Raw genomic sequence first — 117,111 nt, 5'->3', positions numbered from 1 at the left:
GTGTATCTGTAATTATTTACTGTTCAGGAGCATGCTTCTTAAATCTTAAGCTGCAGCATTACTAGGTCAAATATGGTACTTCCTGCTTGCCCTTTCCAGTCCAGCATGGCGGAGCCACTCATGTCTCTGAGAGCCATGCACACTGCCCCACTTTAAGACACACAGCCAGTCCACATTGCCATCAAGCAGCCACAGCACGCTGTTCACAAACCCCATCCAAATGCTCCATCTCCTGAAAGAGCATGGCCCAGAAAGCCGACATTTCAAAAGGGCACAGCTTTTCTGCTACCACTGAGTCAGAAAAACCTCCCTTTAAAGAGCCATGCCTCTGCTTGCTTCTAGCAAACAGAGCCCATCCAAAAAAAAAAAAAATGTCAATAGCAAACCATGCTTAACTCTGTTCTTTTGTTTCTAGAATTAATTTTTAAGCTTTCTCAGGGTTTTTTTTTAGATATTTATTTATTTACTTATTATGTATACAATATTCTGTTTGTGTGTATGCCTGCAGGCCAGAAGAGGGCACCAGACCTCATTACAGATGGTTGTGAGCCAACATGTGGTTGCTGGGAATTGAACTCACAACCCTTGGAAGAGCAGGCAATGCTCACTGAGCCATCTCTCTAGCCCCTGCTTTCTCAGGTTTTATGTGGATGTAGTTACCCACCTCTGTTGGAGGGAGGTTCTGCTTGTTGGTTCCTGGCCACCTGGCTACCTCAGACCCAACATAACAACACAGATACTGTATTAATTAAATCACTGTTTCGCCCATTAGCTCTAGCTTCTTATTGGCTAATTCTTACATATTAATTTAATCCATTTCTATGAATCTTTGTATTGTCATGTGGCAGTGGCTTACTGACAAAGTTTCAGCATGTCTGACTCTTGCAGAAGCTCAATGGCTTCTCTCTGGACTCTGCCCTTCTTTTTCTCAGCATTCTGTTTAGTTTTTCCCACCTAGCTCTGTTCCCCTATAGCTCTGCTACAGGCCCAAAGCAGTTTCTTTATTCATTAACCAATAAAAGCAACACATAGACAGAAGGTCCTCCCATACCATATATACTATATATTATTTATGTAGATGTATACATTGCACACATACACACACATGTGTAATCTGTATTAGTTACATTTTGCATCTCTGTGACCAAATATTTGACAAAAGCAGCCTAAGGAAGGACGGGTTTATGCTGATGCATGGACTAGAGTGTATAGTGGAGACACTGTTGTGTCTGGGATCAGCTTAGTCCAGGGTGGTATTAGCTGGCACTGGGACCCTGGGAACTGCTTTTCTCAGATCTCTAGGAACCAGGAAGCTGAGTTCCAAACAAGAGTCAGGGCTCAGCAGTAACCTCCAGCCTTGCTTCTGTATGAAGTGTGAGAGAGATAGGCTTCATCTCCCAAAAGTTCACAACCTTTCAAAACAATACGACAACACCTTAGCCCATGGGAGACATTTAACACTCAAAACCTAAGATATTGCTTCATGCAGTAATAGAGAAGAACCCCAGGCTGCATGTCTCAGACAATTGTGATAAGGTTTAAAATCTCCAGCATTGATGGAAGAGATTTATAGATCTAAAAGACTGGGAACGAGAAGCCTGAATGTCAGGAAATTGACAACCCAGCTAAAGGCAGACAAACTTGGAATGCTTCCTTCCTTTTGAATGGCTCCTGCTCACATTGAGAGAACACCTGCCTTGCTCAGTCTCACCAAGTCAAATGCTATCTCTTCTACAAACACCCTCACAGACACCTCAGAAACAACATCATGGCTACCCTTTATCTACAGTCCAGTCCAGTTGACACATAATTTTTAACATTATAATAAATAATGGATTGTGGCCACAATAAACTAACAATCCATGGAGTTTGTGGGGGATAAGCCATGGTTTGCAGCATTTGCTGGCTTCTGTGGTGTAAATGTTCTCACGATGGCTGCTTTCAAGCTTCAAGCTCCCACAGGAAGTCAATGCAGTGTTCAGTGTAGATCATGATTATATCTCACAAAGCATTCAGTTGGTGCTGGTGAGACCATGCACTGGGAAGTCTGGAGGCCACTGGAGGCTAGGTTGTGCTGATATGCTGACCTCTACAGAAACCATGAAGGAGCACCTTGGTTTACTACCATAGAAAGCACTGTCATTTTAGACACTTAAGCCAAGGACAGAATGTCAGTAAAACTAAGTTCTCGTTTCATGTCTAGGACAAAGCTAGAGTCTCATTTTCTAAAACATAATTTTATTGGTTTTTCTGACACTTGTAATCAAGAAGTCATGATTGAGATAGTTTCGTATACGTGTGTGCATATATACACATACATGTATACATTCTGTCCCTATTAATCTGGCAGGTGTCTGTCATACAGAAAATGCTTAGTGGGGAGATCGGCGGGCAGACACATGCGGCGGGCAGAGACCTGACTTCAAACTCTATTACAGAGCTACAGTATTGAAAACAGCTTGGTATTGGCATAAAAACAGAGAAGCCGACCAATGGAATCGAATAGAAGACCCGGACTTTAACCCACAAACCTATGAACACCTGATTTTCGACAAAGGAGCTAAAAGCATATAATAAAAAAAAGAGAGCATCTTCAACAAATTGTGCTGGCAAAACTGGATGTCAGTCTGTAGAAGAATGAAAATAGATCCATATCTATCACCATGCACAAAACTAAAGTCCAAATGGATTAAAGACCTCAATATCAGTCCGAACACACTGAACCTGATAGAAGATAAAGTGGGAAGTACTCTGCAACACACGGGCACAGGAGACCACTTCCTACGTATAACCCCAGCAGCACAGACATTAAGGGCATCATTGAATAAATGGGACCTCCTGAGACTGAGAAGCTTCTGTAAAGCAAAGGACACTGTCACTAAGACAAAAAGGAAACCCACTGACTGGGAGAAGATCTTCACCAACCCCGCAACTGACAAAGGTCTGATCTCCAAAATATATAAAGAACTCAAGAAACTAGACTGTAAAAGGCTAATCAACCCAATTATAAAATGGGGCACTGAGCTGAACAGAGAATTCTCAACAGAAGAAGTTCAAATGGCCAAAAGACGCTTAAGGTCATGCTTAACTTCCTTAGTGATCAGGGAAATGCAAATCAAGACAACTTTAAGATACCATCTTACACCTGTCAGAATGGCTAAAATAAAAAACACCAATGATAGCCTTTGCTGGAGAGGCTGTGGAGAAAGGGGTACACTCATCCATTGCTGGTGGGAATGCAAACTTGTGCAACCACTTTGGAAAGCAGTGTGGCAGTTTCTCAGGAAATTCGGGATCAACCTACCCCAGGACCCAGCAATACCACTCTTGGGAATATACCCAAGAGATGCCTTATCATACAACAAAAGTATATGCTCAACTATGTTCATAGCAGCATTGTTTGTAATAGCCAGAACCTGGAAACAACCTAGATGCCCTTCAATGGAAGAATGGATGAAGAAAGTGTGGAATATATACATATTAGAGTACTACTCAGCAGTAAAAAACAATGACTTCTTGAATTTTGCATGCAAATGGACGGAAATAGAAAACACTATCCTGAGTGAGGTAAGCCAGAACCAAAAAGAGGAACATGGGATGTACTCACTCATATTTGGTTTCTAGCCATAAATAAAGGACATTGAGCCTATAATTTGTGATCCTAGAGAAGCTAAATAAGAAGGTGAACCCAAAGAAAAACATATAGGCATCCTCCTGAATATTAAACTTCATCAGGTGATGAAAGGAGACAGAGACAGAGACCCACATTGGAGCACCTGACTGAAATCTCAAGGTCCAAATCAGGAGCTGAAGGAGAGAGAGCACGAGCAAGGAACTCAGGACTGCGAGGGGGGCACCCACACACTGAGACAATGGGGATGTTCTATCTGGAACTCACCAAGGCCAGATGGCCTGAGTCTGAAAAAGCATGGGATAAAACTGGACTCGCTGAACATAACGGACAATGAGGACTACTGAGAACTCAAGAACAATGGTACTGGGTTTTTGATCCTACTGCATGTACTGGCTTTGTGAGAGCCTAGGCAGTTTGGATGCTCACCTTACTAGACCTGGATGGAGGTGGGTGGTCCTTGGACTTCCCACAGGGCAGGGAACCCTGATTGCTCTTCGGGCTCTCGATGGAGGGGGACTTATTTGGGGGAGGGGGAGGGAAATGGGAGGTGGTGGCAGGGAGAAGGCAGAAATCTTTAATAAATAAATAAATAAATAAAAGAAAAAAAAGAAAATGCTTAGTGTTCCTTCTTCCTATTCATCCCTCAATATTCTTTCCATGTTGTCATCAGCAGCTCACCGGCATTCTTTAGGAAAGGACTTGAATAACTAACTGAGTAAATGTTTGTGTTGGGTGGGAGGCACCTCAAAGCTGGGTGTTGGAACAAGCATTGAGAATGCCTACATCTCTACATGATTGTGACACAGAGATCTCTACCTGCCTGACCCACGTACTGCAATGCCTGGGAACCTAGGGAGAGCGCCCCAAACAGCCACTGCTTTTAGTAGCACAGTAAATTTGATGGCTGAGACGATCTTTCAGAATCAGAATGCTAGCTCAGTTATTTCCTAGCTATGTGGATGGTGTCAAGTAAACCTTTATTTTTCTCTTCTGTAAAACAGGATTCTAAGCTGGGCAGTGGTGGCGCACACCTTTAATCCCAGCACTCAGAAGTCAGAGGCAGGCAGGTCTCTGTTAGTTTGAAGCCAGCCTGGTCTACAAGAGCCAGTTCCAGGACAGGTTCCAAAGCTATAGAGAAACCCTGTCTTGAAAAACCAAAAAAGCAAAACAAAAACAAAACAAAACAAAAACAGGATTCTATTTTGTTTTTATATGATATGTGCTCCGGGCCAGTTGAAAAGTTTCAAAACGATGACAGAGGAAAAACTAGCCAGAGCCTGGTGCACATATACAGTTGCCCAGGGTCTCATCCTGGTGAGACCTCCTCCAAATGAGCCCTGATGCGTCAGAGTCACAGGGAGTAATTTTACATTCATGTGATATGTAACTTCCAACCAGAGCAGTTCCCTTCTTTAATGGTCCTGAACATCTTTTAAGCAATGTGGGAATTATAGCCATGATTATTCTACTTCATTCTTTCACCACCCACAGTTCCCTTTAAAGGAAAGATCTCCTTAGGGATATCCACCAGGCCAGCTGCCCCAGATTCAGATTGTTAAGCTTTTAATTTAGTTCTACTGTGAGAAGGACCAAATGTCTCCCAGAAGCTCTCTGATGGCTGAGCAAGTGTTAATCTTTGGAGAAACTTTTTTTTTATCTCTCTACATGCCTTGATGTTTGCTGTTCATGAAATATTGCACTTTTGAATTAAGTCATTGCAGACTAATTCTGACCAGATGGGGCCTTCTAGAAAGTGGGTATCCTATATCTTCCCTTTACTACCAAGTTTCTCTGTATAATGTAGAGTCCAGTTCTGCTGAGGGTTCCATGTCTTCTGCGAGAAGAACTTGGACTTTAGGAGTGTGCAGAGTCTTCTCTGCTGTGTTGTCTTTACTTTAAAGGATAGTTAAACAAATGGTAGATAAGGCTTTCTGGTTCTTACATAAGCTTCCCAACTTAGGTTCATTGAAATTGTCTTACAGAAATAGTGGAAACGGTAAAGAGGGGTAAGAAGAGGCTAAGAATCTTAAGTCAGCATATTGGGCATAAGTCATCTGAAAACCCTCTTTGGGATAGACCCCATGTAAGATCAATCTGAGACCCCATGGTCAAGTACCTACAAGTAGCCATACATATTAGAGACTCTTTATATATGTGTTTCCATAGTCCCTGATACAATACAGGGTAGCTATTATTTCTGTCTCGCAGATTTCATTCTAGGGTTTGGTATGACTTGGATAAATGTCCCCCAAAAGTTCACATGTTGAAGGCTTTTTCATTGAGAGGAACCATTGGAATGTGGGATCTAATGGGAGGGCCTTAGATTACCAGAGGTGTATATTTAATTGAAGTGGAAGATTCTAGTCCATTTGTCTTAACTACTTTGCTAGTGCTGTGCTAACACACCATAACCAAAGCAACTTATAGAAGAAAGAGTTTATTGGGCTTACAGTTTCACAGGGTGAATCTATGGACCTCACAGTGGGAACATGGCAACAGTCAGGCAGACTTGGCCCTAGAGCAGTAATTGAGAGCTTACTGATCCATAAGCACAATGTAAAGAGAAAACTAATTGAGAATGGTATAGGCTGTTGTAGCATCAAAGTCCACCCTCAGTGACACACCTCCTACACAACAAGGCCACACCTCCTTACCCTTCCCAAACAATTCCACCAACTGGGAGCCAAGCATTCAAAGATGTGGGCCTGTGAGGGCCAATCTTATTATTCAAGCTACTACAACCTTCTTCCTCATTTTGATTCCTGGCTTATGAAATGAATGATTTTCAAACTTTGCCACATCCTTCTGTATTATTGGGTTACCTCAGAAACATAATGCTATTAGGGTCATAGCACCTTGGATTAGAAGCTCCAAAACAATAAAATATGAATAAAATATCCCATGGACCATATATTTGGGTGCTTTGTCACCAGGAAGTGGAGTACTAAAAGGATTAGGAGGTGGCCTTGTTGGAGAAACCATGTCACTTGAGGTGAGCTTTGAAGTTTCAGAAGCTCGTGCTAGGCCCCTTCTCCCTCTCCATCTGCCTGTAGGTTAGGGTGTAGCTCTCAGCTCCTGCTCCAGTGCCAAGAATGCCACCATGGCCCCACCAGGATGATAACGGACCTCTGAAACTTTAAGCCAGTCCCCAATTAAATGTTTCCCTTTACAAGGGTTACCTTGGTTATTGTGTCTCTTCACAGTCATAGTAGACCAGTGACTAAGACACCAAGATAATCTTCTTTCTCTTTATAAATTAATTATCTCAGAATTCTGTCAGAGAAATAGAAAGCTGAATAGCACAAAGGCTGCCAGCCCCCAAATCTTGTCCTTTCTGTACTGTCCTTATTGACTTCTCCTCCAGCCCCAAGATGACAGCTCGAAGACAGGGCTGCTCAGAAAACCATCATTTCTGCGTGAACGTCACACAACTGCTCATTTTACTGTATTTATCATTGACGGCTTGGCTAAAGTCAAGGGAGGTAATGGAATAAGCAAATCTCTGGGAGAAAACCTCAGCTCTGACACGTCCTGGTAAATATATGATCTTTGGATGATAGTAATGATGGCCTGTACTAAATTGTGCCCCTCCTTTCAGATCCGTTTTGCGTTGAAGCTCCGCTCCTCATATAGCGCTGCTGTGAGGGACTTGGGCAGATAATTAGTGTGAAACAGGTGAGCTGTGACTGACTTTATTAAAAGAAAGAGGTGACAGCAGACATCTCCCCCTCCCTGTACTTGCCTTTAGGAAAAGCCAAGCCAGGACTCCGTGAGAAGCGACTCTCTGTGAGCTGGAACTAATTCCCCCCACCCGCCTCAGAAATCAAGTTTCCAGTGCCTTGATCTGGGCTTCCCAGCATCCAAAACTATGGAGAAATCAATTTCTATTGTTCAAGTCTCACAGCCTGTGATCTCTTGTTATGGCAACCCAAGTAAACTAATAGAACAAAGAATGCCTTTCTCAACAGTTTACATGCATCAACTATTCAAGGTAAGTCCATGGGAACGATAGTTTATTACAGTCATGTGTGCATTACAAATGAGAAGTCTGAAGTTTGGAGAAGACACATACCTTAATAGTAAAAGTTATATACACACACATACATTCACACATGCATGCATGCACACACACAGTGAAGCACCCATCGAAAGGCTGTCCTGGCATGAGAGACTGGGGTTATGGTATAGAGAGAGACAGAAGGATGCTTTCTGGGGTGAAAGAAATATTCCGTATCCTGTTTTACTTCTTGGTGGTGTCTCTACAAGTGTATATATTTGTCAAAATTCATCAAACTATGCACTAAAATAAGTGTTATATAATTTAGAACTCAAAATGATTACAAAGTTAAACCACTTTTTTCAACAAATAAAAAAGACACAAAGCTGAGTCAGAACACTTGACTCTCAGTCCCATAGTCACCACATATTCACTGTGTGATAGTGTGTGAGCCACACAGCCTGTGACTCCAGGCCTTCAGGTCTCTCAGATTCCAGTTTCGCTCTGGAAAATGGATCTCACGTTTTCTTTTTTTCTCTTTTGAGTTTCCTGAAACAAGATTCATGTAGCTCAGGCTAGCCTCAACCTTGCTTGGTAACTGAGGATGACCTTGAACTCCTGATCCACGTAGCTCTATCTCCCAAGCTATTTTCTAGCATTACCAAAGTAGTTCATTTATGCATTCTGCAGTGAGTATGTAGTGAGCACGTGCTGTATGTCATGGTTGGATCAGGTAGACAGCGGGGAACCGCCATCTTGGAAATATAGGGAAAAACAAAACCACCAGAGCCCCTGTTACCATGGAACTGATTGCCTGGAGAGGGAGAGGGAAGATGCTCTGAGTTAAAGGAAAGAAATGTAGTCAACTGGGTGGCAGCCAGAAACTCTCAGAGGAAGATTCCCAAGGTTTAAAGTAGGAAGAAAAGGAATTCGTGTGAAGATCAGAAGGAGAAGGGTTCCAAGCAGAAGGAATATTGGGTACAAAGGTTTTGAGGCAGCAACAAGTTGAGGTGTTCGCCTGGTATGCATGAGACCCTGGGTTCTGATCCCTATGTCACAAAAAGGATGTTAAATAAAAAAGGTGACCAAAGCACAGGACATGGTCATCAGGCGGCACGGAGGAGAGCACTCAGTAAATCTCCAGACGTCGCTGGCCCCTGGGTGCTGCTTGCATCGGTCACGGAGTACCATGGTCTGTGTAACAGGTTCATGGGCCAGAAACAGATGGAGCCATTCCAGCTTCCCACTGAGCTCCTGAAACGGAAGACTTCTATAAGCCTTGTGAGTTGTTCTCATGAGAGATGTCATGGCTAGCAAGCTGAAAATTTCGGTGGCAATTTGCCAGCTGTCTGGTTTTAAATCTCGTCCCTTCGGTGGAAAATGAAATTGAGAACAAATTTCAGAATTCTAATTGGAATCTGTCCCCTACAGGGAGAAGTCTATTTTTATGTTCTAATACAATACCCTAGAGGATTCTGGGAACCCAGCCTGTGTCCACATTCCATGCCAGGGGCTAAAGTGAGGAGGAGGCACTAGCTTGCCTTGCAAGGAGGAAGCCTGCAGTACCCCTCAGGTCTCCATTTCTCAGTGAGGTTTATCCTCTGAATAGAAAGAGCAGACACCCTGGATCCAGCTGAGAAGGGAGAGAGGTGAATGAAAGAAAAACTCCACAAGGAAGTTGCAGCAGGAAGACTTTTGTTCTTTTAGGTTAAGAGCCTCCGTCTATTCTGAAGAGAACTGATTAATGTGAGAGACTTAGCCCGTGGTGGGGGTTGGGGAGGAGGGGAAGCCCTAGCACAGTGCTTGCTCACTTGGTATGGCAGGTCAGTTTGTGGGTTGAGAGAAATGATGTATTCGGGGAGAGGCAAAAAGGTCATGTTAGATGTTTACGGCTCTCCGGGAAGATGAAAACCTGTCTTCCCTGTACCAAACAGTGTGATACACTGCTAGAAACATCTGGATGCATTCATTGTGCTTCAGAAAGAAAAGCGAACGAGAGGTGGGTTAGTCAATTCCAGCTGGAGGTTAAGGAAAATGGTGTCTCCCCAGCCCAGTACTAGATTATTAGAGTCACAAAATGAACGTCCAACTCCCTAGTACTTGGTGTCTGAAACCAAGACGATTTAAATGAGTTGAACTCGGAGAGTTTCCTTCAGAGGTCTAGGATACTTCTTTGTGAAATGTGTCTTGAGTTTCTCGTGCGCTCCCACTTTTACCACCACTGGCCCCCCAAAGTTCCACGAGAAAAGGGGGAAAGTTATTAGTGACGTGTGGTTGGAAAATGTACAACTGCAGGCAATTTTCAAAGAGAAGTCGGGAGATTTTCAAAGAGAAGCAGGTTCTATGCAACGGGAGTTATGGTCGCGGTAGAATCTCTCCATGTTTGTGTAATTCTTCCTGAGCTGAAATTCAGTCCTGGCTTCTTCATTCCTGCATGCTACAAGCCCCAAGGGGACCTTTAGTCATGCTCAGTCATGATGTGAAGATGAGGCGGGACTTCTGGGTTCTCTGTCTCCTCCTGATGATTGAGAAGAAGGATGGATAACAAGAAAACTCTGTAGTGGGCCTGGGAGATGGCTCCATTGGCAAAGGGCTTGTCTTGGGACCTGAATCGATTCCTAGAACCATGGGGGAAACATCCAGGCAGAGTGGTGCACACTGGTAATTCAGGCGCAGGAAGGCAGAGATGGGCAGATCCCTGGGGCTCACTAGCTAGCCAACTTAGCTCACTTATCAAGTACCATGCCATCAAAAGACTGTCAAGGAAGGAAGGAAAGGAGGGAGGGAAAGGAAGGGAGGAGAAGGGAAGGGAAGGGAGGGGAGGGGAGGGAAGGGGAGGGGAAGTGGAGGGAAGAGAAGGGAAGGAAGGGAAAGGGTGAATGGCATCTGATTTATAACACCTGAACCTGTCCTCTGACCTCTACACAATGGCCACTCATGTGTACATGCATCTGCACACGTGTGTGTACCCCTACATGTGAATATACACACAGAAGAAAATTCTGTAATGATAGCAGGATGAATGAATGTTCTATCCAATTACTAATGCTCTAGAGAAAAATAAGAAAAACATAGGAAGAATAGATTTTGTTTTTGGCATTTCTCTCCAGTTGACATGCTGTGTTCCTCTCCGAAGTCCCTTGTGGTATACAGTTCTTGGCGAACAGACAAATGGAATGGACCTGAAAGACTTAGGCCTCTGGGACATTGAGCAAGTTACCTGAACAGGAGCTGTGGAAGAATCAGGCTTGTGCCATGCTTCTGACAGCTTTCCCCATGGCCTTGGGCTGGTTAACCCAGAGATTTGCAACAGCTTGCCTCTTCCAAGCTAAACACTAGGCTCTGAGTTATTAACTCCAACTAAAGCAACTGCCTTGAGGAATCCAAGTCAGAATGAAACTTATAAAGGAAAAGACCTTTAAATGCAGCATGCTAATAACATTGTGGGATTCAGGGAAAGCTCCTGTTTGGAAAGTATGCAAGCATTTGAGAAAATTGTAATAAAATCGTTCCTCTTGATGTGTCTTAAAGGGCCATGCGGAAGGTAATATAAATGTGAAGACGGTTGGTTGGCTGATTGACTTTAAACTTACTGATGGGAGGACAAGGACTGTGACATTAAATCATCTCCATAGCCTTGCAGTGAAAGCAAAGGCATGGGGACGTCTGGAGTCTCAGTTTTATGCTGCTAGTTGGTGTGGAGGATGGATGACAAGAAAATAAATTTCAAACTGTTGTGGCATATTCCCTTTGCCAATAAAGCATTCTTTCTACCACTGGAAATTTCTTCATGAAACTTGGGAAACCAGCAGATGGAAGGTGTCATGGACCACATGCTTGTGTCCCTTGAGATATCAGAGACTGACACCCTCATCCATTCTGTGGTATCCCATTGAAAAGATAGGTGTTGGGTGGAAGAATTGGCTCAGCCATTAAGGGCTCTGGCTGCTCTTGCAGAAGACCTGGGTTTGATTCCCAGCATCCATATTGCAGCTCATATCCATCTGTAACTTCAGTTCCAGGAGTTCTGACCTCTTCTGCTGGCCTCCGTGGGTAGCAAGCATGCACATGATACATGTTCATACATGCACACATACATACATATATGTGGGCAAAACACACATACATATAAAAATGAATCTAAAAAGAAAAATAATGGAAGGAAGGAAGAAAAAAGAGATGAGGGATAGAGATAGGTGTCAGCAAAGCAGAAAGTAGTTTCCAAACCAATAGTGTGTGAATTTGGTACTAGCTTCCAAATCAATCACTGCTTTGATGTGAGACAGCTACGTTCCAGAATTGTGAGAGATAAATGCTGTTTGTGGCATCCTGCTAGGGCTCTGTATGATAGCTACATACGCTGTCTAAGACAGGACTATTTAAAGAAGGGGTGCATGTATGAATTGAATTTCATCAGTAGAATCCAGAGAATTAGGAATTTACCCCAATTTCTCTGTGCTTTCATTTGAGTTCTATAAACTCTCCTTTGCATGTTAGACTGGACCTCAGAGGTGGTGGATGACTTAGTGTTCCCCTGGCTTTTGAGCATCTCCAGGGGTGGCAGTTGTCCTTAATAAATGACCAAGCCAGGCATGGTGGTGGTACACAAGTGTCTGGGGGAAGTGCTGCCCTTCCTGTAGGACGTGCTTGTTTTTTACTACTGTTATTAGAGCACAGTTGGACAGGCTAAGTCTAAGATGGTGCCTACCCTTTCTCAGATCCTGGCATATATGCCCATGTGAGCTGTCTTCCCTTTGTATGTATGTGTTGAAGGAAGAGCTATGAATTGTTTCGAATCTGAAGTGTATTGCAGAGATGATGGGAGTTCACTTCCTCCCTAGATGTAAATCGTGTCTCGTTTGTATATGTTCTCCATTGCCCTCTAAGCTCGTATGTTTGATGTTCGAGAGGCCCATCTGGCAAGAGCATAAGGGCAGCTATTTAGTCAGAGAGGCTTTAGTTCAACACACTTCAAGAAACTAAATCATGTACATTTGTTAGTTTTATGTTGCTGTGACCAAGTTCTCCAACATAAACAGCATAAAAAAGGAAAGATTATTCTGGCTCACGTTAAGAGTTCAGGCTGTCATGGGTCCTGGGGACAGGCTTGGTGCGGCATCTCGGTCCACGTCCTAGCAGATGAGGAAGCTGAGACGTGATAGGCAAGGCCTAGGGGTAATACTTCTCCAAGGACCTGCCTCCTTGGCCAACTTATTCCAGCAAGGCTCTACCTCCCAAAGATTCCACAACCTTCTACCTGCTGGAGGAGTGGAGGAGTGGGGGCATTTCAGATTCAGAGGATAAGATCTGCCAACAGTCATGTGAACTGAAATAGAACCTTCCCCAGAAGCCTTCAGACAATACCATCAAGGGCAGACCTTGGCAGAGAACACCACCGAGCTACCCCTAGACACTGAACTATAGCTATAAAGCAGCAAATAATCATTCGTTTACACTACTAAGTTTCTGGCAATTTATTACACGGCCACGGGTAGCTAACACGTCAGTCTATAGTACTTATATTTAGATCATTTTAGAAATACTCGGAGCTATTAAATACCTCTAAATTATTATCTCCCAGAATGAAGTGTTTGTTCTGAAAACAAAAAACCTCATTCATCCTCAGCACAGTGATTTCTCGGCCCTGGATGCTTATCACCTCCATGCAGAAGGTATTGTGTTATTCTCAGTGTGGAAGCTAGGCCCCTAAGCTGGCTAGGAAGGCACTTGTGTTTGCAGCGCCTAGGTGTCCCCAGTGGGCAGCCAGGGTGGAGATCCCTTCACTTGGGGTTATATTGCATCATTGTCTGGTACTTTGCTGGTGGTAGTGTTGTCCTCTTTTCCTGGAAATATTGACATCCACTCCCAGGGTGCCCAGCTTCACAATTAAGACATGATTTTAAGAAAAGAAAAGCTCTGTTTCTGTGTCTGGTTTAAATTTTCCCATTTTTATTGGACAGGAAGACACACAATGCCAGGCCATGTGGCTCATGCCCAGCCATCTGGCAACTAGAGATTCATCTCGCAGGGACAGAGGATACAGCCAACTCATGAGCCCTTAATGGGAAGCAGAATTCATTGAAAAACTCAGATAACCGAAGTTTCATTTCACTTCCTTTTAAGGGCATCTTCCAGGATTCCTTAGTAAAAGACAAAGAACTCCCCTGCCCCACCAGCTAAACCTAGGTAAACCGGCCTAGATAAACCAACTAGGCTTTTACCCTTTTGCCTTGTGAAGCCTCTGGTGACAACGCCAACCAGCTTTACAGATGTCAAGGGAACAACAGCAAGAACAGGATGTGGGAAGGAAAACAGGAGCTTGTGAAGTGTGCCCCACCCCGAGAAAAGTAGTGTCAAGGCAACCAAGAGTTGACTTTTGTATCTCCTCTATAGTTATACAAGATGGGAGCAAATAGCGCTAGCTTACAGGTGTTTGCACCATCCTTTGGGAAAGCTGGGGGCTGGAGGGAGGCTGAATGGTGATGCACAGAACAAGTAACTTCAGGTGGTGGCCACGCAGCCGCTGTGTGTAGGATTCTCAGGATTTGAATTTAAAATACCCCCTCCCACAGGTGAATTTAATATGCCGGCTGTTGGTCCCAGGTGGACTATGGAGGAAGCAGTAACAGATTCTACTACAGAGGGAGGGTGAAGAAAGACTTCTGGCATTAAGGATTTGTGATGCTTACTTCTTTGCAGTGGTATAAATTATGTCTACCACTACTGAACTGGGTACTCACAAAACCTGCCATCTTAACCATTTTTATTGTACCTTTTCCTATACTTTCTTTTTTTTTTTTTTAAAAAAAAAAAGATATTTAGCAAAACTTTCCAAATGGCTTAGCGAGACTATCCCAAGACTTCTAAATCCCTACTCATTTCAAAACTAAAAATGCCGGTAACTATAACGGTTGCTATGGAGATTAAGAATCAGGTACTTGAGAACAAGTTTGAAGCACAAATGGGATTTTTCTCAGTAACGGACAAAGAGAGGCCAAAGGGGAAGGGATAGAAAATTATATGATCTAGTCAAAGACACTGGGTTCTGGGATGCGGCTTAGGGTGAGGAACCATATTGAGGGGGAGGTGGCTAGTCTTGATTGTCAGCTTTTTTAGATTTAGAAGCAGGATGGAAACACACCTCTGGTTGTGTCTGTAAGAGGAGCTTTACCTTAGGTTAACTTAGGTGCAAAGACAGCCCCCACCTGTGCATGGAAGCCTTCTGCTGGCTAAGGGCCAGAACTAAATAAAAGGAGAAAGTTCGTGCGCTCCAGAAGGTCTTCATGCTACCGCCCAACTGTGGATGCAGTGTGACCAGCTGCCTCAAGCTCCCGCTAACATGCCTTCCCTGGCATAGTGGGCTGTACCCCGAACTGCCATGCCTTCCCTGGCATGGTTGGCTCTACCCCCAAACTGCCATGCCTTCCCTGGCATGCTGGGCTGTCCCTCAAATTGTGAGCCAGAATGGGATGTATTGCCTTAAGCCTCTTTTGTTAGGTATTTCATAACAGCAATAAGGAAAATGACAAATACAGAGGGAGACAAGGCAAGAGGAACTGAGCGGATTGGTTTTTGTTGAGGTATTATACACATATACACACACATACATACACATATGTAATGAAGTGAATTTTGTTTCACCTTCACAATATTGTGCAAACATCATTATTGACCGTAGAACTTTGTTTTCTGACACTGAGGATGGCCCTGGAACTCCAGGCATGCTAACTACTGCAGCTACACCCACAGCGTCCAGAACACTGTTATCCCTCCAAAGAAATGCTGAAGCCATTCGTTCTCCGTTCATCCCAGCACCTGGCCATCATCAATCTACTTCCTGTCCCTTTTCCTTCTGGAACCAGAACTCATGTGTGTGCTGGTCTGCCTGAGGGCACCAATAAATCTCTTGGGCCCTACTTATGTTCCCCATTATTTTTAATTTCTATATTTGTGCCTGGACAACTAATCTCAATTGATTTATCTTTATTTTTCTCTGCATCTGTTACTAAATTCCTCTTATAGCATCTTCATTTCAGTTATTGTACTTTTCAATTCTAGAATTCATACTAAATGCTTCTTAATAATTTGATGTTTCTGTTCTGTCTGATAGGATATTGACTTCTTGGTGTTTTTGTTGTTTTATTGTTTATCTACTTTAGCACTCCTAAATAATAGAAAATTCAGGGTTTTCTCTTAACTTTCCTGATATAAACAGCCTTAGACCCAAGGCTCAGGAAATCAATGTGGACATTTTGGCAATGTAGACAGAGTGTCTGTTTTAACTACTTACTCAAGAGCTAGGAAGAGTAAGCTCAGAATGGGTACTCAGGCCAGTGAGACCTATTATGAGTGGATTCACAGACCAGTAGACCTACTACTACCATACCATGACACTAGGAACTCCTATCTATGAGCATCCCTTTGGCTTCTGTCTCAGATATAGTTCAGCATCAGTAACACAACACCACAGTGGCCTAGGGTTCCTGTGCTCTGTACACACTGACACCAATAAGTACTCACAGCTCCTTTTGTACAAGTCTAGGAAAACTAAGACTATATTACAGTGTTATCATGGGACTTTGCTCCAACAGGGTCAGTGACCTCTGTTTATTCAAGGGATGCTGCGAACTCTCATAGGTCTCAGAATCAGTTTAAGGGCTATGACTCCCTGAAAGTAGAGACTAAAAGCAAACTTTTGATTGTTAGATTTAGGTTGCTTGATGTTAGTTATAGTGATCAGTCTGATGCTTACTGGTTGGACCATCTTTTTCATCTGTGCAATCTCATGACCACCAATTTGGGTAACTTATTTGGCTCTGATTCCTTTTACAGATAGCATGCCCCCTTTGTCTCTTGAAGCTCAGTACACTCTGTGTTTTCTGTGTTGTAGGGAGTATTTCCCACAGGTTTCTCTCATCTGGAGATCAGACGATGCCTACTTCTGTGCTTCCCAGGGATGCCGGAACTCAACTTTTTCAAAAGGAAATGTGTTCCAGGTCTTATATAAAAGTAAAATAACAATTTTTAAATTATAAATGAGTCTTAAGCTGGGCAGTGGTGGTGCACGCCTTTAATCCCAGAGGCAAGCGGATCTCTGTGAGTTCAAGGCCAGCCTGGTCTACAAGAGCTAGTTCCAGGACAGGAGCCAAAAAAGCTACAGAGAAACCCTGTCTTGAAAAATCCAAAAAAATAAAAAAAAAAAATGAGTCTTAAGTACAAACTTAGCTACTTAGTAACACTAATCAATTTTTTTAAAAGATTTATTAATTTTTATTTTATCTATATGGGAGCTTCTTTTTCATGTAGTCTGTGCATCACATATATGCAATGCCCATGGAAGTCAAAAGAGGCTACCAGACCCCCGGTTTGTGAGTCGCCCTGTGGGTGCTGGGAATTGAATCCAGATCCTCTAAGAGAGCAGCCAGTGCTCAACTGCCGAGCCACCTCTCCAGCCCCTGACACTAGCCACATTCTCAGAGCTATTTCCACTACAGAAGATGGTTCTGTTGGGAACCGTATAACATTTTACTAATGGCAGTTTTGTTGTCGTTAGAATCTCTCAGTTTAAGTATTGGTTGGTGAAAGCTAGTATAGATGTTTAACAGTGGTCAGGGAGATGGGAAGGAGGTATGAAAAAGGAAGAAGGAAGTCTTGGTGATAAGTTGTGAATCCTGTCAAGTATTTCCTTTTGATAGTTTCATAAATGGGGGAGATGAATGTGGGCAAAGTAGCTTTGGCCACCTTCTTGCCAGTCCTCACAGGCTGAGGAGGCCGTGAGCAGTAGAAGGTGGAAGTCAGCACTTAGAGATTTCACTGGGGATTCAAGCGCAGAACCAAGATAATGGTTTCAGGGAGTATCAGGGCCCTCATGGACCACTCTTGTGCTTGGGGCTGGCACGCTTCTTTCTGGTTTTTGTCATGGTGTGACTAGGTCTGAGAACGTCTAGAAGATAAAGACATGAGTCCCCAATAATGAAGCTCTGTGGTTAAAGGGAATGTTGGAATCAGACATTTTAGTCTGTTTTCTGTTGCTCTAACAAAATACCTGATATGGTGATTCATTAATAGAGGACTATTTATCACATGGTCTGGGGACTAGGAAGCCTAAGGACTTGGTACTAATTATCTAGTGGCAATCATAGCAGGGCAGAGGGCATCGCATATTGAGTAATGCAATAGTACCAGCTCAGGTCTCTCTCTTAATGCCATCTTGGCAGGGTACCCTCATCTCACCAACTCCTAATTACCTCCCGAAAGTCCTACCTTCAACATGCGAATCTGAGATTGTTTCCAACCCGTATGAAGTCATCACAGGGAAAGGGTATCTTAAAGACCCTGCATGTAGCAGTAGAAGCAGGCTTCTCCCATTGATGGAGGGAGTAGGGGAGGGTGCAAACCTACATAGTGAGTGAAGAAGGTGTCAGAACTGAGGGAACACACTAAGGCTGAATTTTCTCTATAAACTGGAGGGACAGCCAACTACTCTGTGTGGAAGAAAGGGAGATGCTAAGATATTTTTTTAAAAAACAAAAGGCTTATGGTAGGTAGAAAAGAAGGGCCAATGATTCATATGGGAATCAATAAGAAAATTATATGCAATTCTACCAAATAGTCTCTTTCCAACAAAGTTGATTATGTCATATCGATGTACAAAATGATTGACTTGTGACTTTCATCTGCATGTGTAGCACATACATACAAGAATCATGTACTACGATTGATAGTAGTCATCTCTCCCTCATTTCTCTTCTTGTCTGATATACTTCCTTACTATGACACACATTGAACCTTTCTGGTAAATGCTGATAATAGAAAGTAGAAGAATAAGAAGGGATTAAGTGAGTATGAGGACTGCACTGCACACAGTCCTCCTGCCAATCTCAGGGTGAGGAGACAGGACTGTCCCGTTTACGGATGAGCAGGTACAGAGCGAAGGGAAGCTAGAATTGAGGGCTTGGTTAACCACCTGCACAGCTGTGCTCCTTGAGCCACTTATTTCTTGAAACCTTAGATACCTGTTGGAGAACAGGAATTGAGCTTTCTACTTTATAAAATTATGAAGACTATTAAATGAAATAATCTGTAAGAAAGAGTCTAATACATGCTGGGGTGCTTTAGTGTTTCTAGGGGAGAAATGTGGGTTGGGCTCTTGCTACACAGCCCCAGGCTGGCCTCAAACTTAGGATTCTCCTGCTTCTGCCTCCCAACTGTAGGATTACAGGTGTGTGCCACCACCGCAGTTAGGGTGCTTGATTTTTGGCAAAAAAAATTAAATAAATAAAAATAAATAAATAAAAAAAAAACAATCAAACAAAACCCCTCATAGACTATGAATTGTTGTTGATTCTGCCATTTGATGGAACGTCATTGTGATTTGAGTTTGTAATCTTTCTCTTCAAAGTTAGATAAGTCTTGTGCTCCAGATACCAGGATTCCAGTAACTTCTACCAGGTGGGGTCACACTGTGCAATATATATAGCCCAATGTTTAAAACAGTGTTCGACAGGAGTAAACAGTACAGCAGATACAATGCTCTGAATGGGAATCTGCCAAAGACATTGACTCTTGGCACACTGTGGAACTATGGAAGTCTCATTCCTACACTTGCTACCATCCACACCTTGCCAGTGGGACATTCCTGGGGAATGTCGTTTTAAGATTCGAGAGTCTACCTGCTTCTTACTTACTGTGTGATTTTGGAAAAGACAATTCATCTTCTGGTACCTTGAAGGGAAAGGAGACAGTAGCCTGCATTTCACAGAAGGTTCCAGAACAGACAGGAGAAAGGGTGTCATGTTCTGAGTGATGCTTGGAGCCATCCTTTTATGCAACATTAAACATTACACTCATATGAGTAACAGGTGGTGAGGGCTCTGGCAAGATGACAAGGTAGAAGACCTGGGGAAGTTTCTTTTAGCAAGACTTCGGTACATGTCTTAAGACATTGATTAATGATACCTCCTGTCCCAGGTGAGCTGCAGAGCGGAGCACAGGTGTGCTGAGAGACGGGAACCCAAGGGGAGGGATACTCAGGTCACATCCATCAGGGGATGGCAGGAGTGCAGGCTTGAACAGTCCTCATTGTCCCAGGGTTACTCCCAGATGTCTCCCCAAAGGCTCTAAATCACTTTTCCAGGCCGAAGCTGGAAATCCCCAAAACCTCCCTGATCCAAAGACACACTCATTGTCTCACTGCTGTTGCAACCACTGCGCATGTTTATTGGGAAAGCAGAACATAGCGCATCTTGGCTTCCACAGTTCACTGAGTCCTGGCTCTGTCATCTCTAAGCTTGCCATTCTCTTGGGAAGCAACAGAACCTCTTTATTTAAATGTTCCCAGGGAGAATTAACAAGAAGGCACATCTATGTAGCAAATTAGGAACAGCACTGTTAAAGGGGCTGAGGGTGGAGGAAGATCGATCCCAGAATAGAAGTTCCCATCATGCCCAGTCTAGCCAAGGACACAGTACTCATACAATACAAGGTACTTCTCACGAGGTGCCTGGATTTCTGAAAAGCACAAAGGTAACAGTGTGACAGCAATGGCCATTTTATCAGCCTCGTGCATCTGGAGTGGGCTTTGGGTGGTAGACACTAGAGAGACAAAGGATTCTCTCTATTGGTAGGGCAACACGGGAGGACATTGGTCTGGAGGGCCATCAGCAGGAAAGAAGCAGCAGCAGCCACTCAGCCGACTTCAGAATAGCACAGCTGAGACGCGACCCTCTTAAGTGGGAAGGGCGGTGAGCACACTCTTATTGAAGCTCTTTCCAAAGAGAACGTTTTGTTAAAGAGTTGATTACAAGAAAGTGCACTGCTACACAAATACTTCTATCAGGGTGTGCACAGACGTTTTGAGGGGAACCTGGAGGAGACTATGTGTGTGTTTCTGGGATAGGGGTTTGGAGGTTGTGTAGAAGCTTGGGTTGGTTTACCTAGACAACACCCTTTGGGATCCTGGGTGGGAAGACGGCCCTCACTGAATCCCACCAGGCAGGGAAGATGCATTTGCAGAGCAGACAATCTTGGTGTATTGGGGTCATTGACCTTGAAATCAAAGGCATGAATGGCTGAGCAAACCAAGTTAAGACTCTACAGTGTCAGAGCTAAATTCCAATTTGGGAACAAGGGTTGAAAACATCCTTACATGTCCATCAAAAGAGGCCTGGTTCAGACATACAGTAGGGCCGAATGTTCAGCTCAACGCTAGAGACTTGTCTAACAGCACAAGATCCTAGCTTGACTCCCAGCGTCATGAAACATAGCGTGTCCACAAAAGCAATTACTCTTTAGACTAAAGCAGCCTGTGGGTATCATGCCAGCCCTGGAGGGCTGGGGTTGGAAAACTGATATAAGTTACCTTTACCAATTACCAGCCACTCAGTTCCCTTGCTTGTGATGAACTCATTAAGCCTTAACATGCCTCGGTTGTGAGGGAAATTCTGACTAGAGTAGGGGTCCCCGCACATTTGCATGTGGGCACCCTGCTTCTAAAACTGTGAACAAAAGCATCAGGCCATTCCGGAAGGCTCTGTAAAATGGTGTCTCTTCAGAATGCAAGCTTGTTCCAGCTGATTGCTGAGACTCACACTGACTCTCTTCTGAAATAAAAAGAGTAAAGAGTCCCGGGATATCTTCGCGTATGTTCTCTTCTAGAATGTTCTCTCCACAATGAAGAGACTCTTTTGAGGCTGAAGGCCAGACTCAAGATGTTCCAGAACTCGGGGATTCTACTGCTTTAAGGTATTGTGCGGCACCAGGACAGAAAGGGGCATGCCCTACAATAAGGTCTGAAGCCGAGTGGCCAGTAAGGCCCAGCACCCAATGGCAAAGAAAGTAAGACTTGTCATTTTACCCAGTTAGACTCTACCAAATGCCTAATGGGTATCTCCTATAATGTTTGAAATAAGTGCGTGTACGGAACCCGCATTTATTCCCTCAGGGGAGAGGCAAGGCAGGCCTGCATCCTCCTGCACACGCTACCCGTGCAGGTAGGGGGCGCGCGGGGGCTCCCGGCCCAGGGCATTGAGGTGCTGCTGGGCACCTGCGCCCGCCAGTTTCTCATTGAGTTTTTGATTGACCAGCTCCAGGTGGCGGCTGTTCTTCCGCGCCTGTCTCAGAGACCTCTTGACCTTCTTCACCCGCTCACGGAGCTGCCTGTTGCGCTTCTCCAGGGTGGCCACCTTCTGCTGCAACTTCTTGACGTGGTCCTCTTCCTCAAACAGGGCCTTCTGCACCGAGGAGCACATGAGCTGGGGGCAGAAACAGCGCAGAGGGAGAGGCAGATGAGTCTCTGAAGCGACAGCGCGGGCAATGGCCTTCATCATGACCGTCTCCCTCCACCCAGGAGTCCCACCTGACCTCAAATACAAACAGAACCCCCACTTTCCTCTTCCTTATAAGATTTTGTATTTAAAATATAGCCTAAGTATTTGTCACTGGCAGCAGGAAGGAATGAACTTCCTGTAACTCAGTAGGCCTATGCAAGGATATGAGGTAGTTCACAGGAGAGGAGCCATGATTGTTTCTTGAGCAAATGAACAGGTGCTTAACCTTGCTGGAACAGGTGCAGACAGTTTTACCTGCTGTCATTCAGAAACCGATGGAGTGCAGCAACGGGCTATACCTGCTGTGTTAGGTACTCTGCACAATCCAGGAGTGGTCATACATAAACACTGCGGCTCTACGCAACTACTGTACCACCTTACATTATACAGAAGGAACTTTGGCATCTGCAGATTTGGGTATCTGAGGAAGGATCCCAGGACCAGTGTCCTTCACATGCTGAGGGGAGTAGATGTGTTCATCTACTCCCAGCCACCTGCACTGGAGTACATCAGTACAGTTAAATGCAGTTTTAAGGCCAGCTGCCCTGCTTTCTCACCCTGCCTTTTCAGCTTCTAAATGCCCTCGCATCGGGCAAGCTTCTTGAACTCAGTGCAGTGGACTCTGTATTGCTCCACACTGGTTTTGGGACTGGAAGGTCTGTCCCCAGCTTCTTAGAGTGTTACAAGAAGACAGTCCTCCGTGGTCTTCGCTGGAACCTGCCCTGGTTTAGGTCCCCTTTGCTGGGGCATTTGTAGTTAATAATGAGGCGTGACACAGGATTAAGAAATCCAGGGCCCCTCATTTTCTCTTGGAACACCTCTGAAGGAACATCTTAGCTTCACAGTGTCCCGTGAGCTAGACTAGGGCCCCAGGGAAGTTGGAATTACAGTTAGTTTCGCCTTTCGCCTGGTCCTCTGTTCCCTGTTTCCCTCCTTCTCCCCGGGTATGCCTCTAATGCCAAGAGCACCCTCTAAAAATCGCGTCTCCTCTCCTCTCAACCCTCCCCCTCCCCTTTCAGGAAGCCTGACTGGCCACATAGAGTTTCCTCATGTGTAGCATAAGATTAACCACAGGGTGGGGAGATTTAATGAGTTTTATCCAGACAGTTCTTAGACTCGTGCCTAGTACACAGTAAAAGTTCACTGCCAGTCAGTAGTTCAAGGTCAGACCCACCTACATATCTCCACTTGTGCACCGTAGGCCCAATCACAAACATGCTGGCTCCCAGTTGGTTCTTCCTCCAACACATTTTTCTCCTTTTCATCTCAAAGTCTGTGCCATGGTTTCTCTTCTGCTAGAGGCCATTCTCCCTCAGCTCGCTCTGCACTTTTTTTTTTTTTAAGACAAGTCTCGTGTAATGCAAGCTGGCTTCAGACTTACACTGTAGCCCAGGCTAGCCTTGAATTCCTGATCTGCTGCCTCAGTGCCTGAGTGCTGGGATGCTAAGCCCTTGCCACCATGCCCAGCTGTCTGACAGCCTCACAAGCCTTCTGTGGGTTCACTTTCATGTCGCTACCTATACCATACTCTCTTGCAGTTATTCATATATGGGATAATGAGTTCAGTGCTCTTAGCAGATCCCAATACTTCAAGACCTGACTCAACACTGGCCTTTGGGATTCTTGTTGCCTGGCCATTTTGGACATATATTTAAAAAAAAGTAATTGAACCAGTGTTTCAAAATTGCTTGTCATTTAATAGTTTTGGGCTCCTGGAATGTCACACACATACACACATACATGCAGACACACTCAAAGGACAAAGTGGGTAGAGGACCCTCCTTGAGGAACTCATTATTTCTACCCTGCATGTGTGAATAAGTAAGATCTATGTATTTTAAAATTCCATATGGTAGCTAGAATAAGCACTTTCAATCCACTTCTTTTTATAGCATGGTCTAGGTATGTGTTATGGAAGATTCTTCTAGAACAGAATAAAAGAAGATAAAAAAATATATACCAGAGAGAGAGAGAGAGAGAGAGAGAGAGAGAGAGAGAAGTCTTTCCGTTTAAATGGAATCCACTACTATGTACTTGACTATCACATCAAAAAGGAGTTGAAGGGATCAGGAGCATGAGCAATCGCCATGGACAAAGCTTTCCTAGATCACCAGCATTCCTAGTCGGCATCCCTGCCCAGAGGGCAATAAACTCCCTATCTGGAGAATCCACAGCAAGAAGAGTTACAACTGTAACAAAATAACACAGTCAGCTACAACCGCCTTGACAATGACCTGAAGAAGCCAAGATGAGACCAAGAGGCACCAAGATGTGTCAGGGGTTAGTGGCGTATCATGACAATAGAGATAGCAAGGTTAATGTGTTCGTTAGTGAGCGCATCACTGTGGTCCTCATGGCTTCTGCCTCCTCTGATAGGATATAAGAAAGACAGCAAGGGACTCAAAGAACTTGACCAGTGTCGCCAGCAGCAAAGCCATAATCCAAGACTACTATCGCACAGGTCTTCTCTCCTTCTCGGTTAATATGCCATGTGCATGGAGACAATACCATGAAATAATGGTATTATTTCATACATATAAAACCTAAAGTAGGCCTTCTGGATTCTGGCCATCAGCCCCCTACACACACACACACACACACACACACGAGAGAGAGAGAGAGAGAGAGAGAGAGAGAGAGAGAGAGAGAGAGAGAACCCCTAGAGGAGAGCTATGCTTCTCAGATACATGTTTCTTTAAGAAAATCCTGTTTGGGCGATGCTTTCCAAAAGAAATCAATCTCTTAAAATTTGCTGGGGGCGGAAAAAAAAAAAAGCCAAGTCACTCCATTTGCTCATTTAGCTTTGAGGTATTTTTCAGAAACCTGAGCTGCAGAGGGGAAATGCCGGGCTGGGCTGCAGCAGGTCCTGCACATTCTCTTTGAAGAAATGAAAAGAAGGATCTTGGGGAAGAGGCCCGAAGCCAAAGATTCCCTAGCTCTTCCTTGTAGAACCCCTGCACTTCCCCCAGGCTAACCTGGGGAAATGACTCTCACTAGGTGCCAAGCACCTCCACTTTGCCTGCAGCCAAGTTTTATCTGGAAGTTTCCAAATTGGTGGAGAGGATGCCTGCTTGGGGCAAATAGGCAAACTGCCAGGAGGTGGAGACTGCTTTCTTATGTTTATCAACTAGGCTTATCTTTTAAGATGTCATTTTCTAAAGCTAAAGAAATAACAAAATGATTGTAGATCAACTTTTGAAAAGAGAAATAAGGAACCAAGTCTGTGCAGATGGTTCAGCTGACACCACTCAAACTTGAAGACCTGCTTCAATTCCCCAGACCCCAAGTAAAAACCTCAGGGCAGATGTGCACACTTGTCACGGGAGAGCTAGACACAGGATCATCCCTGAGTCTTGTTAGCCATCTAGCCTAGTCTACTTGGCAAGCCCCAGGTTCCATAAGACTCAAAAGTGTGTGGGGGCCAGTGAGATGACTCAGCAGGTAAAGGCATCTGCCACCAAAAGCCTGGCAACCTGAGTTTAATCTCCAGGACCCACATGGTGGAAGCAGAGAAGCGACTCTTGCAAGTTGCCCTCTGACCTCTCCATGTGCACTATGGGGTGAATACTGTACTTATGCATTCGTTATACAAATGTAAGAAATACATAACATATAGTAAGATGAAGAATAACTGAGGAAGGTACCTAATGTTGACCTCTGACCTCCACACACTTGTACACATCCCTCCCTCACACAAGCATGTATACATATATAGTCACACAAAGAAATAAAAAAGTGGAAAATTTAAATTATCGATTGTGATTGTATCCACTGCGGACATTTTACTTTACGCATTTCTAGGGTTGGGTTCATGGGTATAGGTACGTGCATAAAGATTTTAAAGAAAATTTGAATCATGTTGCCACTAGACTGGCTATTCTAATTTTTACCCTGGAACTTTATCATGAGCATCATTCAGATGTTGGTCTAGATACTTTTTTCACTGAGTACCTCAATAGAAACCAGTTTAGGGGGCACTGCGAGGTCCCCAGTAACTAGTCAGGGACCCTTTCTTCTTATAACCACAGACTGAGGAGAGGATAACGGGATTGCTGCTGATACATCCTTGAGGCCAAGTGATCTTAACGTGGCCATTTGGGTCACCCACCTCCATTGACAGGACAAACACAGGAGTATCCCTTGTCTGTACCTTGGTTGGGTATCTTCCTGTCTGGTTGCCTGTCCCCCCAGGAAGCCCGGGTTCTGTGAGAAGGTTCCACAGTCGAGAGGTTAAGGAAGGGTATCCGTGTACAGTTAAGGATCACCCATCGTTTCCAAACTTGTTCAACTCATTTACACGCTTTCTTCTTCCCTCCCCTTTCCTCTCTTCCCCATCCTCCCTACCTCCTTTCTTCTCTCTTTCCCTCCCTCCTTCCCCCTCACCTCTTCATGTTTTCTCCCCAGGAAAAAAAATTGCCATTCTGTATCGGGGCAGTGTGAGGGGTAGAAGTTTTCCTGGATTTCTTGGCAGCATGCCAGTAAGCTTTGTGTCTGGGTTACTTAGCAGCACAGTGGTAAGCTTTGTGTCTGGCCAACTAAAAACAGTGCATTTGAGCATCACTATTTCATACTTGTGGGCATAACGAATGTGTCCTGCGAGGTCTTTTCTTCACAGCTGCTTTCAATTTAAACAACCACCTACAAGGACAAGACAACATGTACTTTCTGAAGTATAAAAAACCAAAAGGACTATCCAAAAGTAACAAGACAAATAGCTTGCCTTTTTAACACCTCATTCATGTTCTTGGGATTTAAAATGAGAAGGAAGTGGAGGAGGATTTTTTTTTAAAAAAAAAAAAAAGTGGACAGTAGTGGTAATCTAGCTATGACTTATCACAAAATCTGGCCCCACATCAATAAAGTTTTATTGGAACACAGCTACAATTGTATGTTTGCATGTTTTCAGTGGCATTTACTGTGCTACAATGACAGAGTTGAGTAGTTGTCACAAAGACCTTATGGTCCACAGGCTTAAGATGTTTACTATCTGGTTCCTCATAAGGCCGGGCAACAGGGGACATCTGAAACCTGACCTCAGGAGGGACTCGAGACAGATGTAGGTGAAAATATGATAGTTAACCACTGGATGGGATAGGAGGGAAGGTGGTCTACTTCCAAGGCATGGGGGAAAGGCAAAGAACAGATGACCATCTGAATCAGAGCCTGCCAAGGACCTTGTATGCCCACACCTCACCTCTCACTCATTTTTATACTGCCCTGAACACTGATGCGAGGTATCCACAGCCTTTGTCAAAAAGATCACTTCATTCCATCCCAGCGGATTGTGGTCAATTTTAAAAGTCCAGATGGAAAAGTAAATTTTATTCAACTTGTAACTGTAGAAGGTCTAGAAACAGTAGACAGTAGAGGCCAGGATTGCTTCACCATGTGTGGTTCAGGGGCTCAGCTGCCTGTGCCCAAATCCACAGGTTCTCTTTGGCCCTTCTGTAATTCAACTGGAAATTTAGCCTTGCTGTCAGATGTGTGTGGTGGCAGGCAGGGAAGTCACATTAACCCAAAGTGATCCCCAAGCTGGGTGAAACCAACAGCTACTGGGGAAACACCCAAACCTCGGAAGTGACAAGCAGAGCAGTTCCTATGAGGACTCTCTGGAGGGACAGCTTGAGATGCCAATGACAGCACTTGACTTGGCAGTGGGTCCTTTGCTCCCCCCAAAGTCAAAGAAGTCGCCTTCTCTGTGTTAGGAGCCCAACAGAAGCAAAAGCAGATGCCCCAGACAAGTGGTGGCTGGAAGGTGAGGTGCGTAGGGAAGAGGAAGGTGGCTACGGGGTTAAGTCGAAGGCCATAGGAAAAAGTTGCAGTGTGAGTTCTCTCCCATTGGACAGAACTGTGTAGAGAGCCCCAGGCTCCCCACCTGACCTGTCTGAGCTCATCCCAGGCCCCTTCCCCATTACGCTTAGCTAAGGAAGGGGCCATCGAGCATCCCTGATAAAAGGGAATTTCACAGTGAGGCAAAACTGGATGATTAAGGTAGCTAATATATCAAGTATTTGAGCTATGGCAGAGAGTAAACAGTACACTAAGCCTTTTTTATTCGTGCATAGTTGACCCTCACTGATTGAAAGCTCTGCTCAGCCACAGTAGGGTCTCTCAAACAAGCAGATCTTTGGACAGTATTTCTTACGCTTAGAAAAATCTCTCTTGATCCTCTCTCCCATCTTTGCAAAATCGGTAATATTCTTTGTGTTCCCCAAGTCTTCTTTCAGAGTCACCCCCTTCATGAGGCCTTGCTGGTTCCTCCAGCAGAGCCCACGTGTGTGCATCGTACCATTCTCTTCTGGTGCATCTGACTCTACTGGGCTTTGAACCCCTTGAGTATAAGATCTTTGTATTCAGTACCTAGAACACAGAGTACTTAATGACCAACGGAAGGAAAAGCTGCAAGTAGAAACAGAAATAAGTTCAAAGGTTTGAACATGAGCAACCAAGAAAATGATCTTTTGAGTGTCAAAACGGACCTACCAACATCCCTGTGAGTCTCTGATTTCCAAGAATAAGTTCAGTTTTAACTACTTATTCTGACTATATCAGAATGGGCTTTTAGGAGTCCTGAAATTAGTGAATTTTCTTTTTCTGGTCCCTCCCTGTCTTACTTGGCTGGATTATTTTGTCCATCCTCATGTCAAATCCTACAGAAGCGGAGCATGTTGCAAATGAGAAAGTGTTTAAGAGGGGAAGATGCCAAACTGCCTAAGACTCAATGTTCCAGTTAGCTTCAGCCCGCAACTTGATATAATACAGGGTCTTCTGAAGGAGCCTTCCACTGCAGAACTAGCCAGATCATATTGTCCCCATGCTTTCCTCTTTGATACGATAGTTATTCACCATCTCTAGCTTTGTTCTATGATGAGAGTTAGCAACCTTCTATGTATTTCCAGGGAGATGCACATATTTTTTCTCGGCTGTGATGTGAAGAGGACTGGTAAGTGCTGGGTCGTGGAATGCTGCTTCTGACCCCAGCTGCTTTTCTAGACCCAGCAGGAGAAGGAAGTGCTGAAATCACAGATTCTTGGGAAAGAAGGCCACTCAGCTCTTTCCACTGTGAGTGGAGAGGAGGCTCCCACCTAAACTGAGAAAGCCAGGAACTCACCCCAAAAATTCAGCATCACGGTAGATGGGACATGAATCTAGCTGCTGGAAACCATCTAGATTATGGCCTTGGGTATTGGTAGTCTTCTCAGTGAAGTTTCAGAAAGACATCTTCCAGCTCTTACTGCCTCCTGAAATATCATAATCCTCCCTTAGCCAGTCATGCCAGCTAATCCTCTTCCCATACAGAGGGTGCTCTGAGCTACAGACTGGCTCATGCGGTGGACTCCTGAGAGGGAAAGTGTCATCCGTGGACCTGGAGTCTCAGGTTTGTAAAGACATGATGGTTGATCTGGTGTGTGTGTGCATGTGTGCGTGTGTGAGTGTGCATATGTGTATGCATGTAAAGCCTTTACAATACCTCATATTGCATGGGTGGAAGGGTCTGACGTAGCTTTTTCAAAACCACCAGATAACCTTGCTGTTATTGGAGTAAGATGGGCTTTCTTCATTCCTGCCCTGGTCCTTGGTGTACTGGCCCTGGATGAGTAGGCTGCACTGAGCCACCAGTGGACTCTTTAAGCTTTACATCTTGGACCACTGCTGGTGCCTAAAATGATGCTCATGCTCTGATGACCTCAAGACAGACACTCCTGATGCCAGGGTGTAACAGCAAGGCTATGGAGGGAGTCAGGCTAGACTGCAGACCAAGTGTCTACGGCACCAGCTCCCCCGAGGAGCAAAACCACGGCTCCTGCTGCCTCCCACTGATGCCATTCACCCACCCCACCTTTGACCTGACGCCAGTAGCTAACATTCAGCCTCCAGCTCTTCCACTGAGAGAGGCAGCAGACTCTGCTTATCCTCCCATGGCTCCTGCATTTGCTTGGCATCCTCATGGCTGGTTGGAAACCCCAGAGCTTCTGCCACCCACTGTACTGGGGCATGTGATGGGAACGTATGAGCTGAGAGCCTGGTCGTGTTTATTTCTCAGAGAACAGTGACTTTGTCCACATGGCTACATCCAGGGCCAGACTCAGCTGAGATTGTTTATCTGGGAGAATTTATCAAATTTAGACACAAGTTTTTATGCTCCTGAATTAAGACAGGTGGCCCTGGACCTGAAAGGGGTGAAGACCTATGTATGCCTCCTTAGGTTGGAAAGAGCAGGCAGTGAAAATTGTAAGACTTTGCTTCAAATGTGGCTTGGATACTTGCTGACTTTCTGAGTGTTCTTCCTTTCCCCTTTCTCCTCCCCACTCCTTGTCCCTCTCCTTCCCTCCCTTCCTCCTCTTTCTCCTACCTCTCTGTAGCATAAGCATGCATTTGTGACTATTTCCCCATGTGTGGGCATATAGACATCAGAGGTCAATATTGCTCTCCACCTTACATTTGAGACAGGTTCTCCCAGTAAACTGAAGTTCAGTGATTCAGCTGGGCTAGCTTCCAGCAAGTCTCAGAGATCCTCCTGTCTTGAGACCCCCTGAATTCAGAGTGTGCACCAACATGCCAGGTTCTTAGAGTGCTAAGGTTCAAGCTTGAGTCCTTGTGCCTACATAACAATCAGTTTACCAATGGAGTTATTACCCAACCTTCCCCTGCCTTTCTTAACTCTGAGACTGTCGGGGGTAGAGGGGCAACCAGAGCGGCATGGAGGTCACTTACATGTTGACGTGGCTGTGGTACCACATTGCCAGCCAGATTCAGTCAATAATTTTATGTCCCAGAATGAAATCTCAGTTGATAATTTATTTGGTAAAAATGTCATTGGAAAAGTTACAAATAACAGATGACTCAGAGACAGCGATAAATACCGCTGCCAATGCAGGGCTGTCTTTCCTGGCATGTGCTGGAGGCAATCTTTGAAAACTGGAAAGCTTCAATAACAGGGCAAAATTTCCATGTGGAAACCACTGGCTTAAAGGACTTTACCCACTGCGCAGCTTTGGCCAGATTCTTTGATGTGTAAAAAGTGGATACTGTATGTCAGAGAAAAGTGAAAATGTAAATAAGTTTTTAAATGCCTTCATTGCTAAATAACAAGGTGAACCCAAAGAAAAACATATAGTCATCCTCCTGGATATTAACCTTCATCAGGCGATAAAAGGAGACAGAGACAGAGACCCACATTGGAGCAATGGACTGAAATCCCAAGGTCCAAATCAGGAGCAGAAGGAGAGAGAGCACGAGCTAGGAACTCAGGACAGCGAGGGGTGCACCCACACACTGAGACAATGGGGATGATCTATCGGGAACTCACCAAGGCCAGCTGGACTGGGTCTGAAAAAGCATGGGATAAAACCAGACTCGCTGAACATAGCGGACAATGAGGACTGCTGAGAAGTCAAGAACAATGGCACTGGGTTTTGATCCTACTGCACGTACTGGCTTTGTGGGAGCCTAGGCAGTTTGGATGCTCACCTTACTAGACCTGGAAGGAGGTGGGAGGTCCTTGGACTTCCCACAGGGCAGGGAACCCTGACTGCTCTTGGGGCTGATGACGGAGGGGGACTTGATTGGGAGGGGGAGGGAAATGGAAGGTGGTGGCAGGGAGGAGGCAGAAATCTTTAATAATTAAATAAATAAATAAAATAAATAAAAATAAAAAAAATAAAAAAAATAAAATGCCTTCATTAACCTTCCTTTATATAAAATTCCAAGTTATTCCCTGTCCATCTTTAACAGTCACTGCTGTACCTTCCTTGCTGTAAAACGATCAGTTATCAAAGTATTGGAAACTGCTGGAAAACACGGGATGTAAGTGATTACACTATTCAAAGACAAGTCTCATTTCTCTTAGTGTGGTTTTTTATTTTAAACCTGCTTATAAATCAATTAGTACTGGTTGTTTATTTTTTTAAATGATGCAGGGGTACAGCTCAATCATAAATGACTTGCCCAACATAAGTAAAGCCTTGGGTTTGATCCCCAACATGATAAAAATATATGAAATTTTATTACCAAATAAAATCATAAATATTTATGAATATTTGAAATATGTATATATTTTATAATGGCCAAATTGAGTTATTAACATGCATGATCTCACATAATTTTAGTAATGACAACATAAAAATTGGTACCAATTTTTTTCCTTAAAGATTTCTTCTGGTCGTTTTTACCTATGCATACTTGTGTGGGTATGTGGCCATGAGCCCAGGTGCCCATGAAGGCTATAGGTGTCAGCAGGGCCTGGAGCTAGAGTCATGGGTGGTTGTGAGCCACCCAGTGTGGATGCTGAGAACCAAACTCGGGTCCTCTGGAAGAGCAGTAGCAGCTCTCACTTAACTTCCAGTCCCTCTTACAGCAAGTTTCAAACATATAATATACATTTGATATAGTATATATTTATAACTTACATAATAGGTATGGTATATTGATTAGACATACTATATAATGACCATTAGGCCACTGAACTTTTATTCTTCCTATGTAACTGAAATTTTATATTCTCAAAGCAGAGATCCCACCTTCCTCACCCTTGGCCCTTGGCACACACCATTTTAGTCTCTGCTTCCAGGAGATTACTCTTTTATTTTTTATTTTATTTTATTTTATTCAAGGTCTCTCCACATAGCCCTGGCTGTCCTGAGACTTATCATGTAGACCAGGCTCACTTTGAACTCACAGAGATTGACCCACTTCTGCCTCCCGTGTGCTAGAATGAAAGGCATGTGCCACCATGCCCAGCGCTGTTGTTCTTTTTAGATTTTTGCATGTAAGTAAGGTCACAGGCCTGTTTTATCTCACTTTACATACAGTCCTTCAACACTCAGCTCGACTTCGTAGCTTGGTGATTGTAACTAATGTAGCAGTGAGCATGGAGCACAGATTCTCACTAGTACATTTATTCCATGTCCTTCACACTCACACTGTCTCATTTCAGACACGCAGAAGTGAGCAGTAGTGAGATTACTGGAACCTATAATAGTCTTATTCCTGCCCTCCTCTCTCTGGACTTTCCACACACTTTTCTACAACCTCAGTATTAATTTATAGCTAATTCTCACTAAGGGTACAAGGGCTCCTTCCCCCCCCCCCCACACTGCAGTACTTAATCTTCATTGTCAACTTGCCTTTAGAATTCTTTTGGAGAGTGACTTTGTCTGTGAAGGTATATCTAGGGAATATTAACTGTGAAAGGAAGACCCCACACCAATCACACACACACACACACACACACACACACACACACACACCCTGAATAAGAACAGCACCGTCCCATGGGATGGAGGACCAGCCTAAAACACAGAGGCAAGCCAGATGAGTGATCGCATTCCCAGTTCTCTGATTCCTGATCCATCCCGATCAAGTAGGCTTTCCCTCCTGCTCTCCCTAACCACCATGGCTCCCCACCACGGTGGACTGCACCCCAAACTATAAGCCAAAGTAAACTCTTTCTCCCCTAACTTGCTTCCTGTTGGGTATTTGGTCATAATAATGAGAAAGTAACTAATAAACATATCCTTCTCCTTTTTTAAAATTATAGCCATTCTAAGAGGTGCAAGGTAATACGATCACGGTGGCTTTAATAAGCATTTCTCTAATGACTAGCGATGAGGAGAATTTATTTTGAGAATGAGAGAGGTGCCTCAGCTCTTACCAACCTCTCCCTCATTCTCTTGGGATGGAATTTCCATTCCTGCGGAAACAATTACTGGAATGTTGCTAAGGATTGCCTTGAATCTGCAGGTCATCTCAGGTAGTGGGAACATTTGTACAGTGTTCTCTATTCTACTGCATGAACCTGGGATATTTTATTTGCCTGTGCCGTTTTGATTTATTTTATCAGTGTTGTAAATAGAAGAGCTCTTCTACCTCTTTGGTAAATTTATTCCTCAGAATTTTATTATTTCTTGTAGTTCTTCTAAATGGGATTATTTATTGTTTATTTTCAGGAAAGTTGTTGGAGTTTACTCTCCAGCTTCACTGAATTTACCTATTAGTTCAAATAAACTTTTTTTTGGTATCTCCAGGCTTTGTATATCTAAAATATGGTCACAAACACAGATCATTTAATGTCTTGCTTTCCAGTGACTTTTATTTCTTCCTTTGCCTGATGGTTCTACCTCTGACTTCAGTTCTATACCGAATAAAAGTGGTGAGAATGACTTTTGTTCATCTTTATTGGTCTTGAAGGAAAAGCTTTGACCACTTCACCAATGAGTATTTGATGTTAGCTGTGGGTATGTTACACACACACACAGAGAGAGAGACAGAGACAGAGACAGAGACAGAGCAGAAAGAGGAGAGAAAGAGAGAGAGGAGAGAGAGACGCACACATGCACGCACACACACATAATTTGTATGTAATGTGTTGTAGCATACAAAATAGTAGGTTTCCTTATATTATTTTCATACATACTTGTTTGGGCTAATCCTTCTCTCTCCCACATGGTACATATATATGAAAATTGGAAGTCGCGATCCTTATATATGAGAGAGAAGAGAGAATATGCTGTGTTTGTCTTTCTGAACCTATGTTAACTGAATATATTTTCTTGTTTCATCCATTTTTCTGCATATTGCAGAGTTTTATTTTTCTTTATGTTCGTTATCCATCTGTTGACGGACACCTAGGCTGATTCCATTGCCTTGCTGTAGTATGTGGCCTTTTTTGTGTATTGGGATATGTTCTTTCTTTGCCTGATTTATCAAAAATTTTTATCATGAAAAGATACTAGATCTTGTCAACTTTTTTCTATAACAACTGAGATGACCACATGAGTTTTGTCCTTCCCTCTGTGAATGAGCTACGTCTCGTTTATAGGTTTGTATATGCTAAACCATGCTTGCATCTCTGTGATAAATCATACTTGACCATAGTCAGTTTCTTCCTGAACATTTGCATATTCGAGAGCATTAAAGTTTGATTCTACATATTTATAATAGGTTAGAAATTACTCCTGGTCCATACCATTGTGGCCAGAAATGATGGAGGAAGGTCATTGGCTAATAAAGAAACTGCCTTGGCCCATCTGATAGGGCAGAATTTAGATAGGTGGAGTAAACAGAATAGAATGCTGGGAGGAAGAGGAAGTGAGCTCAGACTCGACAGCTCTGCTCTCTGGAGCAGATGCCATGCTCCCCTCTCCCCAGCAGACGCGATGAAGCTCCGACCCAGGATGGACGTAGGTTAGAATCTTCCCGGTAAGCACTCTTTGGGGTGCTACACACATGAATAGAAATGGGCCAAGCAGTGTTTAAAAGAATAGAGTTTGTGTGTCGTTATTTTGGGGCATAAGCTAGCCAGGCAACCATGAGCCGGGCTGTGGGAAGAGGCCCGCAGCTCCTACTACACAGAAACAAATACTTGATATTATTTCAGTCTTCCAGAATAGTTAAACGTTTTGACTAGCTTATTGGTCCTACAGAATGTGCCATGAGTCCTTGCTGCTCTTAGGTAGAATGTTATATATATTTCTGTTTGGTCCCTTTGATCTCAAATGAAGTTTAAGTCTGTTTCCCTATTGACTTTCTGTGGTTGTTGTTGGTGGTGGTGATGGTGGTGGTAGGGGGGGGTTCCTAATTTACATAATGGTTTGCTAGAGTTTGCTGAGATGCCTTAAAATGTGCAATTCTTTGTCAGGTAGTTCATATGTCCCCATCTCTTTAGAATCCATTAACTTGAGTTTTCTATTGTTCTTTCATATTTTCATGTTTCCTGATCTTTCTTGATTCTTGTAGTCATTTTTGGTATCTATACAATTGTGGGAGTAGGAGCATACTCCTGTCTTTGAATACTACTTTTTGTCTGGCAAAGCCTTTCATCACTAGCCAGTCCAGAAATTCTAGGAAAGCTGATCATGTCTAGATCTACTAGGGTGACTCCGTTAATTAAGTTGGGCCTTTAGAGACGATCTGAAGCCTAAGTACATATGAGCTAAACTGGTCCTGTGGTAGCAGTAAGTCTAGGTCTGCCGAGGCCAGTGTGATGCTGAGATAGAGGTCTAGTGTGCTGGACATAGCTGCAACCCAAGTACACGGAGGTGGACCTGTGTCCTATAACCATGGCAACTATCATAGATCCTGAATCTTCATGGATAGACTTAGGGCTTGCATCCATAGGAATCAATCCGTGGAGCCTGCTGAAGTGTCTGGTACTTGAATGTAGGAAGTAGGCTTAGATTGTGGGATACTGTATCCACACCCATGGTTGGCTTGCTACCTACAGCCTAAGTCCTTAAGGGATGGTCTAGCAAATTTGTTTGTTTGTTTTGAGACTGGGTTTCTCTGTATAAGCCAGTGTAACTCTGGCTGTCCTGGAACTCTTTGTAGAGCAGACTGGCTTTGAACTCAGAGACCCACCTGCCTCTGCCTTCCAAGTGCTAGGATTTAAGGCACCACCAAGCCTGGTGTGAAATTATATTTTGTACATGAGGAGTTGTTCAAATGAGTGTTTCTATGAGGGAGACAAATGCTAGAAAGTCATATTGTTCTATCTTATTTTTAAACTATTCACCTCTCTGTCTCTCTTTCTCTCTCTGTGTGTGGGGTACCTATCATATGTCTGTCTCTCTCTCTGTGTGTGGGGGGGTACCTATCATATGTCTCTCTTTCTGTGTGTGTGTGTGGGGGGGTACCTATCATATGTCTGGCATTTGTCCTTGCCTCACACATTTTTTGAGGCAGAGTCTCTCCTATTTGTTTCAGCACTGTGCATTCCAGGCTACCTGGCCCATGAGTTTTTATGTGAGTTCTAAGAATCCAAACTCAGATAATCAAGATTGGTGGCAAGCACATTTTACACACCAAGCCATATCCAATAGTTTGCATAGCCAAATGACTACAATTATTTTATTTAAGATTAAGATTCCTTAATTTCCTTAACCATATTATCTACATTAGATTTGCAAGTTGTTTCTGTGTTCTTTATTGCTTTAAGTAGTATTAAGAAATTTAACCTACTACATTTTTCTTTATGACAATTATTTCTTTAAAATTGATATTTGAGGTTAGACATGGTGGTGCACGCCTTTAATCCCAGCACTTGGGAGGCAGAGGCAGGCAGATCTCTGTGAGTTCCAGGCCAGTCTGGACTGCGTAATAAGATCCTGTCTCCAAAAATCCAAAAGTTGGTGAACCAATTAAAAAATAAAATTAGTATTTAAAGTGAAATTACTAGAAAGGAAGTACATTTTTCAAGTTTTGCCTTATGTTACCCAAGTATTTACAGCAAATGTCCTTTTCATAACAGGTTTGATTGGTATGTATTTATTTATCTAACTTGTGTACTGTTTATCCGGATCCAGGATATGACATGTGTATGTAAGTAAACAGCAAACCAGTTATTTGCTTTTATTTTCTTCATTGCCTCCTTCTTTAGGATTTTCTCTTTAGTGTACCTACTAAGACCTGATGGGACCTACTTTGTCCCGTGTAACTGTGGGGTCATCTGCCAACACCATGTGGCTTTTATTAGTTATATAATATAACATATGATAGGAATTTCCGAAAGTTTTTTGGCCAAAAAACCTTAAATACAGAAGGATTCTATAAAGATCTTAAAATATAATATGAAACTTACATGGTTCCACACATAATTTGAATGTATGAAAAACCACAGACTAATATTTGACTAGTACAAAGTTCTGATTGAAAATTTAGTTCAAAATATATGCGCTCTCCACTCTGTCCCCTGATCTCAATGTTGTCCTGCACATACTCTCGCCTCAGTCTTCCCCTTATCACTAGTTAGGGACTACAGGCATGACACTGTATGTTTTGTTGTGTATTTAACCTACGCGTGTTGGGGTTTTACTCTTCTCATTATCTTATAGAAAATATGCACAGATATTTATAGAAGCAATAATCAAAGATGATCCCTGCAAACTGGAAAAGGGAAAACTTTAATTCTCATCAATATGGGGACAGATAAATCATATGCACCAGTCTGCATAATACCTGTGTAGTTTAAGAGAGGAGGGAGAAAATAGCTCCGATGCGTCCTGCCAAGCGAAAAAAAGCCCCTACCAACCTTCAGAATCATTCATGTAATTAATATGCCATTCATAAAAATAAAATACACACATAGCTATATGGGGTGAGTGGGTGTTAGTGTCCGAAGAGGTGTAGCAAGTTCTTTCATTTCAACACGACTCTCTCAGTAGAGATCAGGACTTCGGAAGGAACTACCAAGAAGGAAGGGTCTTATGACTTAGTCTTGGAGCTAACAATGCTGCGGTTTTACCTGTAAAGCGTACATGTTATTATACATGGTATGTTCATGCCGGCTTCACTAGCTTAAGTAGAAATGCATGTATTTTCAGAGTTGTGGTCTTGTGAGGGGTACTATCCCTTAAGTGATACTTCTACTGTGTTCACCCAGATGCCTTAGCGCCTCTTGGTTCCTTTGTCCCTCTTGGTCCTGTGCATATGCACAGGAAAGACTTGTCACTCCTGCCTTGTGCCAGGGCGCTAGCATGAGACAGCATTCAGCTCAGAGGGACAAGTGCTATAACTAAGTTCTCACTGGCAGGGATAACAAACTTTGCGGTTGTCATCTTTGTTAGAAAAGCTATGCTCAAGTAAGAAAGGAGGCTTGGCCAGGAATGGGCAGTGGCTGGGTCATGAATGAGGCCTAGGCTTCTAATCACAAGTCACAAATTCTAGCCAGCAAGTTAGGATGGGTCCAGAAAGGTATGTCTTATCAAGTGATAGGAGAGCATTTGATAAGCAGGATGAGACTTTGGAACACCCAGTGCACACAACTCAAAGCTAGCTGGAGAAGTAAGAGGATGTATTAATAGTATTGAGAACTGGCGAGATGAATCGGTGCTTAAGAGTGCACACTGCTCTCGCGAAGGATCCAAGTTCAATTCCCAGCACCGCATTGGGTAGCACACAACTACCTATAACACCAGCTCCAGGGTTTCTGACAACCTCTTCTGGACTCTTTAGAAACTTGTACACACACACACACACACACACACACATACACATTATCTTTAAAAACAACCAAACAAAAAAGTTATTGACCTGGGGCGGGAAGCTCCCCAGACGTGAGCTTTTTCTTTACAGCCTTTTAATGCCAGAGACGTAATTTAATGAACATAAACTATGCCCCACTGTGTAAGGAGTTTGGGCAATAATTTTTATTAAATTTTGTCATCCAACCCTTATCGCAATTTGGGCCACACTTCCTCATTTTATAGGTTAGACAGATAAACTCTGAGAGCTTCTGTACATACAGAGTCTGTGATGGGAGATAGAGCTCAGACTTGCAATCAGCCCATCTGTCATAAAAGGTTGTGCCCTCATGCTCGTAAACTCCACAGTACGCTGAGACTACTCAGGATAATAAAAATAAGATCTCATTTATAAACCAGAGACTGGGAGGTGGGGCAATCCTAGTGACCTCGGCGCTCCCTGGCTCTCAGCAGTGCACACAAACATTCTCCTTGGGAACCAACTCCCCTTCCAACTACTCTCCAGAAAAACACTCGCAAGCTACACATTGTGGTCTTGGCCGGGGGACATAGTGGCTTCACTCTCCCAACATCAAAACTGAAAACCACCCTTCCAGATGACTGACTTCCCCTCTGTTTGTATAATCCCACTTGCAAGCAGTCTGGGCATTCAATTTTAAACGAATTAAGGAGGCAACTTAAGTGTGGAAGGACGTCAGTCAGGGCTTTTAAAAACTCAGAGTTAATGAACATCAAATTCCACTGTGGTCTGACTCAGGGTGACCTTTTGACTCGAAAATGTGCACGTCCTCTGGGCTGGAGCTGCCTCTGGTGTTGTGCTTCTGCCCCCAAGTTTGCCTGAGCAGCACTATGAGAAGAGTCAGCTCCAGCCTTACATTCCTCTAAACTTGAACCAGGAAGCCCTGCCCACAGCCAGGCTCCACTGCCTAATGGGAAAGCCTGCGTTTCTGTTTTTGTTGTTATTGTTGTGTTGATTTTTATCACGAGAAAGCATTCCTAACAGAAAGCTTATCTTCTTAAGCTACAGTGTTGCAGATGTCCACCCTGTTTGTACAGGCGACCTCTGGCACACTCTTCATCGTGCAAACCTTCACTGGTTTTATGTAGCCAAGTAAGCAGGCCAGAGCGTGGGCTGCCTTAGCCGTGCTTCAGTGTGCAATGTACGGCATTCAGGACGCTCATGCTGTCGTCTTCAGTGTGCAATGCATGGCATTCAGGACGCTCATGCTGTCTTCAGTGTGCAATGCACGGCATTCAGGACGCTCATGCTGTCGTCTTCAGTGTGCAATGCACGGCATTCAGGACGCTCATGCTGTCGTCTTCAGTGTGCAATGCACGGCATTCAGGACGCTCATGCTGTCTCACGGCCACACTTGCCGTCCACCTCCCAGGCTTCAGCTTCCACTCTCCAGCTGGTCTTACACTGAACTAATATCGCCTGGCACCCGCTCGACTTCTCCTTCCTTACAAACTGACTTTTTCTTCCAACACTTTCTTACAGAAGTGCAGGGCTGTCTAATGGTGTTCAGTGTGGCCTCTGCCCACGGAGCAAGCACAGGCTCCCAAGTTGCTGCAGTTCTCCCAGGCTTCCGGCCTCCTTTGAGACTTAGGTGAGGTCTTCCTCCTCAGCAGGATCATGAGCTACTCACCCACGCTGGCCAGCAAACCCCCTCCTACCTTTGATTTCTTAGTGTCAGGACCCCATGCTGGGGCTAGAACTCACTTTGTACCCTTCTTAGCACCTGTGTGTCCTTGGGCACCCGACTTCCTAACGCCTACTCTGTTTGCCACAGAACGGAGTCCCCGGTAATCATCACTGTGATTGTGAGAACCAAACAAGTTGTGGGCTGCAGAGATGACTCGGTTGATAAAGCATTTGCCTCACCAGCATTCTGAATTAAGATCCCCAGAACCCATGCAAAAAGCCAGGCAAGTTAGCACACAAAGTAGAGGGATCTCTGGGGTTCATAGACCAGTTAGCGAAGTTCAGAGGCAGAAGGCACCAGAGAACCCATACTGGACACTGTTTGGGGAACTCCACATTTACTCACACCCACATGTATACACAAATGAACACGTACACACACATGCACACATACGTAGACACACAATGGTTTGCAAATCCCATTGCTCTGCATTCTGGAAACTGTCCTGACCAGAGGCCCTCCCCGCCAGCTCCTCTCTTTCTCGGTTTCTTTTCTCTCCAATGCCCTCTTCACCCTTCCCCAGCCCCTGCAAGCATTGCCTTTGGTGGGAAACCGGAATGTTTAAGTTATCTCAGGATGCGGTACAAAGTTGGAGCCAGGCTCGCTGCTGTCTGAATCCTAATGAGCTTCAGTGTCTCCCTTCTTCCCTGCGGCTGGCTCTGCAGAAAGTGCTGACTTCGCTGTCATGTCTCGCAGTTTGGAATGTGCAGAAGATGCTTCCCCAGATGCCAATTTACAGGATGGAAAGGCAGCCTGGGGCCTTCAGGACTTGGGAAAATAGTTTCTTGTTCCAAGATTTGCCAAGTAATTGTAATTCAGTTTACAAACATACAACAGCATCCTTTCCCTTCCCTCTCCACTTGAGTGAGATTTTTAAGAGAGAGAGAGAGAGAGAGAGAGAGAGAGAGAATCTCTTGATGGACTTGAAGACTAAATCCCTTACTTTTTCCTGGGGACGCAGGTCATCTGCACACTCTGAAAGTCTCACAACACAGGAAAGCAACTGGGTAGACAAAACCAAACTGGGATAACCTTCCCTAGACGCCCCATGAGTTTACCATAAGTAAGTGTAATTTTCTAGAAGGGAAAAGTGTCTCCATGTGTTTCCTGCTCGGGGAACACAGGCCAGGGCCCTCACATGATGCTGTGTCTGTCAGACGCCTTCAAAGGGAACTGACGATGTTCCTCACTTCGCTCTGTCTCTTCTGTGTCATCACTTTGACCCAAGAGCCTAAATCACAGCCAGACTGAACTATCATCAGATCCAAGCCTGTGTCTGCATCTTTATTCAGATGCATCTTTTCAGCATGTCTTCTTCACTACCATGAACCAAATGGTTCCCTCTCTAAGGCCAGTGTGATGCTACCTTCACATAGCCATTCCTTGATCCCTTGATGACGTATAACACACTGCCTCTAGCTTCTCCCACCCCTACCCCACTCCATGGTTTATAGACCCTCCATTCTTGAATCTGTCCAGCAGGGGGGAAATGAAAACCAAGTGTGTTATATTTTGCTCTAGGCAGCATATGGGTTCCCTTTGGCATATCACTGTGGTCCTTGGCATCTTGTTTCAGCCCCCGAGCACCACGAACAGTTCCATGGAGCAGCAGCTGTGTGTGATGGCCATCATTAGCACCTTTCTTTGGCATCTGAAACTTTCTGGATACTCTGTGAACTAAGTTTGTGCTTTACAAGCCAGAGATGCTATTCCAAGCATACAGTCTTCAGATGGACATCACTGCCCCTGCTCTATCTCTACAAAAGTTGACGAAGCTTCTTCAATTCAACAATCCTCCAGCCCCCTGCTCCATGCAGGGGATGTACTTAGCAATATATACCAGGAGAAAAAGAATTAGTGAACCACCAGGGTTGAACATTTATACACTCTTTTTTATGCATTGAAAGACACACTTTTGATGCTTAGAATCACAATGTCCTCCATTTCTGCCTTAAGCCCTGGTATCATTAGCATAAGCTATATATATGTGCAACCTTCTAGGTGAAGTCCTGAGATTTTAAAGTCTTGAATTTCCTGGAAAGCTGTAAAGAAGGTAAAGAATGGGACACTTCGCATTTCCAAGTCTGTTCTCACCCTGCCATATGGCTTGGTTTAAGACCCACAGGGCACTGTGCTGGTATGTATGCCATTTCCCACTTTTGAGCAGCAATGAACTTGCTATATTCTTCCGTTATGTTTTGGGAAATGCTATGCCCATGGGTTGAAGGAAAAATCCTAGAAAGCTCCGACGTGAAAATTCATTGCCAAAACAGAATTTATAACTGTGTTGCCATGGCAGCCAATCTGTCACATTTCATATAGCCTAAGAATATCAAAGCCCTGGTGATTCTGAGAATAGCCCAAGGGGAACAACCAGGTGCAGACTCCACAAGGGGCCTAGGTCCACACCCATTTGTCAGCTCCTGATCCACTGCCTGTCTGTGGATCTCTCCAAACCCCAGCTTCTCCTTTTGAATGTTGTTCTTAGAGCATGGGCTTTCATATTCCAGTGCCCACACCACAGCTCCTCCTGGGCAAGAGTATGTATGCAGTGCTGCAGAATATGTGGGCATCGCAAAGCTAAGAGTTCTGGGGAATGGTGCAGGCTTCGAGAGACTAACATGAGAGGAGTCTCTCTCACTGGACATTTTCAGTGGTACTGGTAAGTGCTTCCGTGGTTAGCAGTCCTTGGATCATAATGTTGAAGCTAGTCGAAAGTTCTAGAAATATCTTTGAGCTGAGGAGAGGGACCACAGTTGCTATTCCTGGGTAAACATGACCTTGCAGGGCAGACGGATTCTGAATGAAGTACAAGGCACCAGGAGAATCCAGGGGAGACAGATATTTTAGAGGGATGGGAAACAAAGAACTTAAAAAACAAAAAAGACATCTAGCCAGCCACTCTCTGTTTTGTTTGCAATTATCAATGCTGGTCAAAAACCATAATGAAGGGCCAGGGAGATAGCTCAGATGGAAAGTGCATGTCATACGAGTGTCCTGAGTTTGGAGCCTTAACACTCCTGTAAAAAGCTAGGCGTGGCAGCACAATTGCTTGTAATGCCAGCACTGGGGAGGTGGAGACAAGAGGATCTCTGGGGCTCAATGACCAGCCAGAGTAGCTGGCATGGGGAGCTTCAGGCTCCAGCGAAAGACCGTGGCTCAAACACTAAGGTTAATCACTGGCTTCCACATACATGTGAACCCACATGTTTGCCCAGATGTACAGCCACACAAAAATGAAAGCAAACATAATGAAGATCTCATTTTCACTCCCTATAGTCTGTGGCCCATTATTATGAACAATTGCAAACTCAGGACCCGCAGACTTCCTTCAACACTGTGGGAATTAGCATGGTGAACAAAACAGTTATCACACCCAAACAATACCTAGCTTATGAAGAGGGTATTTTAAGATATTTAGAAGCAAAGACTCCACAAGATTCTGTTGTTCACATCAGCGGATATGAGATTTTCTCAGTCCTGTTTTCTCCTTTGACCAAGAAAATTAGTCTCATGTTTATTATTTGCTTAGTGTGTGTGTGTGTGGTGTGTGTGTGATAAATGAGTGTGTAAATGTGTGTGTGCCCATGGTGCACATGTGGAGATTAGAAGACAACGTCCAGAGCTTCCAGAACTGGTTCTGTGTTTATACCACACTGGCCCCAGGAATCACACTCAGTACCCTTAGCCGTCGAGCTTCTTGCTGGCCCAAGTAGACCCTTTACAAAAGTCTTGCAAGTGAGTGAAATGAACTTCTATAGTCACTGCTATTGTCTTCGGGAGCTCTCGGCAGTTTGCCTTTCTTGCTTTATCTAACAACTGGCTTATTATTATTATTATTTTGCTATGGTATTTCCAAGGAAAGCCCAGCTTTCATCTGTAAATACTTTACTATACATCACTAGGTAATACATTTTAAAGACATAACCACCATACTGCTATTACATTCAAATTAATAATCACTCAATATTAGCTAACACCCAAACAGTTGTTCCACAGATATTCTAATGCAGTTACATTTTGGTATCCCTGGCTCTGAACCAGTCCCCTATAGATGCTTGCGTCTGCAGATGTTCAAATCTTTTATGTAAAATGTTGAAGTATGTGCCTCTAATCTATATACATCCTCGTGTGCCCACTCAGTCATCTCTACACCATCTACAATAGAATGGTACGATGGAAGTGTTATGTGTTATGTAAGTAGTGGTATTGTTATGATTCCTTAATGCTGTGGGTTTTGTACTCGTGACAGCTGTGGCTGAGGACTTGGAAGGCTAGTCAGAGGGCAGCACACAGAATCATAAATATAACCCAAAGAGTCTGCCCATGTTCAGTTCAGACTCGGTATTGTGAGTATTTCTGACCTGTGAGGGGTGAATGCACAGGTGGGTAGCCCTGTCATTGTGCCATGGGTCCTACACATGGTTTATTGTCATCACGATTGATGCCAGGCCATGGCTTGCACTCACACTTCAGCACATGAGTTTCTTTTAAAAAAAAAAAATGACTGATTGCCAGGTGGTAGTGGCACATGCCTTTAATCTTAGCACTTAGGAAGCAGAGGCAGGTGGATCTATGTGAGTTCAAGGGCAGCCTGGTGTACAGAGCAAGTTCTTGGACAGGCTCCAGGGCTACACAGAGAAACAACTGTCTCAAAAAAAAAAATGTGACTGACTACTTAAGAGAAGCTGGCTCTTTCATGCTTACAAAACGGCAGAAATAGGCTTATTGCTGACTCAGAAAGGATTTCCCCACACATAATTATAACCTGCACACAAGTAAATAACAATAACTTGGAAGCTTAGGAATGAATTCCCCTAAAACACACTCCAGAGGGATTCAAACTCACTTTGAAGGGATTGCATCTCATTTTCTAATAAATACATGGAACCTGTTCAGGCCAACTTGAACAGAATGGAACCCATGGAGCCTGTTAGAATCATCTGGAGCAGAAACTTCTTTTTTTTTCAATTTCAAGTGAAATTCAATCTACATGTCAAAAGCACTAATAGGATATGTAGGTTTTATCCATCCCAGACTGCAGGGCCCCATCCACAAATCTAACTACAATGGAGAGGGACTTCAGAGCCCTTCTCTAGGTTCCCAAGAGATGAACATTGCCAAGTCATAAGCAACGCGCCTAAGTGTCTTCTGGAGGAATGTTTGGGCAGATGGGAGATGCCAAGAAATGCAGGTGTGTGTGCACAGGTCTTCAGTGTGTTCAGACCCTGTCAAGTGGACGGCATAGCAGCATAGTCCAAACAAAGCTGAATGTAGACATGCTGCGGGTTTGAGAAGGTGCTCATGACAGCTGTGGCTGAGGACATGGATGCCTAGTCAGATGGTATCACAGGGAAGAACTCTTGATAACAAACACAAACTCTGATCTCTCAGAGAGCTCAGAAAGCCAAAGCTATGGAAAGAAAAATGCTCAAAGGGGCCGGGGCACAGGAGAGATTGCCATAAAGAACATGAGACACAGAGAAGCAAACAGGAGGTCCTTTTTCTTAGTAGTTTTCTATTAAATCCTTCCCAGCCCTTGTTCTGAACTGTAGTTCTTGATGTCTTGATGTGTACATCAGTGCGGTCCTAGTTTGTTCTCTGTTGCTCTGATAAACACCACACTTAGAGCAGACTGGGGTGGCTTACAGGTTACAGTCCAACACGGAGGGAAGTCAGGGCAGGAAACCAGAGCTAGGAACTGAAGCAGAGACTAGGGAGAGATTATGCTTATTGACTTGTTCTCAGGTTAATGTTTAGCTACCTTCCTAGGGATGGTACATCCAAAGTAGGTTTGTCATCAATCACCTATGAAGAAAATGTCCCACAGACATGCACCCAGGCCAGTCTGATGTTCCTCTTCCAAGGCGTTCAAGTTGGACAACCAAGATTAGACATGACATGAACTGAAGAAATGAGCACAAACCAACTCATTGCTAGAGAGCCATCATGCCCCTTGGCAGAGTGGAACTCGGCTATTAAAGCCATGATATCAGTAAGCTCCTTTCTACGACTCTCTGTGGAGATGACGATTTAATACCAGCATCTAAGTTATCACATTCGCCCAAGGTGACTAATGCGTCAGCCTGACTGTGAGACCTTGCATTATGGGTTTTGCAGAGGCCTCTGTTGAAGTAAGATGTGAAGAGCCCAGGTCTCCTGCTCTCACTACACCATCCCTCAGCAACTGTGACATGTTGGAGTGAGTCATTCTCAGTTGGCAAGAGGATCTTGCTCCATGGAAGACACACATACTCTTCAGAATCCACAGTGTTGGGACAAGCAGATTTCCATCCCATCATCACTGCTGCGAAAGGGGTACTTGTGACCCAGGGGAGTAGAGCTCTGCCAGGTCCCTGGAGGTGAAGATCGAAGCCCATTGGGATCATCTGGCAGAAAGACAATACTGAAGGACAAGGACAGATTTGCTTTCTGCTGAATTTCACTTTTAACCCTGACATGTTAATGCCTGTGTTCAGACAACCTGCCTCTGACTTTTCCTTGAGGTCAAAATGACCTTAAAGAGCCAAGGGCTGCTATCCCTGGGAGGCTGTGGGGATTCTGAAACCCTCCTGGTGAAGCCCAAGTCCTGATGTTGACAGATGACAATGCTCACACAGACACCAGCTGGGGAACTGGGGAACAGAGTCCATTCCCTCTGCCATAGATTTTCTGTTACTCTCAGCCACATGTTACTGATCCCCAGAGCAACCACCTTCACTCCCTAGAGCCAGTTTTTACGCCTTCTCTAGTGGTCCATAGGGTCCAAGTGGACTTAAGGTTGAGTTCATTTAAAATAACTCAACACTATCGGATCCTGAGGGATCCTGAACTTCTTGGTCATGCTTCTCATATTTAAATGTATGCAGTGATGCCAGCCTAATAGAATAAGGAGAATATTATATATAGAAACGTAAAGGGCAAGCCTTTGAAAATTGCAAAAGCCATGAAAGCAAAATGAGGGGCTGGTGTTATGGCTCTGCCGTGAAGAATACTTGCTGCTCTGACAAAGACCCAGGTGCAGTTCTCTGGACCCACGTGGCAGCTCACAGCTACCAGCAACTACACCTTCAGGGGATCTGACATCCTCTCTGCCTTCCTCAGGCACACACACGCATGGACGCACACACACACACACACACACACACAGAGCATACATTCACAGACTCATACATACACCCATACATAAAATAAATTAGTAATGAGGAAATTGAAGTGGCTGCAGGAGACGCAGTATTCTTGGGGGCACAAGAACAGAGAAGGGTTTCTAGTTTGAAGTAGACCGTGGGGAAAATGGAATCACGGTCCCAGATTCCATTCCAGGTATCCCAGACCAAGTCTCAAGCTCTCTAAGTAGCTGACGATGACCTTGAACTTCTGATGCTCCTGCCTCTACCTCTCCAGTTTTTTGATACTGGACATTATATCACCATTCCCAGGACTAGGAATGGAACCCTGGGCTTCAACATACTACACAAGCGTTGGACCGACTGAGCTACATTCCCAACTCTGAAATTCCTGTGACCAGATGACTGAGCATTAGAAAACAGTTCACAAGCAGAATGTGGGAAATGACATTAATAGTTACCTTGCAGAGTGAAATGATGGCTCTCGAACAAATATAACAGGAGATAATTTCAGATTTTCCCAGTCTCCCATTGTGGCAGAAGTAGAATATGACGTCAGTCAGTGCTCACACTACAGTCCGTTTCAGCCAATCCATTCTTACCACGTACATCTCTAATCATTTCAGAAAGGAGCTCAGGGCAAGAGATTATAAGGTTTCTCCATGGAACGATGTAACTCTCTTCAGTTTCTTTTCTGTTTGGTGGTAAGAGGTCATCGACTTTCAATGGATCAGAGATCTCACATGTCCCTCACAAGACATTTAACAGAAGAAGACATCTGACAGGAATGAGTCCAGTCACACAGTGTTTCCAGGGAACATCCTGCCTTATTTCTGTTGAGGAACATTTTGAACTCTGAGAGATGCTCTTCCCTGATGACCGACATGGGAGTTCTCTGTCTGTAACGCTCCTCTGCACTAGTAGTGGAGGTTAATACGGCATTTGGGGATGGGATGGTGTGTTCAAGTGTGCAGTAGAAAGAAACCTCTCTTGTGCATTTGACAACTGCTGTGGCAGAGGGTGCTGCTGCTTGACTCACACGGTGTGCAAGAACAATGACTCTCAGTTGGTGGATTCTGTTCCCCAGCGGACATTTGACAGCACCAAGAGAATACTCGTCATGTCTTGGAGATGATGTTCCTGGCATCGGAAGGTCGAGATCTCAGGTGCTGTTTACCTTCCAAAGTGCCAGGCAGCCTCCCATGACAAATAATCTTCCATCCTGAGATTTTACTAGTTTTACTTTTCTTTTGAGGCAGAGTCGCATGTTCGCCAGGCTAGTCTGAACTTCGCTTTGCAGCCAAGGCTGGCCTGGAATTCTGAATCCTCCTGCCTCCCCCTTGCAATAGTGGGATTACAGCATCCACTACCACAGTGGGCTCATCTTTCCTGAGATATCAATAGCTCTGAGGGTGATAAACCTTTTCTGAAACCATAGCTAGAGATCAAAACAAGGCGGAGAGAGACCTTGAGGAGGATGCGTGCCTCAGTAACAGGCCTTGTGTAAGATGTGTCTGGCTTAGGTTACTCATGGAAATGAGCAGAGATCGAGTCAAAGCTCTGTTAAGTATACCACCTGGAGGGAGGATGATCAGCCCATCAATGCAGAAATAGAGAATCACATTGGCTTCTAGTTAACACAATGTATGGAAGCCACAGTGGAATGCGACTCAATCCCCGCCTAGCTTCATTGCCTCCTTAATAGATGCTGGAGGCTGAAAAACTCTATTGTCAAGATTTCCCTGCAGTGGTTATAGTGAAAAGGTTAGATTTAAAAGGCAAACAGTCTGGTGCAGATAAGCCAGCTATTGCTCCTCCATGCAGCTGTGTTTGGCCTCCTGGCAGATGCTTTTTGGCAGAGGTACCGGTTCCTTTAGTAGAATGTGTCTGCAGCATTCGGAGAGTTATCATGTCCCTCTAGCAGTTTTATAAGAGTAAACTTCTCTATTTTCAACTCTTTTCTGCCTAAAATTCCTAGAATAACTTACCATTTCTTATAACAGACAGTGATGGACTCAACCAGGAGAGCCATAAATCCACAGTCTAAAGAGTTAGATCGCACACAAGTGTTTTCTCTATGCAAGAGTCCGCATTCTGGATTCCTTACCACCTAAGGGATTTGTGGACCGTTTCCAGAGGCTATCTTATTGAGTTACTCTAGTTTTGAAAATATCATTAAACTTTATTTTCTAGAGCAGTTTTGGGTTCATAGCAAAACTGAACAGAAGAAGTAAAGACAATTCTCATATATGTCCTGTCTACACATACGCACGAAGTCCCCCACCATAGACGTCCACCGGCACATCGTCACCCAACATCTGTAGCTCGTGTTTGGGCTCACTCTTGGTTATGTATGTTGTGTGTCTTGGTAGATGTATAGGGATGGCTACCTACCATTGAGGATCGTGTTGTCTGTTTCTACGGACCTGACAATCCTCCACCCTCCTGTCCATTCCTCCTCCCTTCTAATCCTGGAAACTAACAGCCTTTGGTCTTCTCTAGAATGTCAAATGGGATGGCTCAGGTTTTAACGCTTATGAATTTACACTATCTACCTAAATGTTTGGTTTGTGTGTACATAAGTTCTCAGCTTATTAGATAACAAGGAGCATGTTGCCAGATCACCTGGCAAGAGTATGTTTAGTTTTATAATTAAACAGCTGCCAAAGCAGATGTACCATTTTGCATTCCCACCGACAGTGATTTTGAGTTTGGCTGCTCAGTACCTTCACAGCTATCTATGGCATTGACCACCTTTGTATGGGCTTATTTGTCTCTGGTATGTTTTCTTGGTAAGTTTTATTTTCAGATCTGCTGTCTATGTTTAAATCATGTCACTTTCTTATTAATGTTTTGAGGGTTGTATCTTCTAGATAATTCTTTTTTCAGATATGTGGGCCACAAGTATTTCCTCCCAGTTCGTGGCTCACCTTGGTTTCCTGACATCTTTTGCAAGTAACTTATTTTCACTTTAAAGAAGTCCAGTTTATCTACTGTTCCTTTCACGAATCACATATCTGTGTATCTTTTATCTCCCTCTCTATTGCAGCAGCTAACCCTTTATTATTTTAAGGTATATTATGGTACAAAATAATGGGTTTCGTTTTAGCTCAATACTGTGCCCTTTTATCTTGTCTTCTGTGATGCCACCATGTTGGTCCTGTTTTCCCTCCCTTCAATTTTTGTCTTATCTTTTAAAGGGTAGATTCTACAGATGAGATTAAACATGTTGTTTGTGGTTATGAGCCTGACTTAATTCATTTAATGTGATGATCTGCTATTACATCCATGTTCCTGAAAAAAATGCAATTATTGATGATAGATACACATACCATATATAGGTATATGTGTGTGTGTGTATACATATATATATGTATATATATCATATTTTCTTTATTCATCTTTTAATGGTGTCCGTCAGCTAATTCCAAAACGTGCCTGCTATGGGGAAACTGCTATAAGAGATATGGTGTACAGCTGTTGAATGCTGCTTGAGTCCCTTCAGATGTACAGAACGGCATGGCTACACGGGTTTACACTTCTCCTAGCAGTAAAGGTTCTTCCCTGTCACACAGTACTCCCACATCCTTGGGGACACTTGCTGTTCTCTTGACTTCTTGGTGGGCATCATTTACTCTGACTGGGATAAGATGCAATTTTGATTTATAATTTATGTATTTGATGGCTAAGGACACTGAACATTTTCATACATCCATTGGCCGTATGTATTCTTTTAAATACTTGCCTGATTCCATTACCTATTTATTGGATTATTTGGGGGCTGTGTGGTTTGTCTAGGAATGGCCCACATAGGCTCATATGTTTGAATGTTTGGTCACTAGGGAGCAGTGCTACTTGACAGGATTAGGAGGTGTGGCTTTGTTGGAGGAGGTTTGTCACTGGGGGTGGCGTTGGGGTTTCAGAAGCCCAAATCAGGCCCAGTCTCTCTCTCTGTCTCTCTCTGTCTCTCTCTCTGTCTACAAATCCAAATTTGGAACTCTCAGTTACCTCTCCAGCACCGTGTCTGCCTGCCACCATGCTTCCTGCCATGATGACAAAGGACTAAACCTCTGAACTGTAAGTCAGCCCTAATTAAATGCTTTCCTTTGTGAGAGTCGCCACGGTCATGGTGTCTCTTTACAGCAATAGAACCCCTAAGACACAAGGACTGGCGTTAAAGACATCCACCACCAGGTAAGGTCCTATGTGTTCCTTCCATTCTTTGTGCTATTTTGTCTTTTCTTCCATACTTTTTGTGAGCTTAATCTGAGCATGTCATATGATTTCATTTTTTTGCCTAACATATCGATTTTAAGTTTACAGGTGTGAGGACATCAGAACAAAATAATCCTCAGCCCCATCTCCTGTATTATTCCCATTATTAATTTCACTGTACATAACATGTGTGTGTGTGTGTGTGTGTGTGTGGTACTTAACTGAGCACATTGAGAATAGGATCAATGCTTTTATTCTATCTCCATTTATGTGTTCTTTTTTCATCAAAATACAAGTATCTTCTGTACGTATTCTGAGAAAGTCCATTTCTCCTTCATTTTTGAAGGCTAATTTCCACAAGGCAGAAAATTCTTACTTGGTTGAGTAACATTTCACCCCACCATCTTCTTCCTTGCTCCCATGTTGATAAGGATGTTCTTTTGTGAGGAAAGGGAAAGTCTGGCTAGCTTTAAGATACGTTATATGATTTTCTAAAATTTAGATATAATTTGCCCAGGTGTTTTGGCATTCATCCGCTCTGATGCTGCCCACACTTCCTGTGTCCGTGGGCTGGTGGCTAACTTAGGAAATTCTCTGTGGCAATTGCTCCAAATATTTCTCCGTACTCCTTCTGGTGCCCCTTATTTATGATATACATCTCATAGTAGCTCATGAGGACTGTGTTGCTCTATAACCTCTTGTCTCTTTGCTCCTTGCTTTTCATTGGAAGCATCTATTGTCTTCTTTCCTTGCTTAGGACCAGGCTTCCACTGAATCCATAAAAGGCATCCTGCATTCAGTGATCTTCATCTCTTTTGCTTTGGGACAGGTTTCATCCTCTGCCTCTACCTGGCCTGGAGCTCACAGCGCTCCCAGTTCATCCCAGGAACACATTTCACCTGCCTTGATCTCCACAGTTCATTTCGGACTCTTCAATGTTTCCACCCCTCTGTTTACACTACCCATCTATCCTTATGTATCATCTAATTTTCCACTAAAGCATATTAATTATGGTTATTAAAAATCCCTGTCCTAAAGTCAATGTTCCTGCCTTACTAGATTTCCATTGTGAAGCATGTTTATCTTTTTCACTTCTGCTATGAGAGGAAGGTTTTGTTGAAAAACTGGCATAAGTAAAGAAAATGTGGCACTGCCCAGGCCTTAGTAACGATGACAGTGGGTCAGGCAACACTTTACGAGAAGCAGTATTGGGCCTCCGTCTTTTAGAGAGCTTGTGATCTTCACACGTACTTCTTAGTGTCCCCTTCCCCTTAGACGAACTAGGACAGCTGGAGAGAGATAGAATTAGGTATTTTATGCAGAATATATGAATATTATAGTCCAGTCCAGTGGATCTTCCTTTTCTCCTAGGTTGGCTAGGCTCTGGTTACATAGATTTTCCTGATTGAAGACATCTGGTCCCTTTCAAAATGTTGCCTTTTGGGCTGGAGAGATGGCTGAGTGGTTAAAAGTTCTCACTGCTCTCCTAGAGGACCCAGGTTTGGTTCCCAGCATCCATGTTGAGTGGCTCATAACTGCATGTAACTCCAAGTCCAGAGGACCAGACACCCTATTCTGGCTTCAACATCCACCCACACAAATGTGGTGAACACAGACACCACACATACACTTTACAGAAAAACAAAACAAAAGGGAACATGTTAGCTATAACATAAGAACATAAAATGATACCTTTTTTAACCCCTGTGTCAGAAATGCAGGGATCTTTATTTCAATATTCACTATGGGGACCTAATGGCAAACTCACAAAATCACTAGTGGAAAATGTGCTCTGGAATTTTTGTCTCTCAGACTTGTGTGTTCTAAACCCATGGTATTTCCCCCAGCAGCGTGCTGTCATTCCGACCCTAGTGCTGGCTTCTGTGGACATCTGTGTTCCAGTGAGCTATGAATCTTGCATCCAGCTTATCTCTTTCTCCAACTGGGGATGCAATAATTTGGCCTGTGACCTTCTCTGGTGGATCTTAGAAGCCTCTTGAAATAAGGCTTCCCTCCCCCAGTCCTTTATTTGTTGTTTGATTAGAATTGTAACCTCTATGTAACAATAAATTGTAACTAAATGTGGGTTACACCCCTATTAAACTCTTAAGTTAAAGATGAGTTTAATGTATTTTGTAGACACATAAGAATGCTCACACAGTCTTAGGAGGCATTTTCTCAATTGCAATTCCCTCTTCTCAGGTGACTTGAGATTCTGTCAGTTTGACATAAAACTAGCCAGCATATAATCTATAATTATTCTGAAAAGGGGTCCGTAGTTTCACCAGACTCCAAAGAAAATGTTAAAAAGCCAATGTGATAGGGATAAAGCATGGTACCCACTTGATAGGGAGCCACCATGCTAAGGGAGAGCATGTATATTTTCCTCATGCAAATGGACGACCACCTTTGTACACTTGGATTGGGTCCTTTTCTGATACCCTTGCAACTTTGCCTCCAGGGTTCCAGGTAAGCTGTGGCATCAACAGTTCCTCATCCGTGGTCATTATTCACATGTTTGCTCCTTCTGCTGCCCATCCTTTTTCTTTCCTCCCATGCAAATGTTCTCGTACATTCTTACAATTTTACCCAGTCTCCCCAAATTCCTGGAACTTTGCAGTACACAAAGTGAGTCCCCGATCATCCTCAACGTTGTGGAGCATGCTCCTTCCATCTACTTCCTAGAGATATGCCTGACTCTTTTCCAAGAACAGAACTTTTCATCCCATCGGGATTCAGGGCTGGGGGAAGAGTTAGCAGTGTCCTTCTCCGACAACAGCGTTTTTACTCAATTCCTGTTCCACCCACATAAACTTGAGCTTTGGGACCTGGTCCATCTGCCTGAAGGACAAGCTGCACCTCTTCATTCTGTCACGTACTGACCTTCTGATTAGCAGCCCACACTTGTCAATGTTCTTATTATCCACATTTTTCTCCCAAGCCTTTTTAATCCTGCTGACCCTGATATAGCAACCATACAGATGGTGTACCCAAAGATCTCGTCTCCAGTAACCTTCATCCACATCTTGCTTTAGGTCCTTTCTTCAGATAATACCAGTACTGTTTAAGATGGAATACTGCAGGCAATTAAACATTTTATCCATTCTGCCCATGGCGTTCTAGAGGAAGTGTGGTTTAGAATGAAGATCTGGGGTTTTGATGCCAGAACGCTTAGGTACAAAAATCCAAGCGCTGTCATGAATTAGCTAGGAAATCATGAATAGGTTTACTTGATTGTTCTATGCCCCTAAATTTTAAGTCTCAACATTATCCTAAGAGTTATAGTTAAGCTGATATGTGCAAAGTATTCAGCATAGCATCTGATCATAAAGCATTCAGTATTCCAATGCCATCTTTCCAGATCTCTTATTCATCACTTTTGTTGCTGCATTAACCTTCAGATGAGTCTAGTCTCCTGGTAGGTTTTCTCTAGAAGTCTCCGTGTGCTCATGTCTTCAGTTTCTTTTGTGTTCAGCCAAATTGTCTTTTATTGTGTTTGTTTGGAGAGTGAATCAATGATGTGTTTTTGACTACTCTATCTTCTTGCCTTCTTGTCCTGCCAATACACCGGGCCACACCTACCTTCAGTCCTACCCCTCAGGTGTCCATTGTTGGCACTATACACTCTTTTTTCTGATGGTACCTCTGCCCAGCCATCCTTTTGCTTATCACAAATCAATTCTTCCCATTCTTCACAACGGTGCTGTCTTTCCTTTAACATCCCCCCATTACCATCTTTCTTCAGTCTTGCAAGATGACCTTGATACTGATAGTATACAAAAATAAAGAGACTCCCAAGGAGAAACTTCCAACTCCACTCCCTCTTCCTTGGACATATCTACATACCCATACCCTGCACTCGGATGGAAAAGAAGTCCCTCTTTTGAGTTAGGTAAATCCTTGCTCCTGTGCTTTAACTTAAATCCAACTTGAAGCTACATGAAACAGAAGCCCTATGTTTCACCACAGGTATTGTATTTAATAATTTATAGAGATGGATGGGTTGACTTTGCCTAGATATCAGCTGACCTGTATGAATAAAGTAGATACTCTGAGGTCTTCCCATGAGAGGACCAAATAGGAAAACGGCACACTGATCCTGATAAAGTCATCATAACATCTTAAAGGGTGATGAAATCAAAGCCTCGTCAATCCTATTAGGAAAAAACAAACCACCCAAGCCTGCTGACGTACACCTTAATCCCAGCTCTAGAGTGGCTGAAGCAGGACACCTGCTGTGAGTTCAAAGCCAGTCTCTCCTACATAGCGAGATCCCGCTTTGTTTAAATCCTTTTCATAACCAAGTACCTACTAGAAATAATAATTTCTTGACTAGTTCTAAAAATTTCCTAGACAACAAATTGCTAAGTATTACTTCATCAAAGGGTTAGAGGACTTTGAAGGAGGCACAGCTGGCCAGGTGGATGGATGGAAGGCCCACTGCAGGGCCTTCACCGTTTCTAATTTGACTCCTGTGTTGATAGTGGACCTGAATGTCTGAGACAGGCTGATTTTCCTGGCAAAGCACAGACAACTGATAGTGGAGATTTTAGAAAAGAAAATGGCTCTAAGTACCTCGGACTCTTTCAGTTATGGAGTCTCCCTCCGCTCCCCACCCCAGCCAGCAATCCTCAGAAAAAAAAAGTCATCTAGCAAAAGGATAGTTGAAATGGGTCTTTTTTCTTTATTCCTAGTTTGCCTTTCTTCCTGGGAATGTGGCTTTATCACTGGGAAATGCAATGCAAGGACGGCTGTAATAGAAGGATCTGGAAGAATGTCAGTTTCATGACTCTGTGGGATGTAAGTAAAGATCACACAGTGGAAGAGCTTAGCTGTGACACCAGTGAAATCCTAGTGATGGAAGAGCTGTCTGCGGACGCTGCCTTGGGGGTTCCGATGGCCCCCTAGTCAAAGGGAGATGAGGGTGGGTTTTTATTAGAAAGTTGGATGCAGAATCTCATGCATCTGAACCCAAGACCTCAACTATGAACTAGTTGCATGACTCCCTGGTCTCTTAGCCTCAAAGAGCCTTGCCTTCGAGTGCAGCCAGATTCACTTCCTGTATTTATTGGAAGGAATACGCTAAATAATAAATAAAAGAAAGGTGAGCTGTTTTCTCCTCTTCCTCACCTTCTGCCTATAAGAAGAAGTAGCAGGCTCTCTCGCTGAAGTCATTGGCCATAGTAATTACTAAGTCTTTTATTGCTTAAGGAAACTGAGCCCTCACTATTAAAGATCTAAGTTTTTCTATAACTAGAGTGTATTTACATATGAACTCAGATTAAGTATTGTCTTACAGTGACCTCTGACCCTATATTAATCAAACGCCTAAAAGCATCTTAACAACCTCCCCAAATCAAACTCTAAATTAAAACCTTTCCCCCTCATTGTTAGCTCTGAGTTTCCCAATGGTCCTCTATAACACTTGAATAATTATGTTCTCCCTTTTTCTAAGTGCACATGCCTATAATCTTAGCACTTGGGAGGTGGTAGCAGGAGAATCAGGAGTTCAAGTTTATTCTTGGCTAAACAAAGTTAGAGGCTAGGCCAGGGTACATTAGACTTTGTCTCCAAAAACAAAACAAGGATGTTAACTTAATTAATCTTATCAAACATTAATAGTAAGTTTAATGAACTTAATCATATGAGCCTCGTATTGATGCCCTCTGTTAACTGCATAAAATTCCTGGAATAATATTAACACTCCTTGTTTAGCTATTGTCTTATTAGAGTTTCAATTGCTGTGATAAAACACCATGATCAGCAACTTACAGCCTACAGCTTGTAGTCTAATTATCTAGGGCAGCCAAGGCAGGAACTGCTGCACGGCAGCAGAATGCTGCCTACTAGCTTGTTCAGCCTGCTTTTTTCTAATACCCAGGACCACCAGCCTAGGGGTAGCACTGCCAGTGGTGAGACAGGCCCCTACATCCATCAGGAAAATGTACCACAGCTTTGCCCATAAGCCAATATGGTGGAGACATTTTCTCAGTTGAGGTCCCTCTTTCCAAATCCTAGCTCGTGTCAAGTTGACATAAAACTAACCAGTACAGTTATTATTTTAAAAATGTTGTTGTGCAAACAATGAAATTTCCATTTCATTTGCATTATAATGGTTTTTCCAATCAACACAATTTTAAGTGCCGTCTGTTACTCCAGCGCTTTTCTGACAGATACTGCACGCAACCATACAGCACATGTGTGATGTTCACAGGACGGGCTTTTAAAAATGTGAGCTACTGAGAACTGGAAGATCAGACCACTGGAGTGTTTCCAGAACTCTAGTAAAAAATACCCGTACAACAAATGACTCAGAGCATGTTATCGTAAGCCAGCTGATGATAAACCCACTCTATAACCAACCCTGTGTGTCTTATGGAGAGCAGCAAATTGACGCTCACCACGGCATAAGTTCAGTGTTGAGCATTGATTAATCATGAAAGGCCACCAACTGATGACCACCAGCCTTTTCATGACATCAAACCTGGAGGTCGAGTCTCTAAGAAACCAGGGAAACATGGCCCTCCTACTAGGGTTCAAAGGGACCCATAACAAATGCTTCTCAGCACCTACACTGATGCAAAGCTTCAGAGAAGCTCCAAGTCGTGGGTGGGCCTCATTTCTCAAGGAAGCCCTGCCTAGATTCTCAGAAGTGTGCCTTCATTGGAGGCCTGAAGGTTAAGATGAGCAGCAGGGAGATTCCCCAGGAGTGGGGGGTCACTATTCCATGTCACCAAGATCATGACTTTTCTCACCTGAAACACTTGGTCTGCTCCTTTCCCATTGCACTGTATTTTTTGCTTATGTGTGGCAAGATAATAGCATGATTAGGATTCATAGCTACCATTCAGTTGGGTTTCCTTAGAAGTTATGTTAAACTTAGATCTTAACCATGGGTCATGAGCACCGATGTTGCCACATAACTGAATGGGAAGCGTGAAAACTTTGGCAGGAGGCTTCTGAGAACACAGTGAATCCCAGGGGGCGACTGGCCCATGTCTCACTGTTGGACTTTGCTGCTGCCAGGCACATGTGACACTGTGCATGCGGTCATCACGGCATGAGTGAACACTGCTAAAACACCTCCGCTCAGATTTGGTACTACTGTACAGTTTTAGGCATAATTTAACTTAGTATTTTTAATGTGCAAATTTTTCTATTCTCATACTAGCATAATGGTTTGATTCTGGGAAATAAAGACGTATGTTTTCCTGCAGACATTCCTTAGTATGTAAGGATCAAAGTAGTTTATCTGTAGTTTATATTATTTTAGGATGTTTAAGTTTAAAAACTGCTACTTGAGTTTCACAAACAAAAACTGTTCACTGAAATCTGGCTAGGGATTAGGAAAAAATTCCCAGTGGTTTTTGAATGGTTCCAAGCATACTTCTGCCATTTTGTACTATACATTTTATATAAAGTGCCATTCTCAGCATTGAAGATTATAAAATCAAAATATTAATCAACCCTGAAAATTATTGAAGATCTGTACACCCAGCAAGCATAACTGTCTTATTAGTGTAAAAGTAGCTTTCATTTTTATCAAATGGTGAAATCTACATGCATGCCAAAGAATTGGCAGTTGGTGGGTTATTTGTTTTGAGACAGGATCTCATTATATAGTTCTGGCTTGCCCTGGAGTACTGGGATTAAATAATTGTCTTAAAAAAAATTCTCTCTAGGTTTAAGGGGATGTTTGTGCTCATTTTTGTATATCTATATACCCAGTGTCATAATAAGGAAAATGCAAAGAGTCCTGCCACCGACAATGCCAGTGTGGTTCAAATCCCTCACCTGGCTCTCTTTACAGTCAGTCTTTCGATTTATATACTAATTCCTTGTTTAAATTTATCAGTAGCCAAACCTATCCTGAAGACTTAACAGTAAAATTGTGCTCCAAACAGATGAAGAAAACAACAGAAAAAGTAATTCAGCATCTGTAGACAAATTCATTGTCTTCAGTTTCTGCTATCAGTAGCCTCCAGCCACACAATAACTTGAGAGTGAACACTGGGTAGATAGATACTAGCTTGGGCTGCCTGACTGGCTCCTAATGTCCCAAAGGAATTGTTTGCAGAGCCTATCTAGAATATACTTTTATCTATGCAAGATTTATCAGCCAACCATATGAGTAAATGAGGGGGAAGGAGGTCAATATGGATGAAGGCTTTAATGTTATTAACCCTCCTAACAGCCCCTGAAGTAACCCTCTGCAGTGCCATCTCTTCTCAGGTGTCTCCAGTGCTTGTACACAGGCACTCACTGGGCACCAAATGTTGCTAGAAAACACAAGAGAAGACTATCAGGTCATTCAGCTGACTTTGTGTCAGGCTTGTAGTAGAGTCTGTACTGAAACCAAACAAGTCCATTAGGATGGGGATGGAGAATCCCTAATGGCCAAGATCTCAGTCAATCTCTTGAGACAGAGAGATATACCAAAAGACTTTCACTAGGCACTTAAGTAACAAACTATAGACTTTGGTAGTATAAAAACTTAGTGACAAATAGGTTATATTTAGCCAATTACAGCCAGTCAACCAGTCACATGATGTCCAAATAAGCCAACTACCTAACAGCAGCCACTTGGATGACTTCTCTACTTTGCTTCCTGTTCTGTTAAAGCTCACTGCTAACATTACTGGTTGGAGGGTTGTCGACCTCCTCTGATCCTGAGTGCTGCCCTAATCATGAGTCATTCCTTGCTCAAATCAACTTGTTTAATTTGTGTACAGTTTTTCTTTTAATAAGTATTATACATCAACCAAGACCTCAAGACTCAAACTCCCTCTGTTACGGTAGGAGGGTAAGGTTCTCCCTCTTCCATTCTGTCAGCCTTTCTCCCTCAGCATACGCACTGCTTGGACTGGATCAACTTACTTCATCTTATACTACCACAAGGCTCCACTTTCCAGTAGTCCATGTATTGCCATCACCCCACCACTACATTCACCCCCCACCCCTCCTAATCCATTAGGATAAAGGATATAAGGAGGAGAATAATAAGCCACACAAAGAAAGCAGACAGCATAGAAAGCTCAACAGGAACCCAAAGATAGAGGCCACGTCTCTTACGTTGATTCATCTCTGACTTCCACTTACAAAGCTTAATTTTTTGTCAACCAGAAATTCTGCCTCTTGTCCGCATTTCCAAAAGAAAAACAAGTCCTATCTACCATCCAGTTTCTGATGTGCCTGCTGTAAAGTTAAAGACACACCACTCTCCAGGTGTTGGGAAGGATTGTTTAGCTTGTGAAAGGGATTTGTCAAGTGTTTGGTAAACAGAATTTAGAATCATCTCCAATATACAGACTGTATGATGCTCTTTCTCAAGTCTATGCTTGAGCTGGCAATGTTAGTTATCACTGGCTTGGACCTCTACAACAAACATTCTATGAACATCTGCCACTGGATGCTAGAAAACCATAGGGTGCTGTGTCTGACTTTAGTATCCTACTCGGTAACATAGCACATCACGAGCCTTATCACCTATGGTATCCTATGTTCTTAAATAGCCATATATAATGTCCTGTATCCTACTCTGTAACATAGCACATCACTGGCCTTATCACCTATGGTACCATATATATATATATATATATTTTTTTTTTTTTTTTTTTTTTTTGGTTTTTCGAGACAGGGTTTCTCTGTGGCTTTGGAGCCTGTCCTGAAACTAGCTCTGTAGACCAGGCTGGTCTCGAACTCGATGGTGGCATACGCCTTTAATCCCGGTACCTTATATTCTTAAATAAACTATATATAATGTCCATGTGAACAGCAGCCCCAATTTGTGATTCATTTCATTATGAGATTGGCAAAGAACTCAGAACATGACTGAGCAGATTATTAAGACTCAAGTCTATGGAAAATAATTAATTACCTCTTGTATGAAGAGTTAGGAGGAAAGTGTGGCTTGCATATTTATAATATTGTTTGTGTGTTTTTCAAACAGGATCTTGCAATATAGAAAAGTCTGACCTTGAATCCAAAATTCTCCTGCCTCAGTTATCTGAGCCTGGACTACAGTCAGGTACCTCATGCCACCAAACCTAGCAATAATGCCTACATCTATAGGGTCTGTTCTAGAGTCCAGGCATGCGCTAGGACAGCTTCCTGACAGTACTGTAGTGAGCCTGCTGTGATTGCTGCTGTGGTCACTATCTCCATTCACTAGATAAGGAAACAGTATTAGAAGACAGACTTCAACTGTTCTAGCTACAATTGGCAAACCTGGCATAGGAACCCATTTATTCTGGCTTCAGGGCCCAACTTTTGGTTACTACGCTATGCTAGTACTCTGGACTTGGGATAGACCAGGGCCTTGCAAGCATGAGAGATTCCACAGAACAGATGTGCCCCATAGGGAAAAAGGCAATATATATGCATCACAGGGAGGGGCTATGCTCAATTCCAAAACACTTCTACTCTCAAGACTTCTAGAACAATGTGTCTTTACCACCATTGTGAGTATCGTTGTCAGGTAGGATTTTGTCCTTCTTGGACCCTGGGTCTGATGCCTTAAGTTCCTGGAACACTGATCAACCAAGGACCATGTGAGGCCCAAAAGAAGTGAAAATGTAAGCCCGTGCTTTTTCTGATTCTCTCTGACAGTGCTGGAGATTGGGCCTAGGGCATCACGCATGTGAGGCAAGTGCTCTACCACCTTAAGTCTCTGCTCTGAAGTTATGGGGATAGCTGGGGAGCATCTAACTGTGAATGGATCTTAGCTCCCAACAAGTACAGCTGAGCTAAATAACTAAAAAGGCTAAATGCTTGCTCTTATGGGAAATGTTTAGCATGTAAATGGACCTTAGCTAAATAACTAAAAAGCCTAACACTGCTGCCTGTGATTCTGGAATGAGCTCTCCTGTTTCTCAGGGCAGTCTTAAGAGAGCATCCAACACATGGCTGCCTAGAATAAAGACCTGCCTTGGGTCAGGTGGTCGTGGATGTTATGGCCAGAGATATAAAGAAGTGTCATGGACAGCTTCTTCAAAGTGCTTCCTAAAAGGAAAGTGCAGGCTGGGGACACGGCTTGGAGAAGCATGAGGCCCTGGGTTCAACACCAGCATGGTAATATGAGAACAAATGAAAGTGAGATAAGACCAAAAACCATACTAGCGTGTATGGGTCTCTTTGAGCATTCTGTCATCCAAAAATGAACTGCCGCAAGTGTCTAGGGGGCAACCAGCTGGAGTATGAGCTCAGAAGGGTTGTCCCAGTGTTCCCTTTTCAGTGTCTAGAATATTGCCTGTCAGAAAGTAGGTCCTCATAAAGTTTCAATACATAACTGTGTAAAGAAATGAACCAGAAAAATCCTCACTTCAAAAAATAATTATTTCTTGAATTATTCAACAAAAAAGAATATATATTCTGGGAAATGCATTGTTAGACAATGCATTGTGCTGTCAATATTATAGAGAAGGCTTACTCAAGTCTTCTCTACAGGCTATATGGCAGATAACATCATACCTGCGATTCTTCATGGACCATAGTATCATTATGTAGCATGTGACCTTATTTACAGACAAGGACAAGTTATCTAACACTATAAAGAAATCACATTTCACCAAGGTGCAGCAAATGTGTTCACCAAAACCTTCAGAACTAATTACAAACCAGATTAAGAATACATTCACTGCTAATTGAAAATGTTTTGATGGTATATCATCTACAGAGTTATCTTAATCAGAGTTTCTACTGCTGTGATCAAACACCATGACCAAAAAGCAAGTTGGGGAGGAAAGGCTTATTTGGATTACACTTCAACATTGCTGTACATCACTGAAGAAAGTCAGAACAAAAACTCAAACAGGGCAGGATCCTGGAGCCAGGAGCTGATGCAGTGGTTATGGAGGGGAGCTGCTTATTGGCTTGCTTCCCATGACTTGCTCAGCCCACCTTCTTATAGAACCCAGGACCAGCAGCCCAAGGATGGCACCTCCCCCATTGATCACTAATTGAGAAAATGGCTTACAACAGGATCTTATCGAGGTATTTCCTCAACTGAGGCTCCTTCCTCTGATGACTCTAACTTGTGTCAAGTTGACACACAAAAACAGTCAGTACTAGTGTAAATGCTGAACAGGTTGATGTGGGATTCCCCTCTGTATGCTGTGAATACCATTGGTTAATAAAGGACTGCTTTGGACCTATAGCAGGGCAAAACTTAGCTAGGCGGGGAAAACTAAACAGAATGCTGGGAGAAAGAAGAGCGGAGTCAGGGAGAAGCCATGGAGCCACCACCAGAGACAGAAATGCTGCAACCTTGCCAGTAGGCCACGAGCCTTGTGGTAAAATATAAAATAATGAAGATGGGTTAAATTCATATGTAAGAGTTAGCCAATTAAGAAGCTAGAGATAATGGGCCAAGCAGTGTTTTAATTAATTCAGTTTCTGTGTGATTATTTCAGGGCCAGGTGGTCAGGAAACACACTAGCGGACTCCTTACAACAACAGGTCTAGGACATTGTCCCTCTCCGAGTCCCCTCATTCCCTTCTGCCATCACCTTCTTCTTCATTCTCACATTTCCAGTTTGTCTGTGAGTTTGAGACAGGGTTGTCATTAGTCCAGTCTGGCCTCAGACTCACTATGTAGCTGATTGGCCTTGAACTCCTGATTCCTTTGTCTCTATGTGCCAAACACTAGAATTCTAAAGGAATACAACTTAGATTCCTGTCTGTTAGTTTTAATATGAAATGTCCTGCTTGGGCTTATTTGTTAAATGTTTGCTCTCTATTTGACAGCAATGAAGTTCTGGAAACTTTAGTATGTGGGGCCAACTTGAAGGAAGAAGGCCATGTTGTGAGTGGGGGAAGTCTATGAGGTTATCGTGACCCTGGTCCCTTCTGTTATGTCCTCTGCTTCCTGTCCTCCATGAGGTTAACAGCTGTTCTTGGCCATATGCTCCCACAGCTGCCATAGGGTTAGGGACAAGAGAGCCTGAACTGAACCCCCTAAAACTATAAAGCAAAGTAATTAATTCAGCCCTTATGCTATGTCAGAAATTTTGTCACAGAAACAGAAAAAGGTGACTAACACACTCTCAGATAATGTTCCTGCCCAAGAAAGATAGGTCACCTCTAGCTTCTCCACAGTATGATAGGACAGACTGATGGATGTAAGGCGTAGGCAAGTTCAAAGGGAGCACTCACATTTATGTGTTTGTAACCACGTCCCAGACACGGTCACTTCATCTGTGCTTCGGGGACTTGAAGTCAACTGTCTTGCATTTTTGTCAAACCACCATCCCCGCAGTCAAAATAAAACAAAACAAAATAAAAATAAATAAATAATAAAAATTAAAAAATCAAAATCCTTGCATAGCCCATCACTGACAGATTTCAAAGGATACTGGGTGGTTGCTAAGACAGCTAAACATAAATTCTTTCTGCCACTTCTGTGGATCAGAGATATGGTTCGGATGAAAGTTAAAGACCTCTTCCAATCCCACAGGGAAACGGGGTACACAGAACCCAGTTGTTATCCCCAGGGCCTACTCCATGACACAGAACTTTGATTTTGTTTTCTCATATGGAAATGGGGTGGGGTTAGACTAGAGAGAGAGGTCTTGTGCTTCTGAGAGGCCCTTCCCCACTTCCAAGATAAGAATGTGGTTCAAAACTGTTTGCTAAAGCAGAACTGCTATTTCTTTTGCTTAGAGCAACCCCCATGGGACCAGAGTTCCAGCACAGACTCACTGGCCTGGCTCAGTTCTCTTTGGAACCCTACTCACCATGGCCAGGGAGTATGGGAAGCTTTACCTGGCCAGGCCTGGATTCCAGGGGTACAATTAACTCAATGACAAAGGATGATCTAGATAAAGAGTCAGAGTGAGAAAGGGTGCTCTAAGAAAGGTCAGGGTACCATGACCAACAACACAAGGTAGACAAAAAGCAGTCAGTGTTCCTAAGTGAGGGAAAGAATTAAACTGAGACCATAACCACTGGATGACTGCCACTGACATCATCGCTGGGCTCGAGAAAGCCATTCCTCCATCTCACCTCCGTTATTTCATAGGAGTAGGAATATGGGCTGGCAAAAGGGTTAGGCTGGTAAAAGTACCTGCCACGCAAGCCTGGCAATCAGAGTTCAATCACAAGAAGCCACAGTGGAAGAAGAGAATCAACTAGTGAAACTTAAGCTGCCTTCTGACCTTCACACAGGTGCCATGCTCCATGCAAAACACAATCTTTAAATGGTAGGGATACGCCTTATCATTCCTCAGAGAGTGCCTGACTTAGAGCTGACCCCATGCTAATTACCAATTCTTGCAGACAGGGTCAATACCAGCCAAACACGACATAGATGGAACAAAGTCCAGAGATCATAAAGGACATCATAGTAACCTTGGACTTTTTGCAGCCTAGGCTGGGATTCTTAATGTGTAGTATCTTTTACAGTGGGTGAGAAATGAGGAAAAGGGGTAGAACAGATGTGCCTAACAATGGGCAAGATGCCTGGAAAGACTCCCTTAGCAACCTGGGCATCCTTGGAGGTGCTTGCAGAATACCTCCATCCAGAAATAGCTCTGTACACAAGTGTTTCGAGCACGAACTTAGAGCCCCACAGATACCAACCCAGACTCAGCCTGATCCTGGGGGCGTGGAAAAGTTGCGCAACCCATACCAAGCCTCAGTTTCCTTATCTGTGAGGAGGGAATGCTAATAGCATGCGTGCCACAGGGGTCCCAAGAAGATCTCACATCTCAAGGCACCATCGCCTACTACCAGAAAGGCACTTCCCAAGTCTGTGCAAGGAAAGGGGAAAGCAGGTGATTGCCCAAGACCAGTTATTTTCTCAAATAAAGCAAATAAAAATGGAACCCAAATAGTCTTAAAGTAAACAAAAAAACAACTCCATCAGTCTTACTGTATTGTGGCCACCGTGTAATGTTGCCCAAGTATTTATAGATATGTTCATCATGCATCTTAAAAGGATTGTGCACAGACACTTTTGAGTGTATTTTTTTTCTGTGCCTTATTCCATGCGGCATTGACCACTGAACAAACGGATCCTATCTCTATCTGTCTTCAGCCTAGATAAGTGGGGACAGTGAGATTTATTAAGATTGGTTTCCAAAGGAAGGCTTTGCAAGGAAGAGAAAGTCAACAGAGCTCAGGCCTGTCTGGGAGAATCAGAAAAAAAAAAATACCCATGCTTAAGTAATAAGATGAAAAAGGCAGGTTTCACCCACCACAGTCCTCCCTTGCTGATTCAGGTTTGTGATAATCAACTCCTTCATGAAGCTTCCAAATAGCCTATTGCAATCTGAACTTCAAAGAAAACTCTGGAAATGTCAGGAAATTCCCTTTGAACCTTTCCCCAACGGGTAGGAGTGGGAAGAAATCTAAACCGAAGATAAAGAGATCAGTATTTAGATGTGCATATGCCCACAGCTAAAAAGAGAGATCAGTGCATGTTGAGTTTTATTAGGGTAGCTATAAATAAGACAACAACACTTGGAGAAGAATGCAAAGTCAGACTTGAGCAACAGCAACAACAACAAATGCCCAAAAGCTCAAGAGCTGGCTCAGAGGTTAAGAGTACCTCAAGGACCTGAATTCAGTTCCCAGCACCCACATCGGGTGGTGGGTGGCTTCCAATGTCTATGAATTCCAATTCCAGGGGATCTGATACCCTCTTCTGGCCTCCGTGGCCTCCTGCACACCACACAGACATCCACACAAGAAACAGATCTTTGCAAAGAGAAAGGAGGCCAAGAAGAATGAAAACAGAAGCTGCTGGGTTTGCTGCCAAGGAGAGAGTGTTACTATTTCTCCGTTCCTTCTTTGGTTTACCCCAACTGGGAGGATTTGATATCATAAATTCCACCCTCAAATGTGCAGTCTCCTGTTAGAGCAAGTCTTTAAAAAATACATGGAAATCAGGAATTCCCAGAAGTCTCTGGCTGATACATTCCTGTAAAATGAGTTTATCCTCAGAACTGCATTTTCCTCCTTTCTTTCAAGGACCTGAATACTACTCTGAATGCTACTGCTAGATTTTAAAATGCAACATGAAGTGGCTGGAACAAAAAAATATAAGTCCCAACTTACGCAAAAAAAAAAAAAAAAAAAATCAGCTACAACAGGGACTCACTTCAAGAGTCAGACAGCGAGGGGAAAACTCAAAATTCATTGAGGATTTACAGTGCAGTTTTCCTTGAGTATCAGACACAGACTGGGAAGGTTATTTTTAGTCGAAGCTAAAAGCTTTTAAAAAGCCAACCTTCACCTTTTCCTTTTATGGCTGAGGCTGCTGCTACCCTTGTGTGGTTTCTGACAAGGGTTATGTGAGTACTTTACATGAAGACATGGGGAGATGAGCGAACCTGTCTACAGCATGCCCTTTCCCGTCCCCTTGCGGACCTGTCCACAGTGCGCTACTTCCCACCCCTTCCTTTCCTAACCCAAAGTCGAAAATATTTGATGAAAAGACATCGGCTGCTTTAGAAGTGATCTCTGCAACAACCACTGCTTTTAGTAGTGGCAGAAAATTGCTGAGAAAGCAAACGCCCCTGGGTAGCCACCCCTTCTCTTTTCTTTCCGTGTATGCTGGTTCACATATGTACACACATGCTTATGGAAGCCAGAGGACCACTGCAGATGTCACTCCTCATGTGTCACCCCCTTGGGGGCTTTTCTAAGACTGTGTCTTCAGTAATCTGGAACTTGTCATGCAGGCTAGGCTGGCCAACTAGGCAGCCACCTGTTGCCACCTCCTCCCGGGCTGGGATTACAGGTGCATGCCACCTCGCTTAGATTTTTCACATGGGTTCTGGGGATCCAGTTACAGTCTCTGTGCTTTCATGGCAAGAACTTTGCCAACTGAGTCACCTTCACATCCTTCCCTTTAACATAACTAGGAACTTGAGCGTGCTAGGCAAGAGTCATTTCCCTGACTTTCACTGGGCAGTCCCATTTCCTGTCTGTTTAGGAGGCTGATCTGGGTAGTCGCTGTTCATGCCATCCTTCCTATCTGACTACTGAGACAGACAGAAAACCAGGTTTTCTCCTTTGTTGACCTTTAACATCCATCTTTCTTGCCCTTGTGTCCAATCAAGTAGCCCTAACTATAATGTTTCCTTGGTGTTGGCTACTGAGATTCACCACACCCATCCTTTACTCATAATAATAAATAATAGTTAGTAACAGCACTTCCCAAGTTTTAAGAACTGCTGAAGAGTGATGCAGGCTAACTCATTATCTTATGCTTTATGACATCTACCCATCAAATGGTCCCGTGGGGGCTTAATACGTGTAGTGACTGATCCAAAATTTATTCCACCCTCTTAAGGCTCTTACGTGCAAATGAGCTATCCTTGTAGATGGGTCCTTATTAGTCTGAGAAAAGCAAGAAGGTTCTTTAAGGTCAAAAAGACGGCATCTCTGACCAATAACAGGTTTTTAGAAAGACTACAGTTTAGGAAAAGACAGTTTGTTCAGGGGGAGTTTTTACTTGCTGCTCTTCATAGAGGTCACAAAGAAGAGAGAATGTCTTTCTTCTTCGGGTCTTGTTGGTGTAGAGCCAATGCCTGGAACAGCTACGCCCTTTTGCAACCACGAAGAAAGCTAGCTTGAAGACAAAACACCACAGGGAACACCAAGTCAAGTGGGGCAGCAGTTGATTGTCTCTCAAGGCAAGATTCGCCTAGACCTGGCACAGCTGGGACTTTTGTATTAAAGTGGTGATTCACTCCCCAGTTGTTCTAAATTAGCTGATCCCAAATCTCTCTACTTGCTGGCAAGAGCATCCTCAATAACACAATTAGCTCATCATTAAAGAAGAAAAAGACTTTTCATTTCAGTCTCTCCAGATTCCCTTCTTAGTCCTGCTGCAGCCTGCCTGCAGAAGCCCCTCCTCCTCCCAACCCATTTCCACCCCTGGCGACTTCCCTCTTAGTGCAGGCCCAGGGTCCCCCTAGCTCTTTCCCCTCTCAGCCTTCCCATCTCCATTCCTCTGTGTCATCGGCTGGTCCTACAGAAACATTTTCTTCCAGGGATGTCCAGTGACCACACTGGGCTGAGCCATGGATCAGCACCCCACTCAACCCTCATCGGAGAAGCTTTTTCTTGCAGTAGATGGAGATCAACACAGAGACTCATCACTGGACAAGGTGCAGAGAAGGAGAGATGTTGGAACACTCCCTCCTAAATGGGATGTCTCCACCAAACCCCTCCCCTTAATCTCAGCAGAACAGGAGGTGGAAAGATTGTAAGAGCCTGAGGTGATGTGTCTTCCAGGCACAACAGGACTGATGCACATATGAACCCACAGAGTCTGTGGCAGGACGCACAGGACCTGCGAAAGTTCAAGACTGGGTCCCAGCACTAAGAGGAGGAACTAGTCCCGCCCCTAACCAGGAAGCTATTGCAATTGACATCTGTTGGCAAAGGGAAAATCAGTTCTCTTCCATGGAGTATTCCGGGGCAGGCTCCAAAGGAATAAGTGGCCAACACAAAATAAACAGTGATATTTTTATAGGACTTTTCGTTTCATTTTGTTTTGTTTTGGAATATTTTTGTCTTATTGGTCTTTCGCTTATTTGTTTTGATTCTCATGTGTAGGGGTTTGTTTTGTGGTTCTGTTTGTTTTAACAGAGAAAGAAAGAACAAAGTTATGTGGGTAGAAAAGTGGAAAACATTTGGAAGGTGTTCAGGAAGGGAATAACATGATCAAAATATATTGCATTACGATGCTAAATATTATATATTTGAAAATTTCAGAAAGAGGCCAGGTGTAGTTGTGCACACTTTTAACACCAGCACTCGAGAGGCAGAGTCAAGCAGATCTCTTGAGTTTGAGGCTGCACAGAGAAACCCTGTCTTGAAAGAAAAATACCAAAAAATTGCAGAAAGAATAGGTTTTAAATTTTCTCAGCACACAAAAAAAGGAATGTGAGGGAACATGTGTTAATTACTGATTTAGATATTCTAAATATATATACATATATATGAAGATAAGTTATAAACAATAAATACAAATTTTAGAAGTCAATTCAATTAAAAAGGCCATCTAGTAACAGACTACTAACCCAAACAATTCCAGAACACTTGGCCAAGTCATGGCTATCATTAAAACCATTGTGCACCTAAGAGTCCGTCATTTACCTTGGGCATCAGTCTGCTTACAGGTAAAATGTCAAGGCTGACTACTATCTAAGCTACAGAGTTACAGGATTTTGAAGGGCAGAACTGAAGTTTTCCACACACTGTCTAATGTAGCGGTTCCTGACTGAAATTGCAAATCTCAGGAGGCTGAGGCAAACACATCATGAATATGAGGTCAGCCTGGGCTTCAAAATGCTGTCCCAAAAAATATAGGAGGGAGGAGTGGAGAAAGGGAGAGGTGAAGGCAGTAAGCAGAAAGGAGAGAAGAGGGAGAGGGAGGACGCCAGAGGCAAAATTGCTGTCCTACCAGTCCTGCCCCTAGTCATTTATTTGTATGTCATGGTACTAGCAACAACAGCAGCCTGAGCCATAGGGGAAGTCACAGCATCTATACTGAAAGGTCACCCAATGGGAGAAGGTCTAGCGATGGAAAAAGACCAGGGACCAGACAACACACCGACCTTAGTCCTGAAAGGTGACTTTAGAAATGGTGCTGGTCCTGTGTGTTTAGAGAAACGTGAGAGTCAACTATGCTCAGCTATGGAGACCTCCAATATGACTAGGGCAGGACAGTTCCCGGAATCACCAGAGGGGGTTAATTCCTCCATATTAATGACCAGAATCACCAGGGGGTGTTACTTCCTCCATATTAATGACAAGGAGCAAGTTCCCCTTTGCTCACTATACATGTTTCCCAATTTCTAGTTGGCTTGAACTTTCAGGGAACCCCGACCAAGGTCTCATATCCCTCAGGCCTATTACCCTCTAGTTCTACCCCCAAGTTGTATGAGGTGGTACAGAAGGCTTTAGAGCACAGAATCTCTGTGACCTTGTGTGGGTAAATGAGAATGACGGCCTCTGTGGTGGGACAGACTAAGAAAGAAAATAAAAGAACCCCAGAAAGCAGGAAGCTTTTCAGATGGCCAAGTATGAGTAATAGTCCCTTAAGTGGTGGTAGATAAGGGGTGATGGACAGGGCATCACCCATACAGCTAAGCCACCACAGTGAAGAGTTCATCCCAGGCCAACAATGCAGCTCAGGAAAGGAGCTTGCCTCCAAGCCTAATGAACTGAGTTCGATCTCCGGGACCCACATGGTAGAACGATCTCCACATGTATACCATGGCATGTAACCCCATGCCCACCCCCCACATCGCTAAATAAATAAATGTAAAAGACATATCTTTTTAAAAAAAAGAAAAAGAAAGAAAGAAAAGCTCATCCCATTAAGAACACAGAACCAAAGTCACAGCTTCCTGTCTGGAGTTTCCATTTGTAAGACGGGCTCTTTGTGAACCCTGTCCAGCTGGTTGGCGTGTCCCGGGTGAGGCATAACTCACAGAGCAGAACGCAGGTCAGAGGTTTCCACTGCCCCGCTGGCAGGGACTGCCCACATCCCTCCCCTCCTGTTTTTCCTCTTAGAATGTGTTTTCACTGTTGTTATCTCCGGGAGCAGAGGGAGCCAACTGAAGGTAGGCTGACCCAGGTGGAATGTGACTATTTTCTCCACCTAAATTCAGCCTCACACCAAAAGGCAGGGGCTGGATGAGGTGGCATGGAAAGAGAATTGCTCCCCAGTGGGAACAAAAGGTACTGGGAAGCTGAGGGTGTGGGGCAGAGGACTGGTGGGGTTCATGGCATGAGTCACGGTAGAGACCGAAGCTGAGCTCACATCCAGGAAAACCCAGACAAGGCTGTACCCCAGGCCAAAATGACATCCCATCCTTCTACAGAGAAAGAAGGGATGGGAGCATCAAGCTCTGAATCTAGAACAGGGAATAAACAAAGTGATGTGCAACTGTTCTCCACGGCAGCCTAGCAAAGGCCATGCATATGTCAGACACAACGCTTTGGTCCTTCCCCCCTCATCCCGGATCTCCAGTACTTAAGGTCCAATGAGGACTCTCTCTCCCCTGCTGCTGAAACAACAGCGCTATTCTTAGGGAGTGAGATCTGATTTCTGCCTGGCCTGTGCCCCATTCAATACACTGGTATCAAGGAGAGTGGGTGAGCAGGGTTCGGTGGATACAGCTCCATCGGGACTTTGCTCTGTATTTCTTGAACAACATAGGAAACGTGGGATGAGAAAGAAATAAGGATTCTTAGAAATCTTTAACTTTATGTGGGAAGAAGTTGCTTTGCTGTCCTGGAACAGCAAACAGAACCACAGTCCGATGCTATCACCCTATACCCACACATTGCATCCGCCACATAAGGGATCACTGCTGTTTACAGTGTCTTCTAACCTGTCCGTGGTTCCAGCAAACACCACAGCACACATATATACACATGCGTTGTTCTCATGGAGGAGTACATAATTTAAGATGAAAACCATGCATTTAGCTTAAGATATAAAAGCAGACCACATGGGAAATCTGTGGCATAGTGAGGTTCATTACATTGTTCTCTGAAAGGCAGGCTGAACTTAAACATGAAAAGTTCACAGTCATAAGTAATCCCCAGGCTTGTTATGAACTTAGTTGATGGAGGAAGGTCATTGGTTAAATAAAGAAACTGCCTTGGCCCTGATAGGACAGAAAATTAGGTAGGTGGAGTAAACAGAACAGAATGCTGGGAAGAAGGGAAGTGAGCTCAGACGCCATGCCTCTGCTCTCTGAGCAGACGCCATGAAGCTCCGACCCAGGATGGACGTAGGCTAGAATCTTCCTGGTAAGCATGCCTCATGGTGCTACACACATTAATAGAAATGGACCAAGCAGTGTTTATATGAATACAGTTTGTGTGTCGTTATTTTGGGGCATAAGCTAGCCAGATGGCCAGGAGCCGGGCGGCAGGAACACAGCCCGCAGCTCCCACTACACTTAGTTGCAAAGCCTGGGGAAAGTTCAGACTCTTTAGAGTCAAGAGATATTTCCAGAAAACTATCACCACAGCCAGAACCTCCCAGTGGGCTCTTCTACCTACTATGTGTATGCGGGGGGGGGGGCTGATTAGTCCCTGTGGGCTCTTTTACCTGCTATGTGTATGTGGGGGGGGATCCCCCAATCAGCCCCTGTGAGCTTTTCTACATGCTGTCGGGGGGAAGGGGTGTCCCCTGATCAGTCCCTTTCCTCCTTTCCTAAGTTTACATTAGGGTTGTGGTTTAGATCAAAACACTCATCCTTTCTTCCCAAGGCCCCTGATCCAACAGCAGGTAATGGCCACTACTTTTAATAAAAATTCTCCCAACAGTGTCTTCTCAACCTCTTTCCATCACAGAGAACATAAGGACGGTGCCCTTATCATGTACTGCACCCCACTCCTCACCCTTCCCAAAAGTACGCCTCAGACCTACGCATGGAAACAAGCCCATGGTTCATCTCCAGGCTTGCCCCAACCCCATCTTCTGAATTGGCAGAACATTCTGGAGCTCTGCTCAGCCCTACCTCTACCTGCCAGGCATTAATTCAGTCTCGTGAGTTTCAGAAGTGCTCCAGGAAAAGGGATTTTCAAAAGCAGAAACCAATCTACCCCTGTTGGTTTTCCAACTAGAAGAGGGGCAGATGGATGAACGTGGAGCTAATCCTCTTATGGTCTCAGAACTAGTAAGCTCCCCTTCCCACAGATGGGCAAGCTAGCAGCAGAAGCTCTCAACAGTCTAGTGTCCAGCAGCCAGGAATAAAGTATTACTGGTTTTTCTTATCTGGGAAACCCTTCCCATTCATTAGTATGGAAGCTTGCCTCAGAAGCAGATTCAGTAGCAATTAGTCATTTTTACAGAAAGGGCTTAATATGTATAACTTTTACCATCCGTCAGTCGAGTTAGCAAGAATGAGCTAACCCACTCCCATTTGTACGTGTAAGATCTACTACTTTCGGTGAGTTGGAAGTAGCCAGGCCACAGCTCTGGCCCCAAGGTATCCCCTCCCTCAGGCCATTACACCATCTTCAGGACTGGAGTGGCCAATCCCAGCAGCTACATCTTTGTATTTTTCCTCTAACTTCTGTGACTCCTTGGATCAGAACCAGATGCTTGGGCAATGAGAGTTGGTCCTGCTCATTACTGGAGCTCAGCAAAGCAGCCCAGGTACAGCAGGAAGCAACCTCTGCATCTCTAGGAATCCAATTTCGCAGTATTCCCTGGAGTGGATGGGTAGGGAGTGGGCTGGGGCAGCAGCAGACACAGGGAAGGTCAGCCTGTGGGCAGATAGTCATAAGAACAGCAAGATGAACGAAAGCAGGTATTCAGGAGCTGGGTGGGATTTGAGTGGCCGTTCACGTGGCTACAGAGCATTTAGTGAGTACTTACTATGTGCAAGTCTCACGGGAAACAGCATGAAGAAAAGAATGTTCCTTTCTTTCAAAGGCCACAGCAGTCGGGCCTGCCTAGATGGCTCTGTAGGTAAGGGAATTTGCTGCCAAACCCAATGTCCTGAGTTTGATCCAGAGCCCACATGGTGGAAGAAGAGAACTGAGTCCCACAAGTTGTGCTAATAACCACACATATATGTGTGTGCACACACACAAAGGAAATGTAATAAAGGCTTTGGCAAAGAGCACTGGGGTCATGGAGGAGACTATGGGCTGGCAAAGGAAAGGGATGCTATGGGGAGCAGGATGGTCCAAAATTCGAAGACACAGAATTCCATCACAGGAGGCTTATCAAAGCAAAACTCCACAGTCACCAAGGACAGCATCTTGTGGAGTGTGTTTTCTACATCTGGTCCCTGAGCTTGCTTTCATTCATAACATCACAACACAACCAGACAAAAACAGATACACGGGCCTGCAGAGTCCTGTCTCATATGCAAAATAATTCAGTCCTCACTGAAAACCAGACTAGAGAGAAGGGGAAATGAATCGGTGAGACAAAAGGGATGCTTTAGGCAGAGAGACTGTTCTCAGAGACACAGTAATTGTAGATGCGTGCCATTCTGTATTTGCCCCTACACAAAACGTCACACCAAACATGGACCTAATGTAAGGTAAGGAGTCTGAGTGATAATGATGTGTGCAATTGTAGCTTAACAGATCCTTAAACCAACGTCACACCCAGCAGGTAGGGATGCTGACAGTCAGGGAGGCTGGGCATATGTAAAGACAGGAGGTGTGTGGGAGTCGCCTGCATCTCTATTCCATTTTGCAATGCTATAATAAACAAAATCTAATTTTAGTGTGGTGTGTGTGTGTGTGTGTGTGTGTGTGTGTGCAGGTGCTTGAGAGTGTGTGCAGGTGCTTACGGAAGCTAGAGGTCAATGCCTGATGTTTTCCTTAATTACTCTTCAGTTTTGTTTTGTTGGAAGGACACACACATGCACACACACCCCTGAACCTGAAACTCACCGGTTTAGCCAAACCGGTGAGTTTCAGGTATGCTCTTGTCTCCACCTCCTCAGCAGTGGGTTGACAAGAACACACACCACATCCGGCTTTACACATGGGTCGCAGGGTCCTTATTGGGTTCTGAAGGGAGCAGGCAGATGCACCTTGGCCTAAGCACTGCCAATTTGACTTCAGACTCCATTTTACCTGTATGGTGAAACAAAGTTCAGGTTCCCAAGCCCTATGGGAGCTGAGAACTCTCCAATGGCAGACCACCCTCCTCCCTAAACCATAGAAATAGTCGTTAGGCATCTCTAGTTCTCTAGAAACATGATGGCCACTCCTAACAACAGAAGGAACAAATGAATCTGATTGGTTGGACTGAAAGGTTTGCATTGTATGTTGGTTGACAATGATGGAACTCACAAGGAAAGTTCCTAATCTTTGATTCCTGATTGGTGAAAACTGTGGCGTAACTTGGCAACAAATGTGGTTTTAGGCTTCTAGCCCCCACTTCTGACTGCTGACACTTCCTGACCGCTTGGGGCTGTCAGGAGAAACAAACTCCCAAGTCCTTGTCCTGAGCCACTTATGTGGTGAATTATTAAAATCTTTGGAACCCATAACTGTTGTCTAATTGTAACAGCTCCATGGTCAGCACATCACTAAGCCCTTGACTGAGCCATCTCTCCAGTGCCAAATCTAAGTCCATGCCCCCTCCCTTTTTTGAAGCAATGTCGCACTAGCCTAGGCTGGCCACTAGTAGCTATGTAGTTGAGGATGGCCTTGAACCTCTGGACCTCCCAAGTACTAGCTGTGTAGCACTGCCACCAGTTTATGCAGCCCTAGGGGTCAAACCCAGAGCCTCAGTCATGCTAGGCAAGACCTCAACCAGCCCAGATACAGCCTCAGCCCCCAAAGTTATTGTTTACAAAACCACTGATACCACTCAACCACAGGAGTAAGAGGTGTGGGCTCTGAGTCAGCCCACTTGCCCACACCCTGCCTCCACCAAAGCGTCTCCACAGCGGCCATCACCCCGGTGCTCTGACCTGGAAAAAGAATCTCTGACACCAACACAGGCCACTGCACAATGTGGCAGGCTTTTGAGCCCCCATGCCTACCACCGACTGGGTCCATATTTTGAAGAGGTATCTGCTTCAAAGTGCAAATTCTGCCCTCAGCAAGCTCTGCCCCATTCTGCAATGGTAGGTAAGTGGTTCATTAGGCTACAAGGCATTTGGGAGTCACCAAACCCAAGAGTCCTCTTTCTCTAGTAGGCAATCTCCTCTTCTCTGTGCCAATGTCTGGGTGGAGGTCTGAACAAAAATCTCACTTAGGTCTCAAAACTCAGAAAAGGGCTCGTTCTTGTAGCCGAAAGCTGAAGTCAAGGTTCAGCAAAGCTGAAGAACATGAGCACATTTGCAGAGTTCAGAACAAATGGGGCTAAGATGCCACCCCAGGTCTGTTCAAGTCTAAAAACTCGAGACGTCATCCACCTTGAGAGAATAAGGAGATGTCACTTCTGAATATTGCCTTGGTGTCCCTGATGCTCACTGACACTGTCATACATAAAGCTCTCTTTATTATTTTGATTGTGTGTGTATGTGTCTGCGTGCATGCGTGTACATGCGTGGGAACACACACATGCCACAGCATGTATGTGAAGGTCAGGTGACGACTTGTCAGAATACCTTCTCTCTTTCTACCATGTGTACCCTGGGAGTCTAATTCAGGTCCTCAGGCCATCTTGCCAGCCATCCATGCAGATCTTAAAAGAAGAGCATAAATCTCCACCGCTAGACCTAGGCGCTGGTTGTAGTACTGGCAACCAGAGCATCTAAAGCCACTTCTGTCAGCAAGTCCCTCCAGAGAGTGCTACACCCCCACAACAGAGATTGTCTAGAGGCTAAAGAAATTTGCAACATAGATTGTCTAGAGGCTAAAGAAATGACCTCCACAGAGGGCTTCAATTAATTAGTGTTTCTTATAACATTAACTCCAGGCTCCCCAGGGCCTCTCCAGGAAGACTCCACAAACAGTTTTTAAACACTGGCCCATGTACTGCTGCCTCGACCAGCAGTGTAACTCTTTCTTCATAAACAGACACACATTAAATGTCTATTGCTCATCAACAAAATTGGATGTAAAAAGATGAAAGTCTTGTTCGTTAGCCACTTCAGATAAATACTCACTGGGATCATACCTGGAATAAACGTGGGTATAATCTTCTGGAGCCACAAGGCAGATGAACAGGCTAAAGACCTGGGCTCCTGCGTAGCGGTGTCTGGATGGCGTCAACTATCTGGTTTAAGGAACCGCACACATCATCCGGACAAAAGTCATCGCCAGCCTTTCTCCTAGAGTGTATATCCCACTCTCATTTCAGGATGAAAGGTTCAAGGTTTGAAAATTATGTCCAGGGAAGTAATGATTGTTTTTACTACTGTTCTTTAAGGCATACCCTGAATTATTCTATACAATCAGCTGTGTGGCAGAGCCTTCGGTAATGTAGCAGCAAGGACAAGGTAGCGAAGGAACAGAAAGAAACCTGGTCCGGCCAGGGAACGGTGTGTGTGTGTCTTAGTCAGGGGTCTATTGCTGTGAAGAGACACCATGACCATGGTGACTCTTATAAAAGAAAACATTTAACTGGGGCTGGCTTACAGCTTAGAGGTTTAGTCTGTTGTCATCATGGCGGGAAGCATGGCAGCATGCAGGCAGACAGTGCTGGAGAAGGAGCTTGAGAGTCCTACATCCGGATTCACACACAGCAGGCAGAGAAAAACACTGGGTCTGGCTTGAGCATTTAAAAACCCCCAAAGCCCAAGCCCCCCATTTCCTACAACAAGACCACCGCTCCTAATCACTGTCAAGTAGCACCACTCCCTAAAGACCAAGCCTCCAGTGTGTATGAGCCTGTGTGGGTCATTCCTAGTCAGACCAGGGGAGCAACATGCGAGGAGCAGTAGATACTAGTGAGGAAAGAGAGAAAGTCAGTCCCCAGAACTGGAGAACGCTGAGAGGGGGTCAGGCAACCCAGGGCCTGAGGGAGGGAAAGAAATAATGGAGGCAAGGAGGAAGGGGGGGGGCACCAAGAAGTCACTTGGTGCTGATCTCTGGGCCCACTCCAGCCATTTTCCTGAAAATGGAACCCACACTTCTCTCCCCGTCTCACTCCAGCCCCAGGGCCAGGGCGGACAAAAACACTCAGAGCACATCTGCAGCCCCCATCTCATCTGGCACCGTTTCAGGGGTATTTCAGTTGCATTTCTGCACATAGTCAGGTACATATTTGTGCTTGTTCATAGAGACGGCCAGAGAGGCAGTGTGGGCTATATTCTCACTCACGAGCCACACCTGTTGGTTTTGTTTTGTGAGAGAAGGTCTCTCACTGACCTGGGGCTCACACAGTAGGCTGGGCTGGCTGGCCTTTGGGCCCCAGAGACTCACCTGGCTCTGCCTTTCCAGCACTCAGCTGACAACTACATCATACCACAATTGGCCTTCTCTTATGCGGGTCTTGGAGTTCAAACTCTGGTGATCCGGGTTGCCTACTGTGCCATCTCCCTGGTGACTTTCGATGTGACTATTTTGCTTGACTACAAAGCTATGGCAAAAACAAACAACACCAAAAACCCTTTACACTTTTGAAGCCCCATGTCAATCTCTGTATTACAGTCAACACAGATGGACTGCAGGCTAACAGTGTGGCTGTGGAGAGAGCCATCGTCTTGCATCCTACCTTTCTGGCTTCCTCGACCTTTCTTTTTCTCTCTCCTCACAAAATCCTTCTGTGATGTTGTATTACAGAGTTGGGACAGACAGTCTTCTATCCCTGGCAGACTTCACCCCACATCTGTGCAAAATTAACAGACTGGCCTCACGAGTTTCCAGGTCATCCCTGGGGCTCTGAGGCCCTGGAATATGACTGCCAGCAGCATCTAGGCTTTGTTTAGCACCCCCCAGGGGGATGCATGGCTCTGCCGGGTGTCACAGCTGATTTAACTAAAAGCAAGATGAGACACAGTCAGGGGATCTGAAGCCTGGCAGCATCCCAGAGAGTCTGGCCAGCCATAGCCAAGGCTGCCTGGAGGGACAGAAGGAGATCTCCCTGAGTACCAGGTTCACAGGCAGCATTTGTAACCACTGTCAACAGCTACCTCAGAGATGTCCCTGCAGGCCTATGGTAAAAGCGATGTATGCTGGAAAAACTGAAGCTAAGCCCTGGGTAAGATGGTGTCAGCTCAAAAAGCCTCCAAGGAGGAAGGGGACCTGCAAGAAAGATAAAACCAGGACCTTGAGCCAGAAAAGTGGCTCAGTGTCTTAAACACACTTACCATCAGCAATGGACGCCTGGAGACCCTAACTTTATCCTGAAACCCATAAGGTAGCAGGAGACATGACACCACAGAGTTGTCCTCTGACCTCCACTTACATGATAATAATACATGTTTTTAAAAAATTAAAGTAGGTTCTTGGGACTGGACAGATGGCTCCATTTATGGCTAAGAGTGAGGACTTCTCTTCCAAAGGACCAGAGTTGGGTTCCCAGCACCCACAAAGTAGCCTTCACTCATGCTAGGGCCTGGAACTCCAGCTCAAAGCAACATAACACCTTCCTCCTTTACTCACATGCGCACACACACACACACACACAGCAAAACACACAGGGAGAGAAACACACATATATGTATATTTATATGTATGTGTATATGTGATAGTTGGGTTTTGTCAACTTGACGCAAACCTAGACATATCTTGGGAGAGGGAATCTTAATTAAGGAATTGCCTCCATCAGATTGGCAAGCCCAGTGGGACATTTTCTTGACTGGTGATTGATGAGGGCCCTGCTCACTGTAGGTGATGTTACCCTTGGGCAGGTCATCCTGTATTGAAGAAGAAAACAGGCTGGGCAAGTCATTGAGAGCAGCCCAGTGAGCAGCATTCCTCGCGGAAGTCTCTACTTCAATCCCTACCTTCAGGTGTCTGCCTTGACAACTACCTTTTCTTCCCCATGTTGTTTCTGGTTGTGATGCTTTATCATAGCAATAGAATGAAAACTAAGATAGCATAGAAAGAAAGAAAGAAAGAAAGAAAGAAAGAAAGAAAGAAAGAAAGAAAGAAAGAAAGAAAGAAAGAAAGAAAGAAAGAAGTCTTTGTCCCTATCTCCAGAGAAACTAGCTAAGCCAAGACGTTCCCAGGAGGGCTCAGAATTTTGACCTATTTTCTGCTCCCCAAATAGAGCAAAGATCAAGGATCATTTCTTATTTACAAACATAACCTCGAGCTATCCTCTGAGCCTTGCGTTCTCCCTGTAGTCCAGAGGAGACAACAGACACCTCCAGTGCCGGTGTCCTTGTGGGGGTGATGAGCACGGAGGGAGAACTGGATGAAATCAGACACTGAGGGAGACTTTGGGAAGAGAGGCGGAACTTCTATTCCAAGCCTGCAAGACTCAGGGACTGTTCCTGCCAACCCACCTTTGCTGCCACTGCCTTAGCACATTTCCACGAGTCATTCCAGAGAGTGGTGCTCCAGGTAGGAGTACACGGAACCCTGGCTAGTGGAGTGCCTGTCTGAGGGACAGTCCTCCATGGAGGAGTACACTCCTGCCTGTCTGAGGGATAGTCCTCCATGGAGGAGTACACTCATCTCGGATTCCCTCCCCTTCCATCCAACTATGTCATTCACAGAGGTTCTTAGAAAGCCTCAGGGGACTGGAGAGTCAACTTCATCATTCAGCAATAGAAAGAAAAGCAAAGGAAGAAATGGGGCCACTCAGGAGTGTCCTCCAGCCACCCAAGGTGGGAGTGTCTCCTGAGACTCCTTAGTGTGCACACACATGTCATAACTTGTGTTATGACATCTCTAGACAGAGCTAGGGCTAGATGGCTCTTTTTTTTTTTTAACAAACCTCATTTTCCCCAAATTTAAGACCTACTATTACCTATTTTGCTGATGGAAAAACTGAGTCAGGCAAGAATGCCAAAGGACACACAGATACACATAAATAAACATTTTAAATAAATCTTGCTAGGTGGGATGGCATGTGTCTTGAATCCCACCTATATTCATAACAGCTGAAACTAGCAACTGCACAACTGTCCTTTAGCGTCATAGGTTAAACAAACGTGGCACATTCACACCACGAGAAGAGAAGCAATGAGAAGAAACCTAACAACTTGGATGAATCTCTAGGTTAGTTAAGGCTGAGTGAACAAACAAAAGGTTTGTCGTGTTTGGCTAGAGTTATGTACCATCTGAAATAAACCTGTAGGCAGGAGGGGTGGGGAGGTGACTCACAGGTCAGAATGCTTGCTCTGTATGTGTGAGACCTGAGTTCAAATCCCCAGAACTCGTGTCAAAATCCAGGTCTGATGCTGGGTGAAGGAGGAGGTATGGGTAGCATGCAGAGGTGTGTAGAAATAGATACTTCCACGTTTTTGGTGGTGATGGTGGTGCAGTGGGAGCTATATGAGTGACACAATTATACACACACACACCTGTATAACTAGGAACATCTGGACAAGCTCCGTGGATGTGACCAATGTCATTACTAGGTTTGATACTGTATTACCATGACACATGATACCTACAACAGCCGATCATGTGTGAAGGGTACACAGAACCTGTCTTTGAGACAGCCTTTGAATCTATACTTACTTTAAAAATGGTTTTTGAAGTAACTAGTGACAGCATTACTCAGTACTTAGAAGTCGTAGCTGTATTTCAATAAAATACTGAATGCCAAGGAAAAAAAGGAGATGGGGTGAGGGTACCTATGTCCTGGGGTGCAGCTCAGTGGAAGAGCACTTCTGTAATATATGAGGCCCTGGGTTCCCTCGCCAGCACCTGGAAGAGCACTTGATGCTACAGCTGAAGGAAGACCACTGGAGGCCTGTCCTTAAAGGGCTGTATCTTGTCCCAGACCTCTGTCCCTGCTTCCTGTCCCCCATGAAGTCAGCTGCTTTGCCCCACTGCATGCCCCTGCATGCTGAAACCAGGGGCCCCAAGAAACCGTTCCTTCTTCAAATTCTCCCTCTCTGCTCTTTGTCATGGTTATGAAAAACCTGCCAAGCTGTTTTCATCCTGACAATTACCAAGGCCTTTTCTATCTGATTTTCTTTTCAGTCTAATTTTTGTATGGCTGGCCATGAGGCACTCAGATTTCAGTTTTACGTGTTTGTTTAAACATGTATTTGTGAGGGGAAGAGGTGATAGGCGCATGCCACAACCTGTGTGGAGGTCAGAAGACAACTTGGGAGTTGCTTCTCTTCTACCCTGTGGGTTCCAGGAACCAAAGCTTGGCGGCTAGCACCTTTACTCTCTATTGGCACTCAGGAGGCTGAGACAAGAGGATGGAGATGGGTGTGAGGCCACCCTGGGCTACATGGTGAGCTCCAAGCCAGTCTGGGTTACAGAGTAAGACTCTGGCTCAAAAAGGCAAAAACCATGTGTCAGGTTAAAATCAAAAATAAAGAAAATAGAAACACCCTAAACACAAGATAAGCAGACGGATGTACACATAAAAGCAAGAGTTTGTTGAAAGGATCTCGGATTTCATACTGAAAGAGAGCTTTATATTTTAGAAAGAAAATTATTATTTTCTAAATGATACCAACATACGGTATAATTTTTTCACTATGTTGGCTTTTTAGGGTTTATTTTTATTGTGTGTGTGTTAGTGAATGTGTGTGTGAATGTGTGTATATATGTGTGAATGTGTGCCAGTGTGCATGTGTCTGTGTGCTACGTATATATATGTAGGTCCCAGAGACCCCAGAAGAGGGCCTCAGGTCTCCTACAGCTGGAGCTGTGAGTGACTGAGTCAGACAGGTCCTGGGAGCCAAGCTTCGGTCCTCAGGAACCGTGGTAACTCTTAACTTCTGAGCCTCCTCTCTAGCCCCAGTACAGCAGGTTCTGAACACTGGTCAACAGCATGGTGAGTCAACTATTTCCCACCTAGCCCAAATCAAGGCAGTTACTGATGTAGGAGGTTCTTCTGTCTATGTGTTGCTTTCATTGGTTGAATAAAGAAACTGCCTTGGCCTTTTAATAGGGCATCACTTAGGTGGGCAGAGTAGATAAAACAGAATGCTGGGAAGAAGGACAGACAGGCAGACGCCATGGTTCTCCTGCCCAAGATGGATGCTGGTTAGACTCATGCCAGTAAGCCACAGTCAAGTGGTGATACACATTAATGGAGATGGGTGAAATTAATATGTGAGTTAGTGAATAAGAGACTAGAGATAATGGGCCAGGCAGTGTTTAGATGAATACAGTTTCTGTGTGATTATTTCGGGTGTAAGCTAGCGGGGCAGCCAGGACAAACAAGGTGCCTGCTCCTTACTACAAGTCACAGCAAATCCTACTAATGATCTTCGTATTCCTCACCACACCATGACAGTAGGAAAGTGAGCCAGTTTTACTTCAAGTCCTAGAGAAAGAGTAAAAGTTGTTCATTTTTCTAAGGACCTGAACACACTTTTAATATCCTGTGTGAGGATACAGGACTTATACACAGTCCTTGTGATGCTCCTCAACGCAGTCTCTTCTCACAACCTAGGGCTCGCGTGATGAAGCTTGGAATCAAGGTGGAGGAAGCTTTGTCATGAAGCTGTTTTTACTTGAAAGAAAGATCAACAAACTCTATTCACTCTGTTGAAAGACATTTCCTTGCAGAATGAATAAAGCAAGCCTGCCACTTCAAAGAAAACAACAACTGCATTTGCTGCCGCCAGTAACAACATTCGAGCCGTCCACCAGAGCTGAGAATTCTAAGACCACTGCCACTGTAAGCCAGAGGGCTTCCCAATACTTAGGACATGCCAGATGAAATTGGCAATGATAATTAACAAATGGCTTCTTAAATCATGTGATCAAGTATCTGTGAATCTGTACAAATCTAACCTAATACTTTCTGCATGTCATGTTACAAATTCATATGTAGGGGCTGGGGATCTGTCTCCGTGAGTCACAGTGTTTGCTATACAAGCATGAGAGCCTGAGTTTGGACCCATAGTACTCACTTAAAAATCTGGCTGTGCCCACACATGCATCTGCAACTCTACCATTGGGCTCACTAAGGCTTGCTGGCTGCCAACGTGGTTCCAGATTCAGTGAAAGGCTTTGTCATTGCTCATACTCTCCCTCATTCCGCTCTTCAACTGGACCTTGGGGGCTCAGTCCAGTGGCTCCAATGTGGGTTTCTGTCTCTGTTTCCATCTGCTGTTAGACGAAGATTCTATGATGATATTTAAGATAATCATCAGTCTGACAACAGGGCAAGGCCAGTTCAGGTACCCTCTCTATTGCTTAGGGTCTTAGCTGGGGTCATCCTTGTGGATTCCTGGGAATTTTTCTAGAGCCAGGTTTCTTGCTAACCCCAAAATGGCTTCCTCAATCAAGATATTCGGAGGAGGTAGTTGGGGCAGGGTGTGAGGAGGGAGTGGGAGGGAAGTGGGAGGAGGGGAGGAAGTGGGAATTTGGATAGGTATTTTTTAAAGTAATAAGATAAAATAATAATAATAATAACAACAATAATAATGATAATAATAATAATAATGGTGTGTGACTCCCAAGTGCTGAGAAAAAAAAAGATTTTGTCACATGGGAATAAGGTAGTGAGTGTTAGAACAAGATACTTAGTATACTCCTCTGGCCTGCAGGTGCTCTAAAGGACATACTTATACACATACTCATACACATATACTCACACATACACACACACACACACACATGCATGGGACATAAGAGAAAGAGAATGAGGAGGGGTGGAAAGAAAGAAAGAGGAGAAGAAAAATATCCCAAATGCAAGATAAACTGATGGATTTTCACACGAGTGTAGTAAAAGTTCATTAAAAAAATCTCAGGTGGGGCTGGAGAGATGGCTCAGTGGTTAAGAGCATTGCCTGCTCTTCCAAAGGTCCTGAGTTCAATTCCCAGCAACCACATGGTGGCTCACAACCATCTGTAAAGAGGTCTGGTGCCCTCTTCTGGCCTTCAGGCATACACACAGACAGAATATTGTATACATAATAAATAAATAAATAAATAAAATAAAATAAAATAAAATAAAAAAGATCTCAGGTTTCTTAGGGAGTTTGCTGTGAGACTGTCTCCTAGAAATGTCAGAGCTATACCCACAAAGTTTCACCAACTTGACTGTCCAAACATGAGCTGAACAAGGACAACAACAGACACACCAAAGTGGAAGGGGAAAGCCCAGGAGGAGCCAACCCAACACAAAGAACTACAGGCAACTTAGGAATGCGGAGAATAGGAGAAATAACCTGTCCCAGGGAAGAGCACACCAACTGGTTATCCACTACCAAATGGTCAGCCCTGAAAGCATACACACAAGTAACTTTACATGAACTCAACATATAAGGACTATCTATGCAAATACATGTATGTATTTAATACAATTAATGAACAAAAAGGTCATAAATTTGAAAGAGGGCAAGGAGGGAAGATTTAGAGGAAAAAAAGGGGAGATATGATGTTTTGTTGTATTATAATCTCACATTTTTCTTAAATGTAAATATGTATTAAGTATATATTAAATATATAAATTAAAATATATTAAATATATTTATAATTAAGAAAATTTTGAGATTATAATATAAAACATCACAAGAAAGAAAAAGAAAACATCTCAGATGTCATGTTGAAAAATAACTTAGGTAGACCAGCTGCCAGCGAAGCTTTCCCACTCCCCTGGTTCATCCGGCAGAGAACTCCTACCCAGTCACAGGCCACATCAGCCAGAAGACCAGGTAGGCTGCCCACCTGGAGATCTCGTCCACAATCTCAGTGATTCCCCCCTCCAACATTATCCTCAATCCCCCTCCCCTCCTTCTCTGCCAAATCCTAGCCCCCAACTCCAGAGACTCCCCTGCTGGAACAGAGGCCACACTAGCCACCAGAACTGCTGGTAGGGTTCTTTCCATTGACCTCCACCACTCTCTCAGTGCTCCAACCCCTGCCACAACACTATCCCCAATCCACTCTGTGTACTAGACTCAACCTTGGGAAGAGATTCCCTGCTGAATCAGAGGTAAGGCAAGCTGCCAGAACCCCAAGTAGGCTGCCCCATCCTACACTCTCAGTATGCCCCCTCATTATCCTTAATACTCCCTCCCTCTCCCCTCCTCCTTCCATTCCCCAGTCCCCTACTCAGGCAAAGACCCCTTGGTGGACTAGAGACCAGAAATCCAGCCCCCAACTCAGATGGAGACCCCTGTTCAACCATAGGTCACACAGGCCAGAAGACCAGAGAAGAAACAAAACAAACAATGAAGACAAACCCAGAAATTGCCTACAAACTCTTGGAAGCTGAACAACTAAACTCTCTACTCAATGACTACTGGGTCAAGACAAAAATAAAGAGATAAAGACTTCCTAGAATTCAATAAAAATGAATGTACAATATAGCAAAACTTATGGGACACACTGAAAGTGGTGCCAAGAGAAAAGTTCATAGCACCAAATGCATAAGAAATTGGAGAGCTCTCACGCTAGCAACTTAACAACACACCTGAAAACTCTAGGACAAAAAGAAGTAAGCACACCCAAGAGGAGTAGATGGCAGGAAATAATCAAACTGAGGGCTGAAATCAATGGAATAGAAACAAAGAGAATAATACAAAGAATCAATGAAACAAAGAGTTGGTTCTTTGAGAAAAATTAACAAGATAGACAATCCCTTACCAAACTAACTAAAAGACAGAGAATATCCAAATTAACAAAATCAGAAATGAAAAGGGAGACATAACAGACATGGAAGAAACCCAAAGAATCATTAGGTCATATTTTAAAAACCTATACTGTACCAAATTGGAAGATATAAAAGAAATGGAAAATTTTCTTCATAAATACCACTTACCAAAGTTGAATTAAGATCATATCAACTTAAATGGACCTAAAATGCCTAAGAAATAGAAGCAATCATTAAAAGTGTCGCAACCAAAAGAAGCCCAGGTCAAGATGGTTTTAACACAGAATTCTACCAGATTTTCAAAGAAAAATTAAGACAAATATTCCTCAAATTATCCCACAAAATAGAACCAGAAGAAGCACTGATAAATTCATTTTATGAGGATACAGTCACCCTGATACCCAAACTGCACAAAGATTCAACAAAGAGAATTACGTACCAATTTCCCTTATGAACATAGATGGAAAAATATTCAACAAAATATTGGCAAGCCAAATACAAGAACACATCAAAAAGATCATCCACCATGATCAAGTAGGTTTCATCACAGAGATGCATGGATGGTTCAACATATGAAAATCAATCAATGTAATCCTTCATATAAACAAACTGAAAGAAAAAACCCAGGTTCATATCATTAGATGCAAAAAAAAAAAAAACCTTTAACAAACCTAATACCTCTTCATGTACCTCTTCATGATAAAAGTCTTGGTGAGATTAGAGATACAAAGAACATACCTAAACATAATAAAGATAATTTACAGCAAACTTATAGTCAAAATCAAATTAAATAGAAATTCAAAGCAATTCCACTAAAATCCGGAACAAGACCAGGTTGACCACTCTCTCCATTGTCTATTCAATATAGTACTTGAAGTTTTCGCAAGAGCAATAAGACAACGGAAGAAGATCAAGGGGATACAAATTGGAAAGGAAGAAGTCCAAGTATCATTTTCTGCAGATAATGATAGTATACATAAACAACCCCCAAAATTCTACCAGGGAAATTCTACAACTGATAAACACCTTCAGTGAAATGGCTGGATACTCAAAAACATCAGTAGCCCTCCTATATACAAATGACAAACAGACTGAAAATAAATTAGAGAAACAACACCCTTCTTAATAACCGTAAATAATATAAAATATCTTGGGGTAACTCTAACCAAGCAAGTGAAAGACCTGTGTTACAATAACTTACAGTCTTTGAGGAAAGAAATTGAAAAAGGTATCAGAAGATGGAAAAGTCATCCTGCTCATGGATCAGCAGAGTTAACATAGTAAAAATGGCCAAAACAATCTACAGATTCAAGGCAATCTCATCAAAATTCCAACCAAGTTCTTTACAGACCTTGAAAAGACAAGATCTTCATTTGGGAAAAAAAAAAAAAAGCAAAAACAAAAATCCAGACTAGCTAAAAAAAAATTCCTGAAAAGTAAAATAACTTCCAGAGGTATCACCATCCCTGATTTCAGGTTACATTACAGAGCTGTAGTAATAAAAACCACATGGTATTGGCATAAAAACAGACACATTGATCAATGGAACAAATTGAAGGCCTAAACATAAATCTATATACCTATAGACACCTGATTTTTTTTATAAAGCCAAAATACACAATGAAAAAAGAAATTGTCTTCAACAAATGGTGCTGGTCTAATTGGCTGTCTACTTGTAGAAGAGTGCAAATAGATCCATATCTATCACCCTGTACAAAACTCAAGTCCAACTAAATCAAAGACTTCAACATAAAACCAGACACACTGAACCAGACAGAAGGGAAAGTAGGAAATAGCCTTGAACACACTAGCAGAGGAGACAATTTCCTGAACAGAACACCCATAGAATAGGTGTTATATTAACAATTCACAAGCTGGGACCTCATGAAACTGAAAAGTTTCTGTAGAGCTAAGGACACCCTCAATAGGACAAAACAGCAGCCCATGGAATAGGAAAAGATTTTCACTAATCCCACATCCAATAGAGGACTAATATCCAAAAATATATAAACAACTCAAAAAACTAGATATCAACAAACCAAATAATTCAATTAAAAATGGGGTACAGATCTAAACAGAGAATTCTCAATAGAGGAATCCCACAAGGCTGAGAAACACTTAAAGAAATGTTCACCATCCTTAGCCTCCAGGGAAATGAAAATCAAAATGACTTTGAGGTTCCATCTTACACCTGTCAGAACGGCTAAGATCAATAACAGTAGTGCCAGCTCATGCTGGAGAGGATGCAGAGCCAACAGAAACACTTCCATTGCTAGTGGGAGTGCAAACTTGTACAGCTACTATGAAAATCAATGTGGCAGTTTCTCAGAAAATTGGGAATCAATCTACCTCAAGACCCACTCTTTGGCATATACCCAAAAGGTGCTCCATCCTACCACAAGCACCCTTGCTCAACTATGTTCATAGCAGTTTTATTCTTAATAGCCAGAACCTGGAAAAACCTAGATGTACCTAAACTGAAGAATGAATAAAGAAAATGTGATACATCTACACAATGGATTTTTATATTACTCAGATGTTAAAAAGAAAAGGCATCATAAAATTAGCAGGCAGATGGATCAAACTTGAAAAAAAATCATTCTGAGTGAGGTAACCCAGAATGTGGAAGATAAACATGATATGTACTCACTTAAATGTGGACATTAGCTGTTAAGTAAATGATAGTCATACTACAACTCACAGACCCAGAAGGTTAAGTAATAAGGATGGCTCCGGAGGGGTGGGGACACATGGCTATCCCTAGGAAGGGGAAATAAAAGAGATTTTGTTGGCACACTGGGGGTGGGTGGGGATGGGATCATGAGGGATCAAGCAGGGGACTGAGGAATGGAGGGAGAGAGCATGGGGACAGACAATGGAATTGGGAGAGTATTGAGGGGTGATGTGAAAACCCAGAGCAGTGGAAACTTCCTGGAACCTAAGAAGGTGACCCTAGTAAGGACTACTAGTAATGGGAGAATACAGAGCACAGCCTGAACCAACCATCTTCTATAACTAGGCAAGGCTTCTAGTAGGGAGACTGGACACCAACCCAGCCACAAAATCTTTGATCTACAACTTGTCCTGTCTGCAAGATATGCTGGTGCAATGATGGTTCATAGCTTATAGGAGTGACCAACCAATAACAGGTCTAACTTGAGACCCAAGTCAGGAGAAGGAGCCCATACCTGACACAGCCTTGATGGCCAGAAACCAGAAACTCAATGGTGCAGAGACCTAGGCTAGAACCAAACACACATCTGGAAGAAGAAAAAAAAGCCAATAAAATAATTCCTAATGATCTTCTGCTATACTCATAGATCGGTGCCTAGCCTAATCACCAGCAGAGAGACTTCCTCTAGCAGCAGATGGGGGTAGATGCAGAGACCACAGGCAAACGTTAGGCAGAGCTTAGGGAACTTTGAGGAAGAGGAGAAGGAAGAACTGTAGGAGACAGGGGAGTCAGGGACAAAAGGAGAACATGGCCCATAGACTCAACCAAGCAGGGCTCTTAGGGACTCACAGAGACTGAGGTGGCAACCATGGAGTCAACACGGGTCTACATTAGGTCCTCTGCAAATGTATTGCAATTATTTAGCTTGGGGTTTTTGGTAGAATTACTAACAGTGAGAGTTGGGGTATCTCTGACTCTTGCCTACTCTTGAGACCCTTGTCCTCCTACTGGGTCCATCTAGCCTTGATATGAGAGTTTGCGCCTAGTGTTACTGCATCTTGTTATATCACGTTCAGTTGATATGCCTGGGAGGCCTGCTCTTTCTGAAGGGAAACAGAGAAGCAGTGGGTGTGGGAGAGGGCAGAGGGGGGAGGGAGGAGGGAGGAGAGAAGGCAATAGGGATGTATTGTATGGGAGGAGAATAAATTAAAAAGAAAAAATAATTTTAGTGTTTTGACCCTTGGTTTTGGACTGCTAACCTCTGGAATGTGAAAAATAAATTTCTCTTGTTAACCTACCCGTACTTTGCTACTTTGGTGGTATGAAAGAAAATGGCACCCAGAAGGAGTGGCACTATTAGGAGGCGTGGCCTTGTTGGAGTAGGTGTAGCATTGTTGGAGGAAGTGTGTCACTGTGGGGGCGGGCTTTGAGGTCTCATTATGCTCAAGCTATGCCCAGTACATAGACTCCTTCTGCTGCCTGCAGATCAAGATGTAGAATTCTCAGCGCCTTCTCCAGCACCATGTCTGCCTGCACGCCATGTCCTGCCATGATGAAAATGGACTAAGCCTGTAAAACTGTAATCCAGCCCCAATTAAACGTTTTCCTTTATAAGAGTTGCCATGGTCATGGAGTCTCTTCACGGCAACAGAAACCCTAACTAAGCAGATGAACGTGTATATCTAACGAGGGGGAAATTGCCAGTTCTACCCAATCTCACCCAGAAAATTCTAGAGGAAGAAATACTTTCTAGCCATTTTGTGAGGCAATGCTACTCTTATATTCTTTATTAACTATAAGGAAGTAAATCTATAGACCACATTTCTTAGGTAAATAGCAATAAAAACAAGTGAATGAATACAACTTAGTGAAGGTTAGCAAGCTTGAGGCCCTTGCTTCTATCCCCAGTTTGTTCATATGCACACAAACACACACACACACCAACAAAATGTTGGAGAACTGAATCAAGCAAGATATAGAAACCACGGTTTATTCATCAAATGTGTGCTTTGGCATTTACTTTATGACTTCGTGCTTTACCCTTTGCTAATGAGGAGTTCCTGAGAGAAACCATGGTGGTTTGAATGTGACTGGCCCCCACAGGCTCATATATTTGAATACTTAATCCCTGGTTGGTGGAACTTTAGGGGAAGGATCAGGAGATGTGGCCTCCTTGGAGGTTTGAAAATCCCATGCCATTCCCAGGTAGCGCTCTCTGCCTCATGGTGGTGTCTCAAGATGTGATTTCTGGGTACTGCCCCAGTGTCGTGCCTGCTGGCTTCTGCCAGGCTCCCACCATGATTGTCATGGGCTCATCCTCTGATCAACTGCAAGTCCCAAACAAACCCTTCCTTCTATAAGTTGCCTTGGTCGTGGATCTTATCACAGCACTAGGAAAGCCGCTAAGACAGAAACTTCCTTATACTCCGGGCCCCAGTAAAGTCTTGGACCACAAGTTCCTCACTATTCTTTCCGTCTTACCTAGTGGCTGAGTGCAGGCTTCCTGCACAATTTCCCCTTCCCTTTGGCCTTGTGAGGCAATCTGTTCTCTTTTCCCTGGGAGGTTTAAATAAGAAACTGCATGTGACCCATCAGGCATCTTGTTTAGCTGCCTTCTCTATACACACTTGACTGACACACCTGATACTGACCTTTTTACTCAGCCAGGGATCTCCTCAGAGAATGTTTATCAGTTACCTTCATGTCACCGTGACCAATACACCTGACTGAAACAGTCTAACAAAGGAAAGGTTGGCTGTGCCCACAGTTTCAAAGGGATTTCAGTCCATTATGGTGGGGAAGGCATGGCAGAATGGCTCTGTCCATGGCAGCTAAAGTGTGAGGTGGTGGCTGTCCATCCCAGCAGACAAGAAGCAGAGAATACAGTGTGGGTGTAAACCTTCAAAAGGTCACCTAATGACATACTTCTGCCAGCCAGGCCCCCATTCTAAAGGGCTCCATAGTCTCCACAGGAGAATAATAAGCTGAAGTCCTAGTATTAACAACATGTAATATTAATCTCTTTTTATTTTTTATTTAATTTTTTGTTGTTGTTATTTTGTTTGTTTGTTTTTTCAAGACAGGGTTTCTCTGTGTAGCTTTAGTGCCTGTCCTGGAGCTCTTGCTGAACTCACAGAGATCTACCTGACTCTGCCTTCCAAGTGCCGGGATTAAAGGCAAGCACCACCTCTGCCCAGCCAGATTCGCATCTTAACAAAGTTACTATCATAGAAGGAATAACTCTAGCTGAGCGTGGTGGCTCACACTTTTAATCCCAGCACTTCAGAGGCAGACAGGTGGATCTCTGAGTTTGAAACCAGCCTGGTCTACAGAGCAAGTTCCAGGGCAATCAGGACTACACAGAAAAACCCTGTTTCGGGGAAGGCGGGTAAGAGAATAAACTAAAAATGTGTTAAACAAGAGCCACAGGAGGCATCTGCCATAACGCATAAGTTTCCTGTGAGTGGGGCATGTGGTCACAGGTCAGACACTTAGACTCTGAGTCTCCTCCAAAGGAAGAAATATTTCAAAAAAGGTGCATTGTAAATGCTCACAGCCAATTTTGGAGCCCAAGGTGAGAATTGACAGCCAATCATCTGAGGCAGAGATAAAGACTAACTATTTAAAATAATTTATTTGTTATTTTGTGTGCATTGATGTTCTGCCTCCATGCACATCTGTGTGAAGGTGTCAGACCTTGGAGTTATAGACAGTTAGTTGTAAGCTGCCATGTGGATGCTGGGAATTGAACCCAGGTCCTTTGGAAGAGCAGCCGGTGTTCTTAACTGCTGAGCCATCTCTCCAGCCACTAAGAATAACCTTTAAACCCAATTATCTCTCGAATTTGATCATTTCTCTCCACTGCTATTATTTGTAGCCTAGCCCAGCACTGATTCAGCAAGCGTCCCTCATCTCACCAAACCACAGGGAATTCTCCTGACCTCTCCAACCCACTCTTGGTCCACTCTTGTCTGTTTAGCTCCCGTTATCCTTTCTTTCAAGGGGGCAAAGATTTCCTACTGCTATTGGACAAAGTCTGAATCCTCTGAGGGTCCGTCAAGTCCAGCATGGTCCAGCTCCTGCCAGAACTCAAGGCTCATCTTTCTCACCCCTATCCATCACGGCACCACAAGGCTCTTCCTCCCCTGTATGCCCTGCTAGCACAGAATCTGTATGCACAGATTCTTCTTTCTCTGAACTGCTGGTACCCACTTTAACCTGAACGTCTCTTTACACACTCGCCCTTGTCTCAGGTATCAGTTCCTTTGAGAAGGGGTTCTTTCCTCTCAAGCCCAGGTAACATAAGGCCCGGTAGTTGCTCAATTTCTTAAATCGGAACAATTGTTTCCATTTAAAATTGTGCAATGATCACTTGATTGTGACATTTTGATCAATGTGATCTTTTGATTGTGTCCATTGCCAATTAAGACATTATGACATCAGGGCCTTTGGATTTTGCTAAACGTTGAAACTGTAGCATCTCACACAGTAGCTGCTTCGTGGGAGGTACCCAAATATTTGCTAAAGATGAGACATAGTAATGAGTCATGTAAATTAGTTATGTATAATGATGTCAGCACCATTTGTAATGATGTTGTATTAGGAACGACCCAAAAACCCAACAGCAGGAGACTTCATTAAAAATGACATATCATGATACATCCGTACAATGGAATATTGTGCAGCTATTTAAGGCGTTTTCAGAGTCACTGATATGGAAAGATCCTCGGAGTCTCTATGTGATAAAGCACAGCACAGCTGAGTGTACACAGCACCCCACCACTCTATCCAAGGCAGCTGTAAATAACATGGGTTAGACTGTATTTGCGGCATCAAAACACTCGCTGAATGTTTGTACAAGAAACCTATAGCTGTGGCTGTTTGTCTGGGGGTAGGTAGGAACTGGGAACGAGTGTCAAAGAGGAAGATTTTCTACCAGTATCACTGTTACTTTCAGATTTGGACTTACAAGAACATGTTATCTGCTTACAGTTCGGTTAATATATTCTTTCAATGTGCTCCTGCCCAGAAGTTAGTAAATGCTGATGAATGGAAGAAAATTCGCCTTTGTCCATTCCCATCACCAATGTGTATCCTCTTTACTGTTCTCACCAATCAAGGGAGTCGGGTGGGGATTAGCAGACACCAATCCCAGCAGGCTTTAGGAGCTACAGTTCCCTGGGGAGTCACAGAAAACTTTTTTTAGTTGTATGTATGTATCTGTGTGTGTGTGTGTGTGTGTGTGTGTGTGTGTGTGTGTGTGTGTATCGGGGAAGAAGGGGGAAACATGAGCACGGGTACCCATGAAGGCTAAAAGCAAGCACTGAACTCCTGGAGCTGGGATTACAGGTGGCTGTGAGCTGCCTGACATGGATGCTGGGAACTGAGCTCTGGTCCTCTGAAAGAGAGATATGTGGTCTTCACCACTGAGCATCTATCTCTCCAGCCCCAGAAAGCTGGTTTGCTAATTTGTAAAAAATGCCATGTTTGAAGACTTTGAAATGACTACAGCCATTACAAACCCCTGAACTGTCCTTTGTAGTTTACAAAGTGCACAGACGTGCACTCTAGTGTAGCAGCCTTAGTTTCTGTGGGTCTCATTTCCTAGATGAGCAAACTTCAGTTACGAGAAATGAAATGACCTGCCCAGGGTCATTCCTCCCAACACAGCAGAGCCATCCAGATCTGTGGAGGAGTTGACATTCCTTCTGAAGCAGCTGGAGGGAGACAGCTCCTTCCCAGCTCCAAACAAGGAGAGGAGACCATGGCGGCAGCCTGACCGTCACAGGTTTTATTTTAATCCCATGACATTTTATGGCAGACTGATGTAAGTGGGGTCAGGCTAGGTCCTGAGCCTAGGGGATAGTACTGGCAGAAGAGAGAAAATATCCAACTCCTGTCTTGACTGTTACACTTGCCCAAGCAGGAGAAAAAGGGAGAAAGGAAAAATGTTCTTGGCTGGAATGCAGAGGATCCTGCCAGTAAAGACTCTGGTTGCCAAAGAAACCCCTCCCCCAGTCCCATTAACACCATGACACCCGTGGAGAGGCACTGGACACTTGGTGACACTACTGACGCCTTGGCAACTTTTAAAAGCAAAATTGTGTTTCTATGAACTAAGGGGTGGGTGAGATATTTAAAAGTGAAGTACTGGGAAGGAACCGGAGTGTGGGAGGGTTTTACTCCTAAGGATTGAGTTGGATGGCACCCTGGGTGTGTTGCACAAAAGCATCCCCGTGTAAAATTTTCCTACTGTCCCAGCCCTTAACCTCCAGATCACCACCCCAAGTCAAATGATGCTCCAAGAAAAAGACCTATCCATGAAGAGAATGAAGTGTGTCCTTCATGAGTGGAGTCTAGGTCGCCTGTTCAGGCAACAAGGAAGCTTGGAGAGCAGCAGCATTAACGACAAAATGCATAAGAGCTTGCTACACACGTACAAGATTCATTCCCTAAGCCACTGTGAGAACAACAAAGTTCAGGGCCACCCACAACTTCCCTGGGAACACAGGAGGGAGGGACTAGTGAGTTCTCATTAACAAAAGCTTCTCCTCCCTCTGCCAGCAATCATTCTTACTTGGGGGAAAGGTGACTAAACAGCAATTTTGAGCCTTCCTTGGGTTGAGGAGAAGCAGGTAAGTTTTCTGAGACCATAGGCATGCTTACCCTGGAAGGGAAAGACAGCTGGAGGCTTGCCTGCCCATAGAAAAAGGCAAGTGCTATAGCTTGTTTTCTTGTCTGTTTGGTTTTGTTGTTTGCTTTGGTTTGTTTTTGAAGAAGGAAGGAACTGCCAGTAAGTCTTCTGCAACTCTTTGTCCCATATACAACCATTGGAATAGCTCCACATTACAGAAAAGACTGCAAGCTTTACCATAAAATATTTTAAAGCCAATACAAAGTTAAATTTTGTGTGTATCTATGTGTGTGCATGCATGTGTGTGTGTGTGTGTGTGTGTGTGTGTGCTACAGTATGCTTATGGAGGTCTGAAAATGACAGTTGTGGGATGTTTGTACACTGTGGGAAGATGTGTCACTGTGATTGGTTTTATAAAGAGCTAGGCAGACAGAGGTTAGGTGGAACTTCTGGGGACAGAGAGGACTCTGGGAAAAAGAAAGGTGGAGTTGCCAGTCAGACACAGAGAGGAAACAAGAGGTACAAGATAGAAGAGAGGTAATGCCATGTGGCAGGACATAGATTAATATAAATAGGTTCATTTAAGTCAGAAGAGCTAGTTAGGAATAAGCCTAAGCTATAGGTAGAGTTTTCATAATTAATAAGAAGTGTCAATGTCATTATTTGGGAGCTGGCTAGTGGGACATGGCCTCAGAGTCAGCCACCAATGCACCATATGCTAAGCAGAGCTGCACGGCAGTAGCCTAGTAGTTTAATATCTAGCTCACATGGTCAGAGGAGGCTGCAGACTTGCAAAAAAAAGAAAAAGAAAAAAGAAAAAGCCAAGTGCAGGCTGGCACGACCTCTGAACAAGTTACAGTGTGTTTTAAAATGTGCCTAGGTGCTAAATAAAGAAAAAGAAAATGGGTATAGATATAGAAAAATTAGTTTAAAAATAATAAAGTCTTTAAAGAAAAAAAATATAAAAATAAGCGACATAAAGATGAAAATACACAGGGCATCTGGAAACTGTATGTATTTTATTGACTTTGAATTTTTTGAATGCTGATGAACCAATGGCAGTTTCCAAGAAACAATGAATTATGAAAGGGATTGCTGAATTAAAGCAGCCTATATACTTTAAAGATTCTTGACTTCAAAATGGAAGTTTGGGAATGTGTTACACTGGGGGAGAGATTGTGCTTTTGTTTCCAGAGGAAACAAAAAGTTATAGATTCCTTCAAAGTTAATAGAGAACAGATTTTAGCAGGGGAGACCTCCTGAGGATCTTGGCTACAGATGTGAGGGAAGAAGTCAGGAAAGACTACAAGACAGGTAATGTGCCTGCTGATCCTTCTGTGTGGGAACAGCTCTGAGACTGGATGAGACATGATAAATCTTGTTGGCTATAGAGTCCTCATGACTTATTGCATGTCATCCTTTCATATGGCATGGGTAGAGGTTTGGTTATACAGTCCAAACAAACTTATAAAATTAACAGATGTCTTTGATATGCTCAAATATAAAACAGAAAATCATCTTTAGTTGACTTGTACACATTGCATATTCTATACTTGTGCTAATGCAGAGATATATGCTACCTTTAAAAGTTTTGCGTGTTTTTAGAACAAAAGGATCAGATACCAATGAAGACAAAAAGACCAGGTGATCCAGCCTCACAGAATGCCTCTGTTGCAGTTTCCTCAAAATTCTGCATCTAGAACAACTAGCTGAGATGGTCCAGCCTCACAGACTACTCCAGCTAAGCTCTACACTTTCCTATCACACAAAGACTAAACAAAAAATAATGCAGCTAGCTTTCCCAGAATTCGATCATTATCCCAAATTTCTTAGAGACCACCTAAAGATGCTGTTGTTCCAAGACAACAGGAAATAATTTTAAGAACATGACAACCAAGAGGTGAGTTGGATGATTTTGGTTGTTCAGTGGGTTATGGATGTTTGTCATCATTTAGGAGAGTTGGTTGCAAGTTGTTATTGGTTATAGTCATGGAGGAAGCTAAACAGAGGTGATTAAATTCAGGAATCTCATTATGAAAAGAGAAAGGGCAGATACAGAATGATTGGGGAAAAGGGGTGGATTGTTGAACTTTTGAACAACCACTAGTCTCAAATATTTTATGTTGGTATGGATTTTTATATATTGATATACATCAAAGAACCTCCATATGGAGTTTTCTTTCAATGTGGCAAAGTTAGTCATTTGGGCAAGAAACTGCCCTTGCCTCAACTGCAGACAGTTGCAGTCCAAACTGGACAAGCTGGACACAAAAGGAGGTAACTGGTGAACTTTGCTAAGACAAGGTAGGAAGTCCTTCAAAATTCCTGCATCACAGAAAAGTCTGTCAGATATTCTAGTCCTGTATGTTAAAGATGGATGCCCCAACACTGCAGAGGAATCTTGGATGACTGTCTAGGCATTCATCTGTCTTTGTGGTTTCTACAGTTTTGAAAGTTGTTTGCTCTGCACTTTCTGTTTTCTTGGGTAATATTATATCCTTCTTGGGTCTCTGGTGGGGTTGAAGATGAGATAGTTATAGTTATCTTTCCTTGTTACCAAATTCAGAAAAGAAACTCACAAAAGAGGTATAAAGTGTATAAGGTTGGAAAACATAAAAACTTAAGTTGTCTATCCAAGAAAAAGTTTTGAGGTCCAAAAAGAAAAAGGTAGTTTTAGGACAGTAATACAAGTTAGGATAAAAAGTGAATTAAATATAAAACTTTGAACTCATCAAGATAAGACAGATAACAGAGAGTATTTTTTCCAAATTTTTCAAATACAAATGAACTGGACATTGTGAATATAATTCTTACTTGATAATTGTTCTTATTGCATATAATTTCACTGTATTAGAGTTAAAACCTTTCTTTTTACTTTAACAAAAAGGGGAAAGTGTTGTGAGATATTTGTGCACTGTGTGAAGATGTGTCACTGTGATTAGTTTAATAGAGAGTTGACTGACCAACAGCTAGGCAGGAAGAAGTTAGGCAGGGCTTGTGGGGACAGAGAGGACTCTAGGAAAAGAAAGGCAGAGTCATCAGCCAGACATGGAGATAAAACAAGAGGTGCAAAATGGAAGAGAGGTAATGCCACATGGCAGAATGTAGATTAATATAAATGGGTTAATTTAAGTTTTAAGAGCTAGTTAGGAACAAGCCTAAGCAATAGGCCAAGCTTTCATAATTAATAAGAAGTCTCTGTGTCACTGTTTGGGAGCTGGCTGGTGGGACAGAAAAAGACTCATTTCAGATGACCTTCAGGTATCAGTTTTTCCCTCCCACATTGTTTGTGATAGGGCCTATCTGCACTGAGCATGCCAGGCAGACTAGCTGACTGAAGAGTCTGTAAGAATTCTGTTTCTTTTGCCTCCCATTTCTCAGTAGGAGTGTGCTGGGATTGCAGATACCTGCCCTACTGCATCCAGCCTGAATGCAGGTTCTGGGGGTCCCAACTCAGGACATTAGGTTTGTGTAATATTGAGATGAGGTTATGTCCTTCTCTGTTACTCAATGTGGTATAAAACCGTGGTTTATCAATGTGTGGGTTGCCCTATGAGACTCCATTTTCAAGCATATTTTTTTAACTCTATTTTGAGAAAGTGTGACTGCAACCCCTGGTAACCCACAAACCGTACATCTGCCAAGTACCACCCATTCGACTGACTGATAAATGACTGGAAGTAAAGAGGGAGCCACCCTATGCATTTATTGGAGTGAATTGAGAGTGTGGGGCATATGAGTATATCAAAATCCTATCAGGGAAACCAGACCTAAGATCTTATTAGACAAACCAGACAAAAACAAAAAGTTATAGCAGAGTATAACTCCCATATGGTGGTAGATACCTAACATTTTGATTGTACGTTGTCACACCAACTTATCACCTGATGACTAACTAGTATGGACATGGAGGATCAACAAGCAGAGAACTCCCCAGCTGTCCCTGGAGCTTCAGCTCCACTAGGGTCCCCTCTGTTGACTCAACTGCCTGCACCTCCACCCATGTGAACTCGAACCTGAAACAGCCATGCTGGATTTTGTCAACTTGCCACAAATTGGAGTCATTTAGATAGAAAGAACCTTCATTTAGAATATGCTATGAATAGATTGCCTGCAGGCAGGTCTGTGAGGTATTCTCTTGATTCGTGATTGATGAAGGAGGGCCCAGGCCACTGTGGGGGAAAGCCACACTGGAGCAGGTGGTCTTGAGTGGTTAAAGAGATCAGGCTGAGTAAATCATGGGGAGCACGGCAGTGAGCATCGTTCCTCCTCTGTGGCCTCTGCTGCAGTTCCTGCCTCCAGGTTCCTGCCTTGACTTCTCTTCATGATGAACTGTGAGCTATAAGATGAAATAAACACTTTCCTCTTCAAGTTGTTTTTAGTCATGATCTTTACTGCAGCAATGTAAACCAAATTACAAATTAGGTTAAAGCAGTTTCCTGTTCTTAGACCTGGGTTCAGGTTTTCACAACTTAAGTGAACTCTGTAGCCTTGCTCTCCAACCCTGACTTCAGCCACCTCCCAACTGATCTGGCTTGTATCTTATCAATATAGACTCTTCCAATTTACTTCTGAAACTTTTCGCGCTCTCCTGCAGCCTCTTTAGTTTGTATCCTTTTTGTAAACTACATATGTGCATATATACTTATTGTGTGTGATATGTGATGTGGGCGTTAATTAAGATTGGAATAAAAGAACCTACATTTACCTCAGCCAGATTACCAGGATAATCTTTCAAGTTGCTGTCATTGCAACCTCTGGGCCTTGAGAATGTATTGCTCCCAGTAAACTGTAACATTGTAGAAAGACACAAACATGTTCTTCAGTGTCTCTGGCTAGCATCCTCACAACAGGCAGCAAGTGCTTTTGCCCACACAGCCATCTCCCCAGCCCTTAGGTGAAATGTTAAAAGAATGAGCTGTTGGGGATGGTGGCACACGCCTTCAACTCTAGCACTTAGGAGGCTGACTTGGGAGGATTGAGAATTTGAGACTTCCTGGGCTATAGGGCAAGTTAAAGATCAGTCAGAGGATCAACAACATGAGACCCTAGTACTCACACATATGCAGGTGCATACATACACACACACACACACACACGATAGATACATAGATAGATACATAGATACATAGATAGATAGATAGATAGATAGATAGATAGATAGATAGATAGATAGATAGATGATAGATAGATAGATACATAGATAGATAGATAGATAGATAGATAGATAGATAGATAGATAGATAATCTGATGTGGTCCCTTTCAAAAAGGGAGGGCAGGGAGTGAAAATGGAATGAAGGAATGAGTCTGGGAAATTGAGAGTGCCCGAAATTTACTACCCATCAGAACAGCATTCTGGGATGATTATCATCCCCCACTTTAGATTTTTGAGACTTCGTCCATGTGTCCAGCACCCCCACACGCCATTACCCAAGAGGCCAGGGTAACTAAAGAGAAAAGGCAGCCTCCCCAAGATCAGCATCCGACCCACGGAAACAGGCCTGCTCTACACTGACATCACTCCCCGTGGTCCTATTGTTCTTGTCTCCCCTTTTAATGCTGGAAACTGTAATTCCAAACAAATGTGAGCAAAGGACTAATAAGTTATGCAGCTGAAGAGGTTTAGGGCTAAGCCCTTTAAGCTGTTTTTGGAATAGTATTTGATCTCTTGACATAAATCTAGTGCTATTGTGGGTTCTATACATATGCAAAGATCCCACAAAATAAGCCGGAACTAAACTGATTACATTCCCGATCGAATAGGTGAAACTCAAGTTTGGGATTCTGAGGCTGTGATGTGCTGCATCCAGAGCAATGTAGAGAATAAACAGTAAAGATAGGAAGGGAGAAGCAAGGGCTGGAGATGGCTCCATGGGTAAAAGACCTTGTTCATATGCATGAGGACCTGAGTTCTAATCTCCAATACTGGTGTAAGCAACTAAGCAGGGTTATGAAATCCCTAACTCCCAGTGCTGTGGAGGGCAGATATAGGAAGATCATCCAGGCTTGCTGGCTGCCAGTCTAATTCCAAGTTCAATGAGAGATGCTGTCTCAAGTGAATAATGCAGAGGACAAACAAAGCAAGACTTTCAAGCATACATATGTGCACACACATGCACATACACTCGCGCACACACAGGCAAACAGGACTAGAGACAGCTCAGTTGGTAAGGTGTTTATGAACACAGGAAGACGCAAATTCTATCCCCAAGAACCCACATAAAAAAAGCCAGGCATGGTGGCACAGCCCTCTATCCCAGCCCAGTAGAGGCAGAGATGGCAGGAACCTTTGGAGCTGGATGGCCAGCCGACCTAGGCTGCTGGGTGACATCCAGATCAATAATAGACCCTTGTCTGAAAATAAAAAAGAGCCCAGCAGATGGTACCCACAGTGGTTTCAATGAGAATGATTCCCCACTGGCTCACGTGTTTGAATACTTGGTTCCCAGCTGGTGGGAATGGTTTAAAGGATCAAGAGGTGTGGTTTTTGTTGGAGGAAGTATATCACTAGGGGTAGGCTTGGAGGGTTCAAAAGACTGGCACCATTTCCAGTTCTCTCAGTCTCCTGCTTTTGTATCAAGATAACCATCAGTTGTTCTTCCCACCATGCCTTTGTCTCTAACCCTCTGGAACCGGAAGCTCAATTAAACGCTTTCTTTTGTAAATTGCCTCAGTAATGGTGTGTCAACATAGCAAGAGAAAACTAACACTGGGCCTAAGGAACAAAACCAGAAGTCTTCTGGCCTCCACGAATCTGCATACACACATGCAAATGCATCAGTACACACATGTATCTGCACACACAAACAGGGAAGAGGGGAAGAGAAGGAAACGAAGCAAGTTCTCAGTACAGTGCTGGAACAAAACGTAGGGCAAAGTCTCAGAAAGCGGGGAAGACAGGTCAGGAGGCCCTAGACTGCCATCAGCAAGATAGATCTCAGGCAGGAAGCTCTTGACAATGGGAACAAATGGATGAATAACTTTTGTCTGGACAACCTTCTCTTTCACAGAACAGCTTCTCTGTAAGAGTAAGAGAGAGGTTCTGGGGACCTGGGATTGAAGACCATGATGTTTATAGAACATGGCAGCTACCCTAGACTAAGCCACCACAAAGACAAATAACGCCTCTCAAACCCTCTACACACAAAGAGAAAGGAAGGAGCCACCAGATACAACCAGGGTGATTCTTTAAACCATAAAGTAGGGTCACTGCTTGATTTGACACCCACATCAGACCTGTCTCTGGAAGTCGGTCACTTAACTTAAAATCTATTTTGGATAGAGGGTGATGAACCAGCAGCACACAGGCCTGATCTGACTTAATCTTTCTATCTTATCTGCATCATTGTGGTACTGCCATTGTTTGGGGAAAGTGATAAGCCCTAAAATGTCCCCCTAACTGGTATTTAGCTCAGACTGAAAGATTTCTTTATATTTCCATACTCAAAGTAATCTTAACCTTTACCACAGCCACTTGGTCTACCATGTAAGTCTTAAAGGGAATACCACTTTTAAAATCATGGAGTTTAAAACTCATGGGGGCTGGAGAGGTGGCTCAGCAAGGAAGAGCTTTTGCTGCTCTTCCAGAGGACCTGGGTTTGATCCCAAGGGCCAACATGGCAGCTCACAACCATCCATAACTCCAGTTCCTGGGGATCAACAATTCTTATAACTTCCTCAGGCACAAAGCATGTGTGTGGTGTACATACATACACACAGGCCAAAAAATCCACACACATAAAATAAATTCAAAAGAAAAATTTAAGCATGGAATGTTAGCTCTGGGAGAAATCTCTAATTTCTTTTCCTTTTCTTCCAAGACAATTCTTTAGAGCAGTGGTTCTCAACTTTCCTAATGGTATGACTGTAATGGTCTGCTCTGTCCCTTTAAGACAAGCCACACCCACTCCCTCCTCCATCTGCAGAGGCAAGCTGATCTTTAGCTTCCAGCCTGAGTCCCTTCTCTTTTCTGCTTCTCCCCCCCACCATGTAGCTTCTGTCTCTCTCTGTTCTCCCTACTTCTCCCCTTCACCCCCCTCTCTGTCTCTCTGTTTCTCTCTGCTCTTCCCCCTTCTTCCCTTACTCCCTCTCCCCTTCCCCTCCATAACCCACTAAATAAATATCCAACCTCACTCTGCATGGTGTACCCATCCATGTCTCTGTCTCCTGCCTGCTGCGTGGCTCCCTGCCGGGGACCAGCCACCTTTGGAGACCTGCGGCGTGGTCTCGTGGTGTGCCCATCTGTCTGTCTCTCCTTGTGGGACTCGCTGCCTCTCATGGCCCACTTGGGAACTGCACTGTCCCTGCCTAGTACTGGCTGCTATTGGGACCTGCTGCACTCGGGGACCTGCGGTGTGGTCTCATGGCCTGCGGCCTGCTGCCTGCTGCAGCCGCTCAGGAACCTGCAGCATTTTACTTAATCCATTACAGTGACCTTTTAATACAGTTCCTCATGTTATGGTGACCCCCCCAACCATAAAATTACTTCACTGGTTCTCCCTAACTGTAATTTTGCAACCATAAAATTATTTCACTGGTTCTCCCTAACTGTAATTTTGCTACCATTATGAATATCTACCATTATGAATATTTACCATTATGTAAATATCTGATATACAGAATATCTGATATGCGACCCCCAAAGGGGTCGTGACCCACAGGTTGACAACCATTGCCTTAGAGCAGCATAGCTTACAGGCATTGAACACTTACTCATGAGCACTATGCCAAGAGATTTGCATATTTAAGTCAAATGAGTGCAATATGGGTATTACTTCCGTCTCCCTTTTGCAGAAGGAGAACCTGAGACACATGTACCTCCTTCCCATCTTGCTACTACTTTGTGAAGAACTCCTTATCAACACACTAAACCCCAGGCGTTCAATGCCTAAGATCAATATTCTCTCTCAGCCATGAGGGAGATGAAGGATGCATAATTTGGAGAGGACTCTCAACACCATTGGTTATGACGTTCCTGGAAGATATGGCTACACTCCTGTTTTGTCGAGGCACAGGTTCCAGCCCGCTCTTACCCTGTTGTCTTCCTGGATCTCCCAGTCGCTCGAGAACGTCATCAGCTCCTGCCCTTGGGAGCAATTAGCAAACTGGAAGAGGCTGGAAAACATCCTTCTGTTTTCTTGTGTGTCTGGGAAGATGGCATCTTGAAAATTGACTCCATGAGGCAAGAGATTGTAATTTTCATCCATCCTAAGGGGGTGGGGTCAAAGCAGAGAGACAAGGGAGGTTATTGGGGGTGGGTCAGCTTCAGTCCCGTTTACAAAGGACAGAGATGATCTTGCTAATTTCATCATGAAATTTGCAATGGTTCCCAGGAAGAGACCCCACAGTTAGCACTTCTGTTTTCCACTTTTCATTACTTGAGTCTAACCTTAAGGTTTTCTTAAGCACAGAGTCTAGACAGAGGGGAAAAAAGAGATGCGCATTCATGTCTGTGTCTATTTCCCAAGTCCCCCAGGACTTTCCTTCTCCTATTGTTCCTTACTTCCTGGTGAGAGGGCAGCCAGTTATAATGTGACCTGGATTCAAGTCTCGCTGTTACATTCAAGTCTCAAAGTTTCTTCTTTAAGTACCATCATCTTCCAGTCTGCTACAAGAGGATTATATTATAGTAGAGCCTACTTTCCTGGTGTTACCATGGGGGCTGCACTGGAAAAACCGTAAACAGGGCTGGAGATGTGGCTCAGTGGGTAAGGGCCTTCCTGGTCAAGTGTGAGGACCCAAAATTGAATTCATAGCACCCACATAAGAAGATAGTCATGGCTGTTCCTGCCGGTAATATCAGCACTGGATGACAGAGACAGGCAGCTCCTGAGAACCTACTAGCCCAGCCTAGCCCAAACAGTGAGCTCCCAGGTCAATGAGAGACCCTGACTCAAGGCAATAAAGTGGAGGGCAATAGAGGAAGACACCAGCATCTTCCTCTGGTCTTTGCATGTGCACACACTCTTATGCATGTACCACATACACATATATACTCATCCAACACACACAAATAGAATGAAGCACTTGGAACAGAGTGCATGCGAGTATACAAATAGCAGTCAATGTTTTTACATGCTCTGGTGTAAAGTGCTTGCTAGAAATGGAAATCAGGGCTGGGGAGATAGCTCAGGGGTTAAGAGCATTGGCTGCTCTTCCAGAGGTTCCGAGTTCAATTCCCAGCACCCACATGCAGCTCACAACCATCTGTAATGAGATCTTGTGCCCTCTTCTGGCATGTAGGCATATATGCAAAACACTCATATATAAAATATAAATAAATAAAGCAAACTTAACCAAAAAAGGAAATAAAATTTAAAAAGGAAGAAAGAAAGAAAGAAAGAAAGAAAGAAAGAAAGAAAGAAAGAAAGAAAGAAAGAAAGAAAGAGAAATCGGGGGGGGTGAGAATTTTAACCCAAGCGTTCCAGTTTGAATTTGGAATGTTCCCCCTCCTCTCAGTTTCATGTGCTCAACCTTCGTACCCAACTAGGGTGGGAGGCTGCAGAAGTTTCCAAAGGAAATAAGTCACTGGGAGGATGCCTTTGAATCTGCATCCTACCACAGCCCCTTCCTGTATTCCTTCTCTGCTTCCTGTTTGCCGTGAGGTGAACAGCCTTCGCCCATGCACCACCACAGCCATCTGCCCAAGTGTACAGAACTATACAGGAAAGGAATGAGCCCTCTGAGATGAGCCGAAATAAACGCTCCATTCCTTCCCATTTGCCAGCCGCAGTGAGTGAGCAAGAGACAGGGGAGAAGCCAGAACAACTGAGGAAGGGTGCGTTGTATGACATTATTAGCCTACTTCAAGGCAAGAGAGACCTAGGAAAAGACAACCTGTCACAGCATCGTGTGACTGCTGGTCTGTCTTAACTTTCTGTAATTATGTCATCGCAAAAGATGACAACATTGACTGACCACTGCACAGTCACTGGACCACTTTGTGATTTAAAATGAAAAAAAAAAGGCAAAAAAATCCAACATTGTCTAGTCAGTTCTTGAGCTTTTGATCCAGTGGAAAATAAAGCACTGTCAAGTTGTGTTATAGTTGGGCTCTCAATGTTTTCCCTAAATAAAAACATGAAAAGACTGAGTTGGATTTCTGGATCAAGAAAGGCACTCACACAGCCCTGGCTGACTTTATTTAGAAACTATACTTTCCAGACAATTAAAAAAAAAAATCAACCTAATCTGGCTAAGCTCCTCAAGCCAACACAAAGCAGAACACGCATTCTAAACTTAGCCTGCCTTCAATATGGAAAGCACATGTGCCGAGCTTCAGGACATCCCTCTGCGGAACTTACTGTTTTCTTTCTCAGAGACTCCAAAACGAATCTGAAGCCCCTGCTCGGAATCATTCCCTGGAGCCTTGGTGCTGTTTTACAATTGGCAAAACTAGGAGGATCGCTGATCATACAGCTTTGGAGTGAGTCGTCAACTGTTCAAAAACCTGGCTAAGATTCTATGCCCGTGTCTCTCGCCATTGTTCTATACCCATCTTAACTGATTTATAACCATGAACTTGAGGAGCCACCTGCTGTTTTCTACCTGCGATTTAGGTAGAATTCGGTAGCCAATAAAAATGAACTGAATTTGGGAACATACATTTCCTGCTGATTTTAGGCCAACCTCCGTGGAACTTCACAAGACTGATATTGTTTACAAGGGACCACCTGCCTGGTGTCCCTCTGCACTCTTCAAAGCAGTGACCTGGAGTTTTTACCTTTCCCCTAAAGCCCTGCTAATGGGAACTATCTGGCAGGCAGTATGCGAGAGGAACAAGGCAACAAGGCTGCCTTCTGGCCCTGAAGTGGGTAGAAAAGAGGGAGCGGATGCAAGTTAAACAACAGGACATCCCCGGGAGCTTCAGGTGCTCCCATCAGTATCTGTGTCTCTCTTTCAGCCAGATGGGAATTGCTGGAGGGGAACAGCATGAGAGTTGGACTCTGAGAGAAGTGTTTGGCTCACAACTCACACTTGAGAAGTTCAAAGCCAGAATCCCAACAACTGATTCCAAAGGCCAACTTCCTCAATACATCAAATGGACGGTTGGAAAGCACTTTTAGAGCTGCGTGTGGTAGCATGAGCCGGTAAATCCCAGCACTCAGAAGCTGAGGCAGGAAGATCACAGGAAAAAAAAAAAAAAAAAAACCATCTCATAAACAAGGCCACTTCACCACTTCAACCTTTTTGCCTTTAGCACCCTTCTGTGGACATGACTCCAAAATCGTCTCTGAATCTCATCCTCAGCCAAGGGTGGTCAGGATCTTCATAGAGGACACAGCAAGAGAGAATGCAAAGAGTCTAAGGTATGTTCTACTTTGGCTAAAAGCGGGCCCCGGGCACTCCTGACCTGCTGCAGGTAGCCCGCAGAGGGGCCAGGCTCACCTGACAAAGAAGAAATAGGAGTAGTCCTGGACCACCGTGTGGGAGTGACAGGAGAAGTAGCCCAGACCTGTAAGATTGAGCCGGGAGCCGGCGGGCACCTCCAGCATACTGCCCCACGCCTGGTCACACAGCATCTCCACCTCGGCGGAATAGAAGAGCCCTCCCTCTCCAGCTTGGTACTGCCACGGCAGGTAGTTGTAGAGGCCGGGCACCTCTGGGTGCAGCGCCAGCACCTTGGCATACACGATGGTCTCGGCCAGCTCTGCTCGGCAGCCCTCGCTGAGGGGTCGCCACTCCGACGGCAGCTGGCAGGCGCGCGCGGGCGCCGGGCGGGCGGCGAGGCAGAGCGCGGCGAGCAGCAGCGGGAGCGGCATGCCGGCGGCTACGCTCTAGCCCGGGTGCATGGCCCGCTCGGGTGCCGGGGAAGGCGGGCAGCCGGGAAGCCCGCAGCGCCTGCCCGCCCCCGGGAACTACGGCCTGGGCGTCCGGTTGCGCGAGCTCCGAGGAGCTGGTTGCTCTGTGGCCAGAACACCATGTCCCGGCCTTCGCTCCTCCACGCTTAAGAAGGGTCGCGAGGACGCGACGGGACGGGCGGGGACTGGGGCGTGGACGGCGGCAGGGGCGGGGAGTCTGCTCTGCAACTCGGCCTTGCAGGGATCCTGGAGGAGGGTGCCGACCCAGGCGTCCTGAGACTCCCGGGTGGCAGCAGGACAAGTGAACTGAGTCTTGACCGCAAGACCCAGTTGGCTTGTACTGTACCTCTATGGGCTAGGTTAGAGCTTGCCCGACATAAATAGCTGTTCCCTGTGCCGGTGTCCCAAGGTTACTGTTCTCAATTTACACGATGGGGTCCTCTGGGTTAAGTCTTTACGTTTTCTTTGCAAGTGATTTAGAATCAAAGTACAAAGAAACCAAATCTGATTTTGCCTTTCCCTAACTTCATGTGGAATAATATCGCCTCCTCTCTTCTCTTTCTCTTCCCCTCCCTACCTTTCCTCCCTTCTCCCCCTCATCTCCTCAGATCCTCTTCCTCCTCTCCTCTCTCCTCTTCTCCCCTCTACTCCCTTGCCCCTCTCATCCTTCTCTATCACACACACACACACACACACACACACACACACACACACTGATTTTTCTGTAATAATGGTATCCAAAGAGTCCCCATAAAGATTTGAAAAGCCATTGTTGCAGGATTTTTTTTTAAGTTAACTGATTTATACAACCCCAGATTCTGAAAGTTCTACACTTGGTAAGCAAATCAATAAATTCAAATCAGCATTTCCCTAGTTAACGGGTAGAATGGAGACCAAAACCCTCAAAGGCTCTCACCCTCCATTGCCATTACTATTCTTAGGGTGATAAGAAGAAATCCCAAGAGGGCCAAGGGTGTAGCTCAGTTAGAAGGGTGCTTCCTAGGCATGAATCATGTCCTGGTTTGAGTTCCCAGCACCCCATCAGCTGGACATGGAGACACACATCCAGTAGTTGGAGGTGGAGATAGGAGGACCAGGAGTTCAGGGCTTTCAGGACGCTTCATAGGGAATTTGAATCTAGCACGGGCTGAAGAAACTGTCTCAAAAAAGAAAGAAAGAAAGAAAGAAAGAAAGAAAGAAAGAAAGAAAGAAAGAAAGAAAGAAAGAAAGAGAATAATACCTATTTGTAAATATATTGGCCATATAATCATTTTATAGGTGTTACCCATATATCATTGTATCTAATACATTTGAAGAACAGGTTTATAAGCAAAGTTGTCATGAAATGGAAGACTGTCTGTAGCATCTCATTTGGGGCTTTGCAGGTTTGGAAGTAGGAACCTAGCTGAACTATTCAAGGACCTAGAGAGACGCGAGTTCCCAAGAAAATCTAGAAGAGAATCTACAGTGTGGGAATGAAAACTTATAGGCTGGACCTCACCTTGCTAGGCCCCCAGATCTTCCAGGGAGTCCTGAAACTTTGGTTGGATGGTTCCTTTGGTGAAGCTTTGAGATGCACGCAGGTTTTGACAGGCAGCTCTTGCAAACAAACCCAACCCATGCAGAAGCGACTTAAAAGGAAAAAACCTGGGGGAGGATTTGGGGCATTTTAAGACAGTGAAAGGAACTCCAGGCATCATTATCCAGTTGAAGGACTTGAAGAGCTCAGGTGATATGAGGGTCACAATAGCTCAGACTCTTGCCAGTGAGCCAATCAGGGCTGATTTCCACAAACCTTGTGGAAGCCCCAAAGCAGAAGAAAGAAAGAGGCCCCTCACAGGCTGTGAATGTTCACGTGTCAAGTATTCAGCCTAGGACCTCAACCAGTATCCATTTTGGGGTGGAGAGGGATCTTGCTATGTAGCCCTCGACTGCCTTCGCGCAAGAATTTCAAGTGTGTGCCACTACACTCAGTGAGACCTCAACAAATTCTGCAGGAAAATCTTAATAGTCAAAGCAAGTCCAGATGACAGCCGTGCCAAGTGCATAGATGATAAATGACCCTCTGCAGTTACCTGCCATGGGAAATACCAGGCTTTCACACAATGAGTGGGGAAGTGACGTCATGCCTACCATCAGAGGCTGCTTATCAGTGCAGCCCCATTGTCTCTCACTGGACATTTAAACTATGAACTTTGACAGGGTTACTGTATGAACCTTCTCTGATGTCATTAATGAAATACCACATGCTGAAGGCTTACCCAGCCGGGATTTATTTCCCCTAGCCCAGGAGACTAAAAGTTCAGTGTCCAGATGCCAAGGCTGGTGTCTGGTAAAACCTTGTCCCTGGGGTGTGTGTAAATGGTCACCTTGTATTCTTGCAGAAAGAGGTGTTCTTCTCTTTTTGTCCTTCTGTCTTCCTCTTACAAATCCAGTGGCCTAGGACCCCACCTTTATCAACTCATCTAGCCTTAGTCACCCCCATAAAAGACCTTATTTCCAAATATAGTCACACAGAGGGGCAGGACAGAGCTTTGGTACATGAATGGGGTGTGGGGAGGGAAACACAGAGTAGACACAGCAGTTGTTCAGCAGGTGTCCTGCATGTTTGCTTGAGAAAGAAGAAGAGCATGACATAACTTATATTCCTGGCAAACAGAGCAAGCATTGTCAGATCCCAGTGGTAAGAGTCGCAAACTATGAGCCAAAGACTTTGTACAGGGTTTGCATATTTTATATTTATACAATTGCCAAACAACATTCCAGAATAGATATTACTATTGTTGTCCTTGTTCTTAAAAATCTTTGTGTGTATGTGATTGTATGTGTGTTTTGTGTGTGTGTGTGTGTGTTTGTGTGCATGGGTGCTCTCCTGCACATTTGGTATGTGATTATGAGCACACAAGTGCCATGATGCCCATGTGGAAGTCATAGGAGAGCTTTGGGTGTCAGTCTTCACCTTCCACCTTGTATAAAACAGGATCTCTTCACTGCTGGCCACTGTGTCTACCAGGCTAGCCGGCCCATGAGCTCCCAGGATTCTCCGGTCTCCATGCCCCATCTCCCATAGGATCATTGGGATTCCAGGTTTTATGTGGGCTCTGGGGATCCAAACTCAGGTGCACACATTTGCACACTAGGGCTTTACTCGCTGAGCCATCTCCCTAGACCTGCTGTCTTTTTATAGATAAGGACATTGAGACCCAGGGAGGTTAACTGACTTACCAAATACACAGGAGCTAGAAGCAACTGAGCTAGGAGTCAAACCCTGCGAATCAGTTTCCTGAAGTCTACTCTCTTAAAGTCAACACTAGAATAGGGGCAAAAATAGATGGTGATTTCAAGGCACAAGTAGCTCTTTCCTTAGCATCTCTGTCAAGTACATGGTTTCTGCTGGAGCTTGCAGATGGACCGTGCCCCACAAGCTCATGTGTGGACTGCTTTGTCCCCAGCTGACTGTGCCATTTGGGGAGGTCATAGGAACAGTAAGACCTCACTGGAGAAAGTGGATCCTGGAGGGGGCGGGGCACTTCCAGGCCCATTCCTGTATCCCTCTCTCTATTTCCTATCCACCATGAGACAAACAACCCTTCCACCAAATCCTCTACCATGATATTGTTCTGCCTCACCATGGACTGTAGGCTGCAATCTCTAAAACCGTGAGCAAAACAATTCTTCCTGCAAGCTGCTTTTCTCAGGGCTTTGGACACAACTACTCAGAAACACTAGCAGAGTTCGTAAGAATGAACATCACTCCAGAAAAGGATTTGGTAAGCGTGACACCGGCCTGATGCTCACGCTGTTCAGTCCTGAAGCCCCATTCTAGTTTAGTCCTATGTTATAACTTATTCAGACATGATAATCTAAAGGATTCTCCTTTAAATTTCATCTTCAGTGCCTCCGGGGCCTGGTTAGAAAAGATTTGTCTGCTTCTCCTAACCTTAAAGCCTTTTCTTTCCATTTAGACAAGTCAGTAAATAAACAGTGAAGGTCTGGCTATTTCCTCTCTCCTCGCAGGAGCTTGACAGAATCAAAGCTCTTCCATTATTCCCCGAAACGCGTTTTCCTGAAACCCTTTCCAGAGGTTGTCCTTCTTGTGGATTCTCCAGGCAGGTCAGTTTTTTCTCCTCTATGGCATCTGGCAGAGAGCCTCGTTCATTTGGTTTTTCTTCCTCGTGCAGCTGCTGCTATGGCCCCTGGTGACCTGCTTATCTTTAGAGAACAAGACCTCGAAATAAGCAAAGGTCAAAATAGTTACAAAGAAACAAAAAAATCCATGAATTATTGGGTTTTATAGTGAGGCAAGCCACTTCTGCCGGTTGGTTCCAAACCCATGAACTGTGGCTGTGAGGCAAAGGTGACACTCCACCATGTCAGGGCCTTGGCTGCCAACTGACCCTAGCAGTTAGGCTTTCTTAGTCTGTCACACCTTTCAGAATTTGCTGGGGTGCTTCCAGGTAATGGCACACATGGTAAGACCAGTTGATTTTGTGATTATGGGCCCATTGCTGTGACAGGAGATAGAGGACTCACTGGTCTAAACTGGTACTTTGGGAAATACCATAACAGACAGGGTGTTGTGGAAGGCTGTTGATGTTGCTACAGGCATAAACATGGACAGGGAAAGCAAATTCATATCCAGAAAGTGCCTAATCTGCTGAGAACTAATCTCTGTCCCTTCTAAGATGGAAAAAGTTCAGTATAACCAACCAGGTAGCTGACTGGCTCCCCAGGAAAATGATGCATTATCACGGAGTGGGTATTGGTCTCCTTTTGACGCATTAAGCTCTCAATAGTTCACCAGGCCAGCCTTGATGAGGGGAGTGATGAACCAATAAATACCCCACCGCCTTTCCGCGAGGCCACTCTGTTCATGGGCTCATGAGCAAGGACTAGGTAAACTAAATGACACCTATAGAGGATGGGTTTGCACATCTAATTACTAAGAGTCCCTTTTTATTGCTTTTATTGAGCTATATATTTTTCTCTGCTCCCCTCCCTTCCTCTCCCTTCCCCTTCTAGCCTTTCCCATGGTTCCTATGCTTCCAATTTACTCAGGAGATCTTGTCTTTTTCTACTTCCCATGTAGATTAGATCCATGTATGTCTCTCTTAGGGTCCTTGTTGTTGTCTAGGTTCTCTGGGATTGTAAATTGTAGGCTGGTTTTCCTTTGCTTTATGTCTAAAAGCCACTTATGAGTGAGTACATATTACATTTGTCTTTCTGGGTCTGGGTTACCTCACTCAATATGATGTTCTCTAGATCCATCCATTTGCCTGTAAATTTCAAGATGTCCTTACGTTTTTACGCTGCGTAGTACTCCATTGTGTAAATGTGCCACATTTTCCTTATCCATTCTTCAGTCGAGGGGTATTTTGGTTGTTTCCACGTTCTGGCTATTACAAATAATGCTGCTATGAACATAGTTGAGCATATGTCCTTGTGGTATGATTGAGCATCCTTTGGGTATATACTCAAAAGTGGTATTGCTCAGTCTTGATGTAGGTTTCCTAATTTTCTGAGAAATTGCCATATTGATATCCAAAGGATCTATACCAGCTTGCATTCCCACCAGCAATGCAGGAATGTTCTCTTTACCCCACATCATCTCCAACATAATCTGTCATCAGTGTTTTTGATCTTGGCCATTCTTACAGGTGTAAGATGGAATCTCAGAGTTGTTTTGATTTGCATTTCTCTGATGACTAAGGATGTTGAACATTTCCTTAAGTGTCTTTCAACCATTTCAGATTCCTCTGTTAAGAGCTCTCTGTTTAGGACTGTTACCCATTTTTTTTTTTTTTTTGGATTCTCTGTCCTTTTGGTGACCAATTTCTTGAGTTCTTTGCATATTTTGGATAGTGATTGTGAAAACTCAACAATCATATCAGGAGAACAAAGTAGGCATTTAGTCAAAAGCTTAAATAGTGTATACAAGAATTCAAACTCATCATTTGGGGAGTGGTAAATAAATTGTTATATACTTGCATGTTTGAATAGCATGTCACATTTTCAAACATTCTAAAAAAATGATGATGTAAGATACCCCTCCATATGCTGTGAATATGTTTTATTACCAATGGTTAATGAAGAAGCTGCTTTGAGCTATGGCAAGTCAAAATATAGCTAGGCAGGAAAACTAAACCGAATGCAGGGAGAAAGAAGGCAGAGTCAGGGAGATGCCATGTAGCTGCCAAAAGAGAAGAATGCCAGAACCTTAACAGTAAGCCACAGCCTCATGGTCGTATACAGATTATTAGAAATAGGTTAATCTCAGATGTAAGAGCTAGCTAGAAATACACCTGAGCCATCAGCCAAACAGTGTTGTAATTAACATAGTTTCTGTGTGATTATTTGGGTCTAGGCGGCCCAGAAACAAAAGCACAGCTTCATTTACAGCATGCACAGTATCTGTGAAAGAAGAGTATGATAATCTGGGGGTACATAGGAGACTGGAATGTTCTCTGCCTTAATCTTGGTGATAGTTACATGGTTATTAATTTTGTTTCATAAATAAATTTCTGTATATTTTCTTCACATAGATACAATAAAAGATCTTTAAAAGACATAGGCTCTTTGTTACACTGGATTATAGTGGATAGATCTATCTGGCAAGTAGATTTGGGTTTGTCACCTCCTCAGATAGGTGAGGGGCCAAGTTCAGAAGGGTTACATCATTGCTCTCCAGAAGTTCACACATGACAAAACTCAGTGCTCTGGTGTAAACATTGCCCTGGGTCCCCCCAGGTAGTGATAGAGGAACTGAAGCCATTACAATAGTCACTGAGATCGGCATGGCCCACGAGCAGAACAGTATATGTGTATCACTTCTGGAACAAACACAAGAGCCCTGCATCTGTACTCCAGCCCCCATGGCTCAGTAAAGGAAAAAAAAAACCACAACTAGTAAAGAATGAAGCTAA

The 117,111-nt window shown here is 43.9% G+C and overlaps 1 protein-coding gene across 1 annotated transcript; it reads right to left on the bottom strand.

The window, feature by feature from the left end:
• Positions 1-19,726: 19,726 nt before the first annotated feature.
• On the bottom strand, positions 19,727-110,338 carry Ccdc3 (coiled-coil domain containing 3). Its single transcript, XM_057787573.1, has 3 exons — positions 109,776-110,338; positions 106,421-106,595; positions 19,727-21,883 (listed from the first exon to the last, which is right to left on the bottom strand). The coding sequence occupies exons 1-3, from the start codon at positions 110,147-110,149 to the stop codon at positions 21,611-21,613; spliced, it is 822 nt and encodes a 273-aa protein (XP_057643556.1). The 5' UTR covers positions 110,150-110,338; the 3' UTR covers positions 19,727-21,610.
• Between the last annotated feature and the right edge of the window lie 6,773 nt (positions 110,339-117,111).

The sequence above is a fragment of the Chionomys nivalis genome, chromosome 13 (assembly GCF_950005125.1).
Source record: "Chionomys nivalis chromosome 13, mChiNiv1.1, whole genome shotgun sequence".
In the NCBI taxonomy this organism is placed as follows: domain Eukaryota; kingdom Metazoa; phylum Chordata; class Mammalia; order Rodentia; family Cricetidae; genus Chionomys; species Chionomys nivalis.
This window is presented reverse-complemented; position numbering and strand designations above follow the sequence as displayed.

What these genes read in the sequence shown, in the direction of transcription:
- Ccdc3 (XM_057787573.1), bottom strand. Translation starts at nt 110,149, where the DNA reads ATGCCGCTCCCGCTGCTGCTCGCCGCGCTCTGCCTCGCCGCCCGCCCG. An exon ending in TCCTATTTCTTCTTTGTCAG is followed by an intron (nt 106,596 to 109,775) that starts GTGAGCCTGGCC and finishes CCACCCCCTTAG; the next exon opens with GATGGATGAAAATTACAATC. An exon ending in AGATCCAGGAAGACAACAGG is followed by an intron (nt 21,884 to 106,420) that starts GTAAGAGCGGGC and finishes TTCTGCCCCCAG; the next exon opens with CTCATGTGCTCCTCGGTGCA.